General features: G+C 47.1%; 3 protein-coding genes across 7 annotated transcripts; 2 read left to right on the top strand and 1 right to left on the bottom strand.

Moving 5' to 3' along the window:
- The first annotated feature begins 48,363 nt into the window (after window positions 1-48,363).
- OPRL1 (opioid related nociceptin receptor 1) lies at window positions 48,364-63,262 on the top strand. 3 transcript variants are annotated; one of them, XM_085078893.1, is made up of 6 exons: window positions 48,364-48,500; window positions 49,381-49,544; window positions 49,780-50,054; window positions 50,508-50,761; window positions 59,426-59,781; window positions 60,165-63,262. In XM_085078893.1, exons 4-6 carry the CDS (start codon window positions 50,535-50,537, stop codon window positions 60,686-60,688), a joined length of 1,107 nt encoding a protein of 368 aa, XP_084935019.1. In that variant the 5' UTR covers window positions 48,364-48,500; window positions 49,381-49,544; window positions 49,780-50,054; window positions 50,508-50,534; the 3' UTR covers window positions 60,689-63,262. The 3 variants fall into 3 exon arrangements, with proteins under 3 accessions (XP_084935019.1, XP_084935020.1, XP_084935021.1); XM_085078894.1 differs by lacking the exon at window positions 48,364-48,500 and having other exon boundaries at window positions 49,248-49,544; XM_085078895.1 differs by lacking the exons at window positions 48,364-48,500; window positions 49,381-49,544 and having other exon boundaries at window positions 49,650-50,054.
- Window positions 63,263-67,097: 3,835 nt separating this feature from the next.
- LOC146428630 (uncharacterized) lies at window positions 67,098-108,099 on the top strand. 3 transcript variants are annotated; one of them, XM_085079210.1, is made up of 9 exons: window positions 67,098-67,660; window positions 91,153-91,445; window positions 101,535-101,715; window positions 103,444-103,631; window positions 103,711-103,770; window positions 103,968-104,318; window positions 105,014-105,089; window positions 105,518-105,604; window positions 106,337-108,099. In XM_085079210.1, the coding sequence occupies exons 4-9, from the start codon at window positions 103,457-103,459 to the stop codon at window positions 106,782-106,784; spliced, it is 1,197 nt and encodes a 398-aa protein (XP_084935336.1). In that variant the 5' UTR covers window positions 67,098-67,660; window positions 91,153-91,445; window positions 101,535-101,715; window positions 103,444-103,456; the 3' UTR covers window positions 106,785-108,099. The 3 variants fall into 3 exon arrangements, with proteins under 3 accessions (XP_084935336.1, XP_084935337.1, XP_084935338.1); XM_085079211.1 differs by lacking the exon at window positions 91,153-91,445; XM_085079212.1 differs by lacking the exons at window positions 67,098-67,660; window positions 91,153-91,445 and adding an exon at window positions 101,334-101,402.
- On the bottom strand, window positions 73,515-76,725 carry NPBWR2 (neuropeptides B and W receptor 2). The gene is made up of 2 exons (XM_085079185.1): window positions 76,552-76,725; window positions 73,515-76,035 (listed from the first exon to the last, which is right to left on the bottom strand). The coding sequence occupies exon 2, from the start codon at window positions 75,394-75,396 to the stop codon at window positions 74,398-74,400; it is 999 nt and encodes a 332-aa protein (XP_084935311.1). The 5' UTR covers window positions 75,397-76,035; window positions 76,552-76,725; the 3' UTR covers window positions 73,515-74,397.
- Window positions 108,100-139,788: the final 31,689 nt, after the last annotated feature.

Here is a 139,788-nt window from a genome sequence, read left to right as displayed (position 1 = left end):
TGGGTTCATCTCTTATTCTTTGTGAATAATTTATCCAGGCAGGCTTGGAAACATTCTCAAAAGAAATTACAGCTGTCTTAAAAACATCTATACCAGTGCTCCCTGTTGGGAAGGTTCTCCAGTGATGCCTGAAGAGCCTTCCTTTTATCCTTCCAGCAAAGGGGTGTCCTCCATGTGTGTGAGCAAGCTGGTGGTGCTGGGCTGTGCTGGGATTTTGGGAGAGGAGCTGGGGAGGGTCAGAAGCTGCAGGTGGGCAGTGATGGACAAGGTGTGTGGACCATCCAGCCATCATGTAATTGTGAGGCTGGAGGGTGGCTGAGATGTTCAGGGATACAGTTTGGAGTTGGGCAAATCCTCCAGGATTTGTGGCAAAATCACAGAATTTTTAGAGCTGGAAAAACCCTCAAAGATCATTCAGTACAACCATCACCATGGCACTGACAAGGCCAGCACTGAACCGTGTCCCCAAGTGCCACATCTACCCATCTTTTAAATCCCTCCAGGGATGGTGACTTCACCACTGCCCTAGGCAGCCCATTCCAGTGCTGGACAACCCTTTCAGTGAAGAAATTTTCCCTGATATCTAATCTAAACCATCCCTGGGCTCAGTCAGTCTGCTGGCCGCGGTTGGGTTGGGTTTATAGAGCGGGATAGCCGAGGGTGGGAGCTTCAAGGGGACCTGCCAACACCTTCCTTGGGTGTGTGGGTGCATGCTGGGTGCCTCTGGTTGCAGATGGAGCCCAGAGTGGCCAATCTCTCCAGCCAATTGCTTCCTGTCTTTTAGCATTTCCAAACCCCAGTGGGATGGATGGAGGAGCTGTGCCAGTTCTTGCTCCTGTCTCCATCTGGCCAAACCTACCAAGAGGGCTGAGAGGCCAGAAGGAAAAACTCACCAGGATCGTCAACAAGGACATCATGAGCCACAGGAAGCATAAGAAGGAAAATTTTGGGGGAGGCTTCAGGCTGTGTCTGGTGCTCCTGCTCGGAATGCAGCCAAGCGTCCTCCTCCCCCGGAGTCACGGCAAAGCCCTGCACAGCCAATTAAACACTGTGTGAAATGAAGGCCAGAGGGTTGTTCAGCCCTCGCAGTCCCTGTGGAAGGGGGGGCTGCTGTCTTTAGCAGGACTCTGCCCTGCCTGAGAGGGAAAACCGACTTTGTGCTGCTCCCAGCCGCTGCCGCTGCTCGGGATGCACTTTTCATGCCCTGCCTCTGTCATTTGTCAGATGCAAAGCTATTAAGGCAGGTGATTAAATGCGATGCCTCTCTATTGATCCTCCGCTTCTTCCCAGAGCCAGGGCTGACGTTATCCTCTTTGGATATTCATCGAGCTGCTGCTGAGAGCCGGCACGGAAATCCTTCTGGACAAAGGTGTCAGCAGCCGTCTGCTGCCTTCTGCAGCGCTTTCTGCTGCCAGGCTCCTGTGCGGAGCTCCTGGGCACGGGGGGACAAGGGCTGGTGGTCATCGACCCATGAATGACCATGGTGTGACCTCGGGCAGGCTGGGAAGGTCCGTGGCCAGGAGGAGGAGGAGGAGGAGATGTCCTTGTGCATCCGCCCATTCCCGCAGCTCAGGTTCCCTCGGGCTCGGCGCTGATGGGATGCTGATGTCCTCCCACCTCTGGATGCTGGAAATGATGATAATTTCTTCCTTGCCGCTGGTTGTGAATACCATTTGTCCAACGGTTCATGTAGTTGTGGTTTTTTCTCTCCTGTTTGCCTGATTTTCAATGGAAGCACACCCCGTGATCTGATGCTGAGGGAGCCTGAGTGACACCCTCCTCTTACTTGGATGGGGAAGCCAAGAACAGAAGGGAAGGCCTAAGAGCAGGCAGGCTGTTCTCCAAATGCACCAGAAAAAAAACCAACAAAAAAAAATTGGTTTGAAAGCATTTTTACTAGGTGTTTGGTTTGCAGCCAACAGCCTAATGCATCACTGAGTTTAGCTCCATCCATTCTGCGGTGCAGTTGCCCAGGAAATCAATGCCCTGACATACTTTCCTTTGCTAGAAAATACACTTTTGCTTGAGTGGGTGTGAAAACCGAGCTCTTGCCAAAACCTTGTGAGTGCCGGGGAAGGCTGTCCCACTGAGCCCAGCTTCCAAAGGAGCCACAGGACAAAGGCTTCGCTCTCTGACTTCTGTTCTACCCACAGGGGCCACGGAGCTTTGAATACTGACCAGAGAGCAATTTAACAAGGGAAATGTCTTCCAGATTCTGGCTTAAAATAACCTTTTTCTAGTGCGTGGCCAGGTGGTTTGTAGTCTAGGCTGATCTTCTGGCTTCTTTTATTCATAAAGCATCCAAAAAAAAACCCCCAGTGCATCACCTGGGCTGTGCTCTGATTTCTGCACAGACACAGCTTCCTTTTGTGTGTTTGGTCTGGGATGCCTGCTGGCAGGGGCTGAGGTGATGGTGATGGACTTCTCCCCAAAAAGGTGTTATTTTGTAAGTTTTTTCTGCAGGGTGAAGTGTCTCTGCATGGCTGTCCATGGGTTTTGAGAAATGGTGATTTCCTGCTGGGAGAATCCCCATGGATTTGGGTTTGGGGGTTGCTGTGCTGTTGTCAGCCCTCTGCCATGCCAGACCTTGGCTCACAGGATCTGTTTCACTGCTGGCATCACCCATACCCCTGCGAGGTCTCTGACTCAGATCCTGTCTCCTTCTGACAAGTTTATTGGTTTTCCAGAGCCTTTCCAGTGCTACTGAGGCAATGCCTTTCATTTTGAGGGCAAGACAAGGAATAGTTAATGCCTTCAGGAGTGGGAGAGCCATGTGGCTGGGCTGGCTTGTACAAGACCACTGTCCCTTCATGTCCCACAGCCCTGCTCCTGATGCAGCATGGAAAAGCATAGGAATGTGCTGATGTCATGCCTGGAGGGTATTGGAGGGGCTTGCTTGTGTTTCCAGCTCTGCTGGGGAGAGGCTGGATGGTTTTCTTCACATCATAGCCCTTGCTGCCTGCTGGGCTCTGCCTGCAATGAGGGCATGAACAGTGTCCAGGGTGTCCTGGGTGTCCTGCTGTCAACCCATCAGAGGGACACACAGGCTCCTGGATGCTCATTTTCTGGATGGATTGACAGCTCCCAGCTCCAGAGCCCCCAGGGGAAGGAGAAGTGAGCTCCCTGGAACCCTTCCACCTCCACTGTGCTCACTGGCATGATTTCCTGTGGCCTGGGAAAAGCACACACTCCTTGAGATTCACTCTGCCATCTCTAAGAGGTACTTGATGTCCTTTCTCCTGCCCAGCTGCCAGCTTGTTTTCCTCCTGTGGGTCTGACTGGCTCTTGGGCAGAGCTGTTTGCTCTGCCCTGTCCTGGTAGCCTCTGATGCTAATCCACCCTGGGGACCCTCCTCTCCTCTCCTCTCCCCTTGGACGATGCTAAGATCATTAATCCACTTTGTGGATTAAAGAAGTTAAAACATTTGGAGCATGAGGAACCATGTCCCAAATCCCTGCTGCTCTAGCACATAGCACTGTGCCTTTGAAGGCATTGTCAATATGCAGTATCAGGCCAAAAATGGGGCTTTTTTCAGTGGGGGAAAAAAAAAAAAATTGCAGCTGGGAAAGGACCAAAAAAAAAAAGGTGTTTGCTCCTTTACCACATTATAATAGTATTGTGATGGGGAAGAGTGAAGTGATGCAATGAGCAGTGAGTGAGTCCTGCATTTGTGGAAGAGAGGCTGTTGACAGGACCCACATCTTTGGGACCAAGGATCATCTGTGTCAACAGAGGGGCTCTGGGGAGGGGCAAAACCAAATAAAACCCCAGAAAGAAAAGCCAGCAGCAAAACCCCCAGAACAATCCCTTTCTTCTGTGCCCAGAGCCCTTGAACCAAACTTTTTATTGTTCTGAGAGGGATGTGCCTGCATGGTGGCAGGAGGACAGTGGCTTCCCTGCTTGAGATTGGGATTTACACAGTGACTGAGATCTCAGCTGGGACAGAAATCCACTCAGCAGAGAGCAGGGGAAAGAGCAGGGAGAGGCACTTAGGAGCCACCGTGTGACACCTGTGAGTTCTGTGTGAGCTCCACGTCCTGCAGGATGGCCGTGAGCAGAGACAGCAGCTCTCAATTTGAGCTGAGTATTTTCCAAGCATCCAAAGGTTCTGGGGAGTCAATTTTCATTACATGTTCACTGCAGGTCACTCCTCTCCAGGGGCTGGGAAGATGTTCTCTGAAATTTAACTGCTGCAGGGGAGTCACTCAGACATGCTCTGAGTGATTTCCACTCCTGGAGCCCCACAGGGTTTTTGGAGGATGCTTATCCCTTTCAGGGAAAGAAGTTGCTCCCAGTGCTATAGAACTGGTGTGAGGTTGGGCTCAGCCCCTTGCCTGGAGCAGCGAAGTCCAAGAGTTAGGGTTAGGGTTAGAGTGAGCACACTGTGCCCAAAGCATCCCAGCTGCTTTCTCTGGCAGGGTGGCAGGGACAGAGCCCAAGGGAGAGCAGACCCCAAACCTCTGCCCTGAAGTTACAACCATTGAGAGAGAGTGGGGCTTGCCGTGTGTGAGACACACCAGGAAGGCAACTGAGGTGCAGCATTCAGGAGGACAGTTTGGGGAGCAGATGTGAAGTTTAGCACAGACATTCCCCATCCAGCAGAGCTGCTGTAGGTTTCCTGAACTCTGCTCTGAGTGCAGAGTCAAGCAGTTTGTGCTCAGCCCTTGGCTCACAGGTAGCCAGCTGTGAGTGCAAAACCTGGCTCAGCCCTGCTCCCCTCCGATGGGTTCAGGTGGCTGTGACCTGGAGAAGCTGGAGCTCTTGTCCTCCCCTGAGACATGCTGGATCTGCAGATGGACTATTCTAAATGCCTTTGCAGAAGCTCAGCTAACACAAAATGGTGTTTTATTTTACCCTTCACATGCCTCCCTTGCCCTCGTCCCTCTGGTCCCATCCTGTCTCTCCCTCTCTCCTGCCCTACAGGGGAAGCTGTGACCTGCTCCTGGTGTGAAGGAGATAACGCTGAAAGAAATGCTCTGCCAGGCTGGTGAATTCAGCTCATTACAGAGCGTTCCCACAAATTTCTGCTGCCCTCTTATCAGCCCATCAGCCTAAGCAGATCACCCTTCAGCTCCCACCAGACACCTCTGCACCCCCGCAGTCCGAGCCTTGGGAGCTGCAGCCTGACTCACACTGTGTGGGAGAAAGTAATTGTTCCATCCACAGCAAATTGGACCCATAATAACCTCTCTCTCCACAGTAGCAATGATGCTCCTTCAAAAATATATTTTAATTGATTTTGGGTAGTGAATTTGGCTTAGCAGGGAGTGGGCAGTGGAGGGATGAGGAATGGGTGGATAGGGAAGAGCGAGTGGAGAGGTGGCTCTTGTGTCCCGTGGAGAAGGAGCAGGAGGTCTGGTGCTGCAGGCAGGACATGGGCAGGGCATGGGCAGCATCTCTGGGACATGAGCAGAGTGTGAGCAGCAGCACTGGACTCATCACCAGTTCTTGCCAGGGGCTGTTTCTTGGAGCTCTGCAAGGGCTGTGTCCACTCAGAGCCTTGGTGAGCATTGCATGTGCATGAAAGGGCTTTCCCTCCTCCTCCTCCCTCTGCCAGCCACTTCAGAGGCTTCTCCAGGGTTCTCTGCCCACACCCTGGGGTGCTGTGGAGCTGTTTCACATCTTTGAGAAAGAACAGTTGCCCCTTCCTCAGAAGCAGTGCTCTGAGCCAGCAAAGAGCATCTGATGGACAGTGAGCTGGATCCAAAACTCCAGTGCCCTCCTCTGCCAGGCTTTGTTCATCCTCACAGCTCACAGCAGAGATGTTCAGGGGGTTAATGTGAGACTGCCATGTACCACTGCAGCAGTTTCAAGTCCTCTGCTTGGAGATGCCTCTGTTCCTGTCTCTTGCTGGGAAGAAAATGCAACAATGCTCTCTAGAGGCAGAAGTCAAGGAGAGCTTTGCTTTCCCTGGCTCTGTCTTTCATCATGACCTCACTGCTCTTCCCAGCTGTGTATTTCCCACAGAAACAGCAGTTTCTGGGCATTTTTGGCCTCCTGAGATGCAGCTTGGGCAGTTTGCTTTTCCCTCCCTCCTCACAGGGCAATCTGATGCAATTATTGTGGATGCTTGGAGGAGGGCTGGGAGGAGTGGGGAGTATTTTCTGGGTCAGGATGGGGACCATTTTCGGTCAGGATGGAATTCTGGGAAAAGCTTGCTGTGCAGGGTGATGGAGGAAAGGGAAAGGGCTGGGGGAAATGTGCTTCAGTGTGGTCCTGCATCACTCTGGGGCAGGGGAAGTGGGGCTCAGGGTGGGATTTTGGAAGGGGAAAGTCTTCTAAGGACTAATCAACCCCAAGTCTCAGGTGAGGTCAGGTGCAGCTGTGGGGCTGCAGAAGCCCAGTCAGGCACCAGCCACCCCTTGATAAAGGCCAGATGGGACACAGAAACTGGTGTGGAAGGGTGTGGCTCTCTTCTGGGCAGAGCAGGCAGCAGCTCTGATGCTGGCTCCCCTAGGATATATTTGGGTGTGAAGAAGGGACTGCAGCCCTGATCACCCAAGGAGATTTTTTTGGTGACGATGGGCCTAAGCCCAGGAGATGCTGCAGGGCCTCCTGGGATGCTTTGGTGGGGCAGCTCAGGAGGAGCTGCTCAAGCTGTACCTCCTCAGGTTGGGGCCAGAAGTGGGGTGCACTGATCTGCAGAGGCGTCCTACAGGAGACTGAGTCTTCAGGAACTGGCAAAAAGGGGAGTGCCAGCACCTGAACCAGTTATGGATTCCATCCTCTGCTCTTCCAGAGAGCCCAGCTGAGACCTGCACCCAGCTGCCCTGGCTGTTGTATAGACAAAATGTCTGAGCCCTCTGTTCCTCGAAGGGGGATGGGGTTAAAAGGTGATGCTCTTCCCTTTGTGGAGATGTCCAGGCAGGGCCAAGATAAGAATCTAAGTGAGGTTTGTTTTTTCCTTCATGTGGGCATTTGGCCAAGTAGAACTCAGCCTGTGTGTGGAGTGCTCTGTGTGATCCCTTTGCTTGTGTTGAGCCACAGAATCCCAGAATGTTTTGGGTTAGAAGAGACCTTAAAGCTCACCTTGTTCCACCCCCTGCCACGTGCAAGGACACCTTCCACTATCTCAGGTTGCTCCAAGCCCCATCCAACCTGGCCTTGGACACTTCCAGGGATGGAGCAGCCACAGCTTCTCTGGGCAACCTGTGCCAGGGCCTCACCACCCTCCCAGGGAAGAATTTCTCCCTAATAACCAATTTAATCCTGCCTTTTGTCAGGTTTGCTGCCATTCCCCTTTGTCAGCTGGGCTTGCTGTGCTCTCAAAATAAGTGGGAATTGTTCCTCACTTTCTACCTGGAGCTGGGTGGGATGCAAAGCCCAGACCACCCCTGGTCATCAAAAGAAAATAGAATAATTAATTTTACTGTCCTGGCCAGTTTCCAGTCCACTCAATTACATTCTGCCTATCCACCCTGCAATCCCATATGTTGTTGTTTATTTTATTAGCTCACATTGCAAATCTTTCAGTAGGAGCTGCCCTATGAATAGCCTCGCCTGCTGAATTAATAGTGCTGCTGAAAGTTTCAGGTTAATGTATAAAATGTATTTGCAAGCCCTGGATAAAGGAAACAAAGGAAATTATATTACTGAGCTGGACTGGGCAAATCTTGTGTCCCCAGGTGACTGGGAGGTTATATAAAGAATTAACTGGACAAATCACCACCCACACAGGGAAAAATTTCTTCCCAATACCCCATCTAGCCCTGTTCTCTGGCAGTGGGAAACCATTCCCTCTGGTCCTGTCACACCAGGGCCTTGTTCAGTGCTAAAATTGTGGGGAAATCTGACCCCACGTGGGACCCTCATTAAGGGTTTTCACTCCCTGCTCTCTCACCCCTCTTTTCCCTGGCTGTGCTTGCAAGACACAAGCTCTGGCCTCGGCAGCACTGCAGACCCTTCCTGTCACTTGAGGGTGACTTGCTCATGCTGGCAACCCATACTTTGTTGTTAACTCCTATTTAACCCAAACTCTCATGGAGCTTTGCAGGAATTTGTGGTGCTGTTGAGGGGAATTTGCATTTGGATGGTGAGAAAATTGCGTAGCCAGAGGGATGTTGGTGGTTTCCATCAGGCAGCAAGTGCCATCCATTACTTGCTGCTCTAACTCGATTTGAGGCACTGTGCTGTCAACTCTTTAAATCTAATTAGCACAAGTGTTTCTTCTCCTCCTCAGTGATTTGCTGTGGTCTTAATGTGATGCCCACTAATGACAGGGGAAGAAGTTAAACCAACTTATTTTCCCGTCAGATAAATGGCAACTTGCATTGCTCTTAAAAACAGTGGATGGGAGAGATAACCTCCTTTGTGGAGGCTGCTCGATGGAGTCAATTAATTCTGACTACTAGGAGTAGGATAAATTGGGAAAAGGGAGTTGGACATGTGCTCACACTGTCCTGAGAGGAGGTGATGATCTGCTCTGGCTGCTCTTACCCCTGGCCAGGGGAACTTGGAGCTCAGAGGATGTGTGGTTTGGCACAAGCCAGCTCTGGCAGTCACCAGCGACCCATTAACCTCCCAGACTTCTTGTTGGCACCATCCACCTTTGATAGCCCAAATTGCAAGGGGAAGATGTATCCTTGGGGATGTTTTGTGTCATTCTCCAGGTGTGGTGCTGGTTCCTCTCCCTGTTTGCCATGGCAGAGCCAAGACCACGGCACTCAGGACCTCTCACTGCCAAGCAAGGCTTTACCTGGAGACCCACAGATGTTCCTATAACCGCTGGAGTGGTTGCAGAGTGTATTTGTACAGCAGAAGGTGAAGCCAGCCCTGATCCTCCCCTGGCTGCAGAGTGCGTCATCAGTTCTGTCTCTGCAAACAGAGGTGGGAAATGCAAGTCAGGTCTCTGCCAAAAGCACTGCTCCTGTTTTGCATGCAGAGTGCAGGTGCCTAGACAAGGGGAAACAGGGCAGAGGCTTCCAGATGATGGGGGAAAAAAAAAGGGAAGTGTAAGGGCCTGTCCCTGTGCTCCAGAGAAAGTAGGCTAAAACCGGTTTTTATTTTCTTAATCTTATTTTTCATTCTTGATGTGTGTATTATGCTCTAGGATTTACTACACAGAGCTCTTCATGCTGTTTCCCCAGGCTTATTTAATATCTGGGGCCTGTGGCAGTTCTTCCTTGGCCGGTATGTTTTGCTGTTCTTTTTTCTCCAACTGCAATTTGCTATTAAATTTCACTGCGTGCCCTTGAGTGCTTCTGTGGAAGGATCCTACTGATGTGTTCACTATGATAATCATAACCCTGTGCTAATTACTTCCATCACAGATAACTGTGCTCGCCTCTGAAGCATTTCTCCTTGTCTTTATTCCTTTCTGTCTTCCCCTGTTCCTCCTCCCTCCTGGGCAGCATCCTGATTCTGTGTTCTGATCATGAATGCCACTGAAGAATTCCTCCTTGCTAGAATATCTCAAGTAAATTGTTTGTAAAGCAATCCCATGTATTACACATCCCATAGTGATCCCTGCTTGAAATCTCTAATGGTCTCTTGCTGAGATTTGTGCTGAGGGATCTCTGCAGACTCTGAGATGGCATTTTCCACAATTGATGTCCCACCGAAGGAGGTGATTTAATTCTGCTGAAGTCATATTTGTTTTCTACAAATCTCCCAAAGTTCATGAGGCCAATTAATCCAAGGAGATGAGACTTTAATGGCACTGATGTATCATCCTGTGCTGAGCTCATCCCCACGTGCAAGGCAGAGTGATGAATGGGATGGTGATGGAGCAGCCCCTTGGAGCCCCTCTCAGCTCTCAGGCAAGGTGAGATGCTTTACTCCATATGGACACAGAGCAAGGCCAGGACTGCCACCATCTGAGGGAATTTGCTGTCCTAAAGTATGACTCTGACTCAACACAGGACAGGTTTGCTGTAGAACCTGACCCAAAAATCATCCCATCATAGGTAAATGCAAAAGGCAGAGCCTCTAGAAGTGGGGTAACATCATGTTACATATTTCTCTGCTCCCATCTGCTCCAGAGCATTTTTCCCTCTGTATTTTCCAGCCTGGATGAGGCCAGCTGGCTGGGGATCCAGGACTGCTGTCAGCTGGGTGCTGCTGTAGTTTTCTTCATGGAAGAGGCTGAAGATTAAAGATGTGTAACCTTTACACCCAAACCCTCCCTGGGGGTCCTTCATACTCAAATCCTCCATTTTGCCCTGTTTCTATAAGCTGGTTTCTGTGAGCTGCAACTTAATCAGGATGTTAATTTTAACCTTTTCTTGAAGGATTATGTTCCACCCTGCCTAACTCCCAGAAATGCTGACACCCCATGGGCATTCCCTGGAATCAAATGTTTTTCTCCCTCCAAACTTTCCTGTGTCTTTGCAGTTCTGCCTTGTTACTTCTTCCTAATGGCGCCAACATAAATCCTGGGGCTTACTGAATAACTTTGCTGTGTGCTGGAATTAATAATTGATAATAGGCATCTGTCAGCTGGTAACTGCATTATTCAAAGAGGGATGATGTGGGTGGGCAGCTGCACTCGCTGGTGGAACGTCTCCTGTGGCATCATGTCACAGCATTAGGGGAGAGCTGGGTGGTGTGCTGGGTATCAGTGGGTGTGTGGGAAGGATGCAGGTAGTGATTCAGCTCTGAGAAAACACGCCTTGCCTGCTGCCAGTACCCATTTCTGGGGAGAAGGGTAGGAGGGATGGGTGTGAATCTCCCGGGGCTGTGCCAGGGTATTGGGAAGTCAATGGGACAGAAGGGAAGGGCTGCCAAGGCAAAGCCTGCTCTGCTTTCCAGGCTCTGCTGCTGTGACTCGGGAGGTTGGATCACAGGTTTGTCTAAGTCACAGCTTCTGCAGGTTTTGTACTCCTAATTTAAATGGCTCTTTTGTTTTCCAGAGGGTTTTTCTGGGATTTTGCCTCCTGTTCCCCTGGGGGATTTTTCAGTGACATCTCCATGGTGTCCTGCAATGCTGGAGAAGCCTGGCATGACCCACAGTGAGGGAGGAGCAGGAGGTTTTCCCAGTGTTCGGTATGGTGAGGACAGGACTCCCTGAAAAGAGGATGCTCAAGCATTTGCTTCAAGAAATACCTGGGAAAGAGATGCTGATGGCTTGTAGTCTTTTGGAATTATATTTCCCTCTCAGGGGCTTTTTATAAAGTATGAGCAGGATAAGCATCATCTCCTGGTGCCAAGGGTGGCTTCTCTTTAGCAAGGAGCACTGCCACTGCCATGGAGTGACATTTCAGCGTGGCAGCAGCATGGCTCAAAATAATAATGAGGATACAACCATTGTTTGGACAGATGAATGTAGAAAGTGATGTGAAATGGCAAGAAACCCATTTGTCTGGAAACACAGGTTTCTTAGCACCCACTTAAGCCCTCTGACACATGACATTTCTTCCTCTGAGCTTCAAAGGAATTGAAGGTTGTGAAAAGCAGGTTGTCTACCACAGGAAGGAGAAATGTGTCTCTAGATTAGAGATGTCTTTTTGTCCACGTTTGCTTTTTGCTGTGGAAAGGATGAGTTTGCCTGTGGGGCTGTGGGAACTTCCCTCTTTGTCCCTGCCTGTCCTTGCTTGGCAAGAGGATGCTGAGGATGGGCATGGATGGAAGGCCTAAATTTTGCCATTTTCCTTGTCACCATTGCAGTAGTAAACACCATCTGCCTGCCAGTTTTTCTGGTGGAAACTGTTCAGGAAAAATGCTGGGGAGAAAAAAAAAAAAAAAGGAAGCAGTTGTGCAGAAGTGAAGCTTTCAAATGGGTGCTTTCTACTTTTTTCATCAGCTGTTGCTGTCTTGTGAAGTACCAGTTACTAATTAGCCCTCGTGTCTCATTAAAATCATAGTGGGTTTTTTTACCTACTGAAATTTTGTAAATAGCCTTTATTCTGGTCTTTAATGCACAGTGATTGAAGTATTTATTGGATGCCACTTATGCAGCTCTGTGCCTGCGTTCATTTTCTTCTTAAGACATTTACTAAACCACTGCTTAGAATTACTCCAGCCCATCTGGCATATTAAGTGTTTGCGCAGAATGTACCCGACTTCCCCATCCACTTCCTCAATTAATATTAAATATTCAGGGGAATTGAATTCTTTTTCCCCCTCCTCGCCACCTGATCTTCGTGGCTCTGATGGCATATTTGGGTGGAAATGTGGCTGCAGCAGTGGAGTGTGAGCTCAGAGGTCAGGAGGGTGCTGGAGGTGAGGTCAAGGTGCCCTGTTCTGCACAGCAACAGAGCTTGCAGCAGGCAGATGGCTCTGGTAATGGGTATCCTCAAAGCCAGGGATATCAAAGTCAAAAGATATTATTCCACCCAGTTCTGGCATAGCAGGGAAGGGGCTCCCGGAGGCAGGGATTTAATTCCGCCCTGCTGGCCATGTCTGCTCTGAAAGCTGCCCTGCATCCCCAGGGAGCAGTGAGGATGGGAAGGATTAGAAATGAGCTGCCTTGGCAGAGCTCAGTGGGGAAGCACTTGTAGGAAACCTGTCTGCATTAGGCATGACAGCGACATGGCTTTACTTCTGTAGTCAGCCTCGCAAACAAAAAGGAGAGCAGAACACGTCACTTGCCTGGTGATTATCCAAAGCTGGCTAAACCCTGTGCCAGCAACAAAATCGGGGCTAAGAATGTATTTGAGGCAGTAAAATATTCACAGTGGGGTCGAGGGTGGAAGGCATTTATTAGCTCTGAAGAGGATCTCCTGCAGTAAAGAGAGGTCTGGCTTTACAGCTCTTCCCATTAGATGGGAAAAGGTGCTGCTTGGACTATCCCAACCCTAAATCTGTCCACCTGGAGAGAGAAATAAGAGATATTGAAGAGGAGAGTTTACAGAATTCTTATTCCAGGATGTTCTGCAGTCCTTGTAGCATCATGACTGGCTTGGAATCTTGCCATATCTATTACCCTTTCCACCAGACAAGAAGAAGAGAGAATTGATGGAAGGTGAAAGCACATGGGATTTTTCCCCTGGGAAGTGGTTGTGATTCTGTGTTTGTGCGAGATACTGGAACCTGGTGAAGAGGTGGTTTTTCACTGAGCCAAGAGCCACTGTGGTGACCCCTGATGTCCCTGAGCAGGCACTGGGAGCCATGGATTGTGCCATTCATCTGCATGGCAGGTGCTTTCCTTAACTTCTAAGAAAATGGATTCTGCTACTCCTGGAGATCGTGGGGAGCTTGGCTTTGTCTCCCAACCAGCTGGATTGAGGGAATCTGAGGGGAGACAGAGCATTACAGAGTCGTGTATAGATGCAGGCACACACTTATCAGCATAAACTCAGTGTATGTAATTTATGTTGATCCAAACAAGGCTGTAGAGATGCAGATCAGCTGTCTCATGCCTCATTAACATGCTCCAAACCTGCCTGTGCTGCTCTCAGCAGCAGCAGCACCTCGCCTGGGTCCCATGGGGGATGTGTGGTGCAGTGACCCTGGCAGGAGATGAGGCTCCAGGGCTTGTTTTGGGGTGCAGTTTAGATTCTGGCCAAGATTTTACTTTGCAATGGAGTTGTGGTGGGTGTGCAGTCAGAAATGGTGTAACTGTGTGTTTATGAAGTTCCTGCCCCAAAAAGATCTGCTGTTGTCCCTAGCAATGCCCTGAGATGGATGCCCTTGGGAGGGCAGAGCTGACCCATTTAGTGCTGTGTGTCTCTGTGCTTGCTTCCTATGTTTTCTTCCTCATGGCATTTTGTTTCCTGAAAATAATATGGAAAAGGAGGGAAATACCCCTTCAAGCTCTCTGCTTCTACATGGAATCTGTGTGTTTTGGTCACACTTTGGGGAATCTGCAGCTCTCTTCCCACTGCTTCCCCTTCCAAGCCCCCTGAGACCCAACACCGTGGTTTTTGGAGACCCTGAGCAGCATTGCCTGGTGCAAACCACATTCTCACTGCCCAACCCAGCCCCAGTTTGCTGATATTCCTAAGCAAAGCAGTGAACAGTTACTGCACACCTACAGAGTCCTATGGAAATTCTGCTTTTTCTTCCCAAAATAGCAGAAGACAGTGTTTACCAATAATAATTCCTTCTGCAATGGGAGTGACTAACAACAGCATCTCCTGGTGAGAGAGAAGAATGCGGTGTTTCAGACAAAAGGAGACATTTCCTTTCCTTCCAGAACCGCAACCTGTATTTTGCAAGTTAAATTGCTGCAATTCGATTGGAATCCACCTGGTGATGAGCTGGTTATTTAGTGACACACTGCTCCAAATTGCACACCCCGTACTCCTGGTATTTCTAAATTACTTGCCTATTAGAAATTAATCCTAAAGAAGGGCAAACACTCAGCGTGCTGACAGCCTGAGGGTTCACTGCCACCTCTTCAGTAATTATGAATTTGGCAGGATCGTGGGAAGGGGAGTGCAGGAAAGCCTTGAGTGAGGAGTTGCCCTCCCTCATGCTGTGAGGACCCAGGAAAGCTTGCACGGGGAAAAAGCATTTTTTGATCATCTGGACGTGGTGATTTCTGCCGTGTGGGCGTCAGGTGGGCACAGAGGTGGTGCAGAACCCTGCTCCATCTGTGCTGGATGGGAGCCGGGGGGGTCTCTTCCCAGATTTTGCTGACAATGTGTCTCCCCAAACTTGCCAAGGCAACAGAAGGGAAAATTAATCACAGGGAAGGCTGCTTGGAGCTGTGCTGGAAAACAGGCAGAAGTGACTCGCTGTGTTGGTTTCATTGCTACAATGTTCTAAATTGAATTTTAACCACTTCCATTACTTTTCTCTCTCTGGAGGTAGATCTACCCTGAGGCAGGGATGGCAGCCTATCCTGTCACCACTTTTGCAGAGCAGGATTCCCTCCTGGAAGCAACTGAAACTTTCTAATTCTTGTTTTCTGCCCTCCTTAGCTGCTGGTTTCTTTGCAACCAGTGGGAATCACCTCCTTGAGCTGCTGTGGCTATTTGCAAAGGGACATTTGTCTTTGTTCCCTGTTTAAGTCCCTTTGCTTCCAGGCACTTCTGTGTTCCCTGGGATCTCCCCAGCTGCCCTCCTGGCCAGGGAAGCACTTGATGCAGGGATGGGTAGTGATGAACATCTCCTCATCCACACTTTTCCATTGTGTGAGACCCAGCAGCCCAAATTGCTGGCTGATTTTTGGGTCTAAAGGAAGTTATCTCCTTTACTGTTCCCATTTGGAAGATTGCATGTGGTGATATTTCCAGCTTGCAGCTCCCTGTGGTGACTCTCAGGCAGGCTGGGTGCAGCCAGATTTGCTCCTGACATACTTTGTCACCTCCTCAAGCTGCTCCTCACAAGCTCAGCAGCTTAAATGTGCCTCTCAGTGAAAAATGCCAGAAGGAAATTGAAGTGTTTTTCCTCTTTTCTAATCAAAGTTGAGGGGTTTTCACCCAAACATGGGCCTGTCATCTGGAGTGATGAGAAGCTACAGAATGACTTGGTGCTCAGCAGATGCTGGGGAGTGCTTAGTGCAGTGATCCACCTTGCTGGAACTGCTGAAACCTCACGACATCAACAGAAAAGAGGCCAAGAAAAGCAAATTTCCTTTATTTTACTTATTTATTTGCACTGGAATGTCACCCTTGCTTTTTGTCTCATCGCTTTCTGACTTAGTACAGCAGAGTTTGGCTGTTCAGTGCCTTCCATGGGCAAACAGCCGGAGGCTGAAAGTCTGCTCATGGCAGTGCAATAAAAAAGCTTGTCTGGATGAGCCCAAAATATTGATTTCAGCAGCAATTGCACCAGGAGAGGCCTGCAAGAGAAAGGAACATGCAGGTATGTGTGGGGCTGGAGGTGGTGAACCGAACCACAAGGCTGGATGATCAGAGACATGGGGTGTGCTGGGCTTTCCACGAGGATCCCTGTGCCCTGGTGGGCTCAGCCATTGCTATTAAAGTGAGATTCAGCATTTCTCTCACCTCATGTGGTTTTATTTGGGTTGCACAAGCCAAGTCTGGAACAATTGCTGACTCTCTTGAGAGGACCTGCATTGAAAAAACCAGTTTGGAACAAGACATGCCCATGACAGCTGCCCATCTCTGGGTTTTAGACAGCTGTTCATCAGCTTAATGGCAATAAATGAACTCCCAGGGGGTCTTAACAGTGTCTTTGGGATGTCCCTGTGCTTAGGAACCATTTGGGTAGCTGTGTTTCTCACTATTTTTGGTGATCAGACTTTTAAAATAGCCTGTTTGCCTGTTTGTATTTTAAAAGAGCTCTGAGGCTGGGTGGGTTGGGAGTGCTCATGGTCCCTGAGCTTTGCTGTGCAGGTGGCTCAGCCATAAAGGGAGGAAAAAAATATATAGAATCATAGAATAGAACCATTAGAGTTGGAAAAGACCTCCAAGAGCATCAAGTCCAACCTGTGGCTGAATAGCACCACTAAACCATGTTTAACCAGTAAGTGCACCAGTCACAGATGTCTATAAAAACTTCTGCATCAGCCCTGTCCTATTTTAAACATGCAGGGGTTCCCTGCAGCCCCATCCCACTTTCCTTGAGGTACAACTTGTGGCATGAGCCCTTCAGTGCTACAGACTGGTTACACCTGTGAGGGCACAGAAAGCCTTAAATAGGACCAAAAGCCCCAGTTTTGGGGAAACATCTCTCCAGGGGATGTGGGGCTGGAGTCTCCTACTGTTGCTGTGGCTCTTGGCAATGCCTGCCGGGAGGAGCAGACAGCAGCTGGAGTGCTGAGCACAAACACAGCCAGGGTGGGTTGACTCACGCCTGGTGGTGTTACTTGCCATGTGTTATAATCACCGAGAAATGCTTTGCCTGTGGTATCATTTTCTTTAAATATATCATTAGGGAAAATGACAGCCCAAATTGTGGGAGGATGTTAATGGCTCTGGAGTGGCAGACAGATTGCAGAAAATAGTTCCCTGCAAACACATTGCAGGTGGGAGCTGGGTGAGGAGGAAGGGAGATGGGACAGGCACTGGGGCAATGATGGGGCTGGGACTGCTCTGCTCCCTCCTGTGCCTTGGAAAACCCTCTGTGCCTCTCTGCTGCTTTTCCCTGGGAGACTTTAGAGGGAATGGGGTGAGGATCAGGCCATGCAGAGTCATTGGAAAGAAAAAATATTCATTTAAGCACTGTGCAATGGAGAAGTGCCTTGGAACAGCACATCCAGGACAGAGCTGGCACCTCTGTCCTGCTGGCCCAGGCTGGGTGCTTGGCATGGTGTTTGTGTCCTGCCCCTCTGTACCCCTTACAGGAGGTCTGGGTCTCCCCTTCCTGCTCTGTCAGAAAGTCCTTGTGGCCCTAGGGCTGTAGAGATGAAGCTCCTGGTGTACAGTGCCAGGACTCCTTCCACTCCTTGCATGAGCTTTGCAGCCTGGTTTTTGGGTTTTTTTTTATATTGTGTGAAGAATACCAAGGAACAAAATGTTTTTTGAACTTCGCAGCTCTCAAAAGTTTGTTGTTTTTAATCAGCCCTGTGTCCTCAAAATTTTATATTTGTGCTGAATCTCTGTAAGAGACAATAAAAAAGAATGACATTTAATTTCCATGCAGCAGCCTGCAGCTCCCGGGGATGCTGCACAAACACTGTGTGTCCTGGTGGATAAAGGTCTTCTGCCTTGTTCTTCAAAGATGTTATGCTAAAATCTTCTAGGATTTAAATGATTCCTCTCAGAGAGCACTTAGCAGTGAGAGTTGCTTTCACCTTGGGAGTTAATTGCCCCAACCCACTCCCTGTTCAGATCAAACACTGAGGGCTGGGGGAGCCCAGCAGTCCATGCCCCTTTGCATCAGAGCAGTGGTGTGGAGATGCAGGGAGGCTCTTCTGAAGGAAGAACCCTGTGGAAATGGTGGTGCTGCAGCTAAACATGCAGGATTGAGCCTGCCCAGATGTGAGGACAGCTGGATCTGTGCTACTGGGAGTGTCAAAGCCATTTCTGCTGGGGGCACAGCCACTCCATGCCCTTGTATGAAGTCCCTCCCCACTCAGGAGCACCTTTAGGTACTGAAAGGTGCTCTAAGCTCTTCCTAGAGCCTTTTTCCTCCAAGATTCCCAAGCTTTACCCTCAGGGAGGTGGGAATTGCTGCCCTGTCACAGGGGGCACAGGGCAGGGTCTGGTGGAGGGACCAAGAGATAAGAGGGTGCTGAGTGAGGAGATGGAGGTGATGGGGAGATGGTGACTGTGTGTGGCACAAGGTGTGGCACATCCTGGCCTCTTCCAACCATTCCTTTACCCACTGAAGTGGAGAACTGTGTTTTGCACAAGTGGTCTGGGCAAAATATTTCGTTGATGCAGCATAGGCTGAGAGTGGATGAGAATGGGAGGGAGAGCAATGCACCTACCCAAGAGTATTTAAGGGGTTTAGTTTTAGTTTTTCCAATTATTTCTTTGCATATTTATATTTCTGAGACTGTCACATCCCTCCTGACACCACTCTGGGACAAAGGGCAGATTTATGCCTCCACAAAGGGGGAGGTGGCCATGCCTTCCTCAAATGTGTCTGATCCTGGGGGAGGAATATTTATAACCCACAGCCAGCCTGAATCATGTCCTTGCTTTTGATGATGTTCCGGGGGTTTCCAGCTCTCCAGGGAAGAGGGGGAACCACCATGTCACCTCCAGCATGGCAGATGGAGAGAGAAGGGATTTATTTACTACGAACAAGTCGGAAACACCCCCAAATGCTCCCCTCTGCCAGCAGCGGCAGTTGGGAATGGAAAACACTTAAAAATGATGGAATTTGTTGACTGTCATTAATGTTTTATCTCCTCCATGACTGCTGTGTGGAAATGTTGTTTTGGGCTAGCGGTGCTCCCGGGCAGGGAGCTTCCGATGGGATAAATCAATGGGATAAATCAGATCCTGTTTGTGATGTGGGGCCCTGAGGAGATGCTGTGGCTGTTTTCTTAGCTTTCAGTTGTTTCTTCTTCAAATTGAAAGAAGAATTAATTAATGAAATTTACTTTAAAAAGGATTTTCCTCTAAAGCCAGCGAGAATTTAAGTGAAATGGCACCGAGTCATCCTGGCAGATAAGGGAGGGATGGATTCATCACAAGAAAAGTGTTTTCTTCACAAGGGCTGATAAACAGCCTGTAATGTGAATATTTTGTGAATATTTTCACACATTCAAGCAAGATCTGACCCTCTGAGAGGTTTTTCTTAACACAGATCTGTGAATAAAATAACATCTCAGTAAAGCTACAAAAATAAATAACAACCCAACATGAATCTCATGTTCCTATTCAGACAGTGAGAAAGTCGCTGGGTATTTCTTAAACAGAATTTGAAACACCTGAAATGTTAAGGAAAAAGGGTCAGTAGTGTGGAACCAGTTGGCAAATCAAGAGGGGAGAAGGCTCAGTCAGTCCCACCTGAGCCAAATTGTTGCGCTTCTGAGTTGGTGAAGCTGGAAATAATTATAATAAATGTGAAAAGCTGGTGCTGAGGACAAGATGGGCTGGGTGGCCTGAGGGAATATTCTACCCCTGGAGACATTGCTCACCACACAGGTATGATGTGTGAGAGGTGTGAGTGTGGAAAAGCTGCTCTTGCCTCAGCTATTTTTATGTGCGTTGGTTTACAACTCTAATTTCCACCTTAATTTTCCGTTGGCAATTCTTCATGCTCGGTGTTTGATGCAGCAGGCGTGAGATGCTCTTTGATGCAATTACAGCTCCGGAGCTGGAGCGGGCTGGAACACCTGATTTAAATTCCAAGCCTACTGTGAGACAGATGAAAGCAGTCACTTGGATAGCTGCCGGCTCCTGAGTTTTGTCTCTGCTATCAGTGCAGGATCTTGGATTTGCTCCTTGGCTGGATGATATCACCACGATCCCAGCTCAAGGCTGCCTCGTGGGGTTTTTAGTGGTTTTTTCCCTGTCTTTCTGCTACTTAACTGCAGCTAAAAAGCATCAAGTGCTGCCTCTGGGTGAGGGAAAGCCTGGTTGTTGAAATGGGTGTTCTTTTACTCTTGGGCAAATGTCTATTGTGACAGCTAGCAAAGCTACATGTGAGTCAGTTCCTCAGGTACCCAAGGGCAGGAGAAAGCCAGGAAGATGGATGAGATATGAGATTGGTTAGGTCTACTCTGAAGCTGAAAGGAAAATCCTCATCAGGGAATGGAATGTTTTGTGGACAATTACCCCCATGTCCAGTGCTCATGCTGGCAGAAATAACTCAGAGCTGAAACATAATTTGTAGATATATTAGTGATAAACCGATTATCGCCTTCTGTTTGGCTTTTCTTGCTTGTTTTATCCTTCACCTCTTCAAAAGGTCAGTAAGTGATTTGGGTGATTTGCTCACACTCCAGCTGTGCACACCAGCTCTGTGTTTGTTCTCCAGCCTCCCTCTTCCTTCTCCAGCTGCTGCAAGAGAAGAGGGACTCAGCTCCTGGCAGGAGCTTCAGCCTGTGCAGATGTGCTTTATCATCTCAGCTGCTGCTGCTGCTACATGAACATATTTATTTATTGCTGCTTTCACTAAATAAATAGCCAGAGTTTATCCACGTGATTCTTGAGGAAACTGGAGATAGAGGAGATAGATAACAATAGAAAAAGCCTCTCATTGCTGGTTTGCAGCAGTTCTGTCTGAAGTCCAGCAGCCTGACCAGCGTTAACCATATCTCTAATTAGTGCTTGATGTTCCTGAGGGATCCCTCTTGCTGAGGTACCTGCACGCTGCAGGGATAATGTGAAACAATTGCCACTTAAAGCAGTGCCAGAACATATGCCCAGGGTGGAAATAAGGATGTCACAACTCAGTAGAGAGACACCAAAAACCAGATTTTTCTCAATTCTCACTTGTTTCTCTAAAGTCTCAAATCTCATTAGTGTTTAAGGCAGCAGCTAAGTGTATTTTGCTGAAACCAGCAGGACCCTGGGAGTCCCCAGCAGGGTCCTGGGGTGCCCCACACCTCGAGCTGGAGGTACTGCCCCATTGGGGAATCCCCTCTCCAAAGGGAATGTGCCTCCTAATTGTCTCCAATTGTTCTTCTTCGATATCATCCTGAAAAACAAGTCAATGAATGCAAAAAATGACTCACTGAAGAGAGGGCAGGTCAAATTGCATGTTATCATATGCCTTGCTGAGACGTTTTAAATTAGCAGAATTAGCTAATTAGGCAAGCTCTCTGCTCTGTCCTGCAATTTGCAGCCCCAGGCACTGGTGGGTGGGAGTATCCTGAAGGATCCGTCCTGCTCTGAGTCTGGAGGCATCTTGGAAATGATGAGAGATGCTCAGCAGACTTTAATGTCTGTCAGCTCATGAGGAATCCTGATTTAAAAAAGGCAAAACAACCCCAATCCCTCCCTGGTTTACACCTGCGTGGAGGAGAGCAGATATTCAATTAAGGTTCTGATCCCTCTGTGCAGTTGCTGTGGCGAAAGGAAACTGCCTGGTTGTCTGTGAGTGCTGATAACTCGTCCTGCACCTCGCAGGCAAATTGCCAGAAGCTGGGAAATTGTAAAAGACAACGTGTTGGGTTCCTGGCTGGGAGCACAAGTCTGTTTTGAGCCCTGCTGTGCTCATGCTGGGGATTTGTCTGGGGACCCCTCTGGGTGGCTCTGGGTGGAGTGAATCCCAAGGAAAGCCTGTGGGGAGGAAGGCAGAGCTGTCCAGCACAGACCCAGCACAGAGGGATGAGTGTGGAGGAGCCTCCTGGCTCTCTCTGCATGTCACTGACTGCATCAGTGTGGACCTCAGGGGGAATTAATGGCTGAGAAATGTTTTGGGATGTTTGGTGAATGGCAGGACCAAGCAGAGGGCATTACTATGTGTCTGCAGGAGTCATCTGAGACACAGCATGACTTGTGCTGTGGGTTTCAATCCAGAGGGCATGTTCTGTCACATTCCAATGTGAAATTGCTTTCTTGGATGGCTGTGTGTGCCCCAAGGGGAGCCCTGAGCCTTGTCTGAGTCTGGGGAAAGGGCTGGGAAGGGAGGGTGATCCCCAGCAGGCTCCTGGATGCCTGTGCTGCTCCCCCAGCACTGCAGAGGGAGGAGGCTGTGCAGGTACCCCATGTCTCACCTTCCCTGCACTGTTTCCTCTGCACCATCCACTGGCTCTGGGATGTAATTCATGCCTGTTTGGCTCTGTGCTGGCAGCTGCTGGCCTCTAATGAGAGCCCCAGGCTGCAGAGGTTCCAATTAGGGGCTGTTTATAGGAAGCCATTCCCTTGCTCAGAGCCGTGGGGAGCTGGGGCAGGCTGGTGTTTCTGAGGAGGAAACAAATCTTGAGGGAAACACGAAAAGGTGGGACTCACCCAGGTTCTTATCTTTCATGGAGGCAGATTCTCTGTGAGACCATCAAGGCAGGAAGGAAATTTCCACTGAGGTGACTTTCTGCAAGGACAAGAAAGCCCTCAAATCTCACAGATTTAGGGAGCAACTCCTGTTTCCTGCTTGCTCATGAACAGGAGGTGAAACCTCTCTTGCCCCTGGATGAGCAAGGCTGTGCTGCAGCCTGGATAGGCCTTGTGGAGCTCCCTGCTAACCTCATAAAATCCAGGAAATTTATCATCATTATAATTTTTATAACAACTAGAAAACAAGCTGGTAAAACTCCCCAGAAAGGACATTTGCTTCCTCAGCAACAGGCAGGGAAAGGATTATCCTCATCTGTTTGTTCTGCTGTTCTCTGGTGATGGAGACAGTCTTGGAAGCACTGTTGTGCTGTGTGGGGTGGCTTTGTGGAGAAAGACAGCTGGAAAAAATTCCCGTGGACAAATGAGGGCTCAAGGCCTTGGTCTGGACCCTCTGTACTTAGTCCTAGTTCAGAAATGTGTGTGGGATGATCCTCCCTGAGCAGGACTTCATCCCTTGGTGTGGTGCTGGACCACAAGGCAGCCCTGGGAGTTGGCCTGCTACTGGTGAAATGGGTCTGTGCTCTTCTGTGCTGTCTTCTTTCCCAAATCCAGCTGGTGATGGGGAATTTCTGCCATTCCTGGCTGTACAGAACAGAATTTTGTGGTTGTAATAAAGATGCTTTTTTTCCAATTCCTTTTCACTGAAGAAAATGGTTCCTTCCCTCTCTGGGGTGACAATAATATACACCGTAAAAACAAGTTATATTCTGTGGAAAATCAGTTTTCCTGTGTCCTTTTCCCATCTGCAGTGGCTCTGGGGAGGAAAGCAAGACATCATCCCGATGGTCTCATATGGAGAGAGGCTCAAAGCCAGGGCAGACCAAAAGAAAAAGGGATTGTTTTTAATGAGATGTCCCCATTTAAACACAGTGGTGCAAAGCTGACCAAGTGGGCAGAGTGGGGAGCAAGGAAAAAAGGAGGCTCCTCCACCGAGCATCACCAGCAGCCTGGCCTGGGAGAGATATTCCTGACATATTTCTGGGTGTTCATTCAATTTGCAAATTAATTTTACTGTTCTCAATGGCATGAAGGGGCTCTGGCATGTACCTGTGACTGAGATCAGGGTAATGTCCAGATACTGAGGGAATTGCAATGAAATGGTGAAATCCCTTAAGCTTATTAGTGAATAATGGTGTTGGCTTTCAGTGGAGTTGGAGCAGCAATAGCATTTTAATTTTCCTAAAAGGTCCGTGTAGCTCTGTGCCTGGTTCTCTCAGTAAGAACCACAGATAACTCCTTGCCAAGGAAAGCTTGAAGTTGTTCTCCAACAAATTGACTTTTTTCTTCATTATTCCTTAGACTCCTATCTCTGGTTCCAGGCTAAGGGATGCTAAACTTGAAATATGTGAAACACTAAAAGTGGCAAGACTCAGGCAGAAGTGGTCCCAGGACATGGGGTGTGGACAGTTGTGTGTGTCTGCAGGAGTTTTGTGGTAATCAGGGGAGAAATCTGATGAAATAAACTTTATTGGTGCATTGCTGCATGGCCTTCCCATGGAAGCTGTGCTATGAATCAAAAGAGCAATGAAAATTTCAATGTTCCCTCCAGGCCCCGTAAAATGATGGCAAAACCTTTGGGTCTCACTGTCCTGGGCTGCAAAGGGATGTGTTCTTGCTGAGCTGTTGTAGCTATAGCAATGCTCCTGCCACAAAGTTTGGGCCATTTTGGTGTTGCTTGGAGCCCCTGTGCTGGAAATCCCAGTGGTCCTCTTCTAGTTTTGGGCAATTTCATTTTTTGGGGGGTTTGCTGCCAACATCTCAGTCTACCACAGCTCTGTCCTTGCTTGATGTGTTTGTGAGGTGAGTCAGCACAGGTCAAACTCCAAATTTCACCAATATGGGAAAGATTTGGATTTTCCTTTGGCCAAATCTCAGGATCTTGAGCTCAGTCTTCTATTTCTGTGAGCACAGGAACAGAAATGCCAAATGGGAATGGTGGGATGGGAGGGATTAACTTTCCCAGTGCTTTCACCTGAGTTTTGTGAGGCAGGGGCTTACACTCAAACCACAATAATAACCAAACACAGTAAATGTAGGTAGTTAAGGAGCATTAGGATTTGGCACCTACCAGCAATCACCACATTTTTCTCATTTATTAGGCTAGAGAGGGTGTAATTGGGAGTGCTGCTCCTGCCTCTCCCCTGTGGTGCTTTTCACTCAGTGGATTATTAAACAATTCCAGGAGAACCATGCACAAGCCATTTGTTTTGCTGCGTTTTTTCCGCTCTTTTTATTTTGTTTAATTTTTTTTCTGTTACATGAGCCTTTGGGAACATAATGCTAAAAACGTTATTAAGAAGCCATTGACCATACATGCCCTGCAGATTCCTCTGATAAAAGCCAGTGCCTATTGCTTCAGAGAAAGGAAGATTAAATACAGGGAGACTGCAAACATGTTCCTGGGAAGAGTGGGTGAAGTTGCAAAAGCAAAGACCTTCAGACGTCAGTGACGTCCTTTGTCACTGACACGATGGCTCGGGGTCTGCGAGGACAGCAGGCTCCTGTGGAGAGCTGGGGATTTATAGATGGCTCTTGTCTACAGAAAGTGGAATTAGATGAGAACATCGTGACCTTAAAGCTTCCTGAATAACTCAACGCATGCGCTGAGCGGTGGGATGGAGAGTGGAGGGGTTGGGTTGGGTTGGGAGTGGGAGAGGAGTGATAAATGGGAGGAGGGGGTTGAGGCAGAGGTGGACAGGGTGATGGAGGTGACTGCAGCTGGATTAGGGGTGAGAGAGGGCCCAACTCTCACCTGGATATTTCCTTTTGTCATCTCAAAAGGGGAGAAGGTGTGATGTTGTGGCCTGGGAAGAAGGAACCTGCAGAGCTGTCCCCTTCCCACCTCTCAGGCAGCTTCTGGCTCTCAGGCAGCTTCTCTCTCCTCTCGACTGCACCCAGCCCAAACCTTGTGATGCTCATGGGCAGCTGAGTAAGTTTTGGGTGCTGTCCTGCCCTGGCAGGAGGTGCTGGACCATCGATGAGCAGGAGCCAAGCCTGCAGCACACCTCCCAAGCTCTGTGTCAGGGAGCTGCAGAGTGTCTGTGCACAGTGCCTCTCTGTGCCTCCTCCTCTGTGCATGGAGCCTGCAGCACACTGTGAGCACTGACAGCAGCTCTCTAATCAGATGCAGAGCCCTTGTCAGCCCAGAGCTGGGTGTTTAGCCCGTGCATTTAAAACAAGCTGCTGCCAGCTTTGGTTCCAGGGTATTATCACTTGCACGTTTTAACAGGGAGAAATGCTGTCAGGGCGCTGAGTTTCTGTTGATGGAGAGATCTCTGCAGCCACATGCGTTACCCAATCATTGCAAAAATGTAACAAGGGCTGGATAAAGAGCTCTGCCGCTCTTCCAGCAGGCTGCTGGATGCAGCTCACCGAAGCCTGAAGTTGTTATTTTCATCTCTGGCTGTAAATTGTTCTGAGCAACAGCGTAGGAAAGACACTACATCACAAGAAGTGGAATCAGATAGATAACAGGCCTTCCTAGGGAGCTGGAATTACTTGGCATCTGACTCTGTGGCTCTTGAAATGAGCCACCATGGGACATCTCTGTGTCCTGGGTACCAGCTTACCTGCTCTGCCTCAGTGCTGATCTAGTGGATGTACCCTGAAATGCTGTTTTTTTGGGGTGGTTATTCTCCCTCAGTGCTGCAGCTGGGTGTCAGTTACCCTTTTTTCCCCTTCCTGTGTACATGCTGGTGCTGGAGGATGGAGATATTTTGGGGGAGAAGAAGCCCAGATGCTGCTCTGATCAGCACCCCTGTGAAAAGTGAGAATACAATATTTTGGGGAAGAAGAAGCCCAGATGCTGCTCTGATCAGCACCCCTGTGAAAAGTGATGCCAATCCCAGCTCTGGAGTCCTCCACTGCGGTGGGAGGGAGGTTGTTAACTCTGATTAGGACACTTAGGATTCCAACAAGGCCTTTAATTTCCAGCCTGGCTCCTGTTCTGCATATTTGATGCTGTTCTCCAGCGAGAGAGCGCAAATGTTAAGACGTTAGAGTAAGATTGCCCCAAGGTTCAGACACTAATGACAAGAATTATCACAGTCTGAGTAGTTCAGGACTTGACAAAAGGTACAAAACAATTAAGCCATGATTAACAGTTGAGCGTTTCCGTAATTACACAGCTAGGCTTTGTGGTACTGTTTACTGCCTTTTGTAAAACAAACCGAATCCAGTTGCAGAGACTGGTTTACTTAAAAAAACCCACCTGTGGTTTTGAGTAAGCAGAGAAGACCCAAGTGAAGCCCAGCCCTGTGCTATGATGTAGAAACTGTAGAAACTGGGGGTCCCAGCAGGATGAGGAGCCTCATTAATGGACAGTGATAGAACAATTCTGTACCTTTAGGTGACAGATTGTGTTGCAGTGCCAGGAACTACTAAATACAAGCATTAAAATATATCTTTTTTTACTCTTGTCATCTCCCAGCCTTTCTTGAGGCAGTGCCCCCCAGCCCCTTTAAATATAAATGGACAAATTATTTATGCAAAGGGAAACATCTCACTGAACAGAAAAGAATTTAACTTCACTTTTTACATGCAAAGACTTCCAAGATCAGTTTTTAGGATTAAACGAGGGAATTAAATCAAGGGAGCAGGACAGAGAAATTAAAGGGTTTTGCCAACAAGCCTAATTATCTGTGAAGAGGGAGGAAGTGGTGTGGGAGGTCAGTCCTGGATGATGTTGATTGCCCTTTGCTGCCCACCCAGGAGGTGCCACGATGCAAATGCAGCAGTGCACTGGATCTGTTACATCCATTCAGCTTGTCACCCTATAAAGGGCTGTCAACCCTATGGAAGAGGAAGTTATGATAAATCATGAATAGTTTAATTATTAGGCAGTGCCATAAATATTCCCACCAGCCTCCTGGGGATTAAAAAGGTCTTGTTTTCTCTCTTGCTGGCTGAGAATCCAGCCTGAGTGGGTTGTGTCCAGGGACCAGCCACTCCCATGGGGTGAAGGGGAATTCAGCAGCCTATTGGGGCTGTATCACTCCTGAGTCTTGTCTGAAAGTTCCCGAGGTCACTGGTAGGTTATTTATAAGCAATCAGAAATCAGGAGTGATTTGCTGTTACTGAGAGATGCTAATTCAGATTCTAGAGGGGATTCATTAGCAGATATGGTTTTGCTGTGTGTCAGTTGATGAGAGCCCTCTGGGTGCAATGCCTCTGGCTCCAGGGGGGACTCTGATGCCTGTGGGAGCAGCAGGAGCCCCACATAGAAGTGATCTGGCACCAGTGGTTATCCGAGTCCACCTGGGCAATTTTTCCTCCTAGATATCTTACTGTGAGGTGAACAATCCCAGCTCATCCTGGCACCTCCCAGATGGCCCTTGAGCAGTGGATTCCCTTGATCTTAGAGGACTTTTTCAACCTTAACCTTACCACGTTTCTCTCCCCAGAGGGGATGTTTCCTTTCCGTATTTTTCCCCAGTGCCACCACAGGGCTGTGGAGCATTTCTTGCAGGGCAGAGCACCACTGGTTCGGAACCAACCCTCATTTGTTTGGGACAGTGTAAGACAAGGACAGAAAACCCCATGAAGCAAGGAAATACATGGGCAGCGTGGCTGCAAATCATTCTGTTCCTCTTGGCAGAGGAGTTAACTGTTGAAGAAAATTGGGCAATTGGTGGTGCTGCCAGCTGTACAGTGCTTTTGGATGGCCAAGGTGGCGGAGCTAATTTTCAACCCCGCTGGGATGGAGAAAGCTGTGAATTACAGAGGGTGGAAAATGCCACAATAAAGAGATGAATAGAGGGAAAAATTGCTTTTTTTCCCTTGAAATGTTTCTTGATATAAAAGAGACTTTAGTTCTGAGCTAGAAGAGGACCAAGAATCTTACATTTTGTGAGGATTCTTTTACTGTTGACACAAAGTAGGCATCACTTATTATTTATATACATGTGAGAAAGGAGGAAAAACCCTCTGCCTTTATTTTCATGCTTCCAGTTCCTTGCTGGTGTAGGTGATTTTCCCTGGCTCTGAAGGATCATCTCATTAATCAGCCACTGCTGCCCTTCCTGTAGGTTATTCACAGGAAACCCCAAGGAGAGTCAAGGTGGATATAAACCAAGGTTGTGAGGAGACAGCAGAGCAGAGGGGACATCATCTACCAAGGAGCTGGGACCTGCCAGGGAGTCCCAGCTATTCCTTCCACATCTGGGGTGTTTGCATCATTTTCCTTGTGGGTGAAATAGGGCAGAGCTTCCATCAGGAGGTGGATTTCATTGGGGGCTCAATTTGGGAGGTGCCCTGGTTCTTGGGGCTGGATTGCTGAGATGCCATAGCTGGATCAGGGAAGTGCCTCAGTACCTGGGGCTGGTGGCTTGGCAATCAGCCACTGCTCACTGGTGTCTCTGTGCCTCCCCAGCTCAGCCTGGCTCACTCTGCCTGGCAGGGCGTCAGAAACGCTCCTGCCTGCAAATAAAACCCTGCTCCATTTGGCACTTTGAAACAGAAAGGAGGGAGAAACACCTGTGAAGCAGGGAGTGAGGCTGTCAGCACTGGTTTGTGTTAGTGTGAACCCTCTCAAAGCACTGAGGGGACAGAGCTGGATGTCTTTGCTTAGTGCTTGCCAGGCTCTTTAGGGGAGGAATTAGCTCAGCACAGATATAATTATTCCAGCAGGAAGATTGCTTCTTCAAGGCCGAAATTTCCCTCCTGCAAAAACTGTTGGAAGAGGGGAAGGGGCAGGAGTGTGAAGGTGATGGACAGCTCATAGCATTAATTAGCCTCAAAACATTGAGGGAATGAGCTTTCCAGCTGGGCTGGTGAGGTGGGGTCTGATCTATTCCAGTGGCTTTTGGCCCATGAACAGCCTCTGATGGAAGCTGAGCTGGAAAGATGGATACCTGGGGACTTTCTGCAGCACAAATAATACTTTTTCTTGCATTATTTCTTGGGATGCTGTGGGAGTGGAGGCAATGTTTTGTCCTCTGAAACCTTCCCTGCCCCATTTCCAGGTGAGATTATTCCCAGGCTTGTGACAACCTTGGGTTATGGTTTGGGGCTGGGAAGAAAGCATTGAAAGGCAGTGGGTGCAGCTTGGATATCACTAACAGAAAATTCCCTCGCTTTAGGAGAACCAGGGTATTTGTTTTGTAAGACATCTAATCTGGTCTTAGAAACATCAAATATTCATGGATGTGCCATCTCTCTCAATGTCCTATTTTGCTGTTCAGTTACCTGGGATGTGAGTTAAACTTGGTCCATGTCCAGTCTGACTGTGCCAGTGTTCACATTGCAGGACTGAAAAGGCTTCTCTGGGCTTTTCCATGCATGGAAAGAAAAAGCACTGCAAAAAGGGTCCCTACTGCTCTTTCCTACAGGAATTGCACAGTTGTGGTTCATGCCCTGCTGTGCCATTTCCAGCCTCTCAATCAGAAGTTGTCCCTGGAGTCTGGAGATTTCCCCTTGGGGCAGCAAAACCTCGATGGAAATGGGAAACACAGGGATGATGTGTCCCATAGGGACCCTTTTCTCCAGAGGCATCAGGAATGAAGAGTCAGGTGGGAAAGGAAAAATCTTAAAACAATAAAAAAAATATAAGCTAACCCCAGCAGTCAAGCTATCAGTCTCCATCCATCAGCTCACAGGACGATGCTGAGCTTGGCCCCAGTGCCTCCAGCACTGAGGGCCTTTCTATTTAATCTCCCAACACTTTGTTTCTTCCTTCTGCAGTGAGCTGAGCTCTTTACTAAGAAAATAAATGTAATGTTTGAAAAATACAGCAGGATGGATGTGCTTTAAAGCAGGTGGGGGGAAATCACTGCCCATCCCTGAGTGCCTGCAGCTCATTTCCCTCTGGTGCAGTGCCTGCTTGCTGCTGGCTCCCAGCTCCTCAGGACACGGCTGTGGTTAGTGCTGGAGCAGGGTAAAAGGTTTCTGTTTATCTTGGGTTTGTTATTTCAAAAGGAAGACAGAATAAATACCAGGCAACAAAGCTTTTACCTCTTTGCCCATTGTGTAATGCAGAGACCACTTGTGATTAATAGAGGGTGACCTCATCTCCAGAGAAGTTGGAATTAAATCCAGGTGAATAATGGATTGTTTTTCTGCCTTTGTAGGTGGCTCCAGGAGAATCAAGTACTAATTTAATTTGGGCTTAATTTACAAAGATATTTTTTGTTAAGTTTAGGTTTTTTTTTCCTGCTGTAACAGGAAAGAGTAACATCAGCAAGGTGATGGCTTCAAAAAGCCACAACCTTGTGTCTGTTATAAACCCTATGGGTATAGAAATGCCCATCTGATTTTGCCAGGGTGTTTGGGACACTCCCTGAGAGTATTCTGTTTTATTGTAGTATTTATTTTCTTGAAGGGGAGTTTAGTGAGCAGATCATAGAATCCTGCTTTGGGTTGGAAAGTTCATCTCATTCCACCCCCTGCCAATGGGCAGAGACACCTTCCACTAGACCAGGTTGTTCCAAGCCCTGTGCAATGTGACTCTGAACACTTGCAGGGGTGGTGCAGCCTCAGCTTCTCTGGAAAACTTGTGTCAGGGCCTCACCACACCTCCCTAATATCTAATCTAAACCTATTCTTTTTCAATTCCTGTACAGGCTGTGGCTTTGGAAGTCTCTGCTCTCCTCCACTTTGGGGTAACCATCAGCATCCCTGAGCTGGTTCAACACCTTTTCCTCCAAAGTGCTGGAAACCCAAGCCCTGCACTAACAGACTCCTTTGGCAGCAACACAACCTACAAGTTTTGTGTCATCATCTCCTCACAGAAGGAAAAGCCAGAAGACAGAATGTGATTTGGGGTTTATGTTGTTGTCAAGTTCCTCTGGACTGTGATAAACCTTTCTGTTGGATTTCTGGGTCCAAACCTCCAAGCATTAGCACCTGGCACCAAAATTCTTGCTGGAGGATTTAAAAGTATATTGGAAACAATTTTGTTGCAGGCAAGTTATTAAAGATTGAATGATGTCAGACAATGTGGTGAAAGCAGTGTGAGTAGTTTAATATAGGTATAAATATTAAACTGTCAGGGGCAAGTATATGAGAAAAACAGTCCCTGAATGGTATAAGGAGGAATAGGTAAACATCACCTTTCAATAAATTCACTTACAAGGACTCTCTCCAATTTAATTCAGACCTTACATTTAGGTATATGGGGAAATAATTGCTACCAGTCATCATAAAGAAAACTGTTGTTTTTCCACTTTTTGCTTCTGAGTCTTTAGAAGTAACTTGGGAGTTGCTTTTATCCCGTTTACTTTACTGAGTGCTGAGCACAAGTGAGAGGCAGGTGGGTTTGAGGGGGTGGTGATGCTCCTGGGGCTGTGCTGCCACACCAAGCACACAAATTTTCACCTCCCTGTACATTCAAACTCGGTCTGGCTGCTTTGGAGCATGTAGCCCTGCCTAGTAAAATATTAAATTGTGCAGTTTCCTGTTCCTTTGAACAGCTGATGGGGTTCAGGGATCTTGAAGTGGAAGAAGAGGGTCTTAGGAGCAGGCTGGGAGTCAGGGGATTTTATTCCACACACGCCCTACATTTGGGAAGAGCTTCACATCACTTCCCAAAGAAGCACTTGAGACTCAGATCCCTGAAATTTGAAGCCAGGCACTTAAAAAACAGTGAACTGCAGGTCTCTGAGCTCTCCTAGAAGGGTTATTTCTACCATCAGTTTTAAAACCAAATCTAAGGGATGTCAGAGGAGTAAAACGCCCAGAGATGGGCAATGGCTCTGTGGATGGAGCAGCTTTACCTGAGCATCTCCTGGTGCAGCCCCACCAGCACTGCAGCTCAAGTTGTCCAGGTATGACACACCTCAGAAGAATCTCCTTCTTTACTGATGCAGACTTTGTCTGACCATTTGGGTCATTAAAGTGGGGTTTGCTTCATGTTTAGAAATCCGAAATTTTCCTTGTCTCTTGCAAAGAGCTGCAAACATTTATTCATTCCTAGGTTTGACCTAATTCCTGGCCATAAATATTAAATTTCTGCAAGGGACCAGAGAGGAGATGATAAAGCAGAAGCCCCAGTCAAATGGCACAGATGTGAAACAGCCTTTAATTGACTTGCTTTTGTCAAACGTAATTAAGTCCTACATTTCATTGCAGTCCTTGGCTCACAGTCAGATCTTGAGAAGTCTTTGGTGATAAAGGAGTATTCTGGCTTCAAATGAGACTGATGAATTCTTGCAATCTCTCACACAGGAGGCACAACATTTTCTGTTGTATTGGCTGAAAGTAAAGCCCTGAGGCACTGCCAAAACCCTGGTTTCTGATTACAATGAGGTGCCAAGATGTCACTCCTCCTTCTGTGCATCTTGCTTGTGTATTCCTTCCACTTCTGTAAGCATCAGTTGCTTCACAGTTTGTCAGCTCTGGGTGGGCTCAGCTGCCCACCCTTCCTGTCAGAATTTGCCTGTACATGGTTAAGCACATGCTTTAATCTCCAATATATATATAACTCCTAATTTGTTAATTTTTAATTGTTTTTCCTGGGTGGACTTCAACACCTATCCAAGTGTTTCATTGAACATGGTCCAGTGCTGTGTCTGCAAAGCCCCTGCCAGCACACATGATGTGTTTTGCTGGGAACAAAATTATCAGGAATTTAGATTTCTTTGTATGGCTCACTGTCCTCCAGAATCAAGCAGCACCTTTTCCCTGATCTGTGAAAGAAAAAAAAAAAATTAACTGTGACAAAATGAATGAGCTGGGTAATGGTTTGAGGGGCAAACCCCAAGCCAGCCCATATAACACTATGTTAGCTGGGAAGTTGGATCCTTCTGCAGCCACCCAGGAAAGCCTGTGGTGAGTCTGTGGAGAATATTTGTTTGAAGCTGAAGATGACCAGAGAGATGCAAATGTGAGGTTTTCATACCTCCTGCTAGAGGTAGGACTTGAAAACCTCCCCTTGCCTTGCTCTCTTTCTGTCTGCTGCATTATTGAATCTCACCTTCGCTCGCTGGATTTCTTATGTGCTGAAAGGAAATGAAATCTCTGCTGTGCTATTGTTGCTGCCTGCTCAGATAAATAACATTGTGCTGAATTCAGGGAATTGCATCCTGGCTTGTGCCTTCCAGAGGCACAGCTCGGGGGAAGCACAGCTCCAACAGGTGGGAAGAGCTCAGAAGTGTTGCAGAGAAATCTTTAAATCCACACTTTTGAAGCTGGATCCTTTAATATCTAAGCAAAGCTACTGGGTGTTTTGGATGTGAGTGACTCCAGGAATTGTCACCTACCTGGAATAACACAGCAAAAGCTGTGTTTTGATTTTGTTTTAACAGAGATATTTTGTCTTGTTTTTTGCCTGCTGGGCTGAAAAAAACCCCGTTTTCTGAAGGAAATATGTGTTCAATCTCTGATTCACTGGACATAGTGAGTCCTTGGGTTTCACGCAGCTCAAAGCATGGCTCAGCTGCTCTGAAAGCAGAGGGATCACTGTGCTATGAAAGGTTCTTGCAGGACAGTTTCCCTTGTCCCCAAAATGAAGGCAACAGAGAGAGGCAAACGTGAGCTGAGCTTCCCAACATGCTGCTCACTGGGCATTGCTTGGAGTCCAGCAATTCCAGGAGATCCCTGATACACGAGAGGATGGATGGGAGGAAGCACAGGGAGGTTTGGGTACCTCAGAGGTACTGAAGGTCAGGAGGGAGGTCAGACTGCAGAGGGGTTGCTTACCCTGCAGCTGAGCCTAGGACAACTGGAGATGGAGGGAGAGGGAGGTTGGTTTGCTCTGCTGGCTGTAGACCCTGCCTGCTGGTGGTCTGCACTGCCATGGCCACATAGCCTCTGCAGAGAGCATGGAGGAGACTTGGCATGGAGCTCTCAGCAGTTTTTGCTTTGCCCAGTGTCTGCAGCATTTCAGTTTTTGAACATTTCAGGACACCTTTCTCCTGGGGCCCTGCTAGGATCTGAGAGCAGAGCCAGGTGACCAGCTCTCCCCATGACCTCTGTTTCAGCCCTGTCCTCCTGCTGACACTCAGGTCCTTTGAAGGATGCCAAGAGGTTGGGGTTTTCTTGTGTGGATTCTTTCATCTCTTGCTGCAAAGACTATTTTATGCTCTTTTGAGTTTTCTTTGCTGCTTCTCAGTTGCCCATGACCTCCAGACACTCAAGAAAGTTTGGAAAAGGATGAGTCTAATTCACTTTTTAATTAAGTGAAGAAAAAATAATATATCCTTTGGAGACAGAATGTTATTTTCCATCAAGAATTTCCTGATTCAGATTTAATTTCTGCCTGGGGGGAAATTTGAAGTGGCTTAATACAAGCAGATAGAAACAGAAACCTGGAGAGATTCAGCTCCAGCAAATAACTCCTTACTCAGAAATGTGATCAAAAACGTTGGGAAACTGAGAATTTGGGAATCCCCTGTCTGAGAAGGGAGATTTCCATCCTCAGGAGCAGAGATTGCTTTTACCTGTAGCTCTGTGAGACCTCTTGCTTCACGCTGGAGCAGTGAAGAATGTGTGTGGATTTTTTTCCTGATGAACCCTGGGGATGTGGGAGAGGAATCCCTTCCCAAGGAGATGCTGCATCTTGGAGCAGGGTGAGTTCTGCTGCTTCTGCTGATGACCTGCAGGAAGAAAACTGATGTCATTCCTGAGGGTGACTTTTGCTGGAAGTCCTGTGCAGCTGGTAATTAAAACACCTTGAGGCTTTCTCATAATGAGCTAATCATTTCCTAACACAGAAGATATTTTGACCAAAACAAACCTGGAGCCTGTTCTGGACTTGGTTGCTGGACAGGAATTTTGTGGTTGCTTAGGAACTGGTGATCAGTGCCTGGCTACGTCCAATATGGGCTGACAAAGGGCATTTTCACCAATATCCTCATTATTTACGGCCATACGGTCCTACAGCAGCTTCCAAAGTGCTGCCTCTCCAGCTCTGAATTGTCTGAAAGCTAAAATATGAACAGAAAAGGGGAGTGAATGCTGGAATTTTTTAGGTGGGGATGGTCATGTGGACGAGTCCCTGGAATTCCTTATAAATATGTGTTGGCTTTGCCTTGAGAATCTTCCAGATTCAGGAGCCAGGTCAGAGCAGATGCTAAAAGAACCCCAAAAAAGCAGTAGTTTGTAAAGGAAGCTAAATAGCAAATGATGTGTATAAAAAATTATGAAGCTCAGCCTGCTGATGAGGGACGAGAACTTGAAATCTGTGGGTATCAAAAGTAAGCACGAAAATTTTAAATGTCATTAAATAGGAAAAAAAAATAGTGCCAGCTGGTGAGTTCATCAGTGGGTGACACGGTTCAATCAGCACAGTAAGAGCTGGTCAGTATTTCTTTGTGGCATTTAGAAAGACAAAACGATGTGCTTTATCTCCCTAATGGGAGATCACATCGTTCCTGTTCCATCTCTAATCAACAGTGTAGTAAATTATATCTGCGTTGTCAGGGGGTACACTTAGAAATCAGTGTCCGTGTAACTCGTGTCTGAGTGTCTCAGAAGATTGAGGTCTGCAGATGTTCATTTTTAATCAACGCCAGAAAAGTTGGGAAAGAGCTGGTTTATATTTCCAAAAGGCTGTCATTGTGTCCCAGATAACTACAAGCCAGTAATCCTGGACATAATAATGGTACAGGTGAAAGGGAATTCAAATGAGGAAGAATTAAAGGCTAGGGATAAAACTAATGGATTTATGAAACACAGATCTTTAGACGGCTGAATTCATTAGCTCAGTCATGGTTATTAGGTACTCTAATATTCCTGTGGTTTTGCAAAGTGTTTGACATCGTTTCACTCGGAATTTGGATTAAAACCCCCCGAGGGGGCACAGAGAAACAGTGCTGGGAGCAGGGAGCTGCAGGGAGGGGGGATCCTTACCCCATGGTGGGAGCTTTGCTGGGGGACTGGCACTGATGAGGGCTCAGCCTCCATCAGCTCCAGCACTGGCCTTTTCAGGACACAAAACCTCTTGCTGTGCTATTTGTTATAGAATTAAGTCTTTTTATTTATTTTTTTATTGCAAGGTAATAATTATGGGCGAGGATGCAATCCAATGGAAAAGAACATTTGTAAATGAAGAAAGATTATTTAAAAGTCATGGTAGATTCTACCCAAGTGGCTGTACTGCATCCAAGAAGGCACTTGGAAAAATTCTCAACATTTAGCTTAACCCTGCTACAAACAGCCAGGTGTCACAGGGTCAATCTGGATTTTTTTTTTTTTTTTTTACTTTCCCTAGAGGTATCCCAAGTGTAAAGTTGGGGAGAGAAAGATACAGAGAAGAAGGTGACATGAGGTGGCACCAGGACTAGGATGCAGGCTTTGACCCCTCTGGGTGTGCCAGGAAATGCTTGTGACATTTCTTTGGATTTCCAAAGTTTTTGTTTAATTTGTCAGGTGAAAGACAGTTTTAGGCTAACACAAAACTTTCACTTGCCTTATCTTCCCCCTGGTTTCACATGCAAGATGTGATTTCAGGTTAAAAGCTGTTTTTGCAGTGGCCCTCTGATATTAGGGGTGAATGGATGCACAAGTGTTTTAAGGTCACCTCTTCCAGGAGGACAAACAAGATATTTTAGTACACGGCAGCCTATGTTTTAATGCCTGAGTGATCTCTCTTGAAAACATATTACAAAGTAAAAGGAAACTTGTTTTAGTGCATTTCTCTGGCCAAGTGGAAAAAATTATAAATGGTTTTGTTTCCAAGCTGTTCCCCCTCCTTTTTGGCATTGGAGGAGTGAAGTGGTGGTTGCAACCAAAGTGTGAGGACACAGCTCCCAGCACCTTTTTCAGCAGCAGCATCCAGAAGCCAATTCCCAGGCCATGGCAGGTGCTCCAGAGGCACAAACTGAACATCAGGACATACCTCAAAACTTGCAATTAAAGGGAGAGGAGTGGGAGAGTCTGAGGAGCCAGGGGCCAAAAAGGAGCCATTATTTTCATCAGTGCTATTGAGTATGCTCTTATCACATCGGGTTTGGGAAGCTTTTAAGAAGAATGTGGAGTAAACACAGATTAAGGGGTGAAGGATTTTTTTTCCACTAGGGTTTTGGTGTTGAAAAAAGCTGCTGCAGATGGGCTGGGAATTGTGACCTGGGAGCATAATGTGGGAAGCAAAGTCCTGTTGGGGGTTTCTTCCACAAAAACATCAGGAGGTTTGGGAAGCCCAGGGTGAGCTGTTGATGTGATCTGCACAGAGGGCATAGCCTCACACAGCTAATGAGCTCCAGGGCAGCTCTTCTGCCTTTGATTTGAGGCTTTTCTCCAAGCAGGGATGGTAAACTGTAGGCAGAAATAATTCCTGTCAAGGATCTAATGATGCTTCAAGCTCCTGCAACCTCTCAGATAAACAGGGTGGAACAGTACAGTGAATTTTATAAGGAATCTCTAAAAATGTGCAGTGAACATAATGAAGCAAAATTGATCTGTTGTTTTCTCTCAGGAAACAAATAATGCACAAGGAAGCAAAAAGAAGATGGGCCAGAAAAAATACAGCTGTGCTCTCAAAATGGGTCAGTCCTTGGACAGCAGCTGTACTCAGACATTAATGTTTTCACATTAAAAAAAGGGAGAAAATTTAGGAGCTGTATTTATGCAGCTGCATCTCAACATCTAAGGATGAAATCACCAAACAAGTCTTTTAAGTGTTCATCCCAAAGCCACAGAAATTCATGATCTGAAGAGCAACCTTGAGACATGTGCACTGGTCTTGCTGAGAGACAGGATTTTGGGAAGGGGAATGTGAGTCTCCGATCCAGATTTGGGTGAGATTCACTTTACACAGAAAAGACGAAACCAGGAGTTACCCAGGAAAAAAGCCATGGAGCAAATTCCCAGTGCATGGTGCCCTTGAGGGGATGGATGGCAAACGGACAGGGAGCAGCTGCTGCTCAGCTGGGCTGTGAAAAGCTCAGACATGTCCCTCAGCAGGGCCCAGAGTAACATGGGATCCCAGGAGAAAGGATCTTGGAAACCTTCATCCCTGTCTGAATCCCTTGTGGAGTCCCAGGTACATCAGTGCAACAGCTCTGCCCTTCTCCAGGTGAAAGTGGCTCCCAGGAGAGCGAGTCAGAGCTCAGGGATGGGGCCAGAGCCATCAGTGGGGTTATTTATGGCTTCCTAAAGGCTTTCCCCTGCTTTTAAAACATACCACATCCTCTAGGGCTGTGATGAAGCAGAGATCTGGCTGGTGCTGTAATGCACCCACTGTGTAGGGTCAGCAGAGTAAAGGGATTTCTGGGGGTGGAAAAAGTCCCTGTGTCCTTCTTGGGGTGGGAGGAAGAGGATGGTGCTGGCAGACCTGCACAGAGGGAGTGGGGGAATGCTCCTGCCCAAAGCAGATGATGAACAGTGAATAGGTTTGGAGAAGGTGGCTAGTCTGGCACGGGGAAGAAGCTGTAATTAACTGCTGTGGATGCTAATGGCAGTGCCAGCAGGGCTCACATTTATGGCAGCACGAATTTACTGCCCTATTCTGACACCACCACAAACATTTCCAGCTCTCCTGAATTTGGGCTGGTTTCCCAGAGCCCTTTTCCATGGCATGGGCAGAGATGTACTCCAAGCCCAGGCAGCTGCCAGCTCCAAGTCCCAGGGGCTGAAGGAGCAGCACTTTCCTCCAGCTTCAGGAGCCTGCACGTGTTTCATCCTCCTCCTTCACTAGGTTTGGCCATCTCTCTTTGTTAAGGAACAAAAAACCCAACAGCCCCTAGGTAACCAGGAAATGACTTTTCAATCTTCTCCTTGAGGATGGCAGCTGCGCCTGATGTTTCCTAGAATAAAAGCAAATCTTTTTTCTTTCTTTCATTCTTCCCTTTTCCTAGAAATTTTCATCCATGCCATCTGGTTGCCAGAGGTGACATTTTCTGCCTCTGACGTGCTTGATGTCATGGGAGGACCTCGTGGAGGACTCTGAGTGTTTCTGGTTCACCTTTCTTCTGTTTATTTTCCGTCAAGGTCATCATGTCTCTTGCCCAGGGTTTGGCTCTTACTTTATCTGGAGCTTTCAAGAAAATGTTAGTGACATCTTTTCTTTCTGGGAAAAATGCTGGACAAAATAAACTGAAACAGCTTGAAAATGTGGATGAAATTAATCTAGGATTGAGTCAGGAATTAGAAAGGGATATGAAAGTTTGTTCTGAACTTGTGATCATTGTTTCTTGGATCCTTGTGCTGCGTGTGCCTTCAGGGAAATCACTGCACATCAACCGACCAAATCCTCTGGGGAAGGAAAGGAAGAGAAACTAAAAGCTTTTTGCAAAAATATTCATCAAGCAAAACTTTTAAGCCTAGTACATTTCCATCCTGGAAATAAATGCCTCCTACAGACCCCCAAACCACCAGGGTTTACTGCAGTTTTGTGTGGAAGGCACCTGGGTACAGTGGTGAAATTCCTTAGGAAAGATGTGAAGGATTTGTGCAGGCAAAACCTGTGCCAGGGCCTCCCCACCCTCACAGGGAAGAATTTCTTCCCAATATCTAATCTAACCCTGCCCTCTGGCAGTGGGAAGACATTCCCCCTTGTTCTGTCACTCTATGCCCTTGGCCAATGTCTCCAACTCTTGGAGCCTCTTCAGGCACCAGCAGAGGTTCTAAGGTCTCCCCAGAGCCTTCTCTTCTCCAGGCTGAACACCCCCAGCTCTCAGCCTGTCTCCAGAGCACAGAGGCTCCTGCACTCTGAGCATCTCTGTGACCTCCTCAGGACTCTTTTCAGCAGCTCCAATAATCCAAGCAGGGTCCTGGTCCCTGTGGCGAGTGGGGCAGGACTGAAGGTATCAAACTCCTCCCTTGACATATTGGAGATTATTGTTTTCCCCTGAAAATTTGGCAACACTTGCACTTGTCAGTGCCTGTCAGGAAGATCTTTTGCATTTCCCATCCCCTGGAGTGGAGGCTGCCTATCAAGTGTCTCTTCTCCACAGTTTAATGTTTCTGGTAAAAACCACTAATTTGATTTTTAGATTTTGTCTGAACAAAATTAGCACATATCACACATTGGAGCTGCCAGTTAAGGGAAAAGCCAAGGAATGGTCAGGGGAATGAAGGAAGTTATCCCTCCTGGGGCTACATCAGCAGACAAAGCCCAGATGGCAAAAGTCCATGTGATCCTGCTCTGCACATCACGGAGATGACAGTGACAGAAGGTGATGATGAGCAGGGCATTGTGATGGGTTCTGCCCCAATCAGGAGTGAATGTTTGCAGGGTGAGGGTGCCACTGCATGGGCTGGACTGTCCCTGCCCTTGGTGGCAGCTGAGAAGCATCAGCTGTTGTGGAAATGGAGCAGATGAGTGATGGCTGCACATCTGGTGGGGCTGGGACTGGATCTCTGTGTGCCATGGCTGGGGGAGAGAGGAGGTGAGCAGGGGCTCCTGCAGGCCTTCCTGCCCTGCTGGTGCTGGAGAAGGCTGGAGGAGAATTTATATCCCTCAGGGAACACTGGCACCACGAAGGGATTCTATTCTGCTGGTATTTACTGATGACATCCCCATTTCTCCATCTCCTTTTTATCTAATAAATGCCATCTCTCCCACAGGCAGATGTCTCAGCCAAAACATTAAGATGCAGAATTAAGTCAAGGACTAAAAGCAAAATCCAGCCTGGGGAGGCACATCTGTGGCACTGCTAGCCCTTGCAATGTTCCAGCTTCAAGGGAAGACCATCAGGATGGTTTGCCAGGGAGACTTGCAGATCAGTGTGACTCCCATAACCTGCTGATGATGCAGGGAGGGTCCTTGGAAAAGGAAAAACCATCTCCTTGCTCTGGACTGGGTCACTTCCCACGTGTGCAGAGGAGCAATTCAGGAGTTAGCAAGGTGCTGAGCACAAGTCTCCTCTCCCAACGCAGCTGCTTCCCACAGAGTTCATTCCAGCACCTGCAGACATGCAAGGGAACACGTGGTGTCTGCCACAGGCTGGGAATGTCACAGCCTGGGAATGTCACAGCCTGGGAATGTCACAGCCTGGGAATGTCACAGCGAGGGCAGAGGAGTGAAGCTTTGGGACTTTGCAAGTGCTATGGGAAGACCCACTCCAGGAGATCTCAGACCCCACTAACCTTCCACCAGAGAGAAGCTCCTATGAGTTCAGGTGTCCTTGCTCTGTCCTGGGTGTGGAAAAGCCCAATGTGGATTCCCTGGGATTGAAGAGCTGATTGCACAGTGAGAACAAAGCCATATGCTGCACGCCAGCATTTCTATCTTATGCTCCTAAATACCCCACCAGGATAGCAGGATTTTTCTCACTTGTGAATTTTATGGGAGGAAAATAAAAGCCTACTAGAAGGCAGAATGAGCTCCATGTTTTCTGCTTCAGCATCACCTGCTGGTTCCGATGGGAATTTGCAAACTCGTGGAAGAGCTGGGGAGGTGTTGGGCAGAAGGTGTCAACCAGCCCATTTTGCAGGCTTTGGGGTTTGTAGTGGGACACATGGATGCTTCTCTGGAATGGTTCACAAGCTGAAAGCTTCAGTGAAGAAAACAAGGACAGAGAGGGCAGTCATAAGGCAGCTTGTTAAATCATTAAATTTTACTGTCATATTCTGAGGTTCACAATGAGGAGACAATAAAAGGCATCCTTGGGCAAAATTTACCAAAACCACCCTTGGTGACTGTGGCTCTGAACTGCTTTAATATCTACTTCAAAGTTAGTAGAAGCAACTCCAAGCATATTGCAAAATCTAATTCACTTTGTCTGAAAGATCAAAGCCTGAAGGAAAGCACAAATCTAAACCTCCAAAAGTATAATTGCCTCTCAGCATTATTAAAAATGTCATTTCCCTCCTTCTTCCTTTTTCCTCAGCCCTCATTCAGATGTTCTTGAGACCAATGGATAGCACAAGATGATGCCCCAGCTTGTAGGGTGACCTCTTACAAAGATAAGAGGTCAAGTGGTGTTGTGACCTCTTGGTGTCAAGAGGTCAAGTCTCAAGTGGTGTTGATAATTTTCAGACTTTTAAAATTCTTATTTCAAGAGCAGAGTGTTTGAAAACTCCGGGAGAGGTTTTTTTTTTTTGGCTCTTGGGTCTGGTTTCTCACCTGCATTGACCCTCAGTGCAGAATGGGGACCTAATCCATCTGCACCAAACCTCAGCTATGGGGAAACCTTGGGAAGAACTTGTAGAAACATCTTTCTGGAACAGCACGTGTTGCCTGATCCAGAGGTCATGAGACAGAGGGGGTCAGGCCAGGGAGGAAAAATTTTTCCCAGTATTTTCCCTGACATCTGCAGATTTTTATTATGTTAGAACTAGAAAGCTCCATTCACACATCAGGATGGTAACTGCAAGCTTTCAGCATATATAGTAATAATAAAAAGTAGAGACAAGTGGAATGATCTCCCAAAATTTCCTCAGAAATTAGTTCAGTGAAATCCTAAAGGAGTTAGATGTCTAAGGCTGTTTCTGCATCCTCCAAGGCAGCTCTGTCACTACTTTCTCACTCCAAAATGTCCAGGTTTGGTTCTCAGATGTCAAAATGAGGCCTGGGGAAGGAATAGGTTTTCCATCCTACATTGTGCATGTAATAAAGCATCCCTTAATTACTGGATTGAATCTGAGACGCTTCTAGTGAAGAAAAACCCAAACCCAACCTAAATTAACAGTAAGATTTCACAAAAGTAAATGTGAGTTCCCAGTTTCACGTGTCACAGCTGTTTCTCTCTTTGATGCTGCTGTGCACCATGATCCCTGGGCATGTCCATGGGCTCAGAAAGCTATAGCACTTGTGGATACCATCAGAATTCCTTAGCAATCTGGGATGCTTTCCCAGGGAAAAGCTGCTCTGGTTTTTATTGGAGATGGACTGTTTGGAGCAGAGAAAACGAAGTGCTGTGAGAGGCTGAGATGTGAGCTGAGCCAGGATGTGATCAGTGGGAAGGGACTGGGGATCTGCATGGTGGTGATGGGTTGGAAAGCCATCAGGGGTGGGTGGCCCCACTCCCTCTGGGGGCCCAGCTCCCTGGTGGGATGTTTCTTTCAGAGGATGGTGCCCTCAGTCTGGAACTCCCTCCCAGCTGCAGCTCCTCTGGCACAGAGCAGCACCCTGCAAGGCTGAGGCATTCACACCTCTCCAGGATGCCCTTTTTCACCCCCAGGCTCCTGGTGTCTCTCCCCCTCCATCCATCTCACAAACGAGTTTGCAGGGTTTGCAGCACTCTCTGGGTACCTGCAGGAGAAAAACGGTGTAAGAAGTCAATCCTTGTTTCTGTGATGAGTGTAACTGGCAGATCCTGCCTGCGGCACTGAGCTCTCTCTGCTCCAGGGATGGACACGACCTGCTGCCGCCTCAGTGAAGGTGATGGAAGGTGCGAGCCTGGAAGAAGCAGAAAACATGAAGCAAAATGATCTTGAGGGCAATTTGAGGCAAGTAATGAGAGGTTCAGAAACTGGGACAGAGCTGGGGTCAGGCTTGGAGGAGCCTCTCCTCATGTCTGAAGGAGAGGATGAGTGCCAAAGTGCAGCTGTGGCCTGCTTTGTGCCTCCTGGATGGAAAACACTTCAATAACAGCCCCAAGTGTGTTCCCTTGGTGTTTCTGAGAAAGTTGTGGTAGATTATCTATTTACTAAAGACCTTTCACACAATTTTTCACATCCAGATGAGAAAAACTGTAATAAGATATGTGTTGCTCAGGGTATTTTCACACAGTTTTTCACATTCAAAAGCCTGCTTCAATCACAAACACTCTGTCTCAGCATCAGTGGCTTTCCTGAACTGGGGCTGAAAAGCTCTACCAGTTCCCAAGCTGCCACTGCAGCATTTATGCCACAAGATTTGCTGAAGCTGGAAGAGCCCAGGGAGAGGAAGAGCCTCGGGTGACACAGTTTCACTCCATGATGAGTGCAGGTGATGTGGGTTGGGTGGTGAGGGATATAAGGGCTGTGTGAGGCTAGGCAAGGGGCTTGGATGGTGTGGCGGGTGAGGAGTATGTGGAAGGAAATGGATCAGACTGTGGGATGAAGCATCTCCTTAGGCAAAGCTTTGGCTTGAGGCAAGGATGGAGAAACTCTTGATGGATGTTAAATGTCATTTTTGTAGGGGAATGGTGCAATTTCCCCAGCTGGGAGTGAGTTCTGAGCAGCCCAGGGTCCTGGATAATCCTTCTCATGGCCACCAGTGCTTGTGGTCCTGTGGGCAGCCAGGGTCAAGTGCAGCCACTGACATCTGTGACATACATTTAGAAGTGGTTTTTTTATCCTTTCAAACCTTCAGGCCCATTTTTTTGGCTTCTGTGACTCAGCACAGGTTTTCTGGAACCAACTTATCCCAGCAGGGCTGTTGACTCTCAATCATGAAATGATGGGGAGCTGGAGTGTATTGTGTGTACAGTGCTGCTGCCACGGCTCTTGGTGTGACATCTCCAGAGCATGACAGCCACATAAATAGCATATGTGAGGAGACAGCACATTTCTGCTGCTTGGTGCATATTATTTACATACATCTCTACCTAACTGGTGGTTCTCCCCAGTTTTAGATTTGGTAAAGGCTGGAACATTTTCAAGGCACATATTCAAGCCTTTGAAAAACTGATGGGAATACATTTCCCTCTCCTGCTGCTTGAAATTTTCAGTAAACATCTATTGTTTCCTCTTGCTGGAAAATGGAATGAGGGAAGGCTTCTGAGACTGAGTTCAGGTGGGTTAAAGCTGTGAAAACATCTTGCTTTGGGTTGGTTTATCAGGCATCAGCTTCTATTGATCCACACAACAGTGAGATCTTGAGTGACATCTCTTTGGGGACAGAGAGTTCAGGGGGAAGCAAACAGCAAATGGTTTCTGGGTATCTTGGTGTCAGACTGGTTTTTTTGCAGCGATTTTGTTGCTCTCCAAGCTGTTGGCTATGTAAAAGGACTGCAGCACAAGGATGATAAGCAGACCTTTACTTTGAAAAGCTCCTGTGAAAATCACCATCTGAGCACAGAGATGTTTTCCTCCCTGAGGGGTAGGAGGTTAAAATGCTGGGATGGTGCTCAGAGGATCTAAATTCATTTGCTGCTGTTTCTTACTGAGTACCTGTGTAAATCCTGTGACCATCACTGCCTTTCTCTAAATCAGAGACACTCCCTCTCTCAGCATTTAGGACACCCAGATAGTGAGCCTTCGATGATGGGTGCCCATTCCCAGAATGGTGAAAAAAATCAGTGTACTGGGCCAGGGATAATGGGGGGAAGGAGGGGCTTCTGTCTTGGAAGAGCAGAGGGACTTCTTCACTCAGAGGTTCATGAGCTTGAGATGCAAAGAGGAGAGAGACAGTAAAACACAATTTAATGTTGCAGTGGAGATGAATGGCCTCATCTGCAGTCACCTGAAATGATCAGTCCCCTGAAAACTGCAAATAGTGATGGCAAACAGTAAAATATCAGTGATGTGGGTAGCATTGTGTGCTCTCTCTCCGGCTGGAGCTTGAGGGATTTTGCTCTAAATGAATTTTTGGTGAAAGCAAGATCTGCTCTAATTATTTTTAAGTAGTGAGGATCAGGCCTAGCAGCACACACAGTGTTCAAAATGCAGGTGGCTCCTGGCACTAATCCTGGTTATTCTCTTTACCACGGACCTTGTAGATGGGCAGAAGAGAAATAGAGAGAAATCCTCTGTATTCATGCTTGAAATGGTCATGAATTACACTTGTTCTCCTGCCCTGCTGTTTTAGAAAGAGGAATCCATTGACTCCAGCTTTGTTAGCCTGATGGCCCTGGGAATCAGCTGGTTCTTCAGGGAATTGTTTTATTGTATAATATGCCTGTTCCTATGAATCAGTTCCTTGCAGCCTCAGGAACTGGCAGGGAGGTCCCCAGCCAGCATCAAGGTGAGTTTTCAGGGTACAGAAGTGTCAAGACTGGGCAGGTGAAGCTGCCCTTCAGGCATGTGGGGATGGATGAGCTCAGCTGCCTTTTTCTGCTGGGCTGGAGCTAAAATCTGTGTGCAAATATCTGAGCTTGTATTTGTGGCTGGTTTGGGAATGTATGGGATGTACTGGGATCAGTCACCTCTGGTATGGGCTGGACCATCACCCTGCCATTTGCTTCTTGAGATCTTGTCCCAGATCTGCTCCTTCTGAGAGGTTCAATGATCATGGAAGGGAAATGGAGACTTTGAACAAGGTAGGATATGGCCTGTGACATCCTACTGACCCCACTGCCCTTGCTGGGTCTCGGATTTAGGTAACATCTGAACACAAGCTGCAGCCTGCAGGTTTCCTTTTCCCACACTGTGTTTGTTTCCAGGCCTCTCTTCACTCCTTGGGAACAGTTTTTCTGTTTTTCTTTTTGTTCTGATGCTCAGCAGTGCAGAAAAAAGTCTGCAGACATTTCTGCTGTCTCTAAAATGAGTCTGACTGAAGAAGTACAAAAGCTACAATGAATATGTATTACTGCAAATATTGAAGAAGCCAATGTCCCCTTCTTAATAGATGTTATTTCTCATTCTTTGAATGAGTCTGCTGGCCATGGAGGGCAGATAATCCACTTGTGGAATCTTTCTTTTCTTGTGTTGTTACATGATTTATAGCATCATGCAAGGAACAGAATTTGTCACCACCGTCTCAGTGAAGTACTATTGAATCTCCTGGTAGAGGTGGCTCTGAGAAACTGGGTTTTGGGGTTCAAGAAAAAATGTTTTCATATTTTTAAGTCTTTTTATTTCTTTTTTCCCCCCATTTCTCTGATGCTCTAACTGTTCACCATAGATCTGTAAAGATAATCTAGTTCTAACTCCCCTGCCTTAGGAAGGAATACATAATTGCTAAATTTTTTTCATCATCAATGTCCTAAGAGCAAATTTCACCCAATACCAGTGTTTGTGGTGCAAATCTAGCTAATTAGCCTTTGGCAAATCATTAATCAGGTGCCCATCATCCCAGGAGTGACAGCTGCATTTTTGAACCTTTGCTTTCCAGCACACTCCACAACCCCCCAGCTCTTCTCCTGCTCCTCTCCAGCCCAGGTGCTTATTTCCTGCATGAAAAAACGATTTCACATCTTGCAAAATTAATTCTCTGCTCATTATGACCTTGATTAAACAGATTGACAAGCCATGCTAAAGGTGGCAAAACAGCTCTGACATGCAGATGTCTTCACCTTCTGAAAGGAAAGGCAAAAAAAAAAAAAATCCCTGTGGGCTGTTGCTATTATGAGATGCAGGTGGCTGAGGACTGTTTCCTGCAGAATCAGCAAAAATTCTCCACATTTGGGAACAACGTCTGTAAAGTTAAACTTGTTGAAACAGCAGAAGACGCAATTATTGCCACTTGAGCTGGATTATCTTGAAATAATGAAGGATTTTTCATCCACAACTGATGCAGACTGTACTGATGCTCCAGAAGTTTGGAGGTAGAAATTGTAAAGGTAGGTGTGGCTGCTCTTTCCCTAGATGTGTTCAAGACCAGACTGGATGTGGCTTGGAACCATCTGGTGTAGTGAAAGGTGTTTTCACTTGCATGTTGATGCTCTGGACTCTCCCTTGTAAATTCATCATCTCCTAATGGTGTGTGATCCTCTCCCTCCACAAAGGCTCTCTGGGCATCACCTGGAAGGAGAATGGCATTTTTGTCTTGTTCCTTTATTGGATTTGTCACCTTGCTGTCTGCAGAGAAAGCTTCAAGCTGAAGAGTTCATCTGTGTTTTGAAGAAATAGGCTGGGAGAAGTCCTTTTTGGGTAATGCAGGTAAAATTTAGGTGGCCTTCCTTCCCAGCCTTGGTGCATGGACCCAACAGACAGGGGATTTCTGATAAGGAAGAAATCTGGCAATCCTGCTCTTGAGATGACTGTCCTCCTCTCATCCCAGGGAACCTGAGAGGAGCAGGTGTTAAGATACCATGAGATGTTCTGCAAGGACAGATCTCACCATTATTGAATTATAATTTGAGTTAAATCATGTGAAGCAGTAGGATTGGGACTGAAGGTGCAGCATGAACATCCTGGGCTTTTTTTTTTCATCATGCAAAGAGGGCAGGGATGAACACTGAGGAAAAGCTAGAGGGATGGATGAGGGGAATTTTTGGAAGGATATTTGTCCCAGACACATATCTTGGCTATCAGTAGTTCAAAGTGCAATCTTGACCCCTTTTCCAGCAGCCTTTCTGAAACACAGCTCTCAGGACAAAAAGAGAGCCAAAAAGAAAACCAAAACAAGATAAATAGGTGAACCTGCTGTATTTACTGCACTGCATTGAGATAAAGGGAGTGTGGGAAGGGCTGAGAGCATTTATTGGGGTGGGAGCCAGCAGAGAGGAGCAGAGCTGAATTTGCAAATACTCTTCCCGTCAGCTCCTGGGCTGTCCAGCTGGGAGCTTTTGCACTGATTTATTGCTGTCCTTCCTTCAGCCTTTGGAAATCAATCCACTGACAATTAAGGTAATGTCTGGTCTAATATTTATTTCACACTCCCATTAATGGACTGACAAATCCTCACTTTTTGAAGGAGTGAGACTGCTCTGTTCCACAGGAGGGCTGGATCTCTGGGTCATGCCTTTTTCTCTTGTCCCTGTTAAACCTGAGATCCCTTGTTGAAGCTTTCAGGAAAATTGCCATGCAGCACCATACCTTAGCATTGTGTTCCTGGTGAAGATGGTGCAGCTTTTGTGCTAAATATTCCCAAACATCCATTAAAGGAGAACTGGAGCACAAAGGGGTAGCCCTGGCTGCCTGCTGGGCCCCAGGAGCTCTTTGTTGGGCTGGCTGTGTACTTGAGAAAAGATGCCCAAGAGCTTGTGTTCGTTTTCTCCACCTCCTGGGCAAATGTGCCCTGCCCTGCTGTGTGTCTCTGTATGTGTCCCCAACACTGAGAAATGTCCCCAGACTGCTGGGAAATGGCTTCTTTGGGGAAAAACTGCAGATAGTTAGAGGCACCAGACCAGGGGCTCTGGTTCTCAGCGGGCAATCCACCTCTGATCTAGGATCAAACTGGTGGTGAACCCCAAAGTCCCCTGTGCACCCTGTTAGGGGGTGGCCTGCCTGGGGGGCTCTGCAGCTCCTGGGCACTGAGTCTGTGAGGGTCAATGTCCCACAGCCAGGCTGGGAGCTGCAGGCACCTGTGGGTTTGTGTGGATTACCCCACCTTGAGGTGAGGAATTTACCACTGCAGCTTCTGAAATGCTGGTTACTCCAACTCTGATGCGACATGCAGGATGGTTTGGGTTACCAAAATGACCTTTAGTTAATGCTGCTAAAAGAATACTCAACAACAACAATTTTGTCCCCATAATTCTCATTCCTCCCCCCTTTTTTTTGCCAGTTTCTAGGTCAGATTCCCCATTCCGCTGCTCCTGCGCTAGAACGGCGCTCAGGTTGCACAATTGCAGAGGAGGGAGGAATCTGCTTCCCGAATCCCGATCTCCCCAGTAGCCTTTCCCGATTCTTCCCTTCCTCCCAGCGTCTCCTGCTGGGAGCCCAGCCCAGGTAGGCTGCGGGTCGGGGGCTGCGGCAAGGTGGCTTTGGGGAGGCTGGGGGGTGCTGGTCCCTCCGGTCGCGCCGGGGGTGGGACAGGGAGGCCACCGCAGCTCCCCCAGGGCGGGGGGAGGACGCTGCCCGTGTCTCGCAGGTGCGGGCTCGCCTTCCCTTTGCTGCGTTCGGTTATTTATCATTTCCCCCCTCCTCTTTTCCTCCTTCGCCCTCCCGCTTTTCTCTTACGCAGTGGGAGCAGCCCGGCAGCCTGGCTCTGCCCAGCCGCCCTCCGTCCTCCCTCCCTCCCTCTCCCTCATCCCTCCCTTTTCCTTAAAAACGTGGGCTCCGGGGTGCAGCCCCCTGCGCCGGCAGCATCCCTGCCTGCGAGAGCAGCCTTTTCCCCTCCTCCACCGGCGGTGCCCCGGCTTTGTCCCGTGTCCCCCCATCCCCCGGCCCGGGGGTGCTGGATGTGGCCGCGGGGAGCGGAGTCTGCTCCGGAGCTGCGCTAGAGGGGACCTGCCGCAGGTAAGCGGCCGGCTGGGGTTTACTGCCAACTTCGGGCTTCTCCTGCTGTTCTATCGTGATACGGACCGGCGGGGTCGTGCCGGAGCCGCGGCGGCTCTCGGGGTCCGCGGGTGGCACTGGGGGCACAAAGCCGCGCTGGGGACGCACCGACCCGCAGGGATGGCAGAGGCAGGTGGGAGCATGCAGCCCCTGGGAGGAGGGATGGCGTGGTCATCCCGCACGGCCCCTGCGTGGGGATGTGCGCGATCCCTGTGCGCTCGGGATGCGCCAGGCTCTCGGGGTTGCATGCCATTAAAATGCTCCTGGGCAGGGGGGCTGTGTTCTTGGCAGTAAACCATCCTTCTCCTTGGTAATAAATCACCCTTCCCCGGCCTTTCTCATGCACTTGCCTTGCTCCAGTCCCGTGCCACGCGTTTGATCAGCAGATTCTAAAGCTGTCTCTTGCCGCCCCAGGTCCTTGGCGCAGGCTGCTGCTTCAGGATGGACCCGCTCTTCCCTGCCCACATTTTTGAAGACCCCGACCTGAGGAAGCTGCTGAACGACTCGTCCATGCTCAACCTGAGCTTTCTGCCCAGCAACTGGTTCAACAACAGCACGGGGGACAGTTTCCTGCCGCTCAGCATCAAGATCACCATCGTGGTCGTCTACTCCATCGTGTGCATTGTGGGGCTGGTGGGCAACTGCTCCGTCATGTATGTGATCGTCAGGTAGGACACGCAGGGAGGCTCCAGGGAAAGCTGGGAGAGGGGCAGACCTTCCCTCCCTCAATCCCTGCTGAGGGTAAAGCAGGCAGGCGCTTCCCTGGGGCTCGAGACGTGCTTTAGAGGTAACGATGTGGCATTTGTTTTATTGTTTTGGTTTTATTTGGTTTTTTTTTCCCCTTCCTAGGCTGTGGTGAAGGTTTCTGCCAGTTTTCAGCTGCCCTCTGGTGCCTCCTAAAGTTTAATCCAGAGAATGGAACAGAGTGAGCAGATCTGCTCCAAAAAATTGGGCTTTTTTTCTTCTCTTTTTTAAGGGAGCTGGATGTCCCTGGGGAGGGAATGTGCTGGGAGGATTCCACTGCCAGGGTGTGCTGGCTCCTTAGTGGGACTTCTCCTTCCTGTGCTGTGTCCGGCACCCCAGCTGTGTCTGCAGGTGCTGCTCCATCTGGGAGCTGGCTCTTTCCAAAGCTGAACCTTGTTGCAAAGGAAAGAGCCTGCTGGGAAGCTTCCTTTTTACTTTTGCAGGGGAAAGATCACAAATGTAAGTCTTGCAACCCTTTGGAGCCTGCAGACTGATGCACTTTGCAGAGTTGAGGGAAACTTCTATGTTTTGTGCTGAGAGAGGAGGGGACTTTTGCAGAGGGATAGAGCACAGAGCAGGCACCACTCCATCCTCCCTGCACACTGTTGGCATTTTGAGTGTCCCTGTCTGCTCCTGCTGTGGTTCAAACCCTTCTGTTGCTGGGAAGCAGAAACCTTGTTTGTCCTGTAAGTTCAGAATAAGTTTGTGCAGCTCTTAGGGCTGTGATTATTTTAAACCCCAGCATCCCCCTTCTGATCTCTGCACCCTGCATGTTAAAGAGGGAGCTTCCATTTTATCCACATCTTGGAGCAGATTCCTGGTGCAGGTGGATGCTGCCAGCACAGAAAAGACAGGCTGAACCTCCAACAGAAGATGAAAAGTATTTAGCAGGTATTCAGACACTGATGAGATTGTCTTGTTCCTGCCAGGAGCCCAACTGCTTCCAAAGCATCTTTCCCCTGAAAAAATACAACTTGGCTGGGGGAGATGCTGCAAAATTTGATCTTTGGTGTCAGAGGTCAGTGCAGGGTGGTTAAATCTCTGCTCCAAGGGCACTGTGACGTGACTGTTCATCAGGCTGCCTGTCTGTGCTCTTAGCCGAGGAGTTGATGACACAGAGAGGGGATTCCATTAGCCCCAGGGAGTCTGCAGATGCAGAGAGGTTTGCAGTACACAGGTGCCATGTCTGGAGAGCTCGTGTTACTGCTCAGAGTAGTAGCAGTCACGAGTAGTTTGTGGGTGTGTGTAAGTGTGTGAGTAGTGAGGCTCTGGGAGCTGCAAGTCCTTTGATGATGATGATGGTGTGGCTGCATGGGAATGCCAGCCTTTGTGCAGCAGAGGAAGGGCACCCTTACCTTGTGCATGATCCTTAGTGTGTGTGAGGAGAAGTCTGGGCAGAAATCTTCTCCCTGTCTGCAAAGGTCAGCTGGGATTTGCACAGCAGGATCCTGCTGGCCTCTGCCCAGGGCTGGGAATGGAGGATCACCATTGACACAAATGTCCCAAACTGATGACCTGGGCAGGGTGGACCTGTGCCATGGCTATGCATGAAAAATACTGGCTTCTTCTCCACACCTTTTTGACTTTGATACCTTCAAGTTGGAGAAATAGAAGTCAGGAAAAGAAAGTGGGATTTAGCACTGGAATTTCCCCTGGAATTTAACTCTTTTTTTGTGTTCCCTCTGGTTTTACAGTTTTTAAGCAACTGCAAACTGAAGACAGGTGTCACCCCAAATCTCCCTTAGGCTTTTCCATTTCTCTGTTTCCCCTTATTCAAAAACCCCTGTATATATATATATATACATGTATGTATATATATATAAAGCCAACATAAGTTTTATTTATCTGGGGACCCTTTTTGTGGGGATTCACTTCTGTTTTTTCAAAAAAAGCTCTGTGAGCCTGGAGAGCCCCCTTGGAATTCGTGTGCTGGGGAGGTTATAACTGAGCTAGAGCTTGTGTAGAAGCTGCTGTTCCCCATCCGTGTCCCCTGGGAGATCAGGACTGAGCTGAGCCCAGCACTGAGTTATAGCCAAGGCAGTGACCCTTCTTGAGCTGGTGAGTAACAATTTCTGGTTATCTCTGTCCAGGATTCTTCTCTCCTTGCCCTGTCTGTTGAGGTCAGGAGCAGGTGTGAGGATGAATTGGACTCAATATCAAACTCCTGACCCTGGCCATGCACACAGTTTGCTGCAGAGCTGCCAAGTTGTGGCTGCACAAGGAGGATGCTGGTGAACTTCTCAAACACAGGCTTTTCTCCTCAGATTAGAGCTTTGATGCTTCATGCCTTGAGTAGCACCTGGTTTGCAGTAGGTTGGAAGTTGATTGCTGGTAAGTCAACACAGGGGTTTGGGGCTTTTTCTGATAAATCTCTTTTGTTAATGGGAAAAGATGAATGCTGCACCCCTATCACTGTAGTCTGGTGCACCCTCAAGGTGGGTTTTCTTCTCTTTATTCTTCAGCAAGGATAACCAGGCTTCAGCATATTACACAGCCCATAGGAAAATGGTGTATTGCCTTCCAGAAAAAGAATGGTACAGTAATTGTTTCCTGGTTTTGAGGGAGTTGGGAAATAAAAAAACTCTAATACCAGCACTTGAGGAAGTTGGAGGCACCAGGAAAGCTAATTTTTTTGTTCCTCTTGAATGAGTTTTTTGCAGCACCAAGGGAAAAATTTTAAAATCTCCCGGTATTTCACATAAAAGTACAAATTTAAAGCCTCCTCTAGGTTTTCCCGTGTTGTAGAACCCAGCCTACATCTCTATTATATTTGGAGTGATTTAACATTTGGAATGATTAATTTATAGAGACAGTCATCATGTGACTGTCAATCCCTTCCAGTGCTGAGCAGTGCTAATTGGGTAAGATGGAGAAGGGCTCTTGTCAGGAACACGATTTCCTGGACAGTAAAGGGCCTATTGTGGGATCCTGCCTCGTCTGTGGCTTTGTTCTGCTGGCTCATCGAGGAGCTCCTCGCCAGCAGAGACGATGCCTCCCCTCCCCTCCCTCCTCCTCCTGCTGTTTGCTCTCTTCTGCATATATTTCCTGTTCTGCTTCTTAATGAATGTGAAACAAGGAGCTGAACAGAGGCTTTGGGGGGAGAGTGGGGGAAACCAGGCTGCTGAGATCCCTCTTAGATATTAACTGAAGTCTGCAAGGCTGCTTGGCCAAGGCTTTTGTGTTTAGGAAGGAAAGCAAAGGGGAAGGAGGATGTTTTGTTGGCCCTGAAGGGAGTGCTGACCCCAGTGTTGTTTTAGGGGTGTGACAGAGGCCCTGAATCCCTGCCAGCCCTCATGTGCCACGGAAGGGACAGGATGCAGCTTCTGGTCCAGCCTCTGTTGTCCCCAGCTCCATCATGCTGATGTGATGCTCAGCAGTGGGGATCTGGAGGACTCCTTTCTTCCACTCAAAGCCCGTGGGAATGCTGCCTCATTTCTTGGGCACACCTCTTTGCTATGGCAGCTCTCTGTTGGCAGCCTGGCAAAATACTGGGGATGCCCAACTCTCTCTATGGAGGAACACTTTTCAGAGCATTTTAAGCAATGTTTTAGGGAGATTAGGGCTGTCAGGGCCCTACATTTTCATCTGCTGCCTCCAGGTGAAGCTTTAGGAGGAAGGATGTGATGGGGAGGTGCCTGCCTGGGGATGCTGTGCCAGCTGTTGTTCTGCTTGAAAACTGCCTCAGTCCCTGAGAATAGGGGTGAGACCAGGTGATTGTGATGAGACAGGGAAAATGAAGTTAATGATGACATTTCAGAGACGCTGATTTCTTAATAGAAAGCTTTCTCAGGGAAAAGCCTGGACCAGCTGTGTGTCTCAGAGCTGAAATGAAGTGAGTGCCTCATGCAGTGGGGACCCAGCGGACATGAGCTGGGCCATCTGAGACCTTTACTGTCTCCAGATCTGCCTCTTGGTTTTTCCTTGAAAAATAAAATAAATAAACATCAATTGTTGCAATTTATAGAGAAATGAAACCCACACCAAGGGCTCTTGGCCCTGGAAAGTGAGTGGAGCCAGGGAAGGATGGTGAGGTGAGCAGGAGGGGATCCTGCTGTGACAAAGGCTGCAAAGAACAGGTCTGCAGCTCCCTGATTTCTGGGTCCCCATGAGCCCAGGTGAGCTGGGTTCAGCCATATGACTCATAGTAGCCCTGTCTGGCCCCTGCTAACACAGTTCTGTAGCTCCAGTGTGTGTTGGAGGGCTCTTGGTTTCACCTGGCTGTGGTGAGACGGGTGAATGGGAGTTGCCCATGTGCAGCAGTAATTCTGTGATGTTTAACATGGGACTTGGTTCCCAGTGTTTTCCAAGACTGGGCAATTCCCAGAAGCATTCTGGATGTGAGCAATCCAGCAGAGGCAGATCAGGCCCATGAGCAGGGGTAAGAGCATCGTGCTGCAGGGTGGTTGCTGATGAATGCCCTCAGACCAGAGCACCATTCCTGGTGGCCAAGCCTCTGCTCAGGAATGTGGGAGCATCTCTGTGAGCCCCTGGGTGAGCTGCTGAAGCCTTTGCAGCAGCAGGCACAGAGCCTCCTCCCTTGGCATGGCAGCACCATCCATTCTGGTCCCCAGAGAGCACCTGGAGGGCAGGGCTGGGCTAGTTTTTCAAAGCTCTCCTCCAGCCACAGAGGTGAGACTCAAGGACAAGAAAATCATCTGTCCCAAAACGTGTGCTCATCCTGGCTGGCTGCAGATTCCTTAACTCACCCCTGCTAGTCAGTCCCTGCCTTGCTGGGTAATTTATAGGCTCTTAGGTGCTGTGTTGGTGGCTGCTTTTGCTGTAGCGTCTGGCCTCAGAGTCCAGACTAATTTAAATTTGTCCTCCTCAAGTTCTATGGGTTTTTTCAGGGCCTGTTGAACCATTAAGAATAAATCACCTTGAATTGGTCAGAACTTTCAGGCTGATGGGGGCTCTGGAATGGTGATCAGAGCAGCAGGGATGCAGAGAGCATGGTGTGGGCGGGTGGCTGAGGGGACACAAATCATGACAGAACGTGCCAGATCAAATATCAGCTTCACACAACCTGAGGGTTGGGAGCAGAGATGGGAGAGAAATGGGGCTGATTTCACGACCTGAGAGATAGGAGAGAAATGGGGCTGATTTCCACCATTACAGTCTGGGAGCAGCTGAGTAAAAATCCTCCTTGAGCCTTTTCTGCTCTGTTTAGCTTTTTGGTGCATGTCCAGGGACCAGGGCAAAGGCTGTGACTGCTGTGAGATGGGGATGGAGGGAGCTGCTCAAGGTGAACAGCACTGTCTGCATCCTAATTAGCTGGAGTTACACATATCAAAATCCAGAGGCTCCAAGAGGCAGAGAGCTCCTGCAAATAATGCTCAGGGCTCTGCAGGGCTGCAGGCTTTGCTCTGGTCTCTCTGCCCCTGCTGTCTCCAGCCAGCTGGTCCTTAGCCCTGGTCCCTGCCCTGCAGCCTTGCTGTGGCTGGGTGGGAAAGAGGAAAAGATGCTAAAACAACAGGTTTGCAGCTCACCCTGAGGCTCAGCCAGGGGCAGAATCCATTCTTGTGAGAAACAGGTTCTCAAAGCCCAGAGGGTCTGTCTACCTACCTACCCTGAGTCTCCTACCCTGGATCTCCTCTCCCAGCCTGAGTGTTTCCCTCACCAGAGGGTCCCCTCACCAAAAAGGAGGGAGAAGACAAGTGCTGAGCTGATATCCAGGTGTTTTTCCTCTCAGGCTTCAGCATCCAAGAGCAAAGTATTTACTGCTGTGACAAAGGGGCAGCTGGATGGAGAGCTGAGAACCCCCCTGTGGGAGATGCTCCATTAGGAAATTACCTCCATGGCAGAGTTCAAGAAAGTGGCCCAGCAGGGAGCTAATGTCCTCCATGGAATCCACAGGCTTATCCGCAGCAGAGCTGTGTCATGGGGGAGGAAACTGAGGTGCTTCCTAAAGCCTGAGAGTTTAATTTGTCTTTTCTGTGAAGATTAAGGAAAAGAACACTCTCAGTTCTGAAGGAAAAGACACAGAGGTTAATCCACAGAGAAGTGATTGATTGATTGATTGATTTTTGTGTGTACTGAACATTCTGGAAATGTTTGGGAACATTGGTTGGTTGGGACAATGGCTGTTGGCTCTCAGCATGTTGAGAATGTGATGTAGAAGTAATTAATTGGGTGTAAATTAATTTCTCCCCCTTTCAAGAGTGCAAAATTAGCTTTAAATTCTACTGGAAGATGGGTTGAAGGAAGTGGTGGGATAGTCCTGTGTTGGAGTGCGGGAAGGTGGTTCTGCCATCACCTCAAGGAGGTGCTGAGGAAGGAGGCAAAGGAGAGGGATTGCATCCCTGCATTGAGGGGTTTTGCAGGGCCAGGAAGAGCAATTGCACCTGGACTCTGAATTCATGCTCAGAGGTGTCCAGGAGGAGTGGGGCCAGTGGGGTGGAGGGGTGTGGGAGGGAGCTGAAGTTGCACACCCTGGGCTCAGGGTTGGTTGAGATGCCCCAAACTTCTCAGTGCTGGGGACACAGGAGTGTGCAGGGAGGCAGCTTTGTCCCCCATGGATGCTGGATGGGGGTTGCAGGTTGGTGCATTGCTGCTTGTTTCTCCCACTGGTCAATGACAAAAAATCAAACAGAAGCAACCTTTAATTTTTTCTGTTTTGCAGTAAATTTGCTCACCATTGCTCAACATTGTTATTCCCTTGAGTTATAATGCCAGCAAAAGCAGTCAGGGTTAGAGGCACGTTGATGAACTGCCTCCGGCTCCAGTCCTCCTGGAAGGAGGGACTGCAACAAACTTGACCTTTGGGGAGCTTGAGCCAGCCCAGCCAGGTTTGTGGTGTTCAGAGGAAACTGCAGCTCCCAGTTGCAGCTCCCAGTTCAGAGGAAACTGCAGTTCCCAGGAGACCTTTGCCGGCACAGTCTTTGGTGACTGAATAATTTCCTAAAGCCTGAGCTGGCAATGCTTATTTTTGTGAGAGCTGATAAAACAGTGATTTCACTTCTTCATTTTAATTCCCCCCTGCTGGCCCAGGGGAGAAGGTGAATCCACTCACAGACTCCCCCTCATCCCCCTGTGCTTTGCCACATTTATACCAAGTGTAAGAATTCGAACAAGAAAGGAAAACTTGCCCAGCCTGAGATGCTGCTCAGTGTTCAGGGCACTGGAGCCTGTTGTAATTCCCCTTAGGAAATCCTAAAGCTTAAAGCCCTGGCAGCTGCCTGGTTGTGCTGGATTTGCAAAGTGCTTTTGCTCATTCATCCCATCACAAGAGGAAAGGCACTGGTATTTTTCTTCTCCTACTTTTGGTTATGTAAGTTTATCTGGGCTGGCTTTCTAAGAACCTCTGATTGATTTCTGGGTCAGGAAAAGCCTCACTCAGACTTGTGTGGGGATCTCAAAGCATTTCCAACATGTTTCTATCTGTGCTCACCTCCAAAAGCTTCCCTTGGCTTTCAGGGTCAAATGTGGGATCATTTGGTCTTGCTTTCTGAAGCTGCTTTCAGACTTCTGATACAAGCCCAGTTGAGAGCTCCAAGGCAGGTGAAAAAATAGACTTTATAGTCTGGATTGTGGCTCCCCTGTCTGCTCCTCTTGCAAACCTGGCCACGTCACCATGTGTCCCAGCAGGGTTCAGAATGTGCCAGTGATAATGTTCTGCCAAGCATTCAAATAATTTATCAAGAGCTGAAGAAGCTCAGCTTCAGATCCTCAGGGGAGGGTACAGCACTGAGAAGGGCAGTTGTGGGTTTGCTGTTCTGAATCAAATTGACAAAAAGAGCTCTTTAGGTAAAATCAGACCCTGTAATATTCTAACATGTATCAGGCTGAAAATAGTGCAGCAGTTTACGGGTAAAAGTGTTACCCTCAAATGAACTTTCACTCTGTTAATAACATCATTATCTGCCATTTTTGGCCACGTTTCTGCTGAAGCCATTAGTAGAATAAATGATGGATGAGCTGTAGTTTTAAAATTATACCTATTTAAGCTCTTATTCTGCCCATGAGAGGAATATCCTGAAGCTGAAATGTTAGATTCAGTCACAGAGTCCCTGTTGAGCTTCCATTTCTGCAGACTCTGCACGTCCCCCTGGATAGGTGATCACAGCTGGCTCTGCATCATTTCCCGAGTGTGAAAAGGACATGATTGCCATTAGAGCAAGGTGACTCTTTGGGCAGTCAATTCATGTGGTAAAAGTAATATTGAAATGACAGAAAAATCTTTGAAGTAGAGTTTGACTTGTGACTTTACCCCTTTCTTTAGAAAGATTCATTGTGATATTTTGCTTTCTGATCCAAACCTAATTCCTCACCAGTTTTTGGCCGGCCAGGGCTGGCCATGTTCCCCATTCTGATTTGACAGCTCACATCAGCCACACTCTCTGGCTATGAGCCCATACCAGATAGCTGATCAACTTACCCCTGCACCTTTGAAATCAGCTCACTGGCTAAAGCTCTCACCAATACTTATGATAATGAAGCCATAGGTAGTGAAATCTTAAGTTGGCCTCAGTTAAGTAATTTTTCAAGGAACATTCTCTGAGTTGACAGCCTCAGGCTTTCATGGTGCTCACTGGCAGTCTGAGGTCCACGGCCAGGTGGATCTCTAACCATCACTCTTTCCTGCATTCCAGATTCACCAAGATGAAGACAGCCACCAACATTTACATCTTTAACCTTGCTCTGGCTGACACCCTGTGCCTGATGACCCTGCCCTTCCAGGGAACAGACACATTCCTGGGCTTCTGGCCCTTTGGCAATGTCCTGTGCAAGATCGCCATCTCCATCGACTACTACAACATGTTCACCAGCACCTTCACGCTGACCATGATGAGTGTGGACCGCTACATCGCCATCTGCCACCCCATCAAAGCCCTGGACATCCGCACGCCCCACAAGGCCAAAGTGGTCAATGTCTGCATCTGGGCACTGGCTTCTGTCTTCGGCATCCCGGCCATGGTGATGGGATCTGCAGAGAATGAGAACAATGGTCAGTAAAACTGCATCCAGCGGGAGGGAGGTGCTGGTGGACAGGAGAGGCCAGGTAGCAAAGGGAGAGGGTGCCAGTTTCATCAGTGGGATGAGGTCTCTGCTCTAAAATCATCTTAACTCTTCTTTCTGCTCCTGCTTCTCTGTATCACTGCTACTGCTTTTCTAGTGTTAAACATAGAATTAGAATTTCTAGTATTAAACATAGAATTAGTATTTTCTAGTATTAAACAGAATTGTTATGTTATGTTGAGAAAGACCTCTAAGATCATCAAATCCAACCATTAACCTAACTAACCTAAACTAATCTGAATGTGCAGATGCTTTTCTGCTTGATCTGCATTTGCCGATCTTCCTTTCAATTTTGTTTTTTCACTCTTGCAGAAATTGATTGTCTAATTAAGCTCCCTTCTCCCGTGGACTACTGGGATCCAGTGTTTGGCATCTGCGTCTTTCTCTTCTCCTTCATGATCCCCGTGCTGATCATCACCATTTGCTACAGCCTCATGATCCGGCGGCTCAAGAACGTCCGTGTCCTCTCGGGCTCCAAGGAGAAGGACCGGAACCTGAGGCGCATCACCCGCATGGTGCTGGTGGTGGTGGCAGTCTTCATCGTTTGCTGGACTCCCATCCAGATTTTCGTGCTGGTGCAGTGCCTGGGTGCCAAGGCAGAAAGCGAGCTGGAGCTGGCCATCTCCTGCTTCTGCACTGCCCTGGGATATGCCAACAGCAGCCTGAACCCTGTGCTCTATGCCTTCCTGGATGAGAACTTCAAGGCGTGTTTCAAGAAGTTCTGCTTCCCCACTGCCTTCAGGACCGAGCTCCAGATGTCCAACAGGATGTGCAGCATCGCCAAGGATGTGGCCTATGCCTGCAAGAACTCAGAGGGGACTAACAATCCAGCATGACTAGGCATGGAAATCCCCATGGTGGCTGTCGCCCAGCAGAGTCCGACCACCCCCACGTCAGAACTAACTCAGATAACGGCCCTTTAGCAGGACCTCAAAACTGAGAGGTGAGAAACCAAGGAAACCATTTTGGGGGTTGGAAAAACCGGATGCTGCGAGAGCACACGGAGAAAATCAGCCCAATTTGATGCATTTTTAATTCCAGTGCATCCCGCACTAAGGAACATGTTTGAAATCAGCCTGTTGATTCCTGTGAAACCCTGGGGGTTTGCAACATTATTGAGAGTTTGGGAATCAAGGGTTTAAAATAGGCGTCGCTCCTGGGGCTTACACGTCTGCTGCTGGGAGACAGACAGAATGTGAACTCTTGCATTGCTTTTTTCCTCCCTGAGTGGAGATGTTATAACAGCTCGCGTGGCTCACCAGGCTCTCGTGTGCGGGTTTCGCTCCTGTGCCATTGCTCTGAAATCAGACTTTGCTGCAGCCAAAGTGGGCAGGAGCCATCAGACAAAACCCAAGATCATCTCCAGGATGAGTCATCGCGCAGGGAAGGATGCGGGGAGGGAGAGGAGGGAGCTGACGGGAAGAGAAATTCAAACTGCCTTGGAAGGACAGCGCCAGCTCCTGCAGATGGGATCTGCAGCAAAATCCCCCTCTCTGAGAGGAGCAGGGGGGGAAAATGGACTGTCAGAACTGATGATGTAGCTCCGAAGAGGAGAAAGAAAAAAGACTGAGGAAATTAACACAATTCCTCATTTACATGCTGCTACTATTTTTTTTTTTAACTCTGTATTTCCAGTTATTATTTCCAGTAATAATGGACAGAATGTGTCTGTATATACATGTCTCTAGTGGAATAGGTGCAGATACTTGGTAGGATTTCACCCTGCCAAGCATGCCTTGGGCATCTTCCTCAGTGAGAGGAGGAAGGAATGAAGTGGCCTATAGACACATGTATTTATGTATAGGGGAAAGCCATTTTGGAGAAGTCAGAATGGCAGCTCTTCCAGAAGACATGGACATTCCTGGTCAGAGGAGGCAGCCTAAACCAGTCCCACCCGCTCCATGTGGGGTAAGCGGGGCACAAACCATACAAAAGGTGGGGTTCTGCTGTTTGTTTTGTTATTTTTGTAACTGAAATGAGATCCACGATGCTGAGAGCATGTGGGAAACGCTGCCCAGGTACCACCCCTCCTGCCAACTATGGATTGATTTTCCTCTCCCAGAGTAGGCTAGAGCTTTGTGGAAAATGAAATGTCCTGTCACTTCAGTCCGTAACAAAAGCTTCCCCCGAGAGTTTCACCACTGAGTGCCCTCTGTGCTGGGGAGGGCAGCAGGCTGGGATTCTCCCTGTAGCACAACAACCCAGGGAAATCTGGGCAGTGGTGGCCAGTGGTGCTGATGGGGGAACAAAGCACCAACCTCCACCTGGAGATGGGAGGTCAATTCCAATGTGAGAACCAGCAGCGTTGTGTGGACTGTACAGATTCCATGTGAATATATTTCTTGTGCTCTGGTCTATGAGATTGTGTATTTTTAATGTATTGATTTGCCAATATTTTAATGCTGTCATGTTCTTTATATATGCTGTACAAAGGAATCGAATGTTATATTTCTATGTAGAGTGTTTCCCTCATGGTTGGGCTTAAACTATAGACTCAATTCCAGTGTCCCATGTGTAGGACCCAGATCCCTTGTGAACTGCTCAAGCTGGGAGGATTTTGATGCTGATTAGCATTTGATTTGGAATCTGGATGGATACCAGAGCAAACTTTGCAATTAGCACTTCCCCATACCAATCTGGAGGGAGGAGGAAATCTGGGCACTTTAAGCACTTTGTAGTGGGTGTTAATCCCTCACCATGAAATCCCATATAAATCCCAGGCATGGGAAGAACAACTCCTTGAGAACTGTGCTGCATCCATGCCTTTGGAAAAATTGGGTTTGGTGCGATGTAATTTGTGGTAAATAACAGTGCTGGGCAGTGAGTGACCTTGGGTCTGCTCAGCTCCTCTGCTGTGGGATGGTCTGATGGGGTCTGGGAATGGTTTGGGCTGAAGCTGGGAACTGATTGTGGGGCTGTTCTTACCCTTAGGGAGCGGAAGAGCATTTATTAGTGGCTGGCTAAGGCACAGCCACCCTCCCTTTGTCGTTCTTGGCTGGGTTTTTAAATAGATTTATGTCCTCTGAGAAAAATATACCTGTGTTTGGCATTTTTTAAATATGGATTTTGTTATAATGACTATGCTGCAACAATCTTACATAATCAAGCACTCAATAAATGTGTGTTTACCAAGCTTTTGGGTATTTCCATGGCCCTTACAGTGAATGTGTTTAGGCATTCTGTTCAATGCTCAGTGAAGTTTATTATAAGAAGAGCAGCAAGCACCTGAAAGCAAAACTTTATTGTACTGTGCCTCTGGAATTACAGGCTCATGGTCAGCTGGATGGCTTTAGTGCTGGCTCTGTAATTCCCTTTGGAAGTGGTTGTGTTGGTGTGATTTCTTCAACTGCCGCAGTGTAAATGACAATTAGGTGGCTACTTGTGTGCTTTAATAAAGGAAAATAAAAACACCTTTGCTTTGAATGGTACTCTGAAAGATTTAACTGGGTGGATCAGGAATGTCTCAGCCCATCCGTTTAAGTGAGAACTGTGGGAACTTTTGTTGCACAGACAACTTTGTCTGCAGTTATCATAGGAACAGAACATGTGAAAAGGCTGGGAAATTGGGTCCCTGGGCCTTGCAAAGGGCAGCTGTGATATGCAGGCAGGGCAGCAGTGCAGGCAGCTGCCTGCTGTTAGAGGTGAAGTCTGCTGAAGGATGAAAACAAGCTCTTCCCACATCCTCTCCCCACAATTCCCAGGATTTATGGGGTTAGGCATGACCTGGGAGAACAATAAATCGCAGAACTGCTCTGGAAATAATGCCAAGGCCATAGTCTGTAGGTAAGATGGATCAGCCAGTGAGATGTGCAATAAGGAAAGCACTTTCTCTCTGCACAGAGATCAATATTCCTACCCAAGCAGGTAAAATATCAGGAGAGGGTTTTTTATTAGAAGTGGTGATTTTCTTCTTAAAAAAGAAAAAGTAAATTGGTGAGAAAAAAAATGGAAATCTTTATTTTTCTTCTAGTTCAGTTAATTATAAGTATCCAGGGGTGAGTTCTTATAGCAAAACCATAAACCAATGTGCTTTATTCAGTATTATGGGATTTATTAATGTACTAAGTATTCTCTCTGCTGCTGTTGGCTGAAATCAAGGGCTGGAAAAAGCTGAGGAATGGATGAGCTGGGGACTGAGCTCTTCCCCAAGCAGCTCCTTGGCTCTTGGTAAACCTAGGCAGATCTCTGGCTTTGCAAAAGCCACATCTCCCTTCCTCCCCCACAGCCAACTACATTCCCCCCTCCATGAATTGCAACTTCTAACAGCAGAAATAAAGAGCAGAACTTTCACTGACGTTTGGATGGACAACACCCTCAGGCACATTGTGGAGTTCTTGCTGTTGTTCTGTGCAAGGCCAGGAGTTGGACTCTGATCCTTGTGGGTCCCTTCCAGCTCTGGATATCCTGTGCTTTATGGTTTTATGCCATGGGCAGAGCTGAGCTGGGGAGGTGCTGAGTTACCCTGCACTAAGCTGCAGGTCAGACCAGGGTTTGTTGGTTTGGGTGAGTATTCAGCTGAAATCCTCCTCCCCAGGCCCATTGCTTATAGGAGCCACAAATCCTTTCCTCTGCTCTAAATGCCTCTGTTCCCCAAAAAGCCTGGCCCCCAGGGCTGAAGACAACTTCAGTAAGTGGGAGAAACTCCAGCTGCAGAAAGACCAAAGCTGGGTTGGCCCCTTCTCCACAGCTTGAGACTTACCCTGATGAAGACACTGCCTGATGCTGAGCAGTTTCCATATCTGTTTTTCTAAGATTATCATGAGGAGCTAGACTGCAAATACATATTTTTATTTTTTTATTATTATATTTTCCTTTTTTTTTTTCCCTGGAGAGTTTAGCTAACTCTTGAAAGAGTTGTCACTGGGCTCCGATCTCTCTCTGGATACTTCGAGATATCATTTCTGAGTAGGACAATGTGTGAAGAGAAGGATGCCTCTCACCCTCCAATGCTTTATAGGGAAGGTGGTTGCTGCCTATAGTTAGAACTTCTTTTTTAAATGAAAAGGATCTCCAGCAGCAGCTGGTGTGGGTGCAGCCTTTGATATCTGATCAGAAGAGAGACTCAGACTGGCAGCAAAGCACGCTCTGCCAGAGAAAAACCAGCTTGCTTTCCCACTCATTTTGCTGTGCTTCCCCTCAGCTATTTTTGTGGATATTTATGCAAAACCAAATTTCTCCTTCCTTCAGCAGTAGAATCTCCTTCGGACACATCCCAGGCTACAGCCCTGACTGTGCATTCATCTCTGTGGCAGCAGAGCTGCATCTCTTTGACTTTGCAGAATTAGTTGGTAATTCACACCCCTGACCTTCACCTCCCAAGCCCTGCCCAGGGCTGTCTGAACGAGCAGATCTTACTCCCTGGCCTTCTCCTTTGCTGAGGAGAACCACGGAGATGGGAGGGATGGAGGGTAGAATCCAGCAGCAACAGCTGTAGGAGGGAAAGTTGTTCCATCTCCATGGTGAGAATTGCCTGTAAGGTGGGGAGGCTGAAAAAGGGAGAGAAGAGAAAAAAAGGGACATATTGGAGAGAGTACAGAGGAGGCCATAAAGATTCTCCAGGGGCTGGAGTGTCTCAGCTACAGAGAGGCTGAGAGAGCTGGGGGTGTTCAGCCTGGAGAAGAAGAGGGTCTGGGGAGACCTTAGAGGCCCTTCCAGGGCCTAAAGGTGCTCCAGGAGAGCTGGAGAGGGGCTTTGGCCAAGCACCTGGAGTGACAGAGCAAGGCAGAATGGTGTCACACTGCCAGGGATCAGTTAGATCAGAGCCTGGGAAGGAATTCTTCCCTGTGATGGGGTGAGGCCCTGGCACAAGCTGCCCAGAGAAACTGTGGCTGTCCCTGAATCCCCAGAAGCGTCCAAGGCCAGGCTGGAAAGTCTGGTCTAGTGGAAGGTGTCCCTATCCATGGCAGGGGGTTGGAAGGAAACAACCTTTAAGATTCCTTCCCACCCAAACCAGTCTATGATTCCATGATTCTATGAAATGGAAGGTGCACTCGAGGTGGGAAGAGCAGCCCATAACCCAAAAGTCCTGGTGCTTCATGAGGAACAGAGATGGACCATAGGAAAGCAAAGCATGTGCAGCGTGATGCTGATGGATGTTTGGCACAGGGGATTTTGGGCTCCTCTTTGTCATGTCTGAGCTGCTGCACACCTATTTTGAGTGGCCCACAGTGGCTGCATGCACCTTTGCAAGAGGTGTTTTAAGATTTTTTCCAAGCAAAGGGATTGTTATTGGAGTGCCTGCTATTAACTCCAAGAGCCCCACAGCTCACAAAGTCCCTTTGTTCCTGCTTTCAGCACCCTGAAGCAGGGATAGATTGCATGGTAGAATGAAATAATCAATAAATAGAGCAACATGGTTTTGTATCTTGGCAACAATGATGCTGGTGAGCCATGAAAACTGACTTTGCTCTCTCTCCCTCAGAGAGAGAGAAATGCCTTCTGGCTGCAGGGAAGGAGCAATGCAGGCTCTCCACAGTGCTGGGGACACAGACAGCCCCTTCCCCCACATCAAGGTCTCTGCTTCAGCAACCCAAAAACTCCCTAAATAGTCCCTGGGTTAGAAAGTGCACAATGATCCCCATCCCCACCTGGGATCACCTTCACCCCTCAGGACAACATCTCCCCTGTTTGGATTCACAGAATCTCACAGAATGGTTTGGGTTGGAAGGGACCTCAAAGACCACCAAGTTCCACCCACTTGCCATAAGGAGGATTCATGGGAATGTGGTCTTCCTGTGGCTGAATGGCTGGAAGGGTCTCTGGAAGGAAATCATATCCTGTTCAACCAGCCCATTCTTGCAGCAAAAGGGGATTTTCCTCCAGTATATGTTATTTCTCAGAGAGGATGGAGCTTCATCTAGGGTTAGGGTTGAGAGATCTAAAGGGCCTGGAGCCCCAGGAGCACTCGTGCTGGAAAGGGCCTACCAAGGCAAACGTGGCAAGGTCCCAGCCTTGCAGCTGCCACACCTTTCTGACCTGGAGCCAACACAGGGGTGAGCACCTCAGCCCAGGGCTGAGCTGCCATCAGGGGCTGGGTCAGGCTGGAAAGATCTAAAGAGCCTGGAGCTCCAGGCACAGTGGGGCTGCAAAGGGCCTGCTGGGGCCATGGTGGCAGAGCCCTAAAATTGCTGCTCCTGCATCTTTCTGACGGGGAGAACCCAGGTAGTGTGCTGGGGTAATTAACTAGGGTTAGGGTTAGGGTTATGCCTAGGGTTAGCGTTGAGAAATCTAAAGGGGCTGGAGCTCCGGGAACACTGGCACTGGAAAGGGCCTGCCAAGGCAAATGAGGCAGGGCCCCAACCTTGCTGCTGCCACACCTTTCTGACCTGGACCTGCCACAGGGGTGAGCACCTCAGCCCCAGCCACAAGCTGCTCTGTGGGATGGGCTTGCGGTTCAGAGAGCTGTGGAGCCTGCAGCTGCAGGGACATTGGCACTGGACAAACCATTGCAAGGGCATCCATCAGGGCAGGCTGCTGTCAGAGACTGGAGGTTGCCTGTCTCAGAACATCTTGGAACAGCAGTGCCTGGCTCTGCTGTGAGGGGCCAGCCAGGCTTTGCTGAAGGTGAGGTCTTTAGCACCCACTGTACCCCAGAGCTGCCCCAAGGCCTGGCTGAGCTGTCAGTGCTGGACTCTGGGGTGGCCAAGGTGCTCACCTGGGCTCTGACTGGCCAAGCCACCATCAGTCCCAGCTGAGGAGCAGCACATGAAGGCCATGGGGCTTAAAGGGTGGAGCACGAGGTCAGCCCATGGTCACAGCCTAGGAGCTTGCGTGGAGTTCCTGTCCTGACCCTGCTGCAATCCTAGGAGGTGGGAGCTCTACATGTGTTTTCTAGCTCGCTTCCTTCTCTCCTTTTGCCTATCTCTGTGCCTCCCTTTCTTTTCCTACTTCTCTTTGCCTGGAACTTTTGGGTAAAATAACATTTCTTAAGTTTCAAGGTTTTTCCTGGTTGGGCTAAGTTTATGCCAGGTAAATGCTAAATTAACACCAACTACTGCTCTGATAAGTGGTACAATGTTGAATTCTGTGCTGTATTTCATTCTTTGCCAAAGATGTTTGATTTTTGAGCTTCTGCTTTTAGTGAGGAAGATTTAGTGTGATTTTTTAACCACTTGCCTATATCTGGTGGGGATTTCTCTTATGCGTCAAGATAGTGTAATAGAACTGTGAGTTAAAACCCTGGATCTGAGTGCCCAGGGCATAACAGGTGCCTCCATTGCAAACTGAACACATTTTCAGCTGTGCCACAGATGACTTTAGCAAGTCATTATCTTCCCATAGCCTGATTTTGGCTGCATTAGATCACCTTTTCCTGGCCACAGGGAGGGGCCCAGGCAGAACCTGAGCTGGCTCTCTCCATTCAATAAACATCAGTTTTTCTGTGTGTTTCCAGCCTGTCATGTGCAGTTAATGCTTCAAGAAAAGCTCATGCCATGCTGATTTCATTCAGTAATGAGGAATAAAATCAGAAGCTCTGTAGTCAACGTGAAATTAAGATTAATGGCTTTTCAGCTTGATTTCCTCTGTGTGAAACAAACCCCGTATTGTGATTTGGCTATTTCATGTTTTCTCAGTGTTAGGCATTAATAGTAACTTCTCCACATGCACAGGTCATTTGCTCACATATTTTGGGTTTTCCCTCATCTCAGCCTTGCACTGCTCTTGTTTTGGTTAACCACAGAGGAAATCATAGAATCATAGAATGTGTTGGGCTTGAAGGGACCTTAAATGTCATCTATCCAACCTTCATGCCATTAAAATTTCTGGAGAAAATCACCTGCCTCCGGGGACCCAGTGTAGAGGAGCAGAAAATGAGCCTAGCCCCTGGTGCTGGTGTTTGCCCTGCATTTCTGTGGTGACTGAGAGGGTGGTAATGGAAAGCAGAGCAGGGCAGTCCCTGCAGTTTGTTTTGGCCTCTGCACTAGGGTCTAATCTGCATGTGCTTGGCTGGAAAAATACTTCATGTTCTGGTGAGTGTCAGCGATGCCACCGAGCCCCTCTGTCTGCAGCTATCCACCAGGATTGTGTAGAATGAGCTCAAGACCAGGCTGGATGGGGCTCTGAGTATTCTGGTTAGTGGAAGATGTGCCTGCCCATGGCAGGGGGATGAAGCTGGATGATCTTTAAGGTCCCTTCTAACCCAAACCATTCTGTAATTCTGTGATCTTGTGGTTCTGTGATTGTACAAGCTGTTGGCTCTGACCTGCCCCATCCATCATGAAATGGTGGCCATCAGCTTCACATCCCAGCTCCTGGTCAGCCTGGATGAAGGAGCTCAGCTGGGTGTGCCCACGACATGAAGGATCCTGCTGACTCCATCACACAGACAAGGGAAATCTAATTACATCCGTAAGATTTCCATCAATGCTGAGCAGCAGCAGGCTGGGTCTCAGGGGAGATTTTTCATTGCATTGAAATCTGACTTTATTAATTACCAGCCTCTGATCTCATTTGAGGGTTAAGTTTATGAAACGGAATCCTTATTTCTCTGATTTCCTTATTCAGCTGGTTTATTGAGTCTTGTACAGGGGATGGTTTGGACCTTAGAAACTCCCAAGGTATCTTACAGTTTTGGCATGAGCTGTGCAGGAGAAACATTGGAGCAAGGAGAGATGATGGAGATGTGCAGAAGCCCTGGTGAAAGACAGAGAAAGAAAACACATCTCAGGAGAACTGAAAATGAGGACAGCTGCCTGCTCTCAAAGGTTTTACCCCCAAACCGTATCTCATTTACCCCTAAAGGGAACTCCCCCTTTTCACATGGGATGCTGGTGGCAGCACCCAGAGCCCCCACCTCTGCCCAGCCAAGGAATATTGTGGTGGGCAGCTTCAGCAGAGTGACCACCAGCCTTTCGTACACCCCAGGGTGTTCACTTCCTCATGGGGAAAGTTCCCCATCCTCTGTTTATCCAGGAAGCACCAGACTTAGCTGTAGGCACTTAGGAGAGTGGCTGGTATTTATCTAGACATCAAATTTATTTTTTTTTAAGAGAAAATAGCCACTCAACAGCCCTTGAAGCTTGGGGCTAGTGTCTAATTCCACTCAAAGAGCTTTGTTAGATAATTGCAATACTTCTCTGAGAGAAAATAGAACAATCGAGGCTTGTAATTAAAAGCCATTCAGGCAGTTTTTGATCCTTCCCTCTGCATCTTCACTTCCCAAACACAAATGCCAACAAGAACTCATGGCAATATTTATTGTCACTACTCTTGGCCTTTGCCTTTTAAATTAACTCCTCTTCCTCGCTTCCAGTCAAAAGGAGGAGGAGGGAGGGAAATGTGGCAGTGTGGCTTTTCAGTAGGTGATTCTTTGCGAAGATTTTTTTGGGGGATGCCTGGTATCATAGAGTCATAAAATTATTAAGTTTAGAGAAGCTCAATGAGTCCAAGTCTCAACTCAGACACAACACCACGTTCACCACTAAACACTGTCCTGCAATGCCGCGTGCAGAGGTTTTTTGAACACTTCTGGGGATGGTGACTCCACCACTGCCCTGGGCAGCCTGTTCCAGGGCTTGACCACCTTTTCAGTGAAAAAACATTTCCTAATATCTAATCAAACCTCCCCTGGAACAACTTGAGGCCATTCCCTCTCATTCTGTCTCTCCATGATGATGCCTGGAGCTCCTCTGGAGGCCTCAGAGCTGCTGTAGCACAAGGGTTTATCACCCAAAAACTGGCTCCAGGCACAACTTCAGCTGCAGTGGTGGTGTGGATGGGGCAAGACCCACATGCTCTGCCCTGGGCATGGACAGGGAGCTGCCAGGACCATGTCTCCACAGCCCACAGAGGATCCTCAGGTGACCTCCAGCTCACTGTGAGAGAGAACCTAGCCTGGGAAGTCCCCTCTCCTTCAGCAGCAGGTGGGAATATCAAACCTTGAGGGTCTGATGCCCTCTGAAAGCACCAAACTGGACTTGTCTCTCCCAGAATTGGCAGTAAACCCAGAGGGTCACCATTTCCTTGGGTTTGTGGTGGAAGCATCAGTGGCTCATCAGCACCCTGAGGAAACAAGGTGAGTGTTACAGATAAGTCAGGCTGTACCGAAAAGGGACAAATTCTTTTTCTTGGATTGATTTTAACAGTACCCTCTGGAGACCCTCTGCTTCACATCTTCTATAGTCCAAATTTTTGCTTATCCATTTTTCATCTTTGTTTTCATACATTTCTCACATAAAGATGCTTCTGAGAGCCAGGCCTTCAACTCCCGGTGGGGTATTATTTCTTTTCTCACCCAAAAATCGTGACCAGCCTTAGGGAGGCACTGTGAGATTGCATAAAACCCAGGGGATTAGAGCTTCCCGGGAAAACAAGCTGCAGCACAGCTCGGATGAGGACAATTGATCCAAACAGCCAATATTGCTGCAGCACGAAGACTTAAAAAGGAACAATCACTTCCGATCCCCTGCCTGAACTCAGATGGCTGTGTTGAAAGGCAGCAGTGGGAATATGAGCCCCATATGAACCGAATTCCTGTTCTGGGGTGGGAAATGGCTTGTTTCCCCTCTCTCAGGGATGACGGAGCAGAGTCCCCCAGGGCTGTGTGTCCTGGTGGGTGTGACAGAACGAGGAAAGCGATTCCTTCCTGAAGCAGTAATCTGCTGCCGCTGCTGCGATGAGCAGGAGCCAGGGGAAAGCCTTCAGCTCCTGCGATGTCCAGGGAGCTGTGTGGCTGCACCTTTGCACCCATTAACGCATTCCAGACTGTCCCAGAAGGAAATTTCCCCGGTTGTGGCTGACCTGAATAAGCACCTGCTCAGTGCATGGCTGGCTGGGAAGAGGTTAGGATGGGAAAAAGCCCTGTGGGTCCCTAATTAAGCCTCCTGAGACCCTGCAGACCCCCGATGGGCTGTTTGGTTTAGGAGGGGATTAATTCAGTGAATCGTTAATGAGGTTTATTTCCCCACTTCCAGTCTTCAAGATGCAGCTGATGTGGGCTGGTGTGACAAACCAGCCCCAGCAGTGGGAGGAAATTCAAAGGAATGAGCTGGCGTGCAAGGTTTCCCCAGGGAGAGCTTGTACTGGGAGTGGGCATGCACCTCCTTGAGGGTTTTTCTGCTCTCCCAGAAGGAGCCGAAGCAGCCTGGCCTCGGATGCTGTGCCTCAAGGGTCTGCCCAGGCATGGGCACCCGAGTCGGCTGGCTCCCCGCAGTAGCAGGGTACCAGGCTGTGTGTGAGGCTGCGAGAGACGCAGCGATGCTGAGCTGAAAGCAGAGAGTGCCACTCAGTGCCGCCGGGCTGAAGCGCATCGCCCCGCCGGACTCACATCGGCCACCTCGGGGCTCCATTGGAGCTGCAACCCCTCCTGATCACGGGAGGACACCTCGGCCAATGCAAATCTCTCTCCCCTTCGAGTCTGGCACTCTCCAAGAGGGATCAGCATTCATGTGTTACGTGTTTTACATGGAGAAAATCATGGATGCAGCAGGATGCTGCCATAAGAAGAGGAGAGATGCTGAGATGGGGAGGCTCATCCTCAGCAAGAGAAGGCCCAGGGTATATAAGCAATATTTATAAGTGCCTGATGGAGGGTGCAGAGCAGAGGAAACCAGACTCTCCTCAATGATGTCCAGCAACAGGACAGGAGGCACAAACTGAAATATGGAAAATTCCATCCAAGTATAGGAAGAAAATTCACAGAGCGGTGAAGTACAGGAACAGGTTGTCCAAAGTAGTTGTGGCATCTCCATCCTTGGGGACATTCAAACCCAAGTGGACAGAGCACTGGGAAATTTGCTCTGGATGACCCTGCTCAAGCCATGCTGTGACTCTGTGACAGTCAGGAGTTGTGATTTAATGGAAAAGGCTCCCGCAGTGTCATTGTCAGCTCTGAAAGTGGGTGACTCACCCTGAAAATATCCTTTCTATCTAAAGAAATAGAACAGTTTCTCTACCTAATAAAATATATTGCCTTTCCTACAGCCCCAATGCTAATGAACAGCAATGTTTCAGCTGATTAGGCAGCTTGTGTGAGAGGTGACTTCATCTGAGTCAGTTTTCTCACGCAGAAGATTTTCCACCTGGGAAGCCCATTGCCGGTAGGTGGCAACCGTGCTAAAGCAAAATTCCTGGAGAAGTTTCACCTGGAAGAAAGTGTTCTCCATTGTTCTCCCAAAGTTAGCACCTTTAGTATGGAGAAGGCAACAGAAGGAACTTCTATTCACACGTCTGTTTTACAGTTTTCCAAAAATGAAATTGCCATCCTGAGGTATGGAGGGTTATCAGTCTTGGTGTTGGGGTGCTGAGGGAACCGAATTGTCCTGAGCAGCATCACCTGGGGTCTCCACTCACACTGTCACCCTCTGAGAACCTATTTAAGCTGGGAACTGCAGCTTCCTCTCTTTTGTTTTACCCGCCCTGTACTTTCCTGGGGAATTTGGACAGGTAAGAGCTGAACTTGGTACCTGGGGATTTGGGGAAAGCTTGAGAGAAATATTTTAGTTAAGACAGCCTTCCTAAAGGCACTAACATATGGACATTGAAGGGCTAAAATGTGTGAGAATGAGCTTTCCAAGCTTTCAATATGGAGTTTCTGATCTCCAGACTCTCCCACTCAAGTCCTGGTTCTGTTCAAGTATTTTGACTATTTATCTATTAAAGAAGGAACTTTATCTGCAGTCCTCACTGGAGTTTAACTTGTGGCTTAAAAAAAAAAAATCTTAATTTTCTTACAAATCTACCAGGTTTTATTTTACATTAGGCACAATGCAATATATATAGTGAAGACATGGCACAAGTAACATAAATTTTCTCTTGTGAAAGAAGGACCAGTCTCTTTTTTTCCCCCATTAGGTTTATTTCATTACTCACTCTTAAATAAATATGTATTTGACACTTAACAGGAACAATTGTTTCAAAATAATTTCTAACACAAATTCCCACATCTGTCATAGTATTTGTATGGTGTGTTGTTTAACACTGCTTTTTAGACTCAAATCTTCCTTTTGGTCTACATTTAACAAGTCAGAAAAGAGGAAATTTGGGGTGGGGTGAAATATGGACATCCTTGAAAACCAAAAGAAAGCCATAACACACAGGAACATACACAGACACGAAAATTGTTTCTTTTCTTTTCCAAATACTCATCCTCTGTCCATTTTATTAATGTTTCATTGAAAGTGCTCATTAGCTCTGCTCCATTAAACAATCCTCTCTAATAACAGTGATAAAGATCTGAGCTTTGCGCTGATCTGGAAATTGGTCTCCAGCCTGTCTGTGCTGTACAGCAGATGGCAATAAAGGACCACTCTGTGGCAGAAGTACACCTCTGAAAAGGAAATGTTCTGTCCTTAATAATTCAGAGTGTGAAATTAAAAATCAGGGTACAGAATGCAACTCTGAGAAGTTGGGAGGCGCAAAGAGGGGAAATACAAGAGTTGCAAGTGGGCAGAACAAACCCTGTTGCTGATGAGGATTATAAACAGACCATACATTACATGTAAATGAAAGAAAGGACATTGTGCATTCCTTGGCCACCTCTCCAGTCTGCAAAGGTGTCCCTGAAAAGCCCTGGGAGGGCAGGGACCTGCCAGCCCCAACCCCCTGTTCAAGAAGTTCTGCATTCCAGCAACTTCCGGAAACTTTTCCGAAAACTGTCGTCCAGGAAAGCGTACAAGAAGGGATTCAAACATGAGTTGGCATAGCTTAGGCTGGTGATGAAGTAGGATATCCCAATGACCAGGGAGGTCTGGGGTAAGTCAGTGGTCAAAGCCACGATGGTGGCTAAGTGGAAGGGGGTCCAACAGAAGAGAAACACAGCCAGGACTATGAAGACCATAATGGTGACTTTCTTCTTGGCTTTGTCCAGGGCTCTGGCATTGGAGTTCAAATGCATGTTCCTCAGCTTGTAGAGCATCATGGTGTAGAGGATGCAGATGGTGGATACTGGAATGGCAAAGCCAAGGATGAGGGTGTAGATCCTGCTGGCTTTGAACCAAAACCTCTCAGGCTTGGGGAAGCTGAGACCACAACTCTTGATCTCCAGGTTGTTGGTGTAGACATCAGCAAAGATGATGAAAGGGAGGACAATGATGGTGACCAGGATCCAGATGCACAGGCTGACAATCCTGGCCGCTCGATATGTACGGTGGGGCATCCTCTTGGACCTGACTGTAGCCAGTACCACCAGGTACCTGTCTATGCTCATCACTGTCAGGAAATAAATGCTGGAGAAGATATTATAGTGGTCTATGGACAAGATGACCTTGCAGAGGATTTCTCCGAAGGGCCAGTAGCGGAGGAGGTGTTCTGCAATATTCATGGGCAACACAAGGGTGAACAAATCATCAGCTATAGCGAGGTTCAGGATGAACATGTTGGTCACAGTCTTCATCTTGGGGGCCTTGAGGATCACATAGATGACAGCAGTGTTGCCTGTGAGCCCCACAGCACAGATCACAGAGTAGATCACAGGCAGACCAACGTAGAAATCAGCTGCCTGCTCTTGGAGGGTGAAGTTGAACCTCATGCTGTTGTCCAGGTAGCAGCTGTTGCCTGTGTTGCTGCAGGAGCTGTTCAGATCATCCCAAAAGGAGCTGTTTCCCATGCCTGTTGATCACAGACAACCCTCAGATGCCACTGAAAGCCTTGCTAGCCCAGAAGTGAGGGGTTTTTTGCTTGCTTGGGGATTTTTCCCCCTCCTGTAAGAAGCAGCTGTTACCTCATTTAGATACAGCTTATATTCAAAGGTGGATTGTGAGGCTGCATGGACCATCTAATTTACCTCTCCCCCCATTGGAGAAGTTAGATTTTGAAGTGATAATTGGGGAAAAATATTTGGAAGACATAAGGCTCCATGAACCAAGCAAACAAGAGAATTACGATTTTCTAAATAAGTCAAGTAACTCTTTTTTCTGAGAGCATTCAAGTGAGCTTTGGCTTTTCTTTGCTAGGGGGGTTGAGTGGCTCCCAGTCAGTTGTCTGCAGCGAGAGTTCTTCTGGGGCTGGCAGGAACAAGGAGGCAGAAGGGGGAGTTTTGTGCCTGGCTGGCTGTTCACAGCCCTTGGAGGACCCGAGGGATGGCTGCTGTTTCACTGGCACAGCGCTGGCTTTCGTGCTGGAGCAGAAGTGTTGCAGTGGTTAATTAGCGCCTGCCTTTGTGTCGGAGTTCAGGCTCTTCATGGACTGGCATTTCACGAACAATGAAGAGGTTTCTGACACTGCTACTCCCCACTCCCAGGGTCCCCTAGCAAAAGAAGGAGGGGGAAAAATAGTTCAGGGAGTATTTCCAAAACTAAGGGTTAAAGGGGCTTAACCTGCAATCGAAGTAGATATTTAAGCAAGGGTGGGCTATGAACTTATAAATTATGAAGACCATCCCCAGGGCAAACAATGGGCAGCACCCCAAACTTGGCACAGATAGACAGACAAACCTGTAAATCTCCGAAGTTCAGGATGAATCAGGGAAGAGGGAAAAAAGTATCCTGAGAGCGAATCTGCTTTAGAGTCACAGCAAGAATCATCCCCTCTGTAGCAGTTGCCACATCCATCACTATTCCCTGACCCATACCTCCAACAATTCCTCCACAGGGAATGAACAAACAACCGAGCGCTACCCCCACCGTGAAGATCAAAGCTTTGGCAACCGGTCCCCAGGCTCTGCAAAGAGAAGTGCCTCGCTTCTCTTGCATTTAGTTGTCGCACAGCGGTAAAGTGAGCGGGACTGCCAGGGTTGGGGATGGAGGGCTGAAGTGTCCCTTACCTGGGAAGCGGCTCCGCTGCCTCCTCCAGCACCTGCTGCTTGCACTGGAGAGCCTCTTCCCTCTAATCCGAGTTGGAGGAGGTCTCTGGGATGCTGACGTACCGGGATTTGCAATCAGATCAACATGATGCTTCTGTGTGTGCGCGTTGCATGTCTGAGCAATTAGCACTTGCTGAGACCGGGGAAGGGGGGTAAGCAAAGGTTTTCTCTCAGCAGGGTTATTTAAATGGTAAATAAGGGGGATGTTCCCTTCAGAAATGAGGGAGATGTCGAGGGACACAGGCAGCACCCAGGACTGGCTGAATGAGGGATGCATGAAAGGGTGGGAAGCGGGGGGTTAAACTGCTTCCATAGAGAACAGAGGCTGGTTTTAACAAAGGGAGTGGGAGGAGGGTAAGTAACATTACAGCACGCAAAATAAACAAATAAACAGACGTACCTTGCCAGATCTGGGCTGTTCTCAGCTGCTCTGGAGGAGTTTGGCCGGTTTTCTCCAGCTGGGTCTCTGATCCGGCTTTGGAAATTCAATGAAATCCTTCAGATGTGCATCGGGAGGTGCAAGAGTCCCGTGAAGCTTGTCGGAAATGCACCCCAAGTTATAGAGCAAAACCAGCAAGAATGTAACATCGCTTTACCAGCATGTCCCTGGAAAAAGAAGAGAAAGGAAATCAAGGGTCTTTTGATTATCCTTTAGTCTTTTAAATGTTGCCTGACCTTTGTTTCAAGACAAGGCAAGGGAAAACACAGGCATCCATCAGTGCCATGCCTGGCTGTGTGCATCTAACCAGGAGAGCCAGCTCCTAGATCTGAGCTGTGTAGCCAAGAGCTGTGTTCAACTTTGCTCCTCTTCTTTAGATGTTTTTATATTCTTCTGGCAAGATTATTGTGAACCAGTAACTGGGTGGGAGTAAAACATTTCATTGCACTTCTTAAGGCCATGGCTATAATTGATTTTTCAGCAGATGGAATTTCTTTTATGCCCAATGTAGAGCTCCTCCTGATATTTTCTGCATCTTGGACAAAATCTCACCAGACACTGGGCTTAGGGAAAATTAAACAGGACTTATTCTGTCCAATTATATTTCATAGGAATGACATGGATGATATTTCTTCAGATGAAACACCTCTGGAGCTTTCCTCTTGCCTGTTTTGGGAAAGCTGGTGAAGCTTATAAGGAGTTGTAAACGAAGCAAGGTATTGATATGTCTGCAGGGGGAAGGCAGTTTCTAGGAAATGCTATTGTCTTTTTCGGGGAAGAACACAAAGGAAGGCAGAGAAATTCAGGAGAATATGATGTTACATTTACTGATCTGTAACTATTCCCTGGGACAAAAGGGTTTGAAAGTATTTTTCATCCACAATCCTTTGAAGCTTTCTGTTTTTCAGCATAAAGCATGTCTCTGGGATAGCTTAAAAGCTGTTCTTTCTCTTCCCAAACGATATTATCTTGGGATTGGCACCATGCTGCTTTGGTCAGGGGTTGTGTGCCCAGGTGCTATGTGTTTTAGGGACTGTGGAGAGGGACTGGGATCTGGGGGGGCTGCAGGGGCTGCTGTGCTGATGATGCTCCCTTGTGCTTTACCCTCTGCCTTGTACCTGACTCCTCATTATCCGTAGTGAACATGCTCTCCGTGTCTTGGTTAGGATGTGCTTGATTAAAATAACCTGTCAGAGATGAGATGGAGACTAATTAAATCTCATTGCCTGGTGTGGGTAGAGGGGCTTTTGCTTCATATATGCCCCAAACAAATTACTGGCACCTGCTTTTTGAGCTCCTTGCCTGGTTCTCCAATAAAACTTGTTTGCTTTGGGGAGAACAATTGCCAACAGATCTAAATTCATGTAGGAAATTGCATTGCAGCAGGAACCCTTCTACCAACAGAGAAAATCTTTCCCCTGTGTGAGTGTGGGTCTGACCAGGGCCAGAGGCTGTGCACAGATGAAACAGATCCATGTATGTTGGTGTGATGGGGAGTGCTTGGAGGGAAGGATGACAGAATCTTTTATTCATCTTGTCTTCTCTGGCTGGGCATCCCTTCTGCTTGATTATAAATGCTACAGTGGCGTGAAACCCTGGAAATCAAGCACTGGTTTGAAGATGCTGCCACAGAGGACATGAGCTGTGTTTTCCCTCCGAGCTGCTTGGACCTACTCTTGTGTCAACAGCTCCATCATCAGCACGGTTCAGCAGGGACAATTGTTTTATTCCTGGCAAATCCATGCCATGGAGATGGACTTTGCCTCTTGAAGCCCATGTTCACACTGTGCAGCTTGGGTCAGCTGTGTAAACAAAGAAAAGGCAGTGCTTTAGGGAGGGGGAAATCCCTGGCAATCCTAAATCAAGGGTGCTTTATTGCCTTCATGAAGCTGATGTGCTGCTGGCTGCAGACAAAGGCCATCCACCATTTTGGAGTTATGGACAAGCTGTTTTGTTGGGCTCCTGCTGATGTCAAGGAGTCAAGTTCATCTCAAGGACACAGATAGACAATCAATACTCTGTTTATCAAAACAAAATGTTCTCGGCTGGCTGTCTTTTAGTCGCTGGTTATTAAGGTGATTTATTTGTATGAAGTGTTCAGGCTTTTAAAAAGCATTGCAGGTTAATACTAGAATCAAGGAGTAGTTTGGGCTGGAAGGGACCTTTAAAGGTCGCCTAGTCCAACCCCTCTGCAATGAGCAGGGACATTGGCAACCAGATCAGATTGCTCAGAATGGAACCATCCAACCTGACCTTGAATGCTCCCAGGGGTGAGGCATCTACCACCTCTCTGGGCAACCTGTGGTAGTGCCTCACCATCCTCATTGTAAAAGAACTTCTTTCTTATATCTAATTTAAATCCACCCTTCTTCTATTTGAAGTAATTCCCACTTGTCCTATCACAACAGGACCTGCTAAAATACCCAGAACTGATTATGTCAAATGGTCTGTAATTGCTTGTGGCCAGGTAAGTGTGCCTGGTCACGTTACTTGTAGGATAACGTTCACCCGTGAGCTGGAATATATCCTCCTGCTTTCCCCCAAAACCTCCCCAGCCATATTGAGCCAGGATGGCTTTGACAGGTGATTGTGCTCACCTCGTGGGACACCCCAGGGAGCCAGGCAAGGACTGCAGGTGATGATTTTTTCTGAGGGGTGAGTGTAGGACAAATGTCTCCATAGGTAAACTGGTGAATTGTAGGTGAAGAAAGTGCCTTTGAATGGTGATAATTGTCATGGTTCCAGGGGCTGGTGACACATCCTGCCCACTGAAAGCTGCAGTGAAGGCAAAGTGGTACTGGAAGTGATTTAAGGAAAATCGGAGTAATGAGTCTATAAACGGCCTGTTTTTGTCAGGGAAAGTACACATCAATAACTGCCCCGTCTGTCTCTGCAGGGGAGCAATCGAGACAAACGTCGTGTTAGCAATTTCCTCAGACCAGCTGTGATGGGGAATAAAAGCTGTAGCACCGGGAGGTCGTGGGTGGCTGGCTGAAGCTGTTTGCTCTCTGCAAGCCAGAAAAGAGGTTGGGAGGTTCCTGAAATGGGTCAGCCCTCATTCCCAGCAGCTTTTGGAGACCACGGCTCTTCTACCACACATCCCACAGCCCTGTGGTGCTGGCTGGGGCCACCCAGAGGTGCCACCAGGCCATGGAGGGTGAGTGGCATTGCAGGAGGCTGCCTGGCTCCCAGCAGGAGCCTGTGCTGTCAGATGGGTTAATTAAGAGAGCTCTGGCAGTGTGCTTGTGACAGTGGGAGCAAGGACACAGTGCCAGTCTTGCTGCAATTAATACATATCTGTGAGAATTTACAACGCTGTGAGAATTTAGAACGCAGGCAGAATGCTGCTTTAAACACCCTCATTTCCTCTCCCACCCCCTGCTGGTCCGGCTTCAAGCAGCCTTGTTTCAGAGAGAAATTAAAATCTGCTTCCATTCCAGGATGCTTTTACTCTCCAGCATTTTTTCCTGCTTTTCTCCAGGGCTGGAAGTGAGTGTGTACTTTGGTTAGTTTGCTGCCCTGAGCCAGTCCTGTCAGTCCCAAGCAGGGCCCTTTGGAAGAGGAAGGTTTCTGGAAGTGGACTGTCTGCTTTTTCAGTGATGCTCATTGCCTTTGTGGGGTGTGAGGGGCTCAGGGCAGTGGTCTGGAGCCTCCCTTGTGCTGGTGCTGCCATGAGGAGTGGGCAAAAACTGTCCCATGCCTTGGACTGTGACAGAGATGCTGCTGCCTCCTCCTCCTTAACTCTCTGGAAGCAGGAGAAGCTAATCTGCTGGATCAATCTATGGATCAATTAGCCTTCTGGACTTGGAGCTTTTGTGCTTCCCTATCTCAGACTTCTTCCATCAGCCCACGTGAGTGACAGCTTTTGTGTAATCTGCTTGTGGGACTCGTGTCTGTGAGGAAAAAGCCTTGGATGGGAAGGGACCTGGTGCTGCAGTACTCCAGGGTACAGCTAATTGCTTCCTTTTGGAGTTCTCTTGGCCATGGAGAGGTTAACAGGGTTCTGTTTCCTGCTGGTTGCCTTTATCAGAGTGCACAGAGTGTGTGCAAGGACATTCTTCAGCACATCTGAAGACTAAGACATAAGGAGGAATCCTAGTTTAAAAGGATGGGAGCAGAGTCGAAATAAAACTATGTTTTTTGCCCAACTTAGGTGAGATAGAAGTGGGTGTGAGTCAGCAGGTAGGAATCTGCCCTTCCCTGGATCCCTGTCCTTCCAGTGCTGCTGGCAGATGAGGGTTGTGTAGGACACACATTCCCTGTAGTGCTGTGAACCATCGGCATTCCTGGCAGGAATATACATTATTCAGTTGCTATTAAGCCAGTTGTACCACAGCTGCTAAGAGCCCTTGGTATCTGCCACTTCCGAGAGACACGAGTTGTCACTTTGACTTTTCTAATACCATCTGCACTGTCACTTCTGAAAAGTCACCCTTTCTGTCATTGCTTGACCTGCTTGGAAAAGCTTGGAGTCTCTACAAACAACAGCGCTGCAAAAGGGCTATAAAGCTTCCTTGGAAAAACAGCCCGGAGCCCTTCAGGGATGCTCACCAGGGAGCAGGCTCTGTGCAATATATTCCAATATCTCTAAGCAACAGCTTAATGTGCTGCCTTGTCTGCTTAAGTAGCAGAGCTCCTCTGGCCTAAAAGCTTCATCAGCAGAGAGTTGCGGAGTGCAAATTGCTGCTGAATGAATTTGCTGCTTTGTTCACTCTGGTTTCCCCTCCCTCTTGTGTTATGACAGGAAAATGACTCATCTTCACCTTAATATCATGTTTTAGAGAAAGGGTCTAATATTTTGTACAACATTCATTGTAAAAAAGAAAAAACAAAACCAAACCAACAAAACAGATGAACTCTGGCACAACATTTTCCAGTGTAATTATACAGAGCTGGCACCTCTGTCCAACACTCCTTAGGCCAACAAACATTGTGGAATACAAGGTTTGTAATACCATCAATTATTGTAAGGAAAAAAGGAAAAGCAGGAGGCCTGGTTTGAGCTTAGTGAAACTTGACTCTGGTTTTGGACTGCAGTCACTTATTACAGCTCTGTTTTGCAATTAATACCAGCCTGGCCTACTTAAATAGGTCTTTTTAATTCTTGTGGCCATGTATGTGCACATGAAAATTCAGTTTTAAGAGCATGAGCCTTGTTGAGTATGTCAGTGTGATAAAGAAAAATGTAAGGTGGATAGCTGAGGTGAATTGAGTAGGAAATGGTGTGCAATAAAACTCATGAAAATAATTTTAAAAGCAAAAGATAAAAGGAAAAGGGTTGTTGCAGGGTGAGGTTTATGGCTGATGCTCTCTGTTCATCTGCACCCTGTGGTCATGGCCATAGTGGGGATGTTTGAGCAAGTGAGGGAGGGTTCAGTGTGGCCCCAGGAGCAGCCAAAAGAGCAGACACAGGCAGGAACACCTGGCTCTTCTCTCTTTAAAATCTAATTTGGGCCCCAAAGCAAAGCCCTCAGATTTAATTCCCTGGGGACTGAAGCTGTCAGGTCACTGACACTGGGGCTTTCCCAATGTGCTGGGTAAAAAAGGTCTCCATCAAAATCCTATCAATGCAAATGATAGATAACCACACCCTAAAGAACTTCTGGATGTTTGTGGAGGAGAATCAGAAAAAGCAAAGGAATAAAGTTATACTTCTGTGTTTTCCACAGGGAATCATTTCCAAAGCACAGAACTCGCCAGGCCATGCAGAGTCTTCTGCCAAGGGGAGTGATTTCAGACAAGTGCTGAGTGGGAGAAGGTGTTTTGTGTTGGAGGGCTGAGTTATCACTGAAGTTTTTCACTTCTAATACTTGGTGATGTCAGTGTCATTTTGTTGGTAAGGAGCACACTCAGGCTCTGAGACCTCTCCATCTCCACCTGCCTCTCAACTCCACTTGAAGGCAGAGGAAAAATTATTTCTTTGTAAATGACCTGCTTTCACCAAATTCTGCAAACTCTTACTGACGCTCCTTGCCACGAAGTTGATTTTCTTTGTATTTTTCTCTTTTTTTCCTTTTTTAAATTTTTTTTTTAATTTTTATTTTTTAATAATAAGCATTGCTTTCTTCTTGTGAATGTTAAGTAAATTGTTTCCCCACCTGGTACGTCAGGAGGTGCAGGAGCACATCCTGTACAGAAACACTCCCCAGCTGCATCAATAACCTTTTTGTGCTGCTCAGTGAGTCCCAGAAAACTGCAGAGTAGTTTTGTGTCTCTGCAGGTTGCTTGGCGATCAATTCTCCATTTCTGATAAATCCTAATTTACAGGGAGGATGTGACGAACTCCTTCCTCTGCAATCAGGAGTTGGCAGTGACCTTTCTTTTGTGGGTTTATGGGTTCAGCAGAACAATATCATAGGAACAGAGGTATTCTGCACTGCTCCTGCTTGGTTTGCAGGAACATTGTGTGCGGCAGACAGCATTCTTCTACAGCCCTGCAAAGGACAGCAAATTTTCTGGATTGGGAGGAAAAGCATCCGTGAGAAAGGCAGAATATGATGCAGTTCCCACCTCTGTTCTCAGTTTTTCCCTTCCTTGCTGCCCTGGGGCACCTGAGTAATGGAGAATTTGTAGAGTTGTTGTCCATGTTGAAATTGGTCAAAGACTTTATGGACTTATTTCCAGCATGAAAACAAACTCTGTTTTGCCTTTTATATAACAGAAAAATTATTTCAGGCAGAGAGAGGTGAGAAAAAGGTGTGAGACCAGTGATTTTTTTCATGTGGCTGCAGGGAGGGAAAACAACTATGGTGTGCGAGATGCATTGTGAAGTAAAAGAAACAAAAGCAACCCAAATAGTGAGAGAGCATCACTTGAGCTGCATTATTGTGGGTAACAGCATTTCCCATCCCTCCTGGCTGGATCCCTCCTGGCTGAATCCCTTCTGCTCCTTCCCCTGCCAGGGGTGCTTGTGTTGGGCTGATTGCGCCTGTCATTTTCCTTTTGATTGCACAGCCGGTTCTTAGAAAACACTTTGCTTTTCTGACTCTCCTGAGCATTCCAGTGAGTCCAGGAGATGTGGGGATGGGCTGATAAGTGGGTTTGGATGGTCTTGGCTGTTAGGTGTTGCTATGCTTCCTGGTGCTCCTGTTTGTGATGGAGCTATTTGCTCGTCTCCAAAGTGATCCTGGGCACGCTGCTTTTGTGGAAGGCAGAACCAAATCAAGAGAAAAATGTGCTTGAAATTACCTGTTCTGGGGAAACACAATCACTGTGAATTTCATGCTAGGAACTGCTTGTGAACAAAGATGGAGCCTGAGTTATGGATCTGACATAATTCAGATCCCTTATGCTGACACAATGCTCTCTGTGCATCTCCAGAGGGTTGTCACCCCACAGGAAAATGTTTCCTTCAGGAATCTCCTGGCAGGGCAGGGATGGGGATTTGACATCACAGCTGCCTGCCTTGGGAAAACACTGAGGCAAATTCTCCCTTTCCAGCCTGGAAAGCCAGGGTGTCTGCCTGCTGTATTCCATGAGTAGGAAATTGATTGCTGAGGGATTTCTGCTGGGAGATTTGTGCTTTATGAAATTCATGCCGGGGGCAGAGGAGGACTGGGGAGCTGGAAACGATAGCACTGTCTTCCTCCCCTCTGCTGCTTTAATTGTTTGTAATGATTTAATAAGCAGCACTAAACAGGGAAGCTGATCCTTCCCTGCAGCAAACACTGGCATGTGGCATTTTATTATTTTTATTAGGGCCTCTGTTTGGAATTTCTTTGCTTTATTTCCTCCTTGCAGGCTTGACCCAAAGCTTGAGGAAGTCAGCAGGAAAATTGTGGACTTGCTGTGTCAAGGCTCTGAGTGTTGAGTCAGCACCAAATCTGTGCAACTATCTGGGAAGGAAATAATAAGGAGAAACTACATAATTTAAACATGGAAATGCTCTTGGCTTTGGCACTTTATGTGCACAAATGCACACCAGGGAGAGGAAGAGCAAATCAGGTATGCACTCCCAGTACTTGCAGAAGAATGAATGGAAATAACTTCCTGTTCAGGCTGGAAATTAGGAGAAACTTTGTACCCATCAGGAGGGTGTTGAAGTGGAGCAGCTGCCTAGTGACAACAGACACATGGAGAATTGAAATCCCAAATGAAAGGCTTTTAATGTGGAGCTTTTTGGATGTTGGGGGCTGTAGAAGCAGATCTTGAGAGTCCCATGGGTGATGCAGGTGGCTTCCCAAAGGAGCATTCCTGCTCCATGTCAGGGACCTGCTGCCCTGGTCCCACAGGGTGATTTGGGCTGTTCCTGGTTGTTCCTGGTGGCTCAGCAGAGCTTGGGGAAATGTCTCAGCCTTTTTTGGATTTGAATGGCATTTGTGTCCAATAGAGTTTCTCCTCTGAGGGATGGAGTCTTGAGCTCTCATGGGTTTTTTTTGAACATTTCTTTAATCTGTCCCCCACCCCAAATCCCCCCAGCAGATCCCCTGGTCCTCCCTCTGTATGTCTCCCACAGTTATAAACCTCAGAACTTTTCCCTTTAACTACAAGAACTGGAAATTGGCTGGGTATTGTTGCCTCTTGGGAACAAAATTGTCCCCTATTTTGCAGCACAGGGGGAAAGAAACTTCTTCCTCCCTTCGGATTGCTGCAGCAAAGTGTTTTGTTCCTCCTTGTGAAGAACTGGGAAGAAACACTTCTTTTAAAGCTGAGGGAGCCCAATTCAATTCCCTTATCCTTTGGAGCAAAATAACCAAGTGATTCATGTTAAAAGTAACTCCAAAATTTTGAAGAGATCCTTTGAGAAAATATTTCTCTTGGTGACTGATTACAAGTGGGTATGGGAAGAAACTCTTTGCCCTGCACCACTCAAAGCAATAATTCCTTCCCAAAGAGTAGATGTAATTACATTTTCTGGGTGAAAAAAAAGTAGTAGTAGTGGACCAAAGGTACTCCAAGCCAATCTCCATTTGCTGTCAATGACTGAATTAAATGCACAGGGCTCCTATCAGTTCTGCCAGACAAAATGTTGCTTTTGGGTTATTGGGGTTTTGTCAGAAATCTTTGTAGCATGAATAGTTCATGGACTTATCTCTGCTGGCTTCAGCCATTCCTGCTGTCCATCATATCTTGCTATTGTAAGGCAGCTCTTTTCATTATGCTGTCTTTTAATTCAGATATCTGAGCCTTTTTCTGCTTTGAGAACACAGAGTTTGTCTGATTTAGGTGAAATTTCGTTCATTGGAGACAGAGTAAAATTGCCTCTTATCTGCTCAGCACTAAAAATCCATCTGAAGCTGATTGCCAAGACCTGCTGCAGCTGCTGAGTGATGGGATAAACCCCTGCAAAGGCACCAGGAAATGGGAGACTGGGAGAGAAATATTAAGAAATTAAATTTCCAAACATTTGCAAGCCCTGATATTATGCTGTTGGCCTGGTACTGCCAAAGGGGCTGATTTTGATGGTTTTAGAGGAGCTAACCTGGGCAGTAAAATTCAGCTGAGGCAGCAATTGCATCTCTGGTCTCTGCAAGCACCTATATGTCCCTTCATGCTCCTCAGCACTGAAATCCTGCAAGGACCAAGTGAATCTGGGGCTTTGGGAAGGCTCAGTAGTGACAGATTTTGGAGAGATTTAAGGCAGGAGGTAGAAGCAGCAGCAGAAGGTGGTGTAACCTTCATCCTTGTGCTCTGATACAGCCTTAAGGAGGCAGGGATTCCATAAAGCACCTTCTACAGAAGGAGATACCTTCTGTATCTCCAGTGGGAGAAAAACAAGTGGCAAATTCTTTAATTTCTTGAAGTTTCAGGCATGTGTTTTGTGGCTGTGCTGCACCCCTGGGCCAGGCTCTGCCTTTCTTTCCTCTGGCTGGTGCTTCCAAGCTGTCCTATCTGATTTTTTATTTGCAAACCACCTCTCTGACCACTTTGTTTTAAAAATTCAGCGCCACATCGACAGCTGAACAGATCTCAGAGCAGGGAAGGAGGATTTGAGATGCAATTTGCATCACAGGGTTATTACAGCGGGGAAAATGTCGCATTCCTCCTGTGCCTGGAGCGGCTAATCTTGTTCTGAACACTGAAAACCTCTTCAGCTCCTCTCATTATACCTAAATTTCATTACTGCTTTGATTTCACACCTTTTTAATGCAGGCTCTCCCTCCTTCCTTGGCTGGAATTGTCAGGCCTGAGAAATATTGCTGAGCCTTGAGACTATTCCCATCACCCATCCCTGCTCCTACCACTGCTTTTAATTATCAGGAATTTGAGTATAAGGGGAGCTGGGGGGGGACTTTAGTGAGGGGAAAAGTAAGGCACAGAGGCCAAAGTGTAAATGCTGATTCTGGGTTGCCACAGTCTGCAGTGTTGTGGGGATTTGGGCTGTGCAGACTGATGCTTTTCTCTGTGAATGGATGATCCCTTCTGTGTATCTCCTCCTGAAATTCCTGTGCACCAACCAGGGCTGGTACTGGAGCTGCAGCCACACAAAGTCCCCATGGAACCGTGTGGGACCCAGTGGGAATCATTTGTCTGCTGCTTTTGATGAAAAGTTGTGACATGAACCTCAGTGTCAGGGAGGTGACACGTTAATGCTGCTGCTGTCAGACAGTGCCCACACAGCGTGTCTGGAGACAGCTCAGGAGGAGATGAAGGAAAACCAGGATTAAATCCCTTGTGCTGCTGAACTCTATCAGAAACAGCTTGGGAGTGAAGTTTGTGAAGTGACTTGGGAGGGCTGGACAGAAGGGACAGCTCTGAGAAGTGTGTGGTACGCTGGTGACGTCCTAATAACGATCTTCGCACAGGGATGAAGAAGTATCAGTTTGCATGCTCTGAATGTCTGGATCTGGAAATTCTGCATGCAGCACGAGCTGTGCTGAACTTGTCAGGCTCTGAAATATCATCCCTGCACCTTAGGCAGGAGCAATATCAGAGTCCTGAACCCATTAATAAAAATCAGGAGCAAACCTCAGCAATAAGTGGCCGTGGCAGGTGAGGAGACTGAACTCTTTCATTGGATTTATTGTTCTTGGAGAACGAATTCTGCAATTAAAAACCCTCTCTTTGTGGCATTAAAATACTCTAGTTTCAGCTCTGCCCCAGACTATTGATGTCAAGAGTTTTATTTCTCTGTGTGGTTGTTGGGGATTGGTTCTCCCCCTCTCTCTGCAGGTTGGTGCTAATTAAAGATGTTCTCGCAGATTCAGATGTTTTAGTGCCCGAGCAGGGAGTGCAGAACAGGGATTACAAATGCTGACATTTGCTGTGCTGGAAAGTCCAAGGGACAAATTTGTGCCAATTAACGTCACGCCTTTAACTAGGAGGATCGATTCGTGTTATACTTGTAGCAGAGTCTGATGACAGAGGAGATTTCCAAAGGAAATCTCAGTCCATGTAGGCCAGAGGCCTCTGTGCTGAGGGTCCCTCCAGGCTGGCTCCAGGAGCAGGGGGTGCCCAAAGTCCAGGGCAGACTTGGTAGCCATGGGGCCACCTAGGGAAGAGCCCTACTAGCCCAAGTGATGCCATGGGACAAGCCCAGTGGCCCTACAGACACCAAGTGTGTGCAGGGAAACTGCAAGGACAGTGTGACCTCTCTCAGTGGGACCCCTGTGTACACAGAGACCCGAATTCCTGTGGTGGCTCTGCCAGTTCTCCAGACACCTCCAGCCCAGGGAACCTGGAGCAAGTGGAAACCACAACTCTACAAATGCTGCCTGTGCCCAAAGCAAATGCAAAGGGAACTGGGGTCTTCTTCTCTCCCAGGAGAGGAAGAAATGACTGTCCCATGGTGTGGTCACCAGGTTGGTACCTAGAAATCCCACCACAGCTGTGACTGTGAGTAATGACAGCCAGTGCTTTTTGGGGTTGTAAAAGCCAAGAGTGTGGCAGAGCAGTTTTTATATTATTTTTAGAGTCTTGAATACATTGTTCCCAAAACAATCTTTCTCTCCTGTCTTCTGTCATAAACTGTGGAACAGAGAAAATGGAAAGGAGCAGAGGTTTGCTTAAATTGGGGTTTTTTTTAGTCTTAAAATGGTGTCAGCTTGATGCATGATACTTTGGAAATTGGATTAGTAGCATCTATTTCATCCCACCAGAGGGGTGGGATTTAGGGCTTCCAACACAGAAACACTGGATGTGCAAGAGCTCAGTTTTCCACCCCTCACACCCTATACTATTTTAAGCAGCTCCAGCCAGATCTATTAAAATACTGCTCCAAACAACAACAACAACAGAATGAAAATGTTCCGCCAAATGGGGAAAAATAAGTGGGTGGCAGCCCTTTCTGAAGAGCTCGTGTTGTTTTGCAAAGTCACATGCAAACAAGAAGGTTTGCTATATTCCTTTCCTAGAAAAATGCAGATATTTACTAGAAATCAATCTCTGAGGCTCCTGCTTTTGGTATGATTTTAGATCTGGGAGGAACGGAACAGGTTCCTGAGAACCTGTCTTACCCTTGGAAGGGTTCAAGGGCAGGTTGGATGGGGCTTGGAGCAACCTGGTCTAGTGGAAGATGTCCTGAGTGTGGCAAGAGTTGGAACAAGATGAGCTTTAAGGTTCCTTCCAGCTCAACACATCCTGTGGGTCCATGAAAAGACACTTTTGGTTTTCCTGAGATGTTGCCTTTGCAAGGGGAGATCACAAACACCCCACGTAGTTTTGAAATTCCCTGAGCAGAACTCAGCTGTGCTTTCTCGTGGATGCTGAGGGGTTTTCACTTGTATTTTATGGGGGATTTTCACAAGGCACTGCAAGAGCAGCTGAATGTGTTTGACAGGCAAAGACAGCCAGTGTGGCAGCAGCTTAATTCAATGGAGCTTTTCCTTCTGTGATCCTGTATAACCTGAGGCACTCTGGGGCTCTTGAACCCAGCAGCTGGGCAAGTTAATCATTGTAATAAGTGATAAATGAACCTGTTCCACTCTCCTTAGCATGGGTGTGATGAGCATTAAGTAACCCAGCGAGCTCTTGCCAAGGCCAGAGCTTGTTCTTTGCCAAGGAGGAGGGAAAAAAATATTGCTTGGAGTAAATAAAGCAACTCTGATTCCCCAGGAAGAGGAAGAGAAGCAATGAAAAATGTGAGAGCTGCATGGAATCATTTGCACGAGGATGTATCTTGTCTGCTGTGCAGGAATGTTCCCTATAAACCATGCTTCTCCTGACCTTTATTTTTCTGGATTTCTACCACATGACACAAGAGACCATGGATTAAAAAAACCATAACACCTTGTGGGCAGGGAATGAAAAGTATGGAGGCATTTTTTCCTTTAGGCTGCCTCTTCCTTTTGTTCCCTTCAGAGGTCTCACTTAATTTCTGCTGTTATTTGGAGAATGTGCTTACCTCTTTCCTGATCCACTAGGCTTGTTTTGGCTCTGGGTGTCATGGACACTATTAATTCTAGGTTTTTTCCCCTCCATCTACTTCTATTACTTCAAGTGGTTTACCTTCATTTACCTGTTGAAGTTATGGATTTTCCTTGCCTTTTATTACTAAGTGCTTTTTCTGTATTTCCTTCATTCTCTAAAACCAACTTTTGACTTGCCCTGTGGCTCTTAGATGCCAGTTATGGGAGCATTAATTCTTTCTCTGCTGCTTGTCTGAGCTTTCACAGGGAACAGAGAGTTCTCTTGGGTTAAACTTGAATCACTTCAAGGCCTTCCTTGCTGCTGCCTATGTCCTTGGACCACTTTTAGGGAATAAAGTCTCGGTGTGGAGATTATAGATGTGAAATAATGTCTCTTTCTGAGAAGACAAGAATGCTGCTGTCAATCTTTTAAAGGATAAATTGACCACCTCGTTTTGGGGAGAAACAGGCTCAGCTCAGCACAGAGGTGCCTCTTGCAGGTACCCAGGTTTGGAGGGATGACATCAGCTCCTTGGGCTGTGTCTGTGTGGTGCCATGAGGTTTGTGTGGGGTCCCTGGAGCAGTGGGAACACCCCACTGTGAGAGGCACATCAGGAAATGGATGTACAAAGGGCCTGAAGTGCGACCAGTTTTGGCAAAAGCTTCCATAGGAAAAAATAATTTTGCTGGGATTTTGGACAATTTGAGGCTCTTTCTTATACCCTTTGTCTGATTAACCTTCCCCCTTTGTAAGAGAGCCGGGAATCCTGAGCTCACAAGATAAAAGTCCCTAATAAGTGTTTCTTTTCCTATTTTTTAATGTTTTCATCCTAGCAGGAGTCAGAAAATATGTGTGAGCTGCCTGTCTTTGACGTCGTGACAGAAACCATGATACAGGGGAGCTGGCAGAGGAGCATCACTGCTCTGTCCTTAATTTTCCTTGCTTGAGGGTGATTTCAAAAACGAGGCACAGCCAAGACCTTTCCTCCTCCTGTGCTCATCAAGCAATCACCGCCTCATCACACCTCGGCTTCAGACACCTCATTTGCATCTGGCTGACCTTGACTGTCCTCCGTGGCTGGGAAGATGAAGAGGTGGGAGTGTAAAGGCCCCAGGTCAGGATTTTACGGGTGAGTTTTGAAAGAGTGGCTGGTGCAGGCTGGTCTTGTGGAAACATCGTGTGCTGTGCCATGGAAGATGAGAGTAAATGGATTAAACAGGAGATAAAAAGGGAGAGGACACCTGGTTAACTATTGTAGAAGAAAATGTGGAAAGAAAAAACTTGTAAAAAATATGTCAGATATGGTCATTAACTGCACTGCAGGTTCAGGGCTCTTTTAATAATTGGCCATGTAGTGAATGCTAGAAATTATATAAAAAGCTCTTAAGTGAGTGAGGGCTTTTAATGAATGGTTGTGGGAAACAAAGGAATACTGGTTCAGGCAGAACTTTTATTCTAATTTAAGCAAGATCCTTTTTCTGAGATAACAGCTGCTTTGAATAAACTGAAATGCCTTCTCCATTAGCTCTGGCAGGAGCTGGATAAAGCTCTCATTCAGGTAAACTTTAATCCAACATATGTCTGTAAAGTAATAAGTTTAATGAGAGCCATCAAACTGTTGTATGAGTAAGGATGGTGCTTAGGGCAAGTAGGAAGAGTAAATTAGGAGTAGACAAGCCATGAATTATAGTGGGGAGATTTTAATTTATGCTGGTTTAGGGGGAATATTTAACTAAGCTAAGATAAAAGTCTACATTCATTGCCAGCTAAGCTTTATAACAGATCTCTACTAGAGCAAATTTAGTAGTCCTGGGCTCCAGACAGACCTTTAGATACAAGTGTACTTCTGGTTTGAGAAAGTTCAGGGCTTGAGCAGGATTTTATGGCTTTGGTCTTGACCCTTGGGCTGTAAATGCTCCTGTAAAATAAACACCAGAGTTGCAGCTTCCACAAACTTCTAAGAGCACCAATGGAGAAAGGTCCACCTGGACTTTGGGGACAGTTTCTCAGAGCAGAATACTTCAAGTGCTATTAAACTGCATTTGAACTCCTTTTTATTGGGGAATAAATTTCACACCCCAGTCTATCAGGCTGACATGTTCTTCGAGAAGTGATAAACTTTACAAGGCATTTTAAAAATAATTCCACTGACAGCTTTGCAGCTCCGAGAACATTAATAAACCAAAATGGGTTTTCACCCTGCACTAGCCACTCAGCAATTACGATTTGTCTGTAGGCAGACTAATGAAACCAGCTGTTAACAACCTAATCAGTATTTAAACCAGACCTCTGTTCCACAGACACTTCCCTTTTCTGTCCCTGATTATCTTGCACCCAGTGCTTTCCAGAGAACTTGTGTTGCTTGATGGTCAGGTAAAAACTGCCTTATTTTGTAGAAGTGGTGATGCACTTCTCTGAGGTGGTGCTTCATATGTGCTGCTGCCACTCTGGGGTCACATCACAAAGTTCAATTTCTGAAGGAGTTGCAGAGCATGGAGAGGTCTGACAGCACAGCATGGGAAAACTGGAGTGGAGGGATTTTGGTTTAGTGTTCCCCACAGTGGCAGACAACATTGGTTATTGATAAATCTTTAGTTCTGAGATAAGATGTTGCTGGTTTGGCTCTAATCCTAGGTTGCTTTCAATACAGTTTTCCCTGGCAGTTCATATGTTGTTTTTCTGTTTCTTTGAACAGTCTGTCATTCCAGATGACCTTTAAAGGTCCCTTCCAACCCAAATTATTCTATAATGCTTTTGATACATAATGAATAGCAACATGTATTTTACCCTCATTATGCACAATATTACATGATGTCTGGCCTTTTTGGGTTCTTTCTTCTCCAGGTTCTCATCACTACACTCACTCCTATATACTCTTAATTATTTCTATTGCTTATCAGTGAACATTTTCAGTTCTGCCACCCATGTTTTGAGCAAGTTTTCTATGACTCACTGCACCAGACATCAGGTCAGTCCAAAGAAGAGCTTTAGGATGTATTCAGCTGTATTTTCTCTCCCTTCCTCTGTGTTCATGGTGCTGCATTGAGCACTCTTGCTTTCCAAGCTCCTTCACATGTCTTGATCCTTTTCTGGATAACTAGAGGGATATCAAGATTAAATCCTGTCTCAGCTCTGAGGTCTGGCTTTTGAAGAGCCTGGTCATCTTCTCCTATTCATCTCATCCTGTCTTTGATGGAAATATTAGGCCTTCGTGGCTCATTTTTCAACTTTATACATTCAGGCACTGCTTTTCAATGAAAGCTTTTGAGTCTTTGAAAGGTTTCCTGGTGTGGGAATGACAACCCTCAATCCTAATGTTTGATGGGTCTGCAGTTGCCTGGGCTGTGAAACCTCCTGAAAAACACTGTTGTTTTTCTTTTTTCCTTGACTGTTTTCATCAACAGATTACAAGTTTTGGAGTGTCTTTTCAAAGGGAATTTCAATGAATCTCTGGTGTGGCATTTCAAAGGGTTTTCTTTCACCAGCACCTGCTCACAATCCAATTAACTAACTGCCTTTAATTAACCATAATATATTCCAGGAGAGCAGAATAACAACGGAAAAAAATCAAGTGACAAATCTGAGACTGATCTTAGTATCTTTAAGTAGTTGATTCATCCCTTAGCTGCTGGGCCCTAAAATTCTTTAAACTCCACAGCTGATCTCCTGTTACTGATCTGGGACTGAGGCAGCACTGAGCTTCTGGGCTTTTCTTGAGCTGGCAGAACAAACCATTGCACTTCTAAACTGTGCACACCAGTTCTAACCCAAGGCTTCACCCCACTCATTACAAACATGAGGGGATGGTTGCTTATACTGTTTATCTCTGTTCCTGAAAGAGATGCAAAGAACTGGATGCTCCAGAGAATTTTGGTTTTGAACTTTCCTCAAAAACATGGCTCAATGAGGTGGGTAGGACTCATTTCTCCAGAAGGGCAGGAGAAACTGCTGAAGGCTCCCCCTGAAGGGCCTCCTTACCCAGCAGCCTGACACAGATTTGCTTCTGAAGAGCTTTATAATTTGTCCTTATTATATGTGCGATTTAATGAAAGGCTCTTTCTCTACTGTAATTGAGCTCTTAATCTCATCTGAAAAGCAGAGCACAATCCCTTCAGAAATGGTGTTTGAGTAACAAGCCTGTTTGTGTTTCCTCTGCTGTGGTGTTGCTCACCGAGCTGCTCGCTCTTTATTTAAGAGCAGACAATAAACAGATTTCTCTGAGTCAAAAATACATCAGTGATGCCACACAGAGTAGGTTTGAATAGAAAACTATCTCACTGCACAACTGAGCAAGCAAGATCTTCCCTGGTTCTGCAAAGAATATGAAGAAGTGAGTTTTCCTTAGTGTACACCTGAGGCCTCATGCAGGTGATGCTCAGCAAATGGCACATGGAGATGGCAGCTGTCAGCAAAATTATTTGCTCAGGGCAGGTAAAGGTTGGCAGGAGATAAATGTGGAAAGTCAAAACAACAGGATGCTGAAAAATTTGAAAGGGGAATAATGACTTCAGTGAAAATCACTCCATCTTAAACCTCCAAAAAGCATTTTTGCAAAAATCCACAAAAATGTCCTGCTTTTGATCGGTCTGATCTTCCTAAATAACATTTCACAATTAGAATTATGAGTTGAGAGAGACTAAAGAGGGCTTGGCAGGGGGTTTTTCATTGTGGCCTTAATACATTTTACTGTGCTGTAGTTTGGAGGGAAGCCCCAAGCCCCAGCTGCAGACTGGGGAGACCGTGTTTGCCTAAACTCTCCCAAAACCCACAGTGGAACTGACCCAGAACCAGAATCTGTAGGGGACTGTGTAAAATACTTCACTCTAGAAAACACTTGAAGGCTGATGGTGATCCACAGTTCCCAGTTCAGAGCACAGGCAATGCCAGTAGTGACCAGTTTGGTGCCCACTCTTTGCAGAACTGCTGGTTGTGAGTGGGACCTGTGGGATGAACAGGCTGATGGCTTTTTGGGGCACCCAAAACCTTCCATCTCTACTGCCTTGTCCACACTAGAGAGTGGATTTTCCTAGAGAAAAACCTGGATAGTGGGAAGGATGAAGAGTCAATCCTTCCCTGCCCGTGAATGCTGTGCTTGTTGCAAACACACGAGTTGCATCTTGTACAAGTCTGTGCTGTCACTCCACAGGGATTGCAGGCTGGGATCAGCTCAGCTCTGTCATTTACCTGTCAGGGGAGTGAGGACCAGGCTCTGCACCACACTTCTATAGCTGGAGACAAGTGGGTTGGATCACATCCAGAGACAGGATGAGGAATGTGTCATGTTTTGTCTTGCCATGCACAGCAGATACCCTAATTTATAGCAGTGCTGTCTTGCCAGATTCTGCTTCTTCCTCTGCCTCTTCCATGTGAGAAGACCCATCCATTTAGATCCTGTCTTTTCCACCCATCCCCGTAAAGATCTCCATTACTGAAGTAATTGGCACTATTGGATCAAATTTGATGTGATGAGCAGTGGATTTTTGTAGTCAGCATCTCAATTTAAAGTGCCACAAATCAAAAGATCAATTCCTGCTTTCCCGGAGAAGAAATTAAGGGAAAATCTTTTCGTGTTATGAAGTGAGTGTACAAAGCTAAAGAGGTAGAAGGTGGAGATGAGATTGTCTCCTGAGAGGAGTAAATTTGTCAATTTAGCAAATTAGAGAGAATATTCTTTCCCCTTTGAAGCAGTCAGGTACCAAAATGATGCCGCTTTGAGTAAGCAGAGCTGGGGTGGGGATCGTTCCCATGGATTTTGACAGATCTATTTGCACAAGAGCCTACTTTCTGGTGCCAGGCCTGGAAGTAGGGCCTGCAGAGACAGCTGGATAAGGACAATTTCTCTGCCTGATTTTACAGCATGTTTGACAGAGCTTTCCATTCTCTTTGCATCCCTGTGGATGGTGTCCTGGATAAAACCATCCTGCCTGTGTGGTGGCACTGAGGTGGCTTTGTGTGATGCAGCCTGGTCTGCAAGGGCTGAAGCTGTGAGAGGTTGGAGAGAATTTATTGAGTTATTCAGCAGAATCAAAAGCCCTGTGAGAAATAACTAGTGCTCTGACCACGTTAGGTGAAGTCAGAGGGTTTCCTGCTTTTTGGCAGAGGATCAGGTGCTGTTGCAGAAACTTCTATATGGAGTACAGCAGCCCAAGGCACTGGGGAGAGGGTTGAAGTCCCACCTGGTGCACCTTCTTGTCCAAAATCAGCCCAAAACACATTCCCTCCTAATGCCAACATTCTTTTTGGTGCTTTCTGCCAGAAACAGGGCAAAAACTGGGAGGGGGTACACCAGCTGAGAAATGCTGAGGAAAAAGAGCTCTGTTCCACGGGGATGCTGTGGAGGGGGCTGGAGGCAGCATGTGCCACCTGGCAAGTCCCTTCTGCAACTGCTAACATGCTCCTGATTATATTTAATTAATTAGCAGCAGGGGGAGAATCTGGAATCAGAGTTGTGCTGCTGGAGTAACAGGAAACAAGATGTTCTCTTGGCGCTGGAGCTGCTCTCAGTTACCTGCAGCTGCGCTCGCCAAGGAAATGGGACAGTGACTCAGAGGAGGAGCAGGAGCAGCTGGTGGCACAGAGCTGGCTGATCACTCAGATTTGCTGCTCCCAAGCACAGACCTCATGTCCCTGGAGCACCTTTCCGTCCAGGAATGGTGAGGAAAAGGGTGGCAAACCCCCAGGGATGTGAATCCTAGAGGCAATGCGATGAGATGAATTTTTCACACTAGCCCTTTCTTGCTGTGGTATTTCCTCCCCTTTCCTTCCCTTAGTAACAAACCTCAAACAGGATGTTTGTTACTAAGCGAAACATTACGTTTTTTTCTGACTTTGTGACTAGGCAAGATCTGCTTTATTGAAAAAATGTGGTCAGTCCTTCCACTTTCTCAGGAGCTGCTCAGATACCTGAAGTTAAGCAGGTTTGTATTTCCCAGGTACCTTCATCTGTAATTGCAATGTAAAATAGTGTCTTCCTTTTCAGTCTCATAAGAATGATCTATTCTTTGATTTCTGGTACCTCTTTAGTTTGATTAATCCCTGCTAGTCCCCTTCATGTCCCCTTGAATACTAACAAGAGGCTAATGCTAAATACTTGGGAGAGTAATAAAAAGATTTGGGGACATTTAAAAGCCATCATGTTTTATAGTGCTATCTTCTCTCAATTAAAGTTCCTTCCATTTTTGAGCTGATTTTTCCCCCTCTTTTTTTTTTTTGCTAACTGTGCTGCTGCTATCTCACTGCAAAGCTCAAAAAGGAACCCCAAGAAATCAGCCAGCCAAGCAGATAAGGAAACAGATGCTGTAGAGCACAAAGGTCAAATAAATACAGACAGCTTGAAAAAGAGGCTTTGCAAAATGGTGGGAAGCTGTTTAGGTGAAAAAGAAGGGGTTTTTGAATGGGATTTTGAAGGGGAAACCCTTTTCTGAAGAGAAATAAAATACCTTTGTCTCAAAAAATATATATTTATTAATTCAGGGCAATTATAGAGAAGGAATAAGAACTTGCATTAAATAAATGGGAAGCCCTTAGAGCCAGTGGACTCTCTGCAGAGCCCATTGGAAAGATGTGCCTGATGCATTTAGATTCTGATTTTCTCATTGTTTCCTGGCCTCTGTCACATGAAAAATAACAGGGGAAATCTCCAATCCAGGAAACATTTAGCAAACTCTGTCAGGTAGGACTTGCAGGGTCTGGCTGCTGACCCTCGTGGTGACTTTCCTCCCATGTCTGAGTAACTGAGCTTCTTTCTGGCCTATTAGAAAAGAGACATTCTTTAATTAAAATGCAGTTAACTCCAGCCTCATTAGCCTGGATCGTGTTTCACTGTTCCCTGCGTCGCAGGCAGAGATGGCACTTGTACTTGTTTCATTACAAATGCAAAATGCCACTGAGTGGTGGCTCCTGGGTACAGACAGTGCCTGACGCTCCGGTGTTTGTCCCCATGGGCTGCAAACCTGTCCTCAGATCCATCCTAACGACTCCATCCGCCATCCTGTCACCCCAGACTGGGCTGGTTACAAAGGGCAGCGCCCACTGTTTGCCCTGGCAGTGCTGATCCCTCCTGGCCATGCCCTGCCCTTGTCCTGGTGGTGAGGGAGTGATGCAGGGCTGCTTTTGGTAAACCACAGGGCTTGAGGGCTCCTGTGGCATTTCATTGTGTTGATAGACATTAACGAGCCCTGTTGCTCTTGACTCTCAATTATTGAACTGTGGCTGCTTTCTGAAAATGGTGAAGTGCATCAGAAGGATGTGGAATGGCTAGAGCCACTCCAGAGGAGGCCATGAAGATGCTCCAAGTTCTAGAGCAGCTCTGCTTTGGAAACAGGCTGAGAGAACTGGGAGTGTTCAGCTTCGAGAACAGAAGGCTCCAGGGAGATACCTGAGCTCCTTCCAATGCCTAAAGGTGCTCCAGGAAAGCTGGAGAGGGACTTTCGACAAGGGCCTGGAGTGGCAGAACAAGGGGGAATGGCTTCAGTGTGACAGAGGGCAGGGCTAGGTTGGATATTGGGAAGAAATTGTTCCTTGTGAGGGTGGTGAGGCACTGGCACAGGTTGCCCAGAGAAGCTGTGGCTGCCCCAGTCCTGGAGATGTTCCAGTCCATGTTGGACAGGGCTTGGAGCAACCTGGTCTGGTGGAAGGCAGTGAGCTGGAAGGAGGTGGTCTTTAAGTTCCTTTCTAACCCAAACCATTCCAGGACTCTCTGTCTGGGCTGCTGAACCCAGCCAAAAAAAGAGCAACATTGCTGAGGTTAAGTGAAAAGGAGGATTAAAACCACCCGTGTTTGCACTTTAAATCCCTTCAAACATCAATTACGATTGTTCTGATAAAGACCCGGGCAGCACTCAAACAGCTGCTGAACGCTGTTCCCTGGGTGTATCTCTGGGTAAGATCACAAAGGAGCCTTTGTTGTTCTTCAGTCGTGGCTGAAATCTAAATCTCAGTGAGTTCATCTCCAGGGGTGACATGCTGGCACCAGGGGCTGCAGTGTGGGATTTGTTTTCAAAGAATTGGGAGATGCAGAGGAGAGGTTCCTGAATACAGTAATTCTGCCTGCAGCTGGAATCAAGGCATCTGCCCAGGGATTTCGTATTCACCCACTGGGAGGGAAATCTAATCAGGACTTGCTAATTTTCATGAAGTCAAACACCTGGGATTCACTTCAGACTTGCATTTTCCTGGAATAATTCAACACAAACACTGTATATTTATAAACAGGCACTTGACTTTTCTGTTGTTTGATGAGACTACAATTTGTCTTCCTCTTGTGGTTCCTGCAATCCTTCCTTCTCCTGCGGTTTGCACTTGAATTACCAATCCCCTCCCCAGGACTATTCATCTGTTATGTTTTGGATATTGTTGTTCTTCAAAGGAAAGCAAACAGTGCTTGTGTAAGCCAGACCACTTCCTAGGCAGATTTTATTGGCACTAGGTCCTGCATCAAAGCAGAATCCAATCTCATCTCCATTGTTGTGTGTCTCTATTATTTTTCTCCTTGTCATTGCTTTTCCATTTCTTATTACTATGCAGTTCTCAGTCTTGAGCAGTATCATTCAGAACTACACAGAAGTCACATCCTGCTGCTTTTTAATTCATATCTGCTTGTTACCTAATCTCAACCAGCTCTCTATTGGACATCTGCTTTTACCTGGGCTGACAGGTGTATTTTCTAGCTGTAAATATTGCAAATCTGGGATACAGAATTTTTGTTACTCTGTGAATCTGATCAAGATCCTTGTCTAATATGTCATTGAACATCTCAATTCTCCCTTTCACCCAACAACCTCAAGTGCTGGTTTTGGTTGAGATAAACCAGACAGTGCTGTTTGAAGTCACTCCCTAGCTGTTTTTCCATCTCATCCAGTGGCTGGGGTGGGATGGTTGGCTGGGCAGGCAGCTTGTGCAGACAGCCCACTGTGTCTTCAAATGCTGGTGTCCAGCCTGGACCATGGCAGGCTGCAGCCACATGGGATTCATCCTTTGCCATGCCATGTAATCCTCCATGCAGTGGGGATATAAAACCCAGGGTTAGCAAACCCCAGGTGCTGCAGCAGTGACCTTTTTGGGAGGAACACAGAGCTGTGCTTGTCAACTTGATGTCTGCACTGGTGTGAGCACCAGGCCTGACCTGCTGAGCCCAGTGACTCTACCAGCGGCTGGGACACTGAGTCAAGGAGCTTTGCGTAGATCCATGGAATCTTTTAGCTTGGAAAAGCCCTTTAAGATCATGCAGTCCAACTGTTCTGCCAGCACTGCCCAACCCACAACTAAACCATGTCCCCAAGTGCCACACCCACACTTCTTTTAAATCCCCCCAGGGATGGTGACCCCACCACTGCCCTGTGCAGCCTGCTGCAGTGCAGGACAATCCTTCTGGTGAACAATTTTTCCCTAATATCCAATCTAAGCCTCCGCCCTTGCAACTGGAGGCCATTTCCTCTTGTCCTGTTGGTTGTTTCCTGGGAGAAGAGGCTGTGTGCACACACACAGGGACAGATGGGCATGTGGCATGGGAATTCCCTTTGATTCCTCAAGCAGAAACCCATGTGAATTGTCCTTTTGTTGCACAGCAGGTAAAAACTGAAAGAGTGAGATGTATCTTAACCAGGGAGAAATCTGGAGGTGGGGGGAGAAAGATGCTTTGAAAGAGAATAAAACTTGCTGCCAGGCTTTCCTCTGTGAGCAAGTCCAATTTCTTTCTCTCTTTTTTTTTTCTTTTGGTGCTGTGTTATTCCTCTGTGGGCAGGAGGCTGCAGGCATTTCAATTCTCTTCAAGTCCTTGTTTTAAAAAGGGCCCAAAATATGTTCTCTTCTAAGAGGCAGTAAACATCAAGTGCACAATGCAGCTTCTCTAAGCCTCTCTTCTCCTGTCTCAGGGAGAAAGGAATTCTCCAAGCCCTAGAGCCTGACTCACTCGCTGTGTGAGCATGAATTAACCAGGAATGTTCGAGAATTATTCCTGAATAATTCATGAACCTGAATTAATCATGCATTTTCATGAATTATTCATGAATAACTCATGGAAATGCAAGGTTTATTCATGCTCCAAAAAACCCAAGGCTTTTTCTCTTCTCTTCTGCTCTGTCTCCCTGTAAGAAACAGACCTGAAACAAGCTAAGGGAAAAAAAATATTATATGTAAATGGGAAAATAACAGGAATAATAATGCTGGAACAAAACAACCAGGAAAAAAGAAAGCAAAAGCTCTTTTTTTTTCTTTGCAGTGGGGACAGCAGGTGGGAGCTTTCCAAGCCAGACAAAGGAGACCTGACAAGGAACTGTGGTGAAGGGACAAGCCCAAGGCAAGGAAGTGTCCGGTCACCTCCTCTCCTGGAGCAGGCAGCTGAGATCTGGAGAGACAGGAGACATCTTGCAAGACTCAACACCTGGAGCAGTGCTAACCAGGCAAGGAGCAGCTCTGTTGCTATCAGGATTGTGATCTCTCTATTTTTTTCTCTTTCTGTTTGTGTGTTTGTGTAGTTTTGTTGCATTCATAAGGGTAAATTAACAACTGGTTCATGGGGAAGGAAGATCAGTGTGTTTTCTTTAAATGTTAAAGGCAAACCCCTCCAGAGGGCTGTTTGGGCTGGGGTTGTTTGCTGTTTGGAATGTAGAGCTCTGTTTCTGGAAGGGAGAGAGCTCAGCTATGCATTTTTCCCAGTTTCTAGTCTGTAGCCTTCCCTGTGTTTGGGGGAGGGCTGGGGGCAGCTGCCTGCTGCAGGGAAGGGGATGTGGGGAGACAGGAACACAGATAATTCCTGCTAAAAATCAATGCCAGAGTGTGTCTCAGTCAGGAGAAAAGGGTTGGAGAAATTCAGGTGTGAGACTGTGCCAGCAGGGCAGGCTGTCAGGCTTGGGGAGAGTTACAGTTCCTGCAAGGAGCTTTGCTGCAGCTGATGGTGGTGGAGGCAGGGAAGGAGAAAGTTCTCCAGGGTGAACTTGAACCTCCCAAGTGAGAGGAATCAAATCCAGGCAGGACTTTAATTAGGGTGTGGAGACAAAACAAGAAACTGGAATAAACTGGGTCCTAGCTGCCTTTCCAGCAAGCTTGTCTCTGCTCCACCTCTCCCCTCCCTGCCTCAGGTCCCTCCCATCAGCTTTGGACACCGTGGCCATTCTCCACATGGTGCCCAGCCCTGTCCCCAGAACCCTTCTGCCAAATCCTGCTGCTGAGCAGAGCAGGCAGGATTGGGGTGATGCTCTGCCACGGCCCTTAGGAGCTCTAGCAGGTGGCCTCTGCCTGATTGTGTCCCTATCCATGATGTGTTGGTTGCAAGCTGGAAAGAAACCCCTCCTGAGCTCAGCAGCCCTTGGCTCCTCAGCTGCTCCTCTGGCACAGGAGGTTTTGGGAATCATCACCAGCCTGGCACTCCAGTTTCTTCAGTGATTTAAGTCTGCAGCTCTAAGGGAAAAAAAGAGGTATTTCAGTGGGTAGAGCAGTGAGCCAGGACTTAGGATCCAGCTCCTTGCAGCTTTGTTGCTTGACTGCCTTAGATATGTCTGTCACCAGTCTGTGCCTCAGTTTCCCCATGGGTGAAATGAAGGGAGTTTGCTGTTCTTCTGTTTATCAAAGCACTTTGATGTTTACTGGGGGAAATAACTGCACAGGCAAAGGAATGTTAATTTCCTAGAGTACCCCTGGGTCTTTTCGAGTCTCTTCTCTGCACTGCCTCAATATCACACAGATACAGCCCTGCACTGGAGCAAATTGCTGTAGATCCATTGAAATAATTTGAGCTGTGATGGCTCACGGGACAGAGGAACCATCCTGTGTCTGCTCAGTGCCTTTTCCAGAGTCTGCTCCAAGTGTCTGCAGTGAGAGCTGGCCCTGCCTGACCCCTGGTGAGACATGGCAGGACTCTCACTTCAAATGACACTTGGATGCACTGAAGGTATGTGGGGCTGTGCTCAGCTGGACCCAAGACAGCCTCTCAGTGAAGGGCTTTAGGATGAGGCAAGCTCAGAAGGGCAGGAAGGGGAAAGGAGAAATAACAGATAGAGAAGACACAGGGCCAAATATTTTATATCTGCAGCTTGTGCTACCCCAGGTAAAGCCCCATTTGTGAACACTCCCAACCAGGGCAGAGCCCAAACTCCCGTGCTGACATTCCCATACTCCTCCCTCTGCTCCAGGTGGGCAGCCCTGATGTCAGCCAAGCTCTACATGCTCATCAGCTGGCCTGATGGCAGCCGGGTCATCAACATCGAGAACATCAAGGAGCCCCGCAAGCCCTTCCACCTCTACACCGTGGGGGAGCAGGTCCTGGCCCGCTGCCCCGGCTTCAGTGGGCTCTACTGGGGCGTGGTGGAAGGCATCAGTGGTGAGTGACTCCCCCCTGGCCTGGGTTTGTAATCTGGGGCTGCTCGGGAGCAACCTTCCAAAATCTTGTCTTCCTACAGAGCACAAAGATATTTTGGAGAAGAAGCTGCTGGAAGATCGACAGCTCCTGGAGAAGTTAAGTGAGTAAGGGCTTTTGAGCATTGCACCCTTCTACTTCCATGGGGTTTTTTGGGTGGGAGGATGCTGGGCATGGTGTAGTCCCATAATAAATTTCATATCACTGCAATCAGGGTACAAAGCACGGGGTGGGAGGGAGGTGGGAGATCCACAACACTGATGCTCCATTGCACATCCTGAGTATCTGCCTTCCTTTCAGAAGAAGAACCAGCTGTCCACAGCATGATGCCATCCCCACCAAAAAAATCCAGGAAAACCTTCCCCAAATGGACCCCAGGGAATGCATCCAGGAAATACCCCAGTGACAGGACCTATCCTGCAAATCCACTGCTGAGGGCTGCTGAGGCCAGCCTGCCCCATGATGCTGGCAGCTCCTCCATCCTCAAGGACAGACGTGTCCTGGGAAGTGCAGCAGGAAGCTCTCGCTCACTGGCAGGTCCTCCCCACCCAGCCAGCGCCTTCACACCTCCATCCACCTTCATCACCATGGCCATGCCAGGGCCAGGGAATTCCCAGAGTGAAGAGGACAGGGCTGGTCCAGCTACCAGAGGTAACCTTGTGTTCTAGCTCTGCTGCCTGGTCCTGAGTAGCAGGGTGGGATAGGGAACTGCAGAGGAGCCAGGAAACTTCTGCTTTTCTCCAGGCTGTGTGTGCTTTGTCTCAGGGCTACAAAGGTAAGAGATGACATTTTCTGGTCCCTTACAGCAGGGGGATCTCCTCCAGGAGGGCTGTCTAAAAGGAGGTGTCTCTATGTTAGTGTGTGGTATCTGCTCTGTCAGGCACCAGCTCTGTCTCTTGGGCTAGCAGTTCTCTCCCCACAAGCTAAAAGACAATCTAAATGAATGTCTGCCTGAATAACTGAAATTCCCAAAAGCCTCGTGTCTCAATTAGTTAAACCTTCTCAGATTTGCCTGTTTCCCTGTTTTCCCACCCACTACCACACACATTAAATGCACTTATGAAAATATGTTAGTGTGTTATTTACCTGCTGACTGACAGCAGCATCAGCAGCATCCGGAGAGACATGTGGTCTCTGCTTGCCTTGCCCACCACATCTTTTTGCTGGGAACAGAAGCCCTTGAGGTGCCACCTTTTTCTAATAACAAATCACCATTGATCAGTCCTGGAAAGCATGTCTGGATCACTGTCTAGCAGAAGTTCTTAGTATAATCTGTTCTGGACACAGAGGGATTCAGGACCTGTTCAACAGCTGATTCTTCAGCTTGTTTCCCATCCTTGCTGCAGATTACGTCACCCTTCCAGTGAAGAGGAAGTCAGATGGCCTTTTGTCCCCATGCCAGCAGCACATCTGTCTGAACAGGTAACACTTTGAAGTACAGTGATGACCCTGAATGTTTGACACCACTTGTATTGATTTCTGCCCACTCTGCTTCCATTCTCTGGCAGTGCTTGCTTTGAGTAGATGTTCTTGGAGGCTTAAACCCAAAGCACAGAAGATAACAGGAATTTGTGTGGGCACATACAGCAGAGAAATGAGTCTGTGTTCTGTAGTCCTGATTCCTGGGGGGTCAATGGGAGTTCACCCATATGTGTGGGCCAGGGGGATACACAAGAGTTTATCCACATAAAGAATCCCTAAAATTCCCTCTCAATCCATTTTATTCTTGCTGCAAATGGAAACAGAATTGAGTTTGCTTTGAATTACAGATAATTCTCCTCAGGAATGAATATGAATATGAGCATGAAGCTGTTTGTGGCTGTGCTGTTTAACTTACTTGTTTCTTCCAGCCGTGAAGAGCGTAAGATTGATACTTTACAAGAGACGGATGGCTTCGAGAGGGTTCACAAAAATTTCAGTCCTGGTGAGATGGAAAGGTAATTAGCAAAAGAAGGCACTTGTTCCTAACTGTGTTTTCCTCCTCACTACAAGAGCAAGCAGTGACTTCACAGCTGGGTGACAAAGTGGTGCAATTTTAAACCCCAAAGTTGCTGAGTCTCTTTATAATCAGAGCCAGGTGTTTCTGGTTGTGGGGGTTTGGAGTTAGAGATGCAAGAAGGCTCTAAAACAGTGCAGAAACTACAAAGCTCTTGCCTATAACAGTCAAAACATGGTGGTGTGTTCCTTGTTTTATTGCTCATTACTTTCAGGACAAGTATCCAGTGATAAAGTGACACTAGGGACAGTTTTCTTGCACAGAAATGGGTGCCGAAAAATTCAAGTTATGGTTCTTGTATTGTCATTTCCCACAAGTCTGTTTTTTAATACTACAAATATATGTGTCCTGGGACTTGCAGGACAGGCTTTATGTCTTTCCTTACAACTGAGGAGGAAATAGAGCATCAAAGTCTCCCTGTATGCATGACAGGAGGGAGTTGAGGGTTAAACTGAACATTCCTGAGCTACTGAAAAGTCCAGGCCACATCATTTTTTCCCTCCTGCCTTACTCCTCACCCAGGAATAGCTGGAAGGGCTGATTCTCTGTTGGAGAAGTTGTCCTGGCCCTGTTTGCAGAAGGCATGAAATCACTGCTTGTGGGTGGAGGTTTGACATCCACAGTGAGGACAAGGTGTCTTCTTCCCCTTACAAAAGCCACTTTAACTTTTTAGGGTAGAGAAGATCGAGCAGCTGGAGAGGATGGTGTTGGACCTCCAACAGGATGTCCTCTCTCTGAAGAAGAAGGTGCAGAGGCTGGAATCTCTGTCCTTCCAGGAAGAGCCCCACCGGCAGCCGTGCGAGGTGGTGGAGCTCTTCAACGGCTACACCAAGGAGCAGCTCAAAGAGACCATCAGGTTTGACCAGAAAATCAGCACAGCCTGCAAGACTCTGCTCTACAAACTCTTCACCTCTGACTACATCCAGAGCCACTCCATCACGGGCCGCAGGGGCAACACCTTCCGGGAGGCCAAGCCCATGATGGACGAACGCTGCATCAAAATCATCAGGGTGCTGCTGAAGCAGAAGTTTGGGGATCACCTGAGTGACACCGTGATCACAGAGAAGATCCAGAACGTGCAGAAAGCCCTGAGGCAGAAGTTTAAGACAGAATGTCTGTGAGGCATGGGGGATTTGGTGTCTCTTCCTGCCATTCCCATGGGTGTACCTGAGCAGCCTTCCCAGGAAAGATGAGCCTGAGCAGCTGCTGTTCAGCAGATTTCCCCCAGGGAGCCAACCCAAGTGAACCATGTGCTAAACACAGCTCAAACCTTTCACTGCCAAACCTCTGCCTGCATTAATTGAGCAGGAGTTTTGCCCAGCTTGGCTTGGTTTTTGCACTCTATGCGTTCCTTCCCATCCAGTCTGTGTGCAAACCTCACTGTGGGTACATGTAATCACCTCTGTAATGCTTTGATGATGTGCTCAAAAACTCCAGGTCTCCATTTGGGTCCAAGAATGCGTCAGGAAGGCAGCTCTGTTCCACCTTGCAGTGGATTAGGAAGAAATGTTGGCTCTGGGATAGGCAGCCTAGCTGCAGACAGACTCTGTCACCCAACCCAGCTTCTCTCTGCATGCCTCTGGTTGCCTCCTTCTGCCTGTGGGACAATATTTACTCTCTTTGCTCCCAGGGAATGTGTTTTAAAGTTTCCTGCAGTAACAGAAAGGCTGACTCATTCAAATGATACCTTAAAGCATTCAGAGAAAGATAATTTGATTTTTTCCCTCTATTTTAATGTAGCCATATGGAAGAATTTTCTTCCCTGACAAAAACCTGCTGAACAAGAGAAGTGGTCACCCATGGAAATGACATTAATTTTCCTTTCAAGACCAGATTATTTCTATACAGGAGAAATCCTGTGCATTTTTATGACACAAGAGTGAGGGATGGAGGACAAAATATGGCCCAACTTTCCTTCAGATATCATACATATTGTGGACTAATAATCTCACTATTAATTAAATACAGTATTTTTATCCTAGGTAAGAAAAACCAAGTACAACCAGACACTTTGCTGCGAGACTATAGAGAAGAGCTAGAAAGACACATCTTCTCCTAAGTAGTTCAGAGCTGGAGTGTGGGTGGGTTAAAATTGTTCTAAACATTAAAAGAATGAGGTGCTGACACCAGTCCACTTAACAGAAGTGCTGCAAAATACCAAGCATTCCCTGTTACCGAGGCTTCTCAGACAAGAAATAGTTTTTCTCAGCTTAATTTTTAAATTATTCAGGAAAAGAAATGCCAGTGGGTTTACATTAATCAAAACATTTGGTATAATTTATATGTTTTGGTGTGTTTTCAAGTATTTAATTTCCTCAGTTACATGAGAAATAATAATGTAAAATAAATGTATTGGAGAAACAAGGAGCTGATTTGAAAGGGAAAAAAAAGAAATTGTTATTTTCAGAATTTTCCTCCACTTTCTGCCTTTTTTTCTTGAGGTAATCCATTGAAGTAGGGTTAATGCTATGATGTATTTTGGTTTTGGAGGGAGATAGGCTTGCCGATGTTTCTGGCTCTATTTTCATTGGATGTCTCTAACAGTCATGTTAAATTGCTGTAGGTAATAACTAAAGATATTCCTTCTGTTTTCCCAGTGCAAGTGATTTTCCTAGCTATTGTGCAAACACATCGGTGATGATTTCTGCTTTGTAGGGATCTTGATTGAGCAGCAGCTGGAGCAGGTCTGCTGTGGTCACTTAGAGCCAAGAGTGCATCCAGCCCTTGAAAATACACTGAAACTGAGCAGAACTGCCCCAAAACCTCCTCAATGCAGAAATATACTGCCAGAAACACAGGACCTTCCCATGGCAAGCCTTAGGTTGGAATCCCTGCTCAGGGAAACACCCCAGGTGATGTTCTTAATGCTGACTTATCAAAGAGAAGATTGTGGAAGCACAACTAGCTTTATCCTGCAGAACTTAAAACCTCATCTCATTCCACCCCATGCCATGGGCAGGGACACCTTCCACTGTCCCAGGTTGCTCCAAGCCCTGTCCAAACTGGCCTTGGACACTTCCAGGGATGGAGCAGCCACAGCTTCTCTGGGGAACCTGTGCCAGTGTCTCTCAATCTTCCTGCATGATGCTCCAACAGATCCCTCGCCAAGCAGCAGCCTGGAAAGCCATCTTAAAAATGTTATCTATTAAAATAAGTGCTGCTGCTGTCCTCCCCCACTGAGCCCCCTCTGACGAGCTGCAGATCATGACTGTGAGAGAAGGGAGAAAAAAGATCCTGGGAACGGACTTGCTGCGGGGTGCCACAGTTCCTGAAACACGCCAGCTCTAATCAGCTCCCTGGAAAGAGATGAGCTGGGTGACCTTTCTGCGTGAAAATCTCCCTCAGAGGTAACTTCCCAGCCTAACACGCTTGCTGGTATTCAGGAGTGCTCCTGGTAAGTGGGCTGATGGATGATGCTCTGCAGCTCCGTGCGCAGCACAGCCGCCGTGCTAACGAGCTGGCGCTCCAATGGGCCCTTCTCGGCTGTAAAAGTTGTCCTCAGATACTCTCAAAGGCTTTGATATGGCAGAGAGGGTTGAAGAAAGGCGACGCAGGCGGCTTTTCGTTAAACTTCATTTTTGAAAGTGTTTGTGAGCCGGAGGCAGCGTTTGCAGGCTAATTGGGAGCAGCGGCAGCCGCCGGCGATCAAACGTCACCGTGAGGATGCCCATGCTCTCACCTCCCTGAACCCTCCAGCTCCGGCTAATCAGCCAGGAGAAGGAGGATCACGCAGCACTGGGATGTGGCATTCCCTGGGGGATGCAGGGGTCAGGGCAGATAGAGGAGGAGGAGGGTTTGTGCCAGAGCCGCTTCGCTCGGGGATGTTCAAAGCCTGTGTTTCTCTTGAAGAGGTGAAGGGCAGCTCCACTGAATGGAATTAACCTCCCACTTTGAATGGATTAACGGGAAAAACTGGACAGGTCTTGCTGTTGAGATAAATTACTCTGCTGAAGGCTCAGCATCTTGTTAGAAATGGTGATACTCCTGCTCAGCCTCTGGGCTCTCTGGGTGCATGAGGGTGTGGAGAGTGAAAACAAGTGTCAAAACTCAGAAGGGTCTCCAAGGAGGTCTTGCATTTGGTTCAAAAGCAAAAGAAATGGTGCTTGTCAACCTTGGCAAATACAGGACAGGCATGGAACATCCAGTTCTCTCTCTCTCCAGCAGGAGCCAGAGCAGCAGGGCTGACCTCAGGGGTTTGACTCAACCAGGGTGGGCAGGAACTGAGCAGGGACCTCACAAGGCTCTGGGGCTTCCCAGCATCCCAAAACACCACGATGGGGCCCTGCCACACCACCCACCACCTGCTTACACCTCTTTTGTTTCCTTAGGAACCAGCTGGAAGCTGCATGTTTCTCACTGGCAGCAATACACAGGTTTTCAGGGAAAGATAGGAGCCTTCCCAGCCTGCTCTCTATCAACCTTTACATTTTAGCTGGGCCGACATGAGGCTTCTGCAATTTCATAAAAAGCACAGAATTGTTTGAATTGGAAGGGACCATTAAAGGTCATCTGGTTTCAACCCCCTGCAAAGAGCAGGGACATCATCAACTTGATCAGGTTGCTCAAAGCCCCATCTAACCTGGCCTTGATTGTTTCCAAGGATGGTACATCAACAGTTTCTCTAGGCAACCTGTGCCAGTGTTTAAAAAAAAAAAAAAAAATTCCAGTTGCAGAGGTGCTGCTGGCAGGATGATTTCATGTGGGGAAAAAAACCAGCCAAAACAAGCAGGAGATTCTTTGGTGTTTAACCCCATTTATTTCAAACTAGTTTCCTTGACCCTGCCTGGGGGATTCCATGTCCAGTACAGGCAGATTTTAATTTTCCCATTATGTGGCCTGTAGGAAACACTGACTGCTGAGTCTCTCAATGCCTGCACTGTGTGCATCCCCCAGAAACCATAACACATTCACTTAATGACATGCAGACTGTGAGTATCAGATAAAGAAATAATGTTTAAATGGAACTAAATCCCTCCCAGGGTTTTAATCAAGGCTTACAAAGCCTGGCTGCCTTTACATGAGCCCCAGACAGCCATCTCTGTCTGCCTGTGCTCTGATCTGGTTGGATGCACTTGGGAAAATCTTCTTCACTGGAGGAGTGGTGCAGTGCATGGTGGAAGTGTCTTTGAGATCTTCCATCAGGCAGCTGCAGGGACAGGGGTGTGACACAGGGACAGCTCAGCTGGGGGATGAAAGAAATACCAGTTCTGGTAAGTCATTGTCTTATTTTGTTCCAAAAAGCCAGGAAAAATAAAACAACACACGTAGAGTGTGGCCCCAGAGCTATATGTGTGCATTGTGTTTGCACTTCTGGACTATTTTTTTATAAAAGTAAGTCTTAATATAATTTTACTTTTGTCTTAAAAGTATACCTGATTTTTTTTTTTTTTGAGAGTGCCTGTCCATGCCTGGTAGGTGTGCAAATACATCAGATTTTGTACTTTAAGCATTCTTTTATGTCTCTGCCTCAGTCACATATTCATTACACTTCACTTTTACCAGAATTTCTCTGTCTGCAGTACATGATTACATTATTCTAACTCGTATCTCTCCATCTCCCCCACCTTTTCAGAGCTGAATGGAACTGGGGAGATCATTATTAAAACACAGAAAGCACAGAAATACAATTAACCAGAGCACCAGCTCTCTGTGTGCTGAATACACGGAGGAAATAAAAGGGCCTTCCACTTCTAATAAAATCTGGCCGTGAATTGCCTCATAAAAGCTTGGATGATTTATATTCAGAGGCCAAGAAGAGAGAAGAGAGAGAGCTTGGAGCCTTCTGACAGCAGGTTGATCTCCTTGCCTTGATGCACAGTCCAGTGAAAATGCCCTGGAAGATTTGGAATCAGGTGAGATGATGTGCTCAGAGGATGAGCTTCAGGCCTTGATGAAACCCTTGAGACACAGGGCCACAGGCTGGTAAAGTCCCTCCCAGAGAAATATTAGTCCCACTGAGGTTGCTGGAGCTCTTCCTGCTGCCTCCTGAGGTCTCAGCCCTCACTTTGGTTCTTGCCCAAGTCACTGGATGGTGGAGGAAGAACCCCACAGAGGTGTGGTGTTTTCTCAACCCGGTTCTTGCCCCACTTGGCTCTCCCAGGGTCTCAGGAAGGTTTTGGGTCATGGACATGGCTTCTCAGCTTCTTCACCTCTGTGCTGGAAGATGAAGGTGGTGAGGAACATGCCCCAGGTGTCCTCTTGTCACCAGCATGTTTCTGCCATCCCAGGACATCACTGTTCTCATGGGATGCAGTTTGGTGACATGCTGACTTTTAAGGATATGTTTGACTGGGTGAGTTCTTTTGTTTGGCACAGGGGTTTAGCTGAAGCCAAGGGGATTGTGCCTAACTCAGTAATGGAGAGATTAACAGCCCAGAAAGCCAGGGTTGCACGGTGCTCATTGATTGTTTCTCTTAAATATAAGCAGCATAGCCCAGAGTGTCAGGCATCCGAGGGGAGAGGGGACTGCAGAACTGATGTACTCCTGCTAATGAATAATCGTTAAACTCCAAAGGAGTTTATTATTATTGCCATTAATTCTGGTTGTACTGTGCCCAGAGACAAGGAAGGTGGAGAAAGACGAGTTCATGACCTACATATTACAGGCTAGATTTTATCCTGGTAATATGAGAAAATCGATCATTTCTTAAGTGAGAGGACTTCAGAGGAGCAACATCATTGCTTTTATGTGTTCAACAAGCTCACTGGAGTCGTGCTGGAGAAGGGTCAAATCCCTCTTCTGCATATCCTAAGGTGAGGAGTTGGTTTGCCCTCAGTTTCCCAGAGGCAGGAGGGAAGCAGGGAACACCATCCAGCGTTCTCACCTTCACCTGTGTTAGAATTTCTCCTCCATGCTAACCTGAGTCTCCCTGAGGTTTTACATGACCTGAATTCAGAATAAATTGCCAAAAGTCACAGAAAGCCATAGGAAGACCCCTTCAGCCATTACAGGATGGACTGAAGTCAGGGGTTTAATGTTGGACCTTAAAGTGATTTGGACCAAGAATAAAATACTGTCATGATGTGAGAACCCCACTCTTCTTATCACTCCCCAAATGACTTGAGAACGTTCCTTTGCACCTCTGAGCAAGAGGACTCCTTCCTCTCCTGGAAACTAAAAAGTGAAAGTAGCTACAGACCACCCACAAAAAAATACCTGTTGTAATTTGTGCAGACCAAAAGGGAGCTGCAAACTGCTCTCTGCCTGTAGGGTTTTTGAGCAGTGTTTTTCCCAACTCTCTTTAGAGATGAACCAGGGAGAAGTTGGGTTTGCTTTCTGCAGAAGTGCTGCCTCCCCATTTGGACATGTTTATGGATTTCTTGGCTCAGGATGGAAGGAGCAAATATGAATGTATTCATGACCCTTCCAATGAGGTCTTTAGGGTCTAAAAATTGAATCAGCCACTTTAATGAATTGTCTTGCTAGACGAATTTTACACCTTACTCTCATTTTGCCATTAATTCAATTAATTCCTATTTATATAATACTGAGTGCTGGTTTAGTCAATGCTCTGAGGAGTGGGGTAGGAATGTTTATTTGTGGGAGGGAAAGTAATTCCTGAGAAAGCAAGGAGCAGACCTACTTTCTGGTGAATAATTTGAAAGTTGGAACTGTCATCCCTGTATTTTTTCCTATAATTGCTGCAGACTGTGACCCACTTTTTTGTGCTTGCACAGCTTAGAGGGCTGCATTTACCAGGTCACTAGAGAGTCACCAACACAAACCAGGGAAATGTGGGCATTTCCAAAGAGCTGAGAGAGGGTAGGACATACCAGTTCTGTTCTTTAGGAAAAATAACCCACTAACCCTGCCTGCCCTGGCAAAACTGTGTCATGAATTTGGAGTAATCTTTGATGACAAATGGCCTGGAAAGTGGCAAAGGAAAAAGCTCATGTTCTCTTGTGAGAAGAAAGATGAGTTAATTCTTGATTAGGAAAGACAGCAAGTGGAGACACTTCCAGCTATGTGGACATTGTCTTGACATTGCCTGTTAAATGCTTAATGATGACAGTTAGTATGAATTAGCTACAGAAGATGTTTTATTGTGTTTTGTGGTCCCCAGGGCAGACATGCCACAGACTTTTAAAGAGAGTAAAACTGGAGAAGGGCCTCTATACAGGCTCATTTTGAATTTGTAATGTCAGGTTATTAAGAATATTGAACAGTCAAAAAAGCAACATGTGGCTTCCATATAGTGCAGGTTAAACTTCTGCATGTTCTGTCTTTTTAAATAAAAGCGTGGAAAAGTGGATGGTTCCCAAAATGAGAGGCAGAAACACACATGAACACGGGAATTGGTTTTTACATTTTCCAGGCTGAAAACTGGAATAATATTTTTGGCAAGAGGCTGAACTGGCAGCTCTTCCCATCCCTTTCCCAGGATGTCAATGCAGGGTCCAATCTTCATCGCTGAAATCAGTATGAGTTTTTCTCAATACCTTTGACCATCAGAAATTCAGATACAAGAAAAAAAAAAGTCATCAGAACTCACCAGGATCCAATTTTCCATCCCTGGATTTCAATTTGACAACAACAATCCATAGAAATAATCCAAATATGATTTTTGCTGCAGACAGGAAGTAGAGAGGGTGCTGAGGGCTCTCGTGTTGTTTGATCAGTTTAAAGCCTTTCCTGCAGAAACTGAAATTCTGCTTGAAACATGCTGGGTGCATTTACAGGCAGAGAGATGAGATGAGTAAATCTTCTTCAGCTTGGAGCAGCCTCCCCCAGACCTTTATGTTTATCCACTTAAATGCAAAGGCAAGTTTTGTTTTTTCTGGCTTATCTGTGGATTCACCCTGAGTGCTTCTGGTTCAGCCATCCACTTCAGGAAAAGAAGAACCAAAGAAGTGCCAGCTCTTTCCCCCAGCCCAGCCTTTCCTGCCCTGTGATGTTAATGAGTGACAATGCTTCACGAGGCTTTTTCACAGGCTATTGCTGCTCAAATCGCTTTGGTGCACTGGGACTCTTATTTACTGGGTATATCAAGAGCTTTCTGCAGAGCAGAGGAATAAAGACAAATGAAGTGCTGTGGCTACAATTCCCATAATGGTCTGACCTTTATTTGTCTCAGAATCAAGTTTTAAAGAGTGGGTCCCTCACCAGGCACGTTGGGGATGCATAGCACAGCTTTGTCCCTCTCCTCCATAACTCACACTTCCAAAAGGCAACACTTCCCATCCAAACTGAGGAGTTCTTGGGAACTGGACAAAGCTATTTCTCTTCCTGGTTAAAATCACTAAAATGTGAGACTGATGAGCTTATTACCCAGGGTGATTTTAGTTGAGAAGAGAGGCCAGGGCAGCTCTGTGTCTCCATCCCTGCAACCTCCTCATTGCGTTGGGCTCTGAGTAGGGGAGGAATCATGGCGATTTGGGTAAACAATATTTCTTTGGAAGTGGTGATAGCTGAGACATTAAAGCAGTCAGGAGAAATGAGAAGGACTCTCTGATGTACCAAATATTTACCTGACTCTGTGACAGAGCAAGCCCCAGCCTCTCCCCAAATCTAGGGAAGTCCTTCAAGCAGCAGTATGAACTCCATCACATATGGCAGGGAACTGCTGGATGGAGCCTGGGCAGGGGGGGTGAGGAAAGATAATTTCTGAAACTCTCTTGCCTTTCAGTACAAAACCAGCACCCCCTCACTGATCTTTGAGGTCGCTTCCAACATTCTATGATTGGACCTACAGCACCAGCTTGTGCATAAATAAATATGGATACTGGGATTTCTTTCCCAGAACATTTGGATTCTTTCACTTCAAGCCCCCAGTTTTTCTAGTCCCATGGGGGACTTGAAATAAGAGTGGCTGCAAAGGTGATGCTCTGTGGCCAGATCCAAACCCTCTGGGGCAAGTGATGTCCTGTCAAAGCAGCGAGAAACCTGACAGTGGCACAGAGTGCTGCAATTTTTTTCCTTCTCATTTTGGCACTGAGAAAATGCTTTTGGCCTCTTCTGTCCCAAGAGGAGCTGGACGCAGGTGTTTGACAGTGCTGTGAACACAAAACGAGAGCCATCAAACCCGTGGGCGAGGTGTAATATCTTCACTGTCCACATCCGTTTGGAAAGGTGCTTTAAGGCAGCTCTATCCCCAGCTGGCATTAGCAAGGGATTTCTGGACTCACACTGTACCATTTCTGAAGAGATATCAGCCCTGGATATTAAAGAGCCTCTAAGGGAAAAGGAACAGCTGCAAAATGTTTTTTGTAGACTGGAGGTGCAGCTCTGGCAACACTAAATCTGGGACGTCAACAAGCAGATTAAACAAGATGGTTTAGCTCTTAGAGCCAGCCTCAGGCTTGCCAGTGATATTGGTTATGAGAGGCTGTAATTGAAAGGAAGTCTGATATCTCTAAATCTCAGAAGGTTTGGAAGCTGTGGGTGATGGTGTGCAGGTGTGGGTGGTGCATCTCCACCCCACAATGAACCACTTCACCTCTCTTGTAAGCATTCCCAGATCATCTCAGTCAGCATTACATTAGGAATTAGCACTTCCTGGCATCAAAACATGGAGCAGGATTGTTAATTACTTATTCCATCTACTTTCCTTTCCTTTGCCCTTTTGTCTGTGTGGAGAAGGATGAGTGTGTGTGTGGCTCGGGGGTTTTAATCACAATTCTTTTTATTATCTCATGCAAAGAGTTCTTACAGCCTACAGGGGACCAGATTTTACAGCTCACACTTGCAGAAGTGGGGCTCTGAAGTGTCTCTCCCCCATCGTCACCTACAAAATTTGATTTTGTTCAGGGTGTCAACTTCTGTTTCTCAGGAACAATTTTACTTCTTTCTTCACTGGACATAAATACATCTGTTTTGTTTGTTTTTTTTTTTTGTTATTCAGAAAAGAAATGAGGAAACAAAACCCTCCCTTATTCTCACTGCTCAACTTTGATAAAACTATAGCTTAGAAAACTCTACATATTAATAGTGTGAATCACTTAAGTGAGGTACATTATGTTTTCAATTTCCATGATGCTTTTAGTGTAGGCAACTTATCAGGGGCTGCCTTTTAATCTGTTGTAGCAATCTTGAGCATTAAAGCCAGCTTATTTCATAAAGGGATGTATTCCTTTCACTGGGGAGGTTAATATCACCCATGATTATATTTGACATTTAGGCCTGGCATATTATTTTTCATACCCTGTCTGAGCCTAACTACCCACTCCTCGCATGAGCAGGGTTTGAAGTGGGTACATTTCAAATCTCTGCACACATCCATGAGTGCCATCCTAACAGCCTCATCGCTGCAAATAGGAAAAGACAATTTAATGAACGAAACGGGGAGGGTGAATTCAGTAAATGGAAATTTCTCTGCTGGGTAAGCGAGCAAAGGGTAAATGTTGTTGCACATTGCTGCTGAAATTGTGGAAGGGGAGAGGGTGCTGTGCTCCTTGGAGGAAAGTCTCCAGAGCATCCTCACTGGGAACTGCAGTGTGTTGGAGCCAGCAGGGCCTTGATGTGGCCTTTTGGTGTTTGATTTTGTTAAATCCCTGTCCTATTTTAGGCTTTGTCTGCTCAGCCTCAGAGCCTCAGTTATGTCCTGATGAGCTTTGGAAACAGAGCTGGACTGAAAGGGAAGAATGGGACATGAGGAGACAGCAGTTCAGGAGAAGGAAAAAGTAATTGGAAGTAAATTACCACCAATTTCTGAGGCACAACAATGCATAAGGTATTTCTTGGAGGATTCAAACAACTGGGCTTGAAAAAACTCCCTTCCCAAAATTCCATGTCATCAAACATCATTTCCACAGTCTCATCCTTTGATTTATTTTCAAAGGCAGCTAATAATGCTCCCATAAACTCTTCTGCCTTTGTCTTCTATCTGATCCTGACACAGAGGAAAGACCCCAAACAGTGAGAGCAGCAGCTCTGCCCTTTGTTTCCTGCAGTGCAGGGAATTGGAGACAAAAGGGACTGTGTAGGACTACAAGAGCAAACCTAAACATTCAACAAAAGAGAGAATAACCAGATTCCAGGCTCTCTGAACACTGCTTGGGTGAAGACACCAATATATGGGATCAGAGCCCTTTGCTACCTGACACAGCCCTGAGTGCCATGGGGACTGCTGGATTTCAGAGTGGAAGCTCCACTTGGCAAATCTAAGTAGAGCTCAGCAAAATGTCATCAAAATGAAGCCATTTGCATTAATTGCAAAACTCCCTAAACTTAACAGGGCCAAGATTTTATCCTGAAATTCCTCTATTGCTCTCAGATATGTGTTAATATACCTTGAAAACATATATTAATTATGGAAAACCAGGGTGTGAGGATGTCACAGAAATCTGCTCCACCATGCACCTTTATCTGATCTATCATTTCCATTCCTGTTTCCACAAATCCCATAGACTTGGAGACTTGATTTTTTTGCTGCACAATTGGCTCCAGTGTCTTTACCCCTGGGGAAGCCTTCCCAATTCCTGACTCCCACCTAGTATGGGTTAGAGAAGGTCCAGAGGTGGGTTTAGGGTACAGATGACCTTGCCTGTCCTTTGAGAAGTGATCAAATGGAATATTTTTGTTTTATGAGACACATCTTTGGGCAAGCTGATGGCTTTTCATGCACCAGCCCCAAATTTTTAAGCCCACCAGATTTCACCTGTGGCACAACACTGCTTAAACAGAGCTGCTCATGGAGAAACCCAGGACTAGTCAAAGGAAGATCCCTTGGGAAATGCATCTCTGGACCCCCTGTTTCCTCCCCGTCACCCCCAAACTAATTCACTCTGCATTCAGACCCAGCTCCAATCAGAACTCCTGTGCTCACACCGTGAGGTTTTTAACAACTGCAATTTTGTTTAACATTGCCCCCAAAGAGCTCTGTAGTGTTTTGCAGAGCTCCAAGTACAAGAGCTTCTTGAATCTTTCCCCTAAGTATTCCAGCTGCTGTCAGGAAAGAAAATTAGAAGAGTGTGGTCCTGCCTTCCCCTGTCTCATTTAGAGGCTGTGATTCATGTTTTACAGCATCCTGCTCCCATTACCCAGCTCTGCTTTCCGGGGGTTTGTTCTGCAGCTCCTCACACAGCAGCAGGACTAATGAGTTTTTATGTCCCATGGGTTTGTATCCTTTATCTCATATCTGTTCTCTTTTATTTCAGTAACCCTGATCCCTCATCCTGCCCCTTGACCATTCTGTCCAGGAGAGACAGGGCAGGGGAAGAGATGTTTTCTGATGTTTTCCAGCTGCATGGATGCAGACTGGTCCACCAGCATGGGCTGAAGGGCCAGCAGCACACTGCCACCAGAAAATGCAATGGATGAAATTTTTGATCGTTCCATTTAATTACTCAGGCCACACTTTTCACAAAAGTTCTATTTCAGACCCTTCCTGCCTTTCTCCCATCCACCCTTCTCCTCACAACTGAGTGATTTTAAACATTGGTGATGAACTGAACATGAGAAGCTGCCAGATCAACCTGCACAGTTGCGGAAACCTCTTCTCCTTTGGAAACCAGGATAAAAATCCAGCTGCAGGGACTTTGAAAAGGCAGGGAGAGGATTCTACAAACAGTTCCTACCAGGCAATGCTTGTGAATGCTATTTGATAAGAGCTTTTCAGCATAGTGGGGTGGAACAGCTGAACTCGTTTATGAAAATGCCTTTTCTATCAACATTCAAATACTTTGCAAGGCAGGATTGTTTCAAACAAAATTAATTCTGTAAAAAAGAGAAGATTTCTCTACTATCACATCTAATTGTGGTATTAGGGAGGAAAATGTCATTTTGAATGGACTTTTTGGAAGGCAAATTTGGTTATTTATAGCCATACTTTGTAAAAATTGGTCAGAGCAATTTGCAAATGGAAGGGAAGCTCATTAATTTTTTTCTCTCCCTTTCTTCTGCCAGGGCAAACAGCTGCTCTTGGGCTGTGCTCAGAGTGGAGCTCTCTGCAGACCAGCAGTGCCACTGCACCAGTGTCAGGCTACAGCAAAAAGGTGGCAAAACCATCATCTGGATGATCACTATGTCATTTCAAACTCTTTTGGTTAGGGGAGGAGAATTTCAAGGTAAGAGTGAATTAATAACATCTAATGCTGGTGACTTCCCTGGGTTTCTGTGCTCGAACTCAGGGCTGGGGTTTCCATCAAAGGTGTCCATCCCAGGAGTGCTCCTGGTGGCTCTGGAGAGCTCTGCTGTGCTCCATCCATCCTGCAAGGATGAGCTCTGTTCCCCTGCATTGCTGTCAGAGCTCATCTTCCTCCTTGGGCACCCTGCCCCTCTCCAGCTGCTGCTCTAAAAGCAGGTCTACAGTGAGCTCTGACTTTGCCTGAGTTCCTGAGAGGCTGAGCTCTGCTTGTCCAAGCTTTCCAAGGAGATAAATGCTGGCACAGGCCCTGCGTTGCTAATTAGCACACAGTTAATGAGCTGGCATCCCCTGAACAGGCACTGGTGGTGCACTAACACTGGCTGGTTGTGCATGGTGATAACTGGGAGCAATTTTACTGCACATCTCTCCTCATGAAACCTGCCTGGGGAGGTTTTGAGGGGAGCTGGTGATGGAGCAGGACATCACCAACTCACCTTTGGTCTGGATGGTGCTTCCCAACCTCATTCCCAGGCTGAGATGCTGTAGGACATTTTCCAATGGGTGTGTAACAGGAACAGACACTTTCAGGCTGTGATGTGAACTCAGCTCAAGCTGGTCCCAAAACCACCCCAGAGTCCTGAAAGCTTTCAGCTCTACCAGATTTGTTCCTGCAGCTCAGCTGCTGGGGCTGCAAAGTGTTTGGCATGATGTCCACAACTCCGCACAAAGAAAGCCAAAAAGTCTGGTTAAAATTGGTGGGGAGGGTGGTCCTGACAGTTCAATTAATACAGGGATTGGGACATAAAAATCCAGCAGGAAATGTTATGTACATTTGTAAAGTGTTACTTGCTAGGCAGAAAAAGATATAATGATGGTGCTTTATTTGGAAATTAATACGAGCCCATTTCACTGCCCAGGGAGAGCCAAGGGAGCCTGTGGCTCTGTGCTTGGATCTTGACACCAGCTTCTACCTCCACCTGTTCAAACCCAGCATCACTTTTAACTTTTTGTACAAACAAGAGTGAAAACAACACTAAGTCCTTCATCGTGAAGTACAGAAACATTATTTTTCTTTGTAAGTCATCATAAATTACAGCTGGAAAAGCAAACACTGCTCCACCTGTGTGCCCACTGAATCCTTTTAAGCTCCTATAAAATACAATGCTCTCCCTACGGACACAAAGTCCTTGCTGAAAAGCCCAAGGATAACATGAACTGACCAAAGAAGTGGAGGACTTTAATCTTTGCTTTGACATCTCCTAAATTGCAGCCCTGCTACTGCTCAGAGCCACCTGCTTCCTCTTCCCACTAACCAAGCCCAGGCTATTTAGCTCCAGCCTCCAATTTCGCTCTTCATTATTTGCTGGCTACTCAGAGCTGCTGCACTTGGGAAAATTGCTGTTTCCACGTGCCAGCCTGGCTGTGCTGTGCTTCTCTCCAACTGCTTGGCTGCTGTGTGTGCATGGCTGCATCCAGGTGCAAACAGCTGGGAAACCTCTGCTGCAAAAATGCAAGTGCTTCCCTTTTGATTATTCCCTCTGTCATTCCTGGCAGTTTGGGGGTTTGGCTGCCTGTTCTGTGAGGTTTTCTGTCTTTGGAATGTGCTGAGGAAGGGGGGTTTAGTGTTGAGGTGAGAGCTGGGGTTGGGTGGAGTGAGAGGCAAAGCCCAGGCTGGGCTTTTCATATGGGAGGAAAAATGTGAGCAGAGAGATCAGGCTTTGTCTTCCAGAGTCAGGCAGTGCTGAAAACCTGCTGGGGTCTGGGAAGCAGGTAAGAAAGATGGTGATTCCCAAGGCAGTCTCGTTTTCCTGGTTCAGGAAACTTAATTACCAGCAGTGCCAGCTTTGTTTTAGATGAGGGAACATTTTCTGTATCAGACAAATTCAGGCAGGAGATCAATCCCATGGAGTCATCACCCCCAGTGAGAAGGGCAGATGGCATTTTATAGCTCTGTCAGAATCCTTAAACCCACCAAGTCTTGGGAAGAAATAGGAGCAGACAAAACTTTCTCTGTGTGCAGCAAGATGTTGTTAGAGCAAGCTGGAAATGGGACTTCCTGGCACATCAATATTTGACTGGGGTGATGTGGGGGCGGCATTGATTGCATCGTGGCTTTGATGCATTGTCACTTCAAAGCACCAAACTCCCCAAATAGTTGAGGATCTGTACAGATGTTGACAGGTGATTATAAATCCATGCAGAGATGGGAAAACCCAGTCTTTGGGGAGTGCTTCAAAGCTGAGGCTGAGAATGTTGCAAATGTTATGAAATATTTCAAAGTCTGTCAAGTGGGAGCTGTGCTTTTAGATTAGGTTAAGAAATGTATGGGCTAATTTTGGAAGACTCTCCAGCACTTACTGTGGATTATGGATTCTCTTTTAATCTTTAAATGACTGCACTTTTAGTTTTCAAAAAAGAAAAAAAGCCTCGAAGAAACCTGACAAAAGTATTTTTCCATACACTCAGTTTGAAGGCAACTCCCAAATGACTGCAGTTGGTGAATCATACAGAGCATTTTGCTAACAAAAATGGTCAAATAGGTCAAATGAGTGGTTCCTGATTTGGAACCTGCGCCACTCCTGGCACAGAGAAGGAAGCAGCATCAGGAAACAGCTGCAGGGGAACCACTGCCTGCTCACTGCTTCTCCTGCTTCTTCATCTTTCCAGCTGAGTGTTTCCCCAGCCTTACAGGAGCAACCCAGACCTGAGAGAGGAGCCTGAACCTCCTTGGCTGCTGCATTTCGGCTTCTCCCTTACTTACACAATCCTAGAATTGTTCGTGTTTGAAGAGACGTAAAGATCATCTAATTCCAACTTCGTCTGCCACTTGCCCACCTTCCAGCCGTGCCCATCTTCACCAGAATAAATCCCTAGTGTCCCGTTTCTCGCCGTGAATCACATCTGGTAACTCTGCTTTTTTAAACTGCCTCTGCCCTTCAGCCAGATGCTGCACCCGCCTAATTTTAGTCCCACGAGTCAGGGCAGATTTTTGACAGGGCAATATTTATTTTTTGCCTGTTAGCCGGGGTGGAAGCCTTCTCCACACACTGCAAGGACCGAGGCGTCTGCTCCATCTCCATTAGCGGTGTCACTGGAAACACAAGACCAGCTTTGGGCTTGCAGGGACAGACTTTTAGCAGCCTGCATCACGGCAGCCAGCAGCTCTGCTCATTAAAACAAAGTGAAGGACTGGCTGCTAATGGAGTGCCAAGTGGCTTTTTCCTCCTTCTTTTCCTTGCTGTGTGCAGGGAAAAAAAATAGAGTGAGCTTCTTGAACCTCTTCATTGTAAGCCGATGTGTTACTCGCTAAAAAACCTGTCAAAATCAAGAGGAAAGAATTATAATTCTGATGTTCAGTTGCGTGATTTCTTTGTCCCTTTGAGTCAAAGCATTGTTTTAAATTATTTCAGCCATCAAAGCTTATTTGGCAGAGATTAAAATTCAAAATGAGTTTAAGAAAAGATAAAGAACCATTTGGCTTGTTTTAATTCCCCTTGTCTTTGTGGGAGTTAGTGTGAATGAAACAGAAAAATACATTTGGGTATGAGTGGTGCTGGAGAGCAGAAAACTGAAATTTGAGCCTAAAAATCAACACATATTTATGTAGGCACAGTATTTTTTTTTTTAAGATTCTTTATTTCAGATACTGAAGGAACCCAAGACATTACGAAAATGCCAAAAAAGAGAAATATCGTACTTTATAGCAGCTCTAGAGCTATGGAGGCAGATATTGCTTCTCTTGAAGGCAATTTGCAGTGTGGGAATGTTACTCTGGTTCCTGCATTAGGCTGTAAACCTGGTACTGTAGGTACCTTCTCTGCATTCAGACATCTGCAGGTGATAAGCAGAGGTCAGCGCTCAGGAGTGAGTGAAAAACCTCTTTTGGGATTTCATTTTGTGATAATTGTCGAATTTCTTTTCAGTTAGAATAAAGCATCTCTCCCAGCAGCGAATCTTGCGCTTTTCCCCGAGTTTCCAAAATGAGTTCACGAGCCTTCAACAAGGGAAACCGTGTGAATCACTGAAATGGAATGTTTGCTGCTGAGCCTCCGTGGCAGAGCTTGCTCCCAGGCTGTGAGGTGCACAGACATTCCAAACCCACATTCCCCCCATGGCTGGTGCCAAACAGAGAGATAATGAGGCTCAGCCTTGCTGCTTTGCCTGCCTGCTGCTTGGAGAGGTGGAACGAGGTCCTGGGAGAGAGCATCTTCAGTCTGATCCACAGCCAGCAGTTTTGGGGGATCTGTCACATGCTGGGTGATGCTGGTGTGTGAAATGACATTTCCCTGGCGCCGAGGGGGAGCTGCAGTGACAGTGGCTGCAGTGGCAGCTCTGCAGCATCACTAGGTTTCTAATGCAAGCCCCTCCAGGAGGTTTTCCAACCATCTCATTCTTGGCCAAAACCAGAGCTGCTGCTCCTGTTTCTGTTTGAATTTCTCACTGAGGACACATTTCAGCAATGGGAGGAGGTTCTGCTCCCCCAAACTGCCTTGGTGGGATTCTGGGATTAGAGACAGAAAACCAGTTCTGGTGCTCTCTGCCTCTGAGCAGCAAAGGTGGAACATCTGCATGTGTCCAGATGTTGAAGCACAGGAGTTATGGCAATGCAGTGTTAGTAAAGCAAGTAGCTGCAGAGGTGTTTGTGTGAGAGTGCTAATAAGGACATGCAGAATGCAAACCTGCCGGAGATATGAATATATTGTGCATTTATGCTACAGAGAAACCCCCAGCAAGGATTTCCCTCCAAAGCCTCTTCTGTGAGCAGTGGTGGGAAGGTATCGTGCACTCAGGTAAAGTTTTAAAGGGTTACCTGGTGTTAAAATTAACATCCTGTGCAGTTTTCTGCTGGGGAAGGAGCATTTTAGGGGCTATGGTTACAAACTAATACAAAGCTCTGTGTTGCTTCCTGACTTGGGCAGGTTTACCTGCTTTTTTCTTGTCCTGTGTCCTACAACAGGAAAAAGAAAATTAAATGGGGACTGGTCATCCTGAGGGTGAAATGTGAGTGTCCCTGAGTACAGAGAGCTGAAGGAGGAGGGAAAGTTAATTAATCCATCAGGCTGAAATCCCCAGTGTCAGCTATTCTTTTCCACCAGAGTGTGTTGACAGTCAGAGCCCATGAGCAGCCCAAGGATGACAACAAACAGGAAACTTGGGACCAAAATGAGGGAAGGAAAACTCAGTTTTCTTGGTAAAACTTGTGGCAGATGCCACATGGGAGTCAAGAAAAATAAAAGAAGCAAATATGAGGTGCCAGGGGAGGCAAAGGAGAAGCAAGCATTTTTCTAATCCCTGAATCTGACAGCCAGTTTATATGAAATAAACTCTGAAGGCTCCTGCCTTCCCCAAGGTATTTTCTTTCTAAATAGATCTATAGATACCCTAATTAGTCAAAGGAGAATCACAGGAGTTAATCCCTAATCATGTAAATGTGTTGTTTCAATTAATTAATGCACGTGGCACTTGTGCTCTAGTGATCGGCACCCTAAGGAAAGACAGAGGAAAATAATCATATTTAACAGTCTGCTCCCATTAATTCCTCCAAACACTAATGGGGTGTCAAAGCTTCCCATAGTCTTTCTCTATAATTCAGTGTTGTTTTGCACTGTTATAAATTAGCTGGAATCACAGGCTGGAAGTTATAGTTTTGGAAAAAAGAAAGAACAAAGACTGTTTTTTGGGGGGTTGGTATTTTTTTTTTATGACTCCATGAAGGGGTGCAAAGAAGTGGAGAAGTGAAAAAACACTATTTTTTGGGTGCTGATGGGGTTTTTCTAGTCTGTAGAATTATAGGGGGATTGTTAGAGCAAGCAGAGAGACCTGGAAGAAGAAAACAAGTCACCAAAGAGAATATTTGCAGCCATGAAACAATTTTTTCCTTAATTAAGCACCTTCCTGACCTACCTAAAATATCTACCCAAACCATTTCCACTGTTTTTTTGCCAAATGTTAGCTTTTCAGCTCAGACAGTCATGATGAAGGTTAATAAAAAGGACATGTTTATATAAACCTGAGGGGACTGTAATGTCCTTTTTGTGCTGTTTCTGAGAACTGGAAGCACCAGAATCAGAATTAAAAGCTGCTTTATTAAGGAAAAGACATAAAAGGAATATGTGGAACAAGGCTGGTGAGGGATGGATGAGCCCTTCAGAGCAGACAGCACAGAATGGGGGGCACAGGAAAAAGTTCTGCCCCCTTGGCAAGATAAAAATACCCACAAATGGGATGACAGAGGCAACTGTGGAGCCAGTAATTACCTCCTGCACAGGGCAAAGGCTGCTTTTATGGAAAGGCAGAGCACTGTTGGGTCTGTCTGAGGTCTCTGTGGAGAGGTGTGATGTTTGCAGAGGTTGTTCTGTTTTAGTTTGCACTGACCAGCAGCAAACATGCCCTTTTTGCAGCCCATTTTTGGGGATTTGGAGCTCCAAGGTGAGGGGTGATGCTCAGGGTGGAGGATGTGCAGGAGAAAAGTCCTCAAGGTGCTGGTGGGACCTGCAGAGTTTGTGGTCCATAAAGCCCTTTGTGCTTGTCCTGAGAGCAAACAGCCCCAGACTGGTGGTTCTTCTCCAGAATAAATACAATTATTGGAAATAATTGAAGAAGTAATTAGAGAAGAGGCAGAGACAATTGAATTGCAGAGGCCAGGGTGTGCTATGGCTGTAAAAATTGGGAATTTTGTGTCTGTTCTATCCCATGTAGGTTGTGGACAGGACTGAGAGGAGCTCTGGGGCACTGGCAGCCTGGGGAAGCTGAGGTTCATGGCTCTTGGGGTACATTTGATTTTGGCTGCTTTGTACCTGACTGTACAGCTCAAGGTCTGATCTATCCTGCTGTAAATACCATTTCTTGGAAAACTCTTTGGAAATGCACAGGGTCTGGGGGCAATGCTGGGGGCAAGTTGGATCTCTTTGACTCCTTGGACCAAATCTATATATTATAAATTGGATTTTTTGGAATCTTTTTTCTTTCCCTTTCCTGGAGAACTCTCACTGCAGCTTCCCCAAAGGCTTTCTCCTTCTCCTGGAAAGCAGGCAAAGAAAGTTCATCACAAATCACTCAGAGTTTCCCAGCTTTTCTCAGGGGGATGAAGAGGAAGGGTTTGCAATAACAAACTGTGAGCCTTGCCCTGCTCTGCAGCATCCCAGCATAAACCCCAACCCACAGTGGCTGAGCCACTTCACATCTGTGTGATGCTCAATGCAATTAGAAGCTCTTTTTTCTCAATTTATTGGGCTGGGTAGGGGAACATCTGAATTTTCTGTGGCATTTTTCCCCCACCTGTTGCTACAGTAACTGTTTTGTCAGGCTGCTGATTTGGGTGTTTGAGTGACAGAAGGTTTAATTTTGCTTTAGCAAATTATCCCTTTCATCTGAGCGTGATTTCCTCGGGTGCAGAATTCCTTGTGCAGCTTTCCATCACTTCAGAGAGCATCTTTTTTAAAGATCACATCTCTCTGATTCCCACTCAGAGCAAGAAACTTTCCGTTTGTCCATTTGCTGGACTGGCTGTGATTCACTTCTCTCCTTTGCTGCCCAATCTCCTAGTGTGTAACCTGGTGGTGATTTAAAACCAGAGTCAGCTCCAAACCTTAGTGAAAAGAGACAGTCAGGACCTATAGAAAGTAAGTGGATTGCAGAGGGGAAAATCACGAGTCTATTCTGAAGTCCAAGGACATCACTGAAAAGCACAGGAAGGTGCTGCTTCACCCAAAATAAACCAAATTTGTCTTTGCCCAGTGTGGAGCAATGCTGGCAGCAGGGTTGGGATTTGCAATTATTTTACTGTTTTACCTAAACTGATCAAGAACTATTACAAGATAATGCTGATTATTTTCTTCTTGTTGGTTCTTTCTCTCTTTTTTTTTTTTTTTTTTTAATGTAATTATTCTGAAGCTTAGAAACTGTGCTAATCTCCTGCTGAAATGTACTTATAACCAGTTAATTGCCACTTGTTTCACTGAGCTGGAGTGTGCCTGCTCCAGAGAGGTCAAGAAGAAATTGCCCATTTCTGAACAGCTTGGAAAGAAATCTGAAAAGCTGAAATCCCAATTATTCCCCCCCTATTCTGTTCTGGAGCACTGTAATAATTTATAAAAGCAGCACTTGTCTGCTTGAAATTTTGCATTTTCTTTCCCAGTTTACAAATCCCTTGTTTGGGTTAAGAACTTCCTACTAACTCCCAGCAAAATTTTCTTAGAAACTCCAGTGCAGACAAAAAAATTGGAATTTTTGTCTGTTCTGTTCACCTGTGTCCAACCTCCCCTCCTGTTGCTCCTGTTTTCCAAGCAGATTTACACCTGATTTACTCCCATTTCAGGGGAACAGGGGAAGGCTCCGGGAGCTGTTTGCCATCAGCAGTGTCGCAGGGTCCCCCCGGTGTGGAGCATCCTGGACCCGGCGGCGTTTGCTGCATCCCCGCGCTCTGGCGATGAGTGATGGAGCTCTGCCACCTTGTGGGGTTGTCACCGCGTCGCCTCGTCTGCCTGTCAGGTTTCATACCCAGAGATAGCTTTTCTTACTTTATACCTTACAGGGAGCTCAAAAAACAAATTTGCGAGGTGCTGGAAAACACAGCTGGAAATCCTTTGATAGTGGAGATCACACTTGATGCTAAAAGTGATAATTTCAGGGAAATGTCTTGGAAGAAATGTGACTTTTGCATTGACTGTAGTGCTCTTCCCTGTGGGTTTTTGGTGCTCTCAGTGCTCCTGGGCAGGATCTCAATGGATGCAGGAGGAGCAGGGTGAGGTCTGCAGGTCAGGACCAGAGGGTCAGTGGTACCTTGGACAGTTCCAGGGATCCAGGGACAGCCACAGCTCCCCTGGGCAACATGTGCCGGGCCCTCCCCACCCTCACAGTGAAGAATTCCTTCCTAACATCGAATTTTAATCTACTCTCTTTCAGTTTGAAGCCATTCCCCCTTGTCCTGTCACTACACTTCCAGCAACCCCTCAGAAGTCCCTCAGGTTTTGAAGATTCCTTCACCCCACACGTGGGATGCTTTGGATAATTTGTTGGCGAGTTCTATGGATCTGATCTATTGCACAGCAAGAAAATATTCTGAGGCAGTTATTCTGAGGTAAAACTTTAATTTAGGAATACCTTATCTGTCCCAGGCACAGCAGAGATATTGTCCCCATCTCTTTAAGTTTACCACCTGGGAGACTTTTCAGCCACAAATAATCAAGAGTTGCTATTCTGGGTATTCAGAACTGTGTGACAGGTTAAAAACAAATAAAAATAACCCTCCAAAGCACAGAACAGGTTTCTGATCTCTGCTGCCTTCCACCTGTGGGACTTTATAGGAGAATAAACTCCCACAGACTTGGTTTGCTTTAAAAGAATAAAATAATAGAGGTGCTAGATTTGGAAGAAAATCTGCTCTGTTTTTGTTTAAATGGTTGCTATTGTTTGCTCTGCTCTTTTGGGAAGGAATGACTCACCACCTGAAATCGGTATGTGCTCAGAAAAGGTTTCAATTTTAACTAAAAAGTCAACAAAATTTATCTCCAAGCAGCTATAGATAATTTATGATGCCAGGTCTCATTTGTGGCAACACAGAATATCAAAACAATTCCCTCCCCCAACCAGAAGGAGTTGTAATTCTTAAAGGAAATAAAGCAAACAAGGGAGCTTGAGCTAACAGCACCAAACTGCAGGATAATCTGCAGGATTATCCTTTAGGTATTGATCTCAAGAAAGAGAGGAGCAGCTGCAGAATCCTCTCAGGGCAAAATAATTGTGTCTGAAAGCTTGTTTGCCAACTGATCTGTATCCAGAGCAAAGGAATTATTTTGGCCTTTGTGGGGGGCAGGGGGAAATGTCAGACATGATAATTTAGTTTGCTGCTGGGATGATGCTGGGAAAGCATCACAACCTGCTGAGGCTCTGCACCACTGAGTTTCCTCTTTAAATATGGTGTTGGGGTTTTTTTTTATTTTATTTTTACCCCTCAGAAAAGCCATGCTGTCCTTGTGCCTTCTTAGCTGTTTCATGGAGGGAAGTGCTTTCCCTCTTCAAAGTCCTTCTGGCACTGCTGGAAATGACAGTGTTTGCACCCCTCTGCCCCCTCATTCTCTGTCCTGTCCCACGTTGGGAACAGCAGTGTGACATTGGGGTGGCAGAGTCCCTGTGAAGCCCAAAGGATGCTCCAGGGCAGCCTCAGAGGGCTGTGGGCAGAGCACAGATCTGGGTGATGCTGGCTGGCAGCCTCAGCTGAGCTGATATTTAGGCTGGGACTGAAAAATTGGTATTTTATGCTGAAATTCTGAGGCTGAAGTGAGGAGAGGCAGAGCAGGCTGTGAGCAGGGGCAGCTGGAGGAGGGATGAGCATCTGGGAGAGATGCTGTGAGCTCCCTTTGTGCCACCAACAAACCTGGCTCTGTTGGAGCCCTGAGGCTGGAGGAAGACAGAGCAGGAAGGAATATTGCCTGTCCTGGAAGTGGGAGCACTACAAAGCCTGCATTGAGGGAGGGGGATGAACTGAGAGGATCCTTTGAGTCCTTGGAAACCTTCCTGAGTGACTCTGAGGCGCTTTGGAGTTGTCTTTGCTTGCTGAGGGATGCATTGACAGAGCCTGACCTCATTTCCCCTGGAGCACAGACCTCTGTGTATTCCCTCTGCTTTAGCAATCCAAAAGCTCTGTCTTTCTCCCATTTGTTTGAATAAGATCCCCACATATCTCTCCTGGGTGGGGGCTGTCCTGCTCTCTTTCCTTGTGCATCCCCAAAATGAGCCATCTCAAAATTAACTTCAGAGCCATTTATAACTGTTCTTTTCAAACCTGCCTTGCATTAGATTGAATCCCTTTGAGCTCTGCAGCCTTGTTGCCAGTTTTATGACAGTTCTCACCTGGGTGGCAGCTCCTTTGGGAAGCCACTGCTTGCTCTGGCTCCTGCTGCAAATCCCTGCTCCCCTGAGGTCTGTGTGACCCCTTGTCATCACTGCTTGGCTGGAACAGCTCTGCCCTGGCCTTTTGGTGTGGTTTGACTTCCTCTGTCCCCTCTCTTGAATGGAGAGGGAACCCTCTCCCTCCATTCCACCAATAGAGTCTCACGGGGGAGGAGGAACAGCAGATCCAAAAGCCATCTGGGGAGGATGAATGTGCAGCTTAATCATGCAAAGGAAGCCAAAGATGTACAGAACAGGATTTTTTGACTCTAAGCCATGAAGTTACTCAGTCATTTTTCTCCTCTCTCCTTTCCTGCTGTGAAAACTCTGTATGGTGCCCAGGGAGGTGCAGATGTAGGGATTCTTCCATTTGCCATCAGCTACTTCTGGAAGAAAATATGCAGGAGACTAAAAAGTCAGTGCTCCTGGAGGAGGAACAGGACTAAAATCCCATCTGGAGTTTGCAGGGCAGTTTTCAGAGTTGAGGTGGATAGCACTGAGAGGACACTGTCCCGTCATGTCATCACATCTGGCAAGACCAGGGCAGGGGAGGTGGAGACCAACCTGCCTCAAAACCACCGTGTAAGAACTTTTAGTTCTGGGTGAGTTTAAGGGAGGAAAGGAGAATGTATCTTCCTGGACATCCAGCCATGGCTGTGCTGGGGGTCTTGTTGCTGGTGTTTTGGTGTGGTACAGCTCTATTCCAGCAGGACTTTGGGGAAAACCCCTGGGAACACAGGAACATGCTGGAGTGGTGTGGTGATGGGGACCAGGGTCACCGGGGTTCAGGGTGCTCCTCACAGCAGGGAAGGACTTTTTGCAGTGACAAGTGAACGCTGCAAAACTCAGCTTGGGGAAGCACCAAGAAAATGCCTGAGGGTGTTTCACCTGCTGTTCTCTCCCTTCAGCAGAGGAGGAACTGCTGAGCAGGACATGCTGTGCAGCACATCAAGCTTGAGGCCGGCTTTGGGCTTTTTCTGAGAGAAAAGATTTTGAGTGGGGACCAAATCTCCCGTTCCAGTCTCTGGGGTGTGTATAGCTCACGTGAAATGAAACTATTTCCATCCTGCCTGTTGAGCTGCTGCTGCTGCTGAGACATCTCTGTGCCGGCTGCCCTCACATCAATAGATGGCAGCAGCTTTTCGGGAGATGCTGGAGGAGCCTTTAGTTACTGGAGCTCAGATTTTCCCTTCCCTGCCTTCCCCTGGCTCTCAGCCCAGCCTCCTGCCACAGCCCGAACTGTAGATGGCAGCAGGAAAAAGATCTTCCTATTTCTTTGTGGCTTCTGCTCTGGATAGTATTTTCCTGCTGCTGGCTCTTGGGCCCCGCTGGCTCTGGGTTTTTGGGTCAGGTCACAGCCCTGGCTGGGCTTAGGTAATTTTGCAGGCTTGGATGACTGGGTTGAGAGAATTTTCCAGCAATCTGCATGGGGTGTGAGTGGAAAACACCCGGGAGTGCCCAGGGGGTTGTGAAGGGGGGATGTTCCCACCAAACCACACATCACAGCAGTCCAAAAGTTGTGCTACAAACTGGTGCCTCACAGCCAAGAGGGAAAAGTGGCTCCTGGTGAAGGAGAGAGGGTTAAAACAAGAGTTGTGCTGGCAGAGAGATTGTGCCATCTCCATCCTTGGAGGTTTTCAGAGCTTGACTGGACTAGGCTTCAACATCCTGAGTTAACTTCAAACTTAGCCCTGAAAGGGTTGGATCAGGAATATCCAGATATCCTCAGAAAGGAGGTTGGATCCAGAGGTTTTCTGTGCTTGTCAGTCTCCTCTCTGGCTTTCTGCTCAGCTGTTCTGACAACACTCAGCTGGGCTATTATAACCTGGTTTTCTCTGCCTTCTAAGCCATTGCTGCTCCTTCTTGAGGCAGGGATAGATGAGTCTTCAGAAACTCCATCTAGGCTGTTTGGCACCTCACAAAAAACAGTCAGTGTGTCCTGGGTGTGCCTGTGGGACACTGAGGCCACATCCATCCATGTCTCCCAGGTACAGCCATAAACCCTCCCAAGGTGCTCTTGAGACTCTATGTAGTGAATTTGTCTAAAGTTTCACTTTTGGTCAATGTAACAGGAGTTTGTCGCTGTTGAGCAGCTAGCAGAGTAATGAATGCATCGGTTCTCAGTGGCAAGAAGGAATGACCTTTATTGTTTTGATTTCATCACATTTATAGAGTTCTCAAAAGTCACCCAGATTGGTCAGTCAGAAGCCTTCCCCCAGGCCTGATTGGCCAGGCCTGCACTGCCCAAGTTCTGGGACACTGTTCCAAAAACATCCAAACTTTATCTTTATTTACAAAACACAAAAAAAACTTCTCATGGGAAAAACTGTGCTAGCCACAGGAGTTTAGCGAGCTGAAGTCCTAAGGAACTTGGAGCACTTGAAGAAAATAATGCCCAAGAGAGGAGGAAATTTTACCATGGTATTTGCAAGCTAGGAAGAAAAATCTAGATTAAGGTGAATCACAGAAAACGTTGCCTTGAAATGAGAGCTATTAGCTATTAGAGTAACTCATGAGGAGAGAATATTTAGGCTATTTAATGCACCATAAATTACATAGGAATTCTCATGCTTTAACTCCGTAGTCACTTGATTTAAATCTGCTTCTCTCCCCGGCTTCCTATAATTACAGCATAGCTACCAGCCACATCCCAGCCACCTGCAGTGCCTGTTCCCAGTGAAAGGGACTCCCAGATGTTCTCCACCTCTCGGCACAAGGTCCCACATCTATGGGGTCTCTGTGGTGGAGCTGCCGAGTCCCAGTCCCGCCCCGCCAGCGGCTCTTGAACCGCCCGGCTGCTTTTCACTCTGCATCTCTCTTTGTGGAGCTGGGAAAGCATCCAGAGCAGCTGTGTTAGGACCTGTCAATCTCAAATTGCAAAGTCATAAGGAGGGAAAATAATCATCGTAATAATAATAATAATAAAGTCATCAACTTGTCTTACCCTCTAACAGAAAAAACGTTTTGGTTGGAGGTTTGCATTAGCTATAATTTTCTCCAAGCTGATTTCTCCCTGTGATGCCACTATACAGCCTCTAAACGATGCTCAGGCAAATTCTCCTCTGACATTCATCTCTGTTTACAGAGCTCATCCAAAAACAAGAGGCCTTTTCTTCACTTTATTCAGCATCGCCATGACTCGGTTGCCAAGGCATCAGCCTTTGATTCCTGCAGTTTGGCTCTGACCAGTGATGCCTGACACCTCCTGATCATTGAGTGGTGAGTTCAGGCACCCCAGCACCCATCCTGCTGCTGATGGCATCGTGTCACCAAGGTGGGACATCTCCCTGCACCACCCAGGTTTGGTGAGCTCCTTCCCAAGCCTGACATTGGGGCCTGCCTTCAAGCCTGATTTGTCAAGGGCTAAATCACAGGTGGGAAGGAATCTGGGAAAATATTTTGTTGTGGCTTGTGCATTTATGGATGTTCAGCCAAAATCAGCTTCATTTTCTGGCTGAATGGAAGGGCTGGTCAAGAGGACTCTGAGACAGGACTCATGAAGCCCTTGAAGGGTCAGGAGCAAAGCTCAGGATCCCAACCACACCACCTTCATCAGCTGGAGCACATCTGTCCTCGAACACCCAGGGATTTCTGGAAAAACAACATCTGCCTAACCCTCTGTCCTGAGTCAATCACTTGTTCAGAGTCTGAGCTGATCTTGGATGAGAGCTCTCTTAGCAGACCCTCTAAGCCCCCCATCCCTGCACTGCTGCTAAAGCTGCCAATATTTATTTATAGCTCTGAATCCAAGTGTGATCCATGGAAAAAATGTTTCTCCTTTTCTGGTTTTCCACCAAAAAAAAAAAAAAGAAACACGTTCTAAGCTGCACAGCATGCCAAGGAAAAAGAGTGGAGGGAAGCGAGTTGGGAAGGGACGGAGACTGAATCTTGATGCCTTTAAGTCACTCAGATGAAGTTCATTTCTCCTTGTCTGTACAAGGTTGGACTCTTTGCATTTTCATGGTAAATTTGTTTACCGAGCCGTTGTTGAAATTCTGGAAGCAGAGAAAATGCATTTGCTCCATAACCTTTCCGGATCTGACAAGTCCTATAAAATCTATTAAAGCCTTTAATGAAATCCCCGCTCGGAGCCAGCTCCCATGAATGAATGTGGAATCGGAATTTAAATTAAAATGTTGTTTTTGTAGTCTGTGGGCTTTAGCCTTGACAGAAATTAAAGGGACAGTTCACATTTTGGGAGCTGTTGCTTTCTCCCTGTAGTTTTTCACCACCACGGAACTCCTCTCCTTGCAGAGGATGAGTGTTTGAAGCTCTTTTCCTCCTGCTGAGCCTGTGGCCAGTTGGGAGCCCTCAGCTGCAAGCACAAAACCTGCTACACTGAATAATCTTAATTAGAAAAGAGTAAATTGCTTAATAGGCAGAACTGTCCTTTAAATAAGATGCAGAACTCTTGTTAGCAAATGGAGGGGTTTTGGGTCCAATCCTCCCTCTGAGGAGATGGGAGCTGGCCTTGTTGCAGGGATAACCACTGTGGTCAAGGGCATCCTCAAACACTTCCCTGTCCCCCTGCCATCAGCCACTCGAGGACATGCTGTGGCTCAGCCCAGGTCTTGGCACTGTGGAGACACTTCCAAGCAAGCCTCGGTAAGGAGCCTGGTGTAAATCCACTGGATGTGCTTGGCTTTGCCCAGCCAAGGATTTAATTTCCATATGTAAATACAGGTCTGTGTGTGCAGGGGGTGTGCAAGCAGTTCATTATTTTTGATCTCTTCTGCACTGAGCAATGTCCCACAGTGAAAATGTGTCTGAGCCTTGAAGAGAAAAGGCTGCTCAGAGTTTTGATCACCTTCTTGGGAGCTTTGACCTCCAGCTGGCCCAGCACTGGTCAGGGGTGTGCCAGAGTTATCTGGGTCTCTGCCTCCTTCCTCCAGTGAAAATTTGCCAGGGTTTGCTGGGTTTGGTTTCCCATAGAGTGATGCCACCAGCTGTCCCCTCTGCCTCTTTGGGGTGTGTTTTCCAGCAAGAAGTGACAAAAGTCTGCCTTTGTTTCTTCACACAGGTTGGCTCATTTTTAACATATTTTGGATTTATGTATTTGCCCCCAACTGCGTCAGCTCTTGCCATTCCCTGCAAGGAATCAGCTCTTCACCTGTGAGAAGGAAACATCCATCCTCCTTTTCTTGGAGCCAAAAGCTGCTCCAGCTCTGGAGCTCCCCAGCTGCAATTGCTCATTCATGGGCTGGGAGGTGACCAGAGGTGGCTTCAAAAGGTACCCAATTCATTTCATTTTGGGGATTTTAGCTCCTATTTACTCTTTTAACAGCTTGCAACTCCTTCTGTTTGTGTTTCTCCCCTTGCAAGGTTTATTTTTATCCAGAGGGGCCATTTGGCCTGGATTTATGCCATGTGATGGGCTCCTCTTGCCAGGCTGAAGAGTCCCCACTCAATGCCTGAAAGGGGAGGATATCTGGTAATCTACAGTCTCAACCTGGGCTCAAGTGTTACTCAGCTCCTTCTTGATGTCCTTTTCATTACAGCTGATTCCAGAAACACCTTCCCAGTCCCCAAACCTGCACTGGTCAGTGTTACACTGCAGGGTCTCAGCCCAGGCTGGTGACTGTTAGGAGTAAAGCATTATGAGCAGGGTTGCAGAGCACAAATAAATGCTTAATAAACACATGTAAACAGTCATTTGGTTCATGGCTGATAAAGTTTCATGGTCCATTTTATCACTGAGTGTGCAGAGGAGGAAGGCTCAGGATTCAGGATGCTGCTGGCTGTGGCCCAACCCTCTCCCCTGTCCTGCAAGAGGTTTGGGTGTGATACCAAATCATGAATCCCAAAATGGTTTAGGTTGAAAGGGATGAGCCTTAAGGCTCATTTCATTCCAACCCCTGCAATGGGCAGGGACACCTTCCACTATTCTAGGTTGCTCCAAGCCCCCTCCAAACTGGCCTTGGACACTTCCAGGGATGGGGCAGCCAATGTTTCTCTGGCCAGCCTGTGCCAGGGCCTCCCCACCCTCATGGGGAAGAATTCATTCCTAATATTCAATCTAATGCTGTCCTCTAGCAGTGTGAAGCCATTTCCCCTGGTCCTGGCCATGCCCTTGCCCAAAACCCTTCTCCATCTCTCTTGGAGCCCCCTTAGGCACTGGAAGAGGCTCTGAGGTCTCTCCAGATTCTTCTCTTTTCCAGGTTGAACACCCCCAGCTCTCCCAGCCTGGCTCTAAAGCAGAGCTGCTCCAGCTCTTGTAGCATCTTCATCCTTTTTATGTTGGGGGTTCCAGAGCTGGACACAGCACTCCAGGTAAAGTCATGGACTTGTTTGGATCATGCACCGGTTCCTCCAGTCTGGGAGGACAGCTCTGCCTCCAAAGTGTGCCAGGAGACAAAAGAAAAGGGTGATTTCTGGCATGGGTGATAGCACAGAGAGAGATCTCATTCAGCAGGATGCTCAGCACCCAAACAACAGAGGAGGAAGCTCTTCTTCTAAGGAAGCTGCTTGTGTTGAAACCTCTTTGGGCCAGGAGAGCAGCAGTGGGCAGGAGATCCTCCAGAAGGCGAGAGCCTGTTTTCAGTGCAGAAAAGGAGGGAAACTCATTAGTGCAATGTGAAGTGAAACAGAAAATGCCTAAATTTGTTGGCAAAATGGCAGGAGGAGGGAAGAAAATGCTCTTTCTATGTCAATGCTTTGCTGGAAGGATGGTGAAAAGTTTTGTGCTTGTTCCTTTTTCTTTAACTCAGGTTGTTACAAAGCAATCCATGCTGTTTCTAAGAAAAAAAAATCATTAAGTTTCACTTTGAAAATGTCAAAACAAAATGTTTTGGCATTTCTGAAGTGAAACATTTCATTAAAAATGCTGCATCTGAGTGTTTTGACATTTTTAAAATCCGCTCTCCTCCTCCTCCTCCCATCTTCTCAACCTAAATTTGTTAATATTTTTAGTCCTTCTAAAACTTAATTTCCCAGCAAACATAGTAGTAGTTAAAAAATAAATTGCTGCTTTTTGTATACTGAAAACTGTGAGCAACGGGCAAGCTGGGCAGCTGAACTGAGGTTGCCACTGTCTTACAGCCTCAGCTGTCATTTCCATGGTGCAAAAGGATTGTGTAATCAGGATTTTGCACTGAGAGCTTCATTCCCTTTTTATTTCTTTAGAATCTGAGTGGTAAGGACACCTGAAATGCAAAAATTGCCCAGGTGGTGGGGGGTGAAGCAGGTTGGGAGCTGGGTGATGATGCTGATGCCCCCTTGCCTTCCTCCTACTCCTGGTGGCACCACTAGTTCAAGCAGTGGCTGCCCTGGAACATGAAATGACTGCAGGGAATTGTCTTGGTGCTTCATTTGGGAGAGCATGTGGAGATGGAGGGAGACAGGCAGCCCTGCAATCCAACACGGTGGGCTGCTTGCTTGGTTCTGAGTGTTTCCCACCTACCAGCAGCCACCACCATCCTTCCAGCCCCCCTGGCACACCCTGGGCATGCACCAAGCCCCTCCAGCCAGAGCCAACTGCTGATGCTCCGAGCCTGTTCCAAACGGGCCGAGTCAAACGCTATCAAAAGCTGCCTTTCAAGTGATGCTTTTTGTGCAGTGAGGGAAGAGCTGGCAGGACGTGTCACTTGTGGCAGAGTGTGATAGTCACCTACAAAGGCTTGAGGTGTTTGTCAAAGGGGATGGGGAAGCCTCTGAAGCCAAGAGATGCTTTCAAGAGGAGAGCGCTCCGTGCGCCCCGTCACTCGGAGATGAAAGGATCCAGGCTCTGCTGCATTGCTTGCTGCTGCAGCCCCAGCAATTGCACACCCTTTCCCTGCCAAACACTGCCTAAATTAAAGGGGAAAAGGGAAGAAAATGTGTGGGTTTTCTGTTTCAAAGCCACTGGCTGCAGGAGTTGGGCTGTTGATGGGCACAGCCAGTACAGGCTCAGGGGAGCACTGCTGGCTTGGCTGGTGTCACTGCATGGGGGGAAATCAAGTTGATCCACCCCTGATCCTCTTGTCACAGCACCTGGCAGAGTCCCAGCCCCTGCTCCTGCCACAGGAGAGGCTCACACTGAGTTCTAGGTGGGGCTGATGGAATATGGCACTTTTGCTGCTAAAACACAAAGCAGCCTGGTCTAGCAGAAAGTGTCCCTGCTCTTGGCAGGAACTTGGATTGAGATAATCTTTCAGGTCCTTTCCAAGCCAAACCATTCCAGGATTTTCTCTGGTGGCCAGTTGATTCCCCAGGGCTGCAATGCCTTTGTCCTGCATCACTCGACCTCTGCATAAATGACCTTCAGAAGTCCCTTCCAGCCTCACCTGCATTTAAGTGTGCTCATCCAAGCCTGCCTGTCTCCTTGGATCCCTCCACTTCTCCTCTTTTTTAAACAAACATTAAGAAAATAAGGCGGAAGGGAGGTGGTGGTTCAGGAACATAAAGTCCCACAAAGAAAATTATCTCCCTTTCACTTGAGTTTTTTGAAAGCTGCTGGGTTGCAAAGGCTGTTCTGTTGATTGCAGTTTTAGTCCTTGATTATGCAGTAATGGAAGCATCAGAAATCATCAAGCTTCCTTCCTCAATTTGAGTTTGCCCTTCATCCCGTGGTTTCAGACTAAGGAGAAAATGGTCATTTGGAAGAGGAAGGAAGGAAAGAAAAACCCCAACACGATATTGTTTATCTCCCTTAAAGTCACAGCTCTTTATTTGCCATTCGCGTTTTACAGCTTGGCCATCTGACAGATCAATTAGCAACTGCTTCATACACGAGCAATAAAACCTTCCACGGGGAAACTTTTCCTCAGGCTGAAAAGTACTTTTGTGACTTTCTTACAGAAGGAGGAAACGCCAGGTTGCTCCTCAAACCAGGAATTCCCAGGTAAGAATTTGACAGAGGATTTCAAAGGGCCTGTTAGCCCTCATGCAGTGGGCTCTGGGCTAAGGGTTGACTTCAGTGAGCAAGAAACGAGATCAGAAAGTTAAAAGAGGAGGAAAGCACCAGTAAGGGGAGTTTTTGGTGATGGAGATGAGCCTGACCATCCTTTCCCTTTCAGTGTATTTGCCCTCTGATGGTTGGTAACACCTGGGCAGGGACTAAGCAGTTAAACAACTGAGTTAGGTTTGTTATTTCTAGGGCAAAAGTACAGAAATACAAAAATAAAGTCTGTATTTTAAAGTTTATATGTGTGCACACCTATTTGCCCACAAGGATTTATAGACTTTTGTGTAGATAAGAATGTAGATAAGGACGTTCCAAAGTTCACAAAATGGG

Source organism: Lichenostomus cassidix, chromosome 20, assembly GCF_008360975.1.
Source record: "Lichenostomus cassidix isolate B80296 chromosome 20, HeHo_3.0, whole genome shotgun sequence".
Lineage (NCBI taxonomy): Eukaryota > Metazoa > Chordata > Aves > Passeriformes > Meliphagidae > Lichenostomus > Lichenostomus cassidix.
The sequence above is the reverse complement of the archived record's forward strand: the minus strand, read 5'-3'. Positions and strand labels throughout refer to the sequence as shown.

Excerpts from the sequence above, each read along its gene's own strand:
- OPRL1 (XM_085078893.1), top strand. The coding sequence starts at position 50,535 with ATGGACCCGCTCTTCCCTGCCCACATTTTTGAAGACCCCGACCTGAGG. Across the intron at positions 50,762-59,425 it reads GTCATGTATGTGATCGTCAG|ATTCACCAAGATGAAGACAG; the intron begins GTAGGACACGCA and ends CCTGCATTCCAG. Across the intron at positions 59,782-60,164 it reads TGCAGAGAATGAGAACAATG|AAATTGATTGTCTAATTAAG; the intron begins GTCAGTAAAACT and ends TCACTCTTGCAG.
- NPBWR2 (XM_085079185.1), bottom strand. The coding sequence starts at position 75,396 with ATGGGAAACAGCTCCTTTTGGGATGATCTGAACAGCTCCTGCAGCAAC.
- LOC146428630 (XM_085079211.1), top strand. The coding sequence starts at position 103,457 with ATGTCAGCCAAGCTCTACATGCTCATCAGCTGGCCTGATGGCAGCCGG. Across the intron at positions 103,771-103,967 it reads ACAGCTCCTGGAGAAGTTAA|AAGAAGAACCAGCTGTCCAC; the intron begins GTGAGTAAGGGC and ends CCTTCCTTTCAG. Across the intron at positions 105,605-106,336 it reads AGTCCTGGTGAGATGGAAAG|GGTAGAGAAGATCGAGCAGC; the intron begins GTAATTAGCAAA and ends TTAACTTTTTAG.